A 121896-nucleotide genomic window follows, 5' to 3' on the forward strand; every position below is an offset into this window, starting at 1 on the left:
GGGCCAGGAAAGGGGGCACCAGGGGACCAGGGTGGACAGAAAAGAAATGTGGATCTGATGGTCAGTAACAGAGGAACGGCTGACAAAAGGGTAATTGTCCACCTGCTGGATGGACATTTCTGTGGCACTATTTTTTTTTTTTTTTTTTTTGAGGTAGAGTTTTGTTCTTGTCGCCTAGGCTGGAGTGCAGTGCCATGATCTCAGCTCACTGCAACCTCCACCTCCTGGGTTCAAGTGATTCTCCTGACTCAGCCTCCCAAGTAGCTGAGATTACAGGTGCCCGCCACCATGCCTGGCTATTTTTTGTATTTTTAGTAGAGAAGGGGTTTTACCACATTGGCCAGGCTGGTCTCAAACTCCTGACCTCAGGTGATCCACCCACCTCGGCCTCCCAAAGTATTGGGATTACAGGCATGAGCCACCGTGTCCAGCCCTATGGAGTACATTTTATTAGCATTTTAATTTATTTAATATTTGTTGTTCTATTTAAATTTTCTTATTCTAATTGTGACATTTTACATTTTTTCAGTTTTTATACAGGTTTTGAATTTATATTTCATAATATCTATTAACATGATGACTTTCACATTTATACCTTTTATTCAGGTGGAATTTATTTTTGTTTTTGGGGGGTTGATGGTTTTTTTAACTTTTATTTTAGGTTCAGGGGTACATATGCAGGTTTGTTATATAGGTAAATGCTGTGTCACAGGAGTTTGCTGTACAGATTATTTTGTCACTCAGGTAATAAGCATAGTACCCAATGGGTATTTTGCAATTCATCTTTGTTGCATGTTAAGATAGGGATCTAATTTTATTTCTCTGTATTAAATGAGCCTACTTTCTCATCATCCATCCATTCCTTTCCCAAAGATTAATAGGCACCTTTTATCATATATAAAATTTCCACATATACATGGAAAGGATTTTATTTTATTTTATTTTATTCTATTTTATTTTATTTTGAGATGGAGTCTCACTCTGTTGCCCAGGCTGGAGTGCAGTGGCGTGATCTCAGCTCACTGCAAACTCCATCTCCCAGGTTCAAGCAATTTCGTCCACCTCAGCCTCCAGAGTAGCTAGGACTACAGGCGCATGCCACCAGGCCCAGCTAATTTTTGTATTTTTAGTAGAGACAGGGTTTCACCACATTGGCCAGGCTGGTCTCGAACTCCTGACCTCATGATCCTCCCACCTCGGCCTCCCAAAGTGCTGAGATTACAGGGGTGAGCCACTGTGCCCAGCCAGGATTTTCTTTTTATTGTATCTTTGTCTCACACTGTCCTCCTATCAGTTCAAATGTTTACAAAACATGAATATTTTCTTTTTCACCATGTACCTTTAACATTCACAGCAACCCTGAGCAGTATTGTCTCTGTCTCTTAAATGAGCAGACAGAGTCTCAGAAAGGCTATATTTAGTTAGCCTAAAGCTCACATAATGCTGGATGACACACCAAGAATTCTGATTCCAAACTAACTGCTCTTTTCCTAGACTACCTGCTGCCTGTTTAAGCACCTAGTTTCTTATATCCAACTTCATCTATTTATTTAAATATTCATTGAACACCCATGATGTTCCAGACACTATTCTAGGTTCTAAGACAATGGCAGAAAACAAGCCAGATAAAAATCTGTGCCATCATAGAGCTTACATGGCAGAGGGCTCAGGGTAGCTCTGAACACAGAGGTGACACCTGAGAAATACCATATTTGATGACAAAGACTGTTCTAGTACCTACTTTGTATCCATCCTTCCAAGAGCTGGGGCTTCAGCTTGTTTGGAGAGTCAAAGGAAGTCTGTGGACGTTCCCCTGACTCTAATTAGTAATTGAACCCCCAAGTCCAACAAGGAACTTGAAGTCAACCAGGTTATGACTCTTCCTTTGGGAAATTTCAACAATTTTCTTTAGTATGCCAGAGACACCATTTTCTGCTTTCCTCTGACATCTGAACTAAATGAAGAACTTACCTCTTATTGTCTAACCCAACTCCCTACAGCCATTATCAAGCCTGGTTTCCGAATGTCCTTGGTAGAGATGGACAGTGGAGTTTCCACCATCATTAAAGCCCCTTACAGAGAGCTCCCTTCTCATTTTAAAATGTTTTCACACAAGACCAGAAATAAAGTCAAACTGATGTAATGCATTATACTTCATAGTCATAGATCAGTTTAAGATTACTAAAAATTGACTACAGGATTTAATCATTTAAATGGTACTCTGGTCTATCTCGTGGGCCTTAGCAGAGAAAAATTAATTCCTGATAAACGGATGGCAAGATCCAATTTCCCTTTTAATAAATAGTAATTGGTAAGGGGAAAGGGGAAATAGGGACAGCATTGTTAAAAGATACAAAATTACAGCTAGTGGCTGGGCACAGTGGCTCACACCTGTAATCCTGACAGTTTGGAAGGCTGAGGTAGGGGGATCACTTGAGGTCAGGAGTTCAAGACCAGCCTGGCCAACATGGTGAAACCCTGTCTCTAATAAAAATACAAAAATTAGCTGGGCATGGTGGTACATGCCTATAATTCCAGCTACTTGAGAGGCTGAGGCAGGAGAATCACTTGAACCCAGGAGACGGAGGTTGCAGTGGGCCAAGATCGCACCACTGCACTCCAGCCTGGGCGACAGAGCAAGACTCCGTCTCAATTAAAAAAACACAAACACACACACACACACACACACAAAACAAAACAAACAAGGTTATAGCTAGACAGGAGGAATAAGTTCTAGTGTCCTATACCACTGTAGGGTAACTAGAGTTAATAAAATATGGTTTCAAGTAACTATAAGGAGGATACTGAATGTTCCCAACACAAAGCAACAATACATGTTTGAGAGGATGGATATGCTTAATTATTCCAATATGATCACTACACCTTATATGTATGGAAACATCACTATTTACCCCACAAATATGTACAATTATTATACGTCACTTTTAAATAAATAAATAAATAATAGTAACTGGATCTTCAACAGGGCCTATGGGCACCCTAAATAAAGACTGTATTTCTCAGCCTGTCATGTGACCATGGATTCATTTCCGGCCAATAGAATGTAGGCAACTTCTCAGTCATGTCTTTAAGAGGAGACTGTTCATCCCTTCCCTTTTCTGGCTTTCCATCGGCTGGTAGGGGACCTAGTGGGGGATCCCTGGGCTGTGGGGATGTGAGGAATACCCTATGAATGGCACAGTGAAAAACTAAGAACCTGCACCCCTCTTGGCCTGTAGAATAGAGCCTTACTACCAGCTGGGACTTTAACCAATAGAGAAATCAGCTTCCCTCTGGTCTAGGTCACTGATATCTAGTTCCCATTCAACCAAACCTAATAATCTCACTAATGCTCACCAATGTCCAGCCATGCTCCCTGTTCTTCCTAACATCCACCTTCAGGCCTTCAAGCTGCTACAATTGAAATAATTTTTCTTCTCGTCTTTAGTGAAATGATGTTCTTGTTCTGGTTCTTTAGTGAATTGCTGTCCACTTCTGCCAACAATAAGTGTCAAAGAATATGCCTTATATTAGAGTAACTTTTTGTCAAGCTCTACGTTGGGGCAGCTATAATTCTTTCAAACTTTAAGAACTGGCCAGGCACGGTGGCTCACGCCTGTAATCCCAGAACTTTGAGAGGCTGAGGCAGGCGGATCACTTGAGGCCAGGAGTTCAAACCCAGCCTGACCAGCCTGGCCAACATGGCAAAACCCCATCTCTACTAAAAATGCAAAAATTAGCTGGGCGTGGTGGCGCATCTCTGTAATCCCAGCTACACAGGAGGCTGAGGTGGGAGGATTACCTGAGCTCAGGAGGCAGAGGTTGTAGTGAGCTAAGATTGCTACTGCACTCCACCCTGGGTGACAGAGAGAGGCTCTGTCTCAAAAAAAAAAAAAAAAAAAAAAAAAAAAAAAAAAACAAGAATTGAGTTGCCAGACCATTAAGAACTTTATAATTTTTTATTATTTTACTATTTAAAACTTTTAATCTTGAAATTGGTTAACCTAACGTAAAAACTAACCATATATTTGTTTTTATACATTATATACACTTGAGAAATAAATAGTCTTCTAAATAGCATTTTTTAAAAAGCATCATTATATACAATTAAGGCTTAAGCCAGGTGTATAAATATACAACCCACTGAGAATTCAATTCGCAAAGCTTCCACGAGTAAAAACAGAAGTCAGAAGTGGCCAGGATGTACAGCCAATAATATGGGTTGAGCATCCCTAATCCAAAAATCCAAAACACGAAATACTCCAAAATCCAAAACTTTTTGAGCACCAACAAGAAAACAAGTGGGAAAACCCTTCACATAAGTACTCACCACAAACTGTGCTTCATGTACACGATTTTTTAAAATATTGTATAAAATTACCCTCAGGCTACGTGGATAAGGTGTAAATGACACATAAATGAATTTTGTGTTTAGACTTGGGTCTTATTCCCAAAATATCTCATTAGGTATATGCAAATATTCCAAAATCGGAAAATAATCTAAAATTTGAAACACTTCTGGTTCCAAGCATTTTGGATAAGGGATACTCAACCTATACAAGCTTCACTTTGGCTAGAAAGCAATCACAGAAACAAGAGAAGCACATAATTGGCTTGAGAACATATCTTGAATTAAGACTCAACTGGTTATGTCTTCAGAAGTTTAACAGTGATACAACTTTGGCACGATACAGATTAAAACAATGTCCTTAGAAAACCTAAGTACAAAGAAAATCATTCTTCCTCCCCAACTTGGTATCACACTTCCTCCCGAACATCAGACATAAAAAGTCCAACCCCTTGGCACAGATGTTCTCCTGGTTATACATTAATAAAAGGGCTTAGGATTTTATGGATGGCTCTATAAAAAAAAAAAAAAAGTCCTTGTGTGTCTCACATCTGGGGCATATTGGTGGGAATTGGCTGCAAACATCTTCATGGAGTTTCAGAGACAGACTTTGCCTCCAGGAAATCTGAGTCCTCTCCCTGCTGCACCACTAACTAGGTATGTAAGTCTAGGCATGTGGCTGACCCTCACTAAGCTTCGGTTTTGTAAATAGGGATAATAATAGCTGCCCTTCTCCCCCTACTCTAATTAGGTAATGCACACACAAATCTTTTGAAAAGTGTAAGTGTCTCAGATATTGTGTGTATTAATTCAAATCAAGATCTAGAATCAGTGGGTTTTTCAAGAAGTTCAACAAGAAAAGGCACTGGTATTAAAACAAAATATTTCAAGGAGGAAAAAAGCACTGTATTAAATCTTAGAACCAGCTCTGTCTGGCAGGTGCTGGTTTCTGTGTACACAGATGTGTATTACATATGTCATACCTTTTATCTCCCTAAACAGAAGAGATTTGCTCCAAAGCAGTTACATCTGGCAACCAGCCATCATTCTGGCCCCAGCATGTATGATACTCTGCTTGCTATTCTGCTAGTGATCAAACATGTCACTCACAGGGGAGGTGGCACATAATAACTAAGAAGAAATAGAAACCACTTAAAGCCTCAGGGTCCCTGATGTTTATATCCTATAGCCTCCCCCAGGCCCCAAGTGCCTTTCCCCATGCATATACACATATACCATTCAAACAGAAAGAGGGTCTAGAAATCCCAACTCCACTGGGTTCCAAATGGAGAGGCTCAGTAATATATCCACTGCCACATTCTAACTAATTTTAAGTGTTCAATAAACATTTGCTCAATTAAAAAATGAACAACAGGCCAGGCGCGGTGGCTCATGCCTGGAATCCCAGCACTTTGGGAGGCCGAGGTGGGTGGATCCCAAGGTCAGGAGATCGAGACCATCCTGGCTAACACGGTGAAACCCTGTCTCTACTAAAATTACCAAAAATTAGCCGGGCATGGTGGCGGGTGCCTGTACTCCCAGCTACTCGGGAGGCTGAGGCAGGAGAATGGTGTGAACCCGGGAGGCGGAGGTTGCAGTGAGCTGAGACTGCGCCACTGCACTCCAGCCTGGGCCACAGAGCAAGACTCCATCTCCAAAAAAAAAAAAAAAATGAACAACAGAAAAATAAGAAAGCCAATTATGTGTGCTTCAGAGAGCGAGCTGGGGAGCAGGACGGAATGGCTAAGATGTAACCAGTGTGGTCAGTGCAACCCATGAGAACCCCAACAGTCAGGGTCTGAACAAGATACCAGGCCTGCCATTCTGACAAGAGTCAGCTCCCATTGGAAGGACTTCTCACTAAGGCTCAAGGCAGGCTGAGCAGCTGACAGCCTTCTACACAGGGCCTCTTCGGAGCCAGCATTCCTTGTCAGGCAGAGTACAGGCTCACCCAGCAACTGAGAAACCACTCCAGTGTGCACGGGAGGCCCCGGGCACCCAGCTGCTTACACATAAATCTGGACTTGGTGGTCTGGAGGTGTGGACAGAGGTTTGGAGTTAGAGCTATTCAAGAGAGGCAGCAAGAGCTATAGCAGCGTACAGTCCCCTCCCACGAGGAATCCCGGCCATCACAGGAGACCAGCTGTTCCCGGAGCTCCAGGGTCAAGGCTGAGAAGAATCCTCCCATTGGTGGGTCCTCAGCAGTAACTCTCCTCCGTGTGCTTGGATAGCAGGCAGTCTTCCAGCCTTGCTGGCAAGACTTGCCAGGGCACCCTCAGGGAAGCTCCACAGTGGGACTGAAAGAAACCATGTGAGAGTGGCATTCATTAGCTCACGCACCAGCAAACATGCAAACCTGTATTCAGGGTGTGCTCTGTCAACCTCAAGGCCAAACTTTCTGACACTCCATAGGACTATTTTACCTGTATTCCTTTCAGAATAAATGGACAAGGTCCTGAGTGCTGCCTTCTCTCCCTAACCTGAGAAGCCACAAATGCACTTTGAGAAACACCACGCTGCAGCACTCTCTGGACCCTGAGTTGAGTACATCACAGTTCTCGCATTTACATATTTAGCACAATATCCACTCACAACACACACATACACACACACACACACAATCACAGACACACAAGTGTGGGGAGAACCATCAAAGCATCCTCCTTGCCTTGATCTAGAAATACAAGAGAGACACTGTATTGGCAGGAAGGGGGCAAGACTGAGAGTTGGGAGACCTGGATTCTAGTCTCAGTTACGTGAACAAACCACTGAACCTCACTGAATTTCAGGCTCCTTATCAGTGAACATGTGAACAGCATCCATGTCAGGAGGGAGGATGCTGAACATGTTACATATGATGCTATGACTTCCTAATGTTCATTTATTACTTGGGCTCCTATTGTTTTTGAGGGAAATGGAAAGGACAGCTTGTTTTCTAAAATTAGTAGTGAGAGGGTGAGTCATAGAGTTCTCAGGTATATGAATTCCAAAGTGGGAAAGAAGAATAAATATCTTAGCCTTTATCAGAAGAATAGCCATCCTGACTTGGCACAGTGACTCATGCCTGCAAACCCAGCATTTTGGGAGGTCGAGGCAGGTAGATCACTTGAGCCCAGGAGATAGAGACCAGCCTGGGCAACATGGTGAAACCTCATCTCTACAAAAAATACAAAAATTAGCCAGGCATGGTGGCGCATTCCTGTAATCCAAGCTACTCAGGAGGCTGAGGTAGGAGGATCATCTGAGCCCAGGGAGGTCGAGGCTGCAATGAGCTGTGATCCTGCCACTATACTCCAGCCTGGGTGACAGAGCAAGACCCTGTCTCAATAAAAAAGAATAGCCTTCCTTAGCCATCTTTTCTGGGTGTGTCCAATCTACATGGTTGTCTGGAGGATCAATGAAGTTAATATATGTGGAAACACTTTGAAATGTATACATTTAAATGCATAAAGATTTACAATTGTTATAATAGTAGAAAATCATATGAGCCTACACTAGACCGAGTCCCTTAATTAGATGGCACGAGTCCTGTGATGATGGTGCTTGTGGTCATGTTCAGCTCCTAAACAGGAGACAGAGCAGCTGGGATGCAGCCCAGCCTCGGGGGTGGCAAACGGTTCATCACAGGGGACCCTGGAGCATGGGCACAGCTGCCTGATAATTGATACCCAGACAGAGGCGAGGTGATTCATCTGAGCACATGGAGCCTCGGTGCTCAAGAGTGCAGGCTTTGGAGTAGACCGACCTGCTTCAACTCCCTCTGCCAGCGCTGGGGACCTTGGGAGAGAAACTGCATCTCCCTGAGCCCCGGTTCCTCATCTGTACACAGGGATAACAACCCCTGCGCCTAGTGGGGTTGATGATAAACATCATTATGTAAGTCCCTGGGTGCAGGCTGGGCCCAAGCTAAGTGCTAGGTGTACCACAGCACTATTATTATCTAGTACCCTGGTTAGAGCAAGGGGTGGGGACAGGCATGGTGTGGGGAGACAGTCCCCTTCCTCCTCAGCAGGTGTTTCGGCTTAGAAGGCACGTGGCTGGTTCCCCAGGATGAGCCCACTGCCTCACACCAGGAGATGGGCCTTCCTCACATCTGAAATCATGGATTGCAGCATGGGACGAGGGGATAGTGAAGCATGACAACCCCTTTGTCTCACTTAGCTCCACATACATGAGCATTTCTGTTTCTCAAAAAGGCGGAGGATTGGGGTCGGGCACAGCGACTCAAACCTGTAATGCCAGCACTTTTGGAGGTCAAGGTGGGCAGATCACTTGAGGTCAAGAGTTCGAGACCAACTTGGCCAACATGGCGAAAACCCGTCTCGACTAAAAATACAAAAATTATCCAGGCATAGTAGCAAGCACCTGTAATCCCAGCTACTCGGGAGGATGAGGAAGGAGAATTGCTTGGACCCAGGAGGCAGAGGCTGTAGTAAGCCAAGATCACTCCACTTCACTCCAGCCTGGGCGATAGAGCTAGACTTTGTCTCAAAAAAAAAAAAAAAAAAAAAAAAAAAGTGTGTGGGAGAATTAGGCCCACACTCACCTGAGTTCTAGAAAACCTAAGAAAGGAGAATATGCTTTGTGCTTCTCTTTGTCTCCCACCCCATTCCCAACCCTGACATAGTGGCCAAAGGAAGCTAGGAGCCCTTAGGCACCTTCCCACAGCTCTGGTTATTACAGAGAAGATGTCAATCAAAGATGGCAGGGGCCAGGCACAGTGGCTCACGCCTGTAATCCCAGCACGCTGGGAGGCCGAGGCAGGCGGATCACTTGAGCCAAGGAGTTCAAGACCAGACTGGGCAACATGGTGAAGCCCTGTTTCTGCAAAAAATGCACAGATTAGCTCGGTGTGGTGGCATGTGCCTGTGGTCCCAGCTATTCAGGAGGCAAAGGTGGAAGGATCACCCAAGCCTGGGAAGGTCAAGGCTGCAGTGAGCCAGGATCATGACACTGCACTCCAGCCTGGGTAACAGAGTAAGACCCTGTCTCAAAGGGAAAAAAAAAAGATACTTCAAAGATGGCAGGCAGGGGCACCAACCCAGGGACTTAGTTACAGAGACAATCTCATGCCAGTAGGGTCATGTGCAATGAACCCCTACAGGTTGAGGCAGGACAAAATGCAGAAGAGACATTAACACTTCCAACATCATATCTACAGTATTTCACTTGCTTCTTTATCTCCTTGCAGAAGGTCAGCTTCTTTCCTTCTTTCTTTCTTTTTTTTTTTTTTCTGAGACAGAGTCTCACTCTGTCACCCAGGCTGCAGTGCAGTGGCGCGATCTCAGCTCACTGCAAGCTCTGCCTCCCGGGTTCACGCCATTCTCCTACCTCAGTCTCCCGAGTAGCTGGAACTACAGGCGTCCGCCACCCCACCCGGCTAATTTTTTATATTTTTAGTAGAGACAGGTTTTCACCGTGTTAGCCAGGATGGTCTCGATCTCCTGATCTCGTGATCCACCTGCCTTGGCCTCCCAAAGTGCTGGGATTACAGGCGTGAGCCACTGCAGCCAGCCCTTTCTTTCTTTTCGAGACAGAGATTCATTCTTGTCGCCCAGGCTGGAGAGCAATATTGCGGTCTCAGCTCACTGCAGCCTCCGCCTCTCAGGTTCAAGCGATTTTCCTGCCTCAGCCTCCCAAGTAGCTGGGATTACAGGCATGCACCACCACGCCCAGCTTTTTAGTAGTAGTAGTAGTAGTACTAGTAGTAGTAGTAGTAGTAGTAGTAGTAGTAGTAGTAGTAGTAGTAGAGACTGGGTTTCACCATGTTAGCCAGGCTGGTCTCAAACTCCTGACCTCAGGTGATCTGCCTGCCTCGGCCTCCCAAAGTGAGCCACTATGCCTGGCCCAGCTTCTTGAAGAGATTTTTAATCTGTTTTGTTCATGCTATGTCCCTAGCACCCAGATCCATCCCCAGCACATGCTAGGAGATCATCACGTCAACATGTCCTGGGTGGAACACATGAAAACGTCCTGCTTACCTGGTTTCATTTTTCATCCTCCAGCCATCCCGACACTTGCGAAACCAGAGCTCCCGGCCTGGGGATATGCTGGTGTTCTCAGGGTCTTCTGCACAAAATGTCAGTCTAGGAAGGAAAAGAAACCATTGATGTAGCCAGAACTTTAGGGGGAATCCAGCTGTGCTTTCTGGATTCAAGGCAGATGGGTGAGGAGGCAGGGGTGAAATTTTCATGCCATGCCCTGACTCAAAAACCTTCAGAATTCCCCATCGCTACTGCAGGGACTCTAAACTGTGTCTCACGTTGAAGCTTCCATGATTCAGCCTCATGCAGCCTCAGTCAGACCTCTCCCACCTGCTTCCCTCTGTCTATCCAAAAGGCCACCTGCCTGTCAAGGCCATAGCCTCTCAGAAGCCTCCCTGACTGCTTGAGCCCTCATTAACCTAACCCTCCCTTGGCCTTTCAACTGGTTACAAAGTATGTCCTTATATAAATATTGCTTTTGTTAGTGTTGCTACTTCTTGCAACATAGAGTTAAAAAAAAAAAAAAAACCACGTTTTATTTTAAAACCTTATGCCCTATGTGAAATTGCTTGCTGATTTCTGTGGTTGACTCCTCCACTAGACCGTAAACTTGAACGGAGTGATTCAAAGTACCTCTAGTCCAGTGCTCTGTAAATATCCATTGGCAAGAGCAACTGCAACTCAGCTGCAAGTCAAAATCAAAGACTCAGCAAATGGACAACCAAGACTCACAAGAAAGAATCAGGGCCTAATAACCATTTCCCTGTAACTTACGGCTGCCCCACGCAGCCTCGGGGGCGTGTGAGTAGCGTGACCACGTAATCCTTAAGTGTGTGGGGCACCTGACCCTGGAGCTGAGGCAGGACAAAAGCCCCATTCATAACAGTTTAAGAACCTTTCCCAGGAAGCCCTGAGGACCTTAGGACTTATATGTTTAAACACATATAAAAACATGACCTATCTCACGCACAATCAGGAAATGCAAATTCAAACAACAGCAGGGGGCCCATTCACACCTAACAAAATGACAAGAACGTCCCACCAGACATGGATGAAAAGGAGAGAAAAGGGAACTCTTCATCCATAGTTAAGATGGAAAATTAGTTCAACCACTTTGGAGACAGATTTAATAATATCTGTTCAGGCTGGAGAATGCATATACTACAACCCAGCAATTCCACTTTTTAGAACACATGCTGAAAAACAGCCCTTACACACATGTGCACAAGGCAAGTGCAGAGGATGTTCATCTCAGCACCATTTGTAACTACAAAAAATCAGTAACAACTTAACTTATTCAGCAGAACAATGGCAAAACTATTTGTGCAATGGTGATTTACATACAGAGTTAAACAAGAATAGATTAGATCTTTATGTTTTGGATAAACTTCACAAACAATATTAGAATGAAAAAATCAAATTGTAAAATGTTATGTCCACTCATGTAAAATTCAGAAGCATCCAAGACAATTCTATACATTGTTTATGTATACAAACAGAAGCACTAAGGGGGCCGGGCGTGGTGGCTCACACCTGTAATCCCAGCACTTTGGGAGGCCGAGGCAGGCAGATCACCTGAGGTCAGGAGTTTGAAACCAGCCTGGCCAACATGGCGAAACCCCATCTTTACTAAAAATACAAAAATTAGCTGGGCATGGTGGCACACACTTGTAATCCCAGCTACTCAGAAGGCTGAGGCAGGAGAATCACTTGAATCCGGGAGGCGGAGTTTGCAGTGAGCCAAGATTGTGCCACTGTACTCCAGCCTGGACAACAGAGCAAGACTCAGTCTCAAAAGAAAAAAAAAAGTACTAATGGTATAAAAACATGATGGAAGGAAACACACTAACATTTGTTAATATTGAAATATTAGTTATATTTGGTTTGAAAGAAGAAGGGTAGAGCAGAGAAGGACACAGGGGCTTCAACTGTATCTATAATGTTTTACTTTTAAAAATCTTATATCTAAACCCATATGGAAAACTATTTATATTTTTAAGTCTCAATGGTGATTTAATAGGTGTTTATTTTATTTGAAATATTTTATTTATAAGTGATCATCTTCCTGCTCTCACACCCATAGGTATAGTTTGCACCTGCAAGGGCCAAGAGAAGTAAAAAGATACACAGTCTAGACCACCCCCAGTTCACAGGTTTCTAGACTAGAATCATTCAGCGGAGGGCTCCAAGCCTCCGCTTCACTTCCCTCTGCTGCCAAGCTGTGCCGCAGATGATGAATGTAAACCAGACATGGCAGGAATTATAATGGAGAAAATGCCAGAGGAGGGACAAAGAGGGAGGCAGTTGCCTCGTCCCATGCCAAGGCTGGCAGTGACCTCTCTAGAGGTCAGCTGAAGGACTTGGTTAAAGAAACTCTCCCTTCTTGACAAAGATCTCGCAGGCTTCCCTGGCTTCTGTTTAGAAAGAAGCCCGCTCAGGGAGTCAAGGCACGGTGTTAGGAGCTGATAGAAAGGTCTGGATCTTTTATGCTAGGCTTGGGGTTAAAAGAAATGGGAAACTGCCAGCTAGCATGGCACAGAGGATTCTCTGTGACTTGCAGTTAGGACCACAGCCCCACATCCTTGACTTAGAACCTCTGAAGGAGAGAGTTAATGATGCTCTGAAAATCAGATGCTGGGGAAAACCAGCTCCTCCCACAGATCTCATCCATGGGGGCTCCCTGGACGTGATACTCCAGTCTGCTCTGGTCAGAAGCAAGCAAAGCCTTTTGTCTGCATGGACCCCACAGTAAACAGATCAACAAGGCAGCACTCCTAAAAAGCCCGGACCAAGAGAAGTACCCCTCCTCCAGGCCGACACAAGGCCTGGCAAACAGGGCCAGGGCTGAATTCCTGCCTCCACTGGCCCACCCCTCTCCCCGAGGGCCTATGTTCAGGGCATGAGATGCGTAATGGTTGATAGAAGGCTTGATCTGGAAGTCACTTGTCCTTGCAAAGGTGTTTGAGGTTTTACCTGCATGCTGGAGGGAAGGATTGAGGGTGGATGCAGCAAAGGAAAGGAAATGGCAGAGGCACGGCCTCCTGTTCCCCACCTACACCAGGCAGAAGAAGGAGTAGGAGGCACTTACTTCCGCTGGGTTTCCCCAGACTTCACCCGGATGCGCCTGATATTCAGCTCCCGTCCGGGGTTGTGGGGTTGAGACAGGTAGCTGCGAAGCTCCTTCCACAGGTTATACCAAGACTGAGAGGCCCCCTCCCAGGTGAGCTGGATTTTCAAGAGGTCTCCCAAGTCCTCCTCGGTGTAGACCAGGAAGGTGTTGGTGGCATTCTGCTCGATCCGCTCCACTCTACAAGTTGGAGAGAAGCTGATCTCACTCCCCTGACAGCTAGAAAACTGCCACACTGTGTGGGGTGACACAGTGGCAGTAACAACCCCACACAGACAGGAGAGAGACAGTGTGAGTCCTTCCCCCACCTCTAACCTTCCACCTCCCACCGGCAGGAACAAGATGGAAGCTCGGGTGTACTCCACATGGGCTGAACTAACTTTGCCCACAGCACTCCAGCTTCTTATCAAAACCATTCCTGGGCACCCCCTCCGCCCCACTTATGCTACTTCCTGAAAATACAGAACCAAGAAAGAACACAATAAGAAAACACAAAGAAGTCACATCCCCACTCAAGTGCGCTGTTCCGCTCAGCCCACAGGCATCTGTCTCCCCCGAACTCATAGCTGCTTCCTGTCTGTCCCTCTCATTTGGCTTGGCCTCGTCTGCCTTGCCCCATCTGTGTGTAAGTATGCATGTGCATGTACAAACCTGGTCTCCCAGCTAGACCCTGAGCCCTGAAAAGTGAGCTACTTTGATGATGTTTCATCACAATCCCATTACTTGGCATGACGCTTTGTCCCTGGTGGATACTCAACAAATATATACAGATCGCTATGCACCCCTCCCATAGCCACATCATTAGGAAAGGTCCAGGGATGACGTTTATGAAATTCCAGATTGCCTGAAGCCTCATCAGGCATTGCCTGGAATGAAACAGCAGTTTCTGCCCGGCTGATCCAGCCGCTGATCTAGCAGCTTCTCATGATGCTGATTCATCCCAGGAACTTTCCTCCCTGAAACGCTGAGTCAGAGCTTGGTAGAGAAGGTGCAGCAGGAGGACTGCAGAGGCCAGCCAGACCACCTGGCTCCTCCCCAAGCAGTCGGACTCCACTCTCCTGCATGCTGCACTTGTTCACATGCTCCCTTGTGCACTCTCATTCTCAAACCAATCTGTTCTCTATCCCAAACCCAGCAAGGGAAACTGATGACTTACATTTCCAGTGGCAGAGTCTGGGAATCTGCATTAGTGCCATAAAGGGTAACATAAAAGGTGGGCTCAATTTCTCCCATGTTCTTGTAACTGAAGACATGGATTTTCATCTGATAATGGTAAACTGCAGAGACAGCAGAACAAAGATGCTTGTAACCCTTGCTTGTCATCACAGGACACCCCGACCCAAACTGAGTCACCCAGCACAGAGATTTTAGGGCTGGTGTTCTTTTGGTTGAGCCCAACCTGCAGCCCCCATCTGCTCTTGTTCTGTCCAATGCCATAAGAGGCCACTGCAGTCTAGAAGAAGGAGCCCTGTGCTTGGGGGTTAGCTCTTTTGAGGATTTTCATTTAGCTACTTTCTAACTACATGCCCCTGGATTAAGGACCAAGGTATTAACCTCTCTGAGCCTCAACCTCCTCACAGTAAAATAATACCCACAGTACCCAGAAAACCTTGTGATTTTGCAGTGCATTATAAAAATGTAACATGTCATTTTGGTTCACTGTTCATCTGCCTTATGTTTCTTGTGATGATCAAATGAGAAAACAAATATGAAACAGCTTTGAAAGTTAAATGCAAAAAAAAAAAAAAAAGAAAGTTAAATGCAAGATAAAAATTTAAGATACTGATATTGTGATCATGGACTGATAGCCACATCACAAAAGGGGTCCCCACTGTTTATTTTGTAAAGATTCCCTTTCCTAGGACATGCACAGTGTAATCTGATTTGCAATGATTTGATTGAATTGTGCTGGCCACTTCTCCTGGGCTAGGACGTGCCTTGCTCTGCAGCATGGTATTAAGAAGGAGGTATAAGGGCCTTCCTCAGGGATGCTTCAGGGACTGAAGGTTACCTCTGAAAGGCATGCCTGCCCGGGTTTTTAGATACATTTTGCTGTTCCTCTTGTTCCTCATTTTCTTGGCATTGTAGCCAATGCTATTACAACGGTTCTTGCGGCAGCTCAGACAGATCCCCTTCTTGAAGCGATTGGAGTCAGTGCACTGGAAGGCAAAGCTTGGCTTGTCTTGATTCACCAGAGAGTCAACAAAGAGGTGGACGGCCCGCTCATGCTCACATTTTACCACCTCTGTGATTGCTAGGGGTGGGAGAGACAGAAAGCATGCAGGATGAGCTTTTCTCGATGACTGGACACTCAAACAATAAATACTGTAATCCTCATCAGTGATAGCTGTTCATTGTCGCTGTTAGTATTTTCATGTAATTCTTTTGCTTGTTTGTTTGTTTTGAGGCAGGGTCTCACTCTGTTGCCCAGGCTAGAGTACAGTGGGATAATCATGACTCACCACTCACAGCAGCCTCAACCTCTGAGGTTCAGGTGATCCTCTCACCTCAGCCTCCCCAGTATCTGGGACTACAGGCACATGACCACCACACCTGGCTAATTTTTGTAGTTTTTGTAGATATGGGGTTTCACCACATTGCCCAGGCTGGTCTTGAACTCCTGGACTCAAGCAATCTTCCCACCTTCGCCTCCTAAAGTGCCGGGATTACAGATGTGAGCCCTTGCACCCGGCCTGTGTAATGCTTAATTAATGTCCAGGAAGGTGCTAGGCTCCCATTAAGATGTAGAAGAATTTAAGGCCATTCCTGCTGCCTAACTGTTCACTCTCTTGGTGGGAAGACAGCACGAATACACACAAAGCAATAAAGAGCAAGAAAGCCCATATAATAAGTGCTAAGTAGAGTGATGCAGACCAGCTGTGCAGCAGGAGTCACTACCTCCCAATAGGGCTATACAGCCACAGAATGCGGCAAATGGATGAGATCCTAAACATCTCATGCGGGGCTCAGCAAAATATGACTTGCAGGCTGGCTACCTCTTTTTTCTTTTTTTTTTTTTTTTTTGCTTTGTTTTGTTTTTGTTTTATAGACAGTGCCTCATTATGTGGCCTGGGCTGGCCTCAAACTCCTGGGCTCAAGTGATCCTCACCTGGGCCCAAGCAGTCGTCCTGCCTCAGTCCCACAAATAGGTGGGACTACAGGTGCACCACACCATGCCTGCTGGCTACCTGTTTTTGTAAATAAAGTTTTATTGGAATAGTTACTCTCATTTGTTTATGTATTATTGTGGCTACTTTCATGCTACATCAACAGAGTTGGAACAGAGGCAATACGGCCCGCAAAGCCTAAAACATTTACTAGCTGATGCTTTAAGAAGATATTTACCAACTCCATTCTAGTCCAATGGCTTCAATTAAAGATTATGACCCAAAGGTCCATAGGGGTGAGGTAATCTGCTCAGGGTCTTACAGACAGTTGGTTACAAAGTTAGGCATACAATTTGGATTTTCTGGCCCAAATAATTTCTGGAATCTTACAAAAAATTTGGCAAAGCCACCCCCAACCCTGCCTCAATGGCACCAGCAGCCTTAAGAAATGCTATCATCTAGCTGGGCGTGGTGGCTCACGCCTGTAATTGTGAGGGAGGCCAAGGCGGGTGGATCACCTGAGGACAGGAGTTCGAGACCAGCCTGGCCAAAATGGAGAAACCCCCATCTCTACTAAAAATACAAAAAATTGGGGCCGGGCACAGTTGCTCACGCCTGTAATCCCAGCACTTTGGGAAGCCGAGGCAGGCGGATCATCTGAGGTCAGGAGTTCAAGACCAGCCTGACCAACATGGAGAAACCCCATCTCTACTAAAAATACAAAAAATTAGCTGGGTGTGGTGGTGCGTGCCTATAATCCCAGCTACTCAGGATGCTGAGGCAGGAGAATCACTTGAACCTGGGAGGCGGAGGTTGCAATGAGCGAGGTCATGCCATTGCACTCCAGACTGGGCAACAAGAGCAAAAGTACGTCTTAAAAAAAAAAAATACAAAAAATTAACCGGGCATGGTGGTGGGCACCTGTAGTCCCAGTTACTTGGGAGGCTGAGGCAGAGAATCACTTGAACCTGGGAAGTGGAGGTTGCAGTGAGCAGAGACTGCACCATTGCACTCCAGCCTGGGCAACAAGAGCGAAACTCCATCTCAAAAAAAAAAAAAAAAAAAAGAAAGAAAGAAAGAAAAGAAAAGAAAAAAAAGCCATCATCCTATATTCTGAGGAGGGAGTAAACTCCCCTTGCATGGACCTCCAAACCCTGCAGAGCTACTTGGATTAAACTAGGACAGGGGAAGACTGAGCAACAGAGCAGGACATGTGGAGGGCAGAGCATCAGAGTGGAAGGAGCTGCCTGGGGGTCAAGACAGGAAATGCTGTCAGCAGCCAAGGCAGTAAAAGGATAAGAAACCCCCCAAAATTGGTCACTGCCCTACACCTCAGTTTTAGCAAATTCAGTTCAGCCCAAATCTGCTGAGAACAGGCTCAAGCATTCAGAAGATAAATTTTGGAGCCAGGTGTGGTGGCTTGCGCCCATAATCTCAGGCTAAGGCAGGAGGATTGCTTGTTTCCAGCCGGGGAAACATAGTGAGGAAGAAGGAGAAGAAGAAGAAAAATGTTAAGTGAATGGAAAAAACTTAAGTGAAATGGTTTTCTTCTTTAAAATGTTACCAAAAATTCAAATAGAGTGTATCCATGCTATGGAATATTATACAGCCTGTAAAAATATTGTTAGTAAATCTGTGTGCTCTGATATTTAAGAATGTCCATAATAGCATGATGCAATGGCACATGTCTGTAGTCTCAGCTATTTGGGAGGCTGAGGCAGGGGGATAGCTTGAGCCCAGGAGTTCAAGGCTGTAGTAAGCTGTGAATAGCCACTGCACTCTAGCTTGGGTAACATAGCAAGATTCTGGCTGGGTGCAGTGGCTCACACCTGTAATCCCAGCACTTTGGGAGGCCGAGGCAGGTGGATCACCTGAGGTCAGGAGTTCGAGACCAGCCTAGCTAACATGGTGAAACTCCGTCTCTACTAAAAATACAGAAAATTAGCCGGGCATGGTGGTGGGTGCCTATGATCCCAGCTACTGGGGCTGAGACAGGAGAATTGCCTGAATCTGGGAGGCAGAAGTTGTAGTGACCTGAGATCACGCTACTGAACTCCAGCCTAGGCAACAAGAGCAAAACTCAGTCTCAAAAAAAAAAAAAAAAGCAAGATTCTGTCTTTAAAAAAAGAAAAAGAATATCTATAACATATTATTACAGGAAAAAAAGAAAGTTGAAAAAAATTAAAATTAAAATAAAGTTGCAGAATAATGTGATTTGGAGGAAAATATGCATGCAACTAATTTGCAAAGAAAAAAGACAAAAGGATACACACAAAAGCATTTATACTGGCTACATCTGAAGAGTGGAAGTAGGGGTGGGAGTGGGAGTGCACTTTTGCTTTATGCAAGTCTATAATGCTTGATTTCTTTTTCAACAAACGTGTGTATTCTTTTTTGTCATAAAAAGAAATTAATCAGCCAGGCACGGTGGCTCATGCTGTAATCTCAACACTTAGGGAGGCTGAGGCAGGTGGATCACCTGAGGTCAAGAGTTTAAAACCAGCCTGGCCAACGTGGTGAAAACCCATCTCTACTAAAAATACAAAATTAGCCAGGTGTGGTGGCGTGCGCCTATAGTCTCAGCTACTTGGGAGGCTGAGGCAGGAGAATCACTTGAACCAGGGAGGTGGAGGTTGCAGTGAGCCGAGGACTGTACCATTGCACTCTAGCCTGGGCAAAAAGAGCAAAACTCCCTCTCAAAAACAAGAAAGAAAAAAAAGAAAAGAAATTAATCAATAATAACTGTGACCTTAAAGCATGGGAAAGTAGAGCAGGAACCACTGGGTCGGTTAGTCTTGGAGGACAACGAGAAACATTAAACACAGTGTTGGAGGCCTCTGTGGCAGGAGATGAGAATAGTGAACACGTAGTGCCTGCAGCGCTAAAGGCTTGGCTGATTTAGAAGGAGATGGGATAAACTGAGTCAAACACAAAGCAGAAAACAGGGAACTTACTTCCATATGCCATTGATCCCAAGACATCGTTGAGTCCACAGCCTGGCTGGAAGTCACCCCCATTGGGGTAGATGTCAATGTGGCCCACAGGCATCTGAATACCAATGCTCAAGCCAAAGGAACGCGTGTAGGTGTGGAGGACATCCACAAAATCTGCATCGTCAGGAGAGAGCCTCTTGTGGATGTCAGCCCCTTCAAACATGGGCCCGGCAGGATCCAAACCTGCAGCAGAACAAGGCCCCAAAACAGCTCTGTCAGGTACACAAAGTCAGTGAGTCCTGATTACAAGTTAAGCCTGGGTGTGCAGAATGAAGAAGATGCCTTCTGAATCTAGCTGGGAGAATCAAGATGTGGAAAGCACGGAAGAAAGTAAGAAACCCATTTCCATATGCAAGTGACCCCAAGACATCATTGCGGAAATTAAATCCTATTGTTATGGAATTTATACTTTCTTCTGAAGCCTTCATGTATCCCGACACCTCAACCAAACCCCATAAACTAGCTATAAGGTTCACGCTGCCACACAGCTCCAAGGAACTGCTCCTGTTAAAACTGAAGCAGTTCTAGAAAGAACTCAGACTGCCTAAAACTAAGCCATTTGTCCCATTCATTCTGCCACTGAGCACCTTTCACGTCCTTAATTTTAGCAGAATTTTTACAGAATAACAAAGCTGCCTACATCCTTCTGGAAGGAGAATCCAGTCTCCCTAAACTGAGCTATTTGTATCTGAACTTATTCTTCCCCTTCCTTTAGTTATGAGTCAGGCCCGGGGTGGAATGGTGAGAGAGAAGAGGACACCCAACACACTGAGAATCCATACATCAGGCCTCCAGAATTCCTCTATTTTGCAGCCACAATGAGAAAATCTTTCTTTCTGCCTCCAAACGTTTTGTGTTGAGCAGGCAAGCGGCACTGTTGAGAGCACTCGTTCATATTTGAAACTGGGAGCTTGTTAAATTTAAATTCTACCATACAGCTACAAAAAATTCTGGAAGGTCACACAGGCAACTAGTTACCCGTATGCATGTGCGTTGGGGGAGAGGGTGGGTAAGGGAAATGGACAGATAGCAGAGCAGTAAGAGAGATTTTTCACCATCTTTTGATTTGAAAACTGCATTAACGTAAAACCGTTCCAAAAAAGAACTTGCAAAGTATAAAATGCAGATTCACAAGTCCCTGAACTCCTAGAGATTCTAGTGGGTAGTTACGAATTATGGCTCCTAGAAATAGATATTCATTCCCCAGATGATCCTAAAAGTAGGTATGCTGTGGGCAAAATATTAAAAAACTTCCCTGTGTTTCACTATCATTTATAAAATAGAACCTGAATTTATACCTTAATTCATACAGTCCATGTGAGATCTTAAAAGACTGAGTTCCCATCAGTATTAGCTACTATTACCAAGCCCAAGTGATTATGGGAACCACATTTAACCCAACCAGAACGCATCTTTGCCCCACAGACACATAGGAAGGACCTGGAGAAAGTTAAGAGATGAAATGTGCCAGAAAGGAAGGGCCACTGAACAGGTTCACCACTACAAGTGGCTTTGCCCCCCAGGGGACATCTGGCAATGCCTGGAGACCTTTTTGTTGCCCCCATTCTGATGGAGAGAGTTGCTAGCATCTAGCAGGCCAGGCCAGGAATACAGATAAACATTCTACGGTACACAAGTCAATCCACCCCCAACACACACACACACACACCCCCCGCACCAAAACCTTACCTGGCCCCAAATGTCAATATTGCCTAGGCTGAGAAACCCTGACCTCAAAACACCAAGGCTGGGAGGGCATGTGACCAATGAGAGTCCTGAAAGGAGGACATGGGTAACAACCATGTTCACCAGACCCCAGCACATTAGAACCAGGGAGCCTATCAGGAGACTTGAGATGGCAGCTTCAGGATAAACAAGAGGCAGAGCTACTGTCTAGAGTGGATGGTCAACTTGCAGAGCTCATTACTCATATGAGAACTGGTAGAGGCTGAAACATTAAATAGTTTCCACAAATTTAAATAACTTTTTTTTTTTTTTTTTTTTTTTTTTTTTTTGACGGAATCTTGCTCTGTCACCCAGGCTAGAGTGCAGGGGCGTGATCTTGGCTTGCTGCAGCCTCCACCTCATGGGTTCAAGCAATTCTCCTGCCTCAGCCTCCTGAGTAGCTGGGATTACAGGTGTGAGCCACCGCGTCCGGCCAAGTTTAGATAACTTTATGTGTGACCAAGGCAGAAAAGGAGCCCAGGCTGCTTGAGGGTTCATCCCTAGCCCAGGACCCAAAAGAAAGATGGCACAAAAGCAGCGTCCTCCCACTATAACCAACGACTACCCATTTCAGAGGCCGCAAGGACCACAGTACTGACACAGCAGCCTCTCCCGTGTCCCCTGGAGGAAAGAGAAAGAGAGAGCAACATTCTGCTTTGCAATCAATACAAGAGAGAGGCTCTTTACTCGGTGTGAACAAAGGTCCCCACCAGACGGTCAGTGCCATGGAAACCAGGCTGTACTGGAGGAATGCGGGCAGCTGACAGGGTTTCACAGGCTGGCTGGCAGCAAGGCTGGGCCTTCACCTCCCCAGCCAGAGCCTGCCTGCCCTGCTCTGACTGTCCTTGACACATATCTATGGCCCACAGATTCAGGGGCGCAGTGGCATATTTAACTTTTTTAACTAGGAATGAATGACCAGGAGAACTGCCTCCTTAACTAAAGGGGAGATAGAGAGCTCCTGCTTCTTCCATTCAGTCATAGATTCCTCAAAGTTGCTTTGTCCAGCAAATGGAGCACACATGCATGCATGCAAAACTTCCAGGGCTGTGCATTCTGGCCTGGCAGGGCAGGGCCTGCTGTAGTTCAACAGCTACTTTTTTTTTTTTTAAGACAGGGTCTCACTCTGTTGCCCAGGCTGGAGTGCAGTGGCCCAAACTCAGTTCACTGCAACCTCCACCTCCTGGGCTCAGGTGATCCTCCCACCTCAGCCTCCCAAGTAGCTAGGATTATAGGCATGCACCACCATGCCTGGCCACTTTACCTCTGTCTGCAGAAGAAAGGCAGCATGGCACAGCAGTGAGGTGCATGGGATCCGGAATCTGACAACATGGGTTGGAGTCCCAGTTCTGCTACTTATAGGGCCCAGGATATTGGGCCCTTTACTCACTGAGTCCTAGTTTCACCCTCTGTAGAATGTTCAGAGTTGCTATGTGGCTCAGAGATAGCACAAAGCAGCTGTCATACATGAGGTTTTGTTTGTTTGTTTGTTTTTATTTTTGCTTTTTATTTTTTATTTTTTTGAGATGGAGTCTCACTCTTGTCACCCAGCCTGGAATGCAATGGTGCGATCTCGGCCCACTGCAACCTCCTCCTCCTGGGTTCAAGCGATTCTCCTGCTTCGGCCTCCTGAGTAGCTGGGATTACAGGCGCCCACCACTACACCCAGCTAATTTTTGTACTTTTAGTAGAGACGAGGTTTCATCATATTGGCCAGGCTGGTCTTGAACTCCAGACCTCAGGTGATTCACCCAACTCGGCCTCCCAAAGTGCTGGGGTTACAGGCGTGAGCCATCGCGCCCAGCCACACATGAGGTATTTAACATTAGCTAGCATCTAGCCTGCACACATGGATGCATTTCTTGAATAAATTCATCTGCTTGCTTACCTGATTATAGCAAACAAGGCACAGGTTCAATTATAAATATATGACCTCTTTCCTAGTATATCACAGGCTTCTCTCAGAAGCCTAAGAAAGTAAAACTCTAGCAAACCCCCATCCACACCCTCTGGTCCAAGCAAGATTGGGGTTCAGATATTCCCTTGCAAGGCCCAGGTTAAGGACTGCCTAGTGGCCTTGGCATAGTGGCATCACTGGACGCAGGACCCTATGCGAGCCTCAATCTGTCCTCTTACCAGTTGTGATCACCTGGTCCACAGGTCCATGAGAAGTCTACCAAGAGGAGAGAAGAGGACATAGCCTCCCCCAATAGACATACACAATAGCATGTGTCAGGGGTGCTGCTTGGCAACTGGACAGAGGCCAGGCCCCTGCTCTACAGAAAAAGGCCAGAGGGAAGGGGCTATGCTCAGGGCATGTGGGCATCATGCTCCATGCAAACGTCCCAGAGCACTAGTTAGCATTCTGCCTGGCTCCCCTGCCATCCTCAGAAGAAAAGCCCTCACCCCAGCAGATGACACTCAAACAGGCCGGGGGAAAGAACTGGAAAGTTCCGTCCCTAGCCCTATCTCATTTCAGATTTAGAAATAGAGAAAGGCAAGATCTGTAGTTTGTCATTGTTACTGACATCCTGGGTCTGACTCTGGTGTCTGCTGAAATTTACTCAGCCGCCTGGATCTGAAACATCACACCTCTCATTCAGGGGCTAGGAAAAGGCGCTCAGACAATGGAACCCAAGTAGCTTTAGGTCAAACTGCTTTGCACCAGCAAGGGGTTGTTAATAGGCAGTCATGGGTGGTCACACAAGCATAGCCCACTTTGGGCAGCTCAAGCCCCGCAGTCTTGGAAATCAAAAATAAAGCTCTCAAGCTGGGATGAATCAAATCATTGGATCAACAGGCATTTGCGTGCATGCATGTTCATGTGTGTGCACGCACATACTAGACTCAAGACCAGGGACAGGATTCAGGAGAGCCAGGAAAACTTCACAAATATTCTTTTTAAAATTCTACCTTATCAGCTTGTCACTGAAATCTGAAATTCTACCTTTACCAAATCGTTATTTAGCTAAGGACTCTCTTCTACCTGAGTTTTGTTTTGTTTTTTTGAGACAGAGTCTTTCTCTGTCACCCAGGCTGGAGTGCAGTGGCACAATCTCGGCTCACTGCAACCTCCACCTCCTGGGTTCAAGCGATTCTCCTGCCTAAGCCTCCCAAGTAGCTGGGATTACAGGCACCCGCCACCACACCTGGCTAATTTTTATATTTTTAGTAGAGACAGGGTTTCACCATGTTGGCCAGGCTAGTCTCAAACTGCTGACCTCAAGTGATCCGCCCACCTCGGCCTCCCAAAGTGCTGGGATTACAGGTGTGAGCCACCACACCCAACCTGAGTTTTGTTTTAAAATGAAAATGCTGCAGGACAAGGAATTGTTCAGATCTTTCCTTCTAGGTGATCAACCTTAGAGTCTTGGGAGTAAGGGGGAAGTTAGGGGTAAATATAAATAAAATGATGCTGGAAGGACGATAGAAGTTCAGGGCAACAAACTGTAGCATAGGGGAAGCTCTGCGTATATACCTGAGGGGCCCATCAATGAGAAAGAAAACCTTTGACACTTTTCACAATCATTCAATGATTTAATCCAAACTCTCATGTTAAAAGCTCACTAAGATGCAGTTTTCAACATGGAAAATTCAATTTTCTATTGACCCCCTGGGGACCAATATCAGAAAGTTTCCTTTTATTACAAAGTTGAACCACCTGTTCTAAATTGGTAGCTATCATTCATAAACATGCTACCTTAACATGGGAAAGAGGCTATTGCAAGACAAGATAGAAATCAGAGGCAGAATTCAAACTAAAATCTACTATTCATTCTTTTCCCCTGAGTCTTTGGGTGGAGACCTGAAGTGAACACCCAAAAGCTTTGGGGCCAGGACTCCATCCAGCTTCTGCTCTTGAGTTATTAGCTGTTTGCCCCTGGGCAAGTTGCCTCACCTCTCTGTATCTGTTTCCTCACCTGTTGGACCAGACCCATGGTTTTCAAACAGTGTTCCCTGGTGCTCTGAGACTCTGAGGTGCCTCCAGCGAAGGGGAAAGCCCACACTGGCAAGGCTAACACAACCCGCCATATACCCACCCCACCACCCACAGCACCCCCTTCTCTCTCCATGTCTCATATGTTGGGAACCTGTGCGAGTTCAATCTGAAAAAAAAAAGGTTCTTGTGACTAAAAAGAACATTTGGGAGGTTCTGAATTAGATGCATTCCAGGTTCCTTCTAAAGCTAACTCTCTATGATTCACTCCGCTGCCTCATTTGGGAGCATTCTGGCTCAGTGTAGCTGAGGGAGCCCGGCAATCACCGGCTACTGGTGATGGAAGCGGAGCTCACCTGTGATTCGGCCCACCGTTCCTTTCACGAAGTTGCCAGCATACCCAGCCACATGTGCTCCAAGGCTGTAGCCGATCAAGTGGACATTCCCGAGAGAAAAATCATCTTTCTCCTGCAGAAAGTCACCAAAGTATGTGAGCAGAAGAGCAGGGTCGGGAGATCCAGAGTCACCAGCAATTCAACAACTCAATCACGGTGTAGGAGGAGATGCAGGGGCTGTGGGCACAGAGACTCCCCAGGGCCCCACTGGCTTTGCTGGTGATGCCCCATGTGTGGGTCACAGTCAGTTTAGGGGAGGCCAAAAGGACACGGTGGCACTGAAAATGCCAAGCACGGGGGCAGGGTGGAGCGTATGACTGGAGGCTGCGTATGTGGCTGTTCCCTACATGTTTCCTGTTCTTTCCAGCAGTATCTAAGAGAGGGGACCGTGGTGGTGAAGAGGCGGGACGCAGTGACTCATGCCTGTAATCCCATCACTTTGGGAAGCTAGGCAGGTCGGATCATGAGGTCAGGAGATCGAGACCATCCTGGCTAACACAGTGAAATCCCGTCTCTACTAAAAATACAAAAAATTAGCCGGGCGTGGTGGCGGGCGCTTGTAGTCCCAGCTACTCGGGAGGCTGAGGCAGGAGAATCACTTGAACCCGGGAAGTGGAGGTTGCAGTGAACCGAGATTAAAAAAAGAGATATTAGGCTGCATCTTTGAAATAACCCCCTCCCCACCCTCAACACAGCCATGCTTCAGAGACGAGAGCAGGCTCTGTAGGAATTTCAGATCACAAGCTTGGCCTGGTTCCTGGCCATCCCCAACCAGCCTAAGGGTATCTGTTTCTAAGACAGGAAGGGACAACCCACAAGGCCAATTTTCCGCAAAAGTATCAGGAAAAATCCAGAGATCTATCAATAATTAAAAGGCTCTTGAAAAGTCCCAGCTTTCAAGTATTCCAAGCAATACTTAATTCAATAAAACTTATAATCTCAAAGATTTTTATCAGACTCCAGAAGTTCATGACAACAGATGCATGACCTGTATTTCTTAAGAAGATTGGGGTTTGAGATCCTGCTGGCAACAGGAGACTCTCTGTCATCCCCCAGTACCTGCAGCCAGTCGAGCATCCTGGCAATGCTGTGTCCCACAACCCTGGTGTTATTGACCGCATCCGTGTAAAGCTGGTGGGCCAGGGGGAGCCAGTCAACCACAACTACATTGGCATCTTTCTCTCTTGTGTGCAGGGCTGACACGAGTTTGTGCAGCCAGTTTTCAAAGATACCGCTCATCTGCAGAGAAAAGTGGAAGTTATTTTTTATTCTTGGTTTCAGAAGAAATTCCGTTCTATATGACCCTCTCTCCAACCGATTTTTTTTTCTTTTTTTTTTTTTTTTTTTTTTTTTTTGACTCAGGGTCTCACTGTTGCCCAGGCTGGAGTGCACTGACAACCATCTCAGCTCAAGATAGCCTCGAATTCCTAAGCTGAGGCCATCCTCCTCCCCACCTCAGCCTCCAGAGTAACTGGGGCTACAGGCACACGCCACCATGCCTGGGTAATTCTTAAATTTTTTGCAGCAACAGGGTCTCACTATGTTGCCCAGGCTGGTCTTGAACTCCTGGGCTCAAGCGAAGCTCCCACCTAGGCCTTCCTGAGTGCTGGGATTACAGGCATGAGCCACCATGCCCAGTGCCCCCAGACAATTTTAGAGCCTGCACATTGCCTCAGGGACCAGACATTTGCACATGAGCAGGACCAGCACAGGCAGAATCACTATGCAGGTATTTGTCTTCCATTGCTCTTCACATCCCCAGTATTTCCCATCAAAACTTTCCTAGCTAATGTCCTATGCTGTTGCCCCACTGTCTGTTGGGGCCACTGTGAGATATGTGTTAAGGGTGATACTGGCATGAGGCTGGTCTGAGTCCCTGTTACAGGCAGGCAAGTGGCCTGGTCCGTCCTTCAAAGGCAGTGGGGAGGGTTGTCCTGGAGAATTAGCTTCTCTCTTAGAGATGCAGGGAGATGCTGTCTCCTAGGTGAATGTAGAGTTAACAAATGACCCCTTCCCACAACCCATCTCTGCCATCCTTCCTGACCCCAGAGTAGGGAAAATCTGTCCCCGGAATCCCAAATTACAACTCAGAACATATTTTCCCACAGAAACAAAGTTATAAATGGCGACTAGGTCCAGTTGTAAACCTATCCACAAGCACATTATCAAATAAATAGATTTTCTGTGCCTAGCCTGGGAACCCAAACACCATTTACAATCTTGCTTCTATGGGAAACTGCTGTTCCAAGTTCCAAACAGATTACAAAAGAACTTTCTGGAATGCAACCCATTTGTAAGTCGCAGGCAGCTTGTATTTGCATTTTGACAGGGTGCCTTAAAAAGATTCAAACATATGATTCTGATTGTAGGTTTGTGATGAGCACGGTTAGACAGGCTCTTAATCATCTCTTCATTCAACTAGGTAGGCAGACACCTGCCCTCTCCTACCCCGACCTCAACCGCGGATGACAGACTTAAAGACCCCAAAAGCATGTAACAGATACGAATTTCTCACCATTAAGAGGAGGACTGTCCCCTTCCAATTAGCCCAGGCAGAAATCTGCTCACTTCATAGTGCCATTTCCCTACAGACTGTCATTATATGAATGAATAAATCCCTGGCTGGTCAAAAGCTTCTGAAGCTGAGCACTAAAGCCCTTTTTTGTTGAAGTTTGTCATGAGCTTTTCAATGTGAATTGCTCAGCTAGAGCACATAAAGAGCCCCAGTGCCTTTAAACGGGGCTATCTCTATGCAAACAGGAGGGCATCATGCCAAGGGCAGCCGGCAATCCAGGCCAGCTGGCTACTCATAGGTTCTCGGAGCCAGTCAAGTTGCTTTAGTCAAGCTCAGCTCTCACGGCAGGACAGCCCCCTCCAGGCAGTGGTTGACCAGCGTAATTAAGTGTAATTAGAGGGGTCCTTAAGAGCCAGTGGAGCTGGGCTGCTGCCCTCAGGAGAGCCACTTTCTGAAAGCCCGTTGTATGCCAGCATTAATACCACCCTGCTGGAGTCCAGATTGCCCCTTAGTGAATGCCCGTTACATTCTTCACAGCTGTCTGAAATACAAGCAGCCCACAAGGAAAGGGGGGAAGAGGGTTTGGAATCTGGAAACACCAGAATTCTTTCTAATTGACCAAAACAAAGGGAATCAAATCTTGTATAAAGCCACAGAGCTCCCTCCCCGGGCTCACCGTCCATCCGTGAATGATGAAAAAGGTTTTAGCTGTCATGTTGAAACCGCAGTCTTCTAAGGGCTGGCTGTGACCGAGGGAGAGGTAGCATCCTTCATGCTCTGGGTCCTTGGAGGTGCGGAGGTTAAACCTCACAGAGGGTTTGACCTCAGTCTGTATAGCTTTGGGTTTGTGGAGCTCATCTGGGGAGACAGAACAGAGCATAGGTGCATCTAGCAGACTTGGGGAGTGAGAGACCTGGAGTCTGATTCTAGTTCAATCGTGAGCAAATTGCTTAAGCCATCTGGGTTTCACTTTTTACATCTGCTGAATGTTCCCTTTTCACCTCCCAGAAAAACTGTGAAGATTTTACAAAAAAGGACATCTCATTTATACTTAAAGAATATTAATTAGTCACTAGTATTAATTACTGTCACTCTGAAATAAATAGATCTCTCTCTGGCTTTTCCCTCTTCTTTCCTATCAAAAGGAGTTCTACTTCCTTCCTACTTTTAGATAACAGGTTCTCAATTCTTTTTCTGAAATGCTTGAAACCAGGTGAGTTTCAGAATTTAGAAGTTTTCAGATTTTAGAAAGGCATTATGGAGCATACACCATATATTATATGATGCTTTCAGTGGGGCCTGGGCTATTCGCCCTGGATCAAACACCCTAAAATTTCTGCAGAGAAATACATAACCACTCACATTTGAGGGCAAACATAAAGATAACCAATAGCCTCCTGTTATCTCAGGCTTTTTGCTGCCAAATAAGTTCAGATCAGGTAAGGCCAGGTCTTGCTGCCAAACAAGTTACCAAATGCATTTTCCAATTTTGAGAGATTGTGGATTTTGGAATTGGAGGCAAGAGGCTGTTGACCTGCTGGAAAATAGGCTTCCCCTAGTGTTCCCATCTAGGGAACCTCAGGCATCCTCAGTGCCCTTTCTAATGGTGGCATGTGCCAGGCATTCATCTGGTTTGTTAAGTAAATGACTAAAGCCATGGAGAAACTCCTAAAAGCAACAAAAATCCCCCCTTCCAGCTTTACTGCTCAGGCACAGTGCCACCTCGGAGACGGCCCTGCTCCCAAAGTGCAGCTCATGTCACTGATGGCCCCTGTGGCTTAACACTAGGTAGGTGCTGTCATCATGACACTGTTTCAGAAAGTCATAAATGGACCCCACCCAGTGCTCTTTCAGCCATCCTGGGATGCATCACTGGATAACTGGCTAGGACGTTAGAGTATCAAATTCTCCTATCACCCAGCAGGGAAAGATGCCAAATGGTCATCTTGGAGTTAATTTATCTCAGAGTTAAGAAGCAAAAGGAAAAAGATACCAAAAGGAAAGAGATACAGCGGTGGAGAGGGTGGAGGGAAAGGAGAGGGAAGGGGGAAGAATGCAGCAGATATAAGAGGGATAAGGTTCCAGAAAATGCTGCTAAATGCACATGAGCGGAAATCAGGTTAACTGTCATGAAAGTAATGAACAAAAGCCCCAACCAGCAGAAATTTGAACCACGGACATAATGAGTTCAGCAACTCCCCACCTTCTACCCAGAGAGCCACTCACGCAGAGGCCAGATGGGGAAATCTAGAAGAAAAGGAGGCTCCTGGTTTCCTGAGACTGATCTGCGGATAAACCCGCATATGGACAAAGACTCTTCCTCTTAGCATCTGACCGCTCTGACCCCAAAGTTCTCTAGCTGCATTCCTACTACTTTTGGCCTGGGTCACTTCAGCCTCTGGGACTTTCTGATTGTTCCTCACCCAGATGTCCTCATGGCTCCTTCTCTCACCCCCTTTAGCTCTTTGCTCAATGGTTAGCTTCTCCAGAAAGGCCTTCCCTGACCACATCATAAAATCGTGCCACCTTCCCCCACCAGCATCCCCCACCTTCCTCCTCTGCTTGATTTTTCTCCATAATACTGAGCACCACTGGTATTTTAATCAGTGCACTGTCTGTCTTCCCACCACTGAAATGTAAGTGTCACGAGGGCAGAGATTGCCATCTATTTTGTCCACTGCTCTCTCCCCTGCTCCCAGAATAGTGTCTGACACTAAGTAGGTATGCAGTAAATACTTTTTGGAATGGAGGAAATGACTCACACATACTCAGAGGCCCAGAACACAGAAGTTAAAAGGAACTTGAGCATTTTACAGGTGAGGAGCCAGAGATGAGACCTGCCCCAGACAATGCTTCTAGTTAGCACCAGAGTTGGAAACATGTTGAGTAAAGCAAAGCTTTCCATTCATTCACAGTAACCCTCCCATACATATATAAGTGGACACAGACCATTTGGCACAACCTCAGCAGACTAGAAAATGAGATGATGGGGATCAGTTTAGGGGCTCCCCAGCCCTCCACTGCTTAATCAGCTGACTTAGTTCTCACTCTGACTCTGACTCTGACTCTGACTCCCTCAGAGCTGACTGACTCTGGCTCCCCTAGGGCAAGCTGCCACTGGAAAAGGCTGCCATAGGGAACCCAAAAGGAAGAAAAGCTAAATGCCAGCAGGAGGAAAGGGAGGAAAAGTGGGAAGAGGAAGAGTCGGGGGAGCACAAGAGTGTTGAAGAGGAAAAGGCTGGCAACCTGGGGGAATAGGCCCTGCAGCTTCTAAGCACAAGTGACCCACCAGGTACTCCCTGCAAGCACGAATCAAGCCAAAGCCAGCCACCCTGCCACCTGAACTTTCAAGACACCTACAACAAGATTGAAAGGCAGCTCCAGCAGACAGAGCTCTAACAACCTTCTTGCCTCTCAAACCGCCAGGTTCAAGCATGAGGACAAGGTTTCAGAGCTGCTGCCAGGCCGGTCGGCTGGCTGGACAGCACCAGCACGGTCTGAGGGAAGGAGGTGGGGGTGAGAGGGCTGGCAAAAGCCAGCGCAGCCTGCCAGCCTTTGCCTTTTGCATGACTTGCCGGGGATGCTCCCATCAGACACGCAGAGAGACAAGTGGACTCCAAGGTGGACTGGAGAAGAAAATGGGCAGCACAGTGGGAAAGGAAGAATTTCATAGGAACAAGGAGGGATTGAAGAATCAGCAAGACAGAGGGGACCCAGCACAGAGAAGTGACTGGGGGGAATAAAAATAAATGCACGTTACCTGCCAGCTGTCCCTCTGGACCAAAAGGTGTGGGGCTCCCAGCAGCAAAGCAACAGCAAAGGCTCCAGAAACAGAGCAGAGGAACGGAGTTGCTCATCCTGCCCCGCCACACCCCCTCCCCAGAAACAGGAGTTTTAAAAACAAAAACCACCTCTCGGTGTTTCCAGCAATCCGGGACGGTAAGACCCTTCTCTCGGCCAGGGGCTGGGGGGCTGGACGTGGAGAAGGTGGAAAATGAAAACTTGGCGGCACGCAGCCGCGGGCAGTGGCAGGGAGCGAATGTGAACCGCCTGCACCAGAACCAGATCTGCCCTCGTCCTGAGCCGCAGGGAAGCAAGGGCTCGCTGCTGTCACGCTCCTACAGAGGTAGTTTTTAAAAGTATGGGAGTCATCTGACCCATCGCCAGATGGTGATTTACATAATTTATTCCCGTCTCTGGATTCTGATTGGTCACACCTTGCTGACGCCGGAACCGAGACTGGAGAAAGTTTGAATGAAAGCGCTGCACACTCAGCGCGTGGACGCCGCACGCTCAGCCCCGCTTCCTCCCCAGCCCGCTCAGCCGGCAGCTGCGACTCCAGCAGCCCCAGCTTTCTCCCACTGCCCTCCCCCGGACCTCCAGATCCTCCTCTCGCCCCTGCCACCCCAAGTGGCGGAGGCGGACATTTCCCCGAAACCCTGCGTCCGCTGGGGACGCGATCCCTGGAGAAGGAGAGCACCCTCTCCAAGGCGCAAAGCCACACTCTGGGAGTGGTCTACCCACGCTCTGGGCCGGGAGTCCGTCAAAGGAGAGCCACCTGCTCATCCCCTTGGTCCTCCTCCTCTCCCTCCCTTCCCGCCTAGCGAAGGCCGCAACAGGTGCAGAAGGCGCGACCCCATAATAACCCAGCGGAGCTAAGGGGCTGTGAGCTGTGGCCGGCGCTGGCGGATCGCACAGTACCTGCTCGGAATCCTGGCTCCGCCACTAGCTGCAAAACTCCAGGCGAGCCAGCCAGCTTCTCCGAGGCGGTTCTCTCGTCCGCAATACGCGGGTGATAACGTATCCGCGACTTAGGGATGTTGGGAAAACTAGGAGTTCACGTAGCAAAGCACTTAGCGCGGCGCGGAGCTCGTGGCAGGCACTCTCCTACGGTGGGGTGGAGGGCTGCGGGAACCCCAGGCGACCTCCTCAAAGGGACCAGCGAGCCGAGATTTGGTGTCTGAGACGCGTGACCAGCGCCCGGTGTCTGCCGGTGAGCACTAACTGCTGGGTGAGCGAAATCAAGCACCTCCTTTCTCTCTGTTCTCCATCATTTCCTCCCGGCTCTCTTTCCCTTTATTGATCCGGGTCCTGGGGCAGAAAGCAGCGAGCGGAAGGAGAACTTGGCCCAGAGTCTGCGTCTGGCGCTGGGGAGCGGGGACTGAGCCCGGAACACCGGCTGGGCTGCTGCGCCAACAGCCACTGCGGACGCAGGGCGGGTGCGAGAGGCTGAGAGGCTGCGCCCCGCCATCCAGCCTCGCTCCAGCCTGGAGGAGCCAGCCGGCTCTTCAAGGCGATACCCTTGACCGCGAGTAACCCTGCAGTCACCCGGAACAGGTCCTGCCCCTGCCTGGGGAGAGAAAAGCCCCGCAGCAGCCCCGCGCCCCTTCCTCCCTTGTTGTGGCTCCAGCTGGAGGGACCTGTGTGAGGAAACCGAGCCGGAGCCAGCAGATCCCGTTCCTACCTCGCCTCGTTACTTTTGTTACTCCAGCTGCCAGCAGAGCACGCTTTGTCCCTCCCGTGTGCTATCATTCATTAACAAGACGCAGGCTGGCTTTAGTTTTTGAGTATGGAATTCAATGGTCTGTATGCGATGGTAAATGTCACTCCCAGCTATGTTGTTCCCACTCTCTCTCTTCGTGAGCAAACTATACAGACAGGTCTAATGTTATCTCCATTTTACAGACGGGAAAACTGAATCATGGGGACAGGCTGCAGATTTGAAGAAAGTCTCAAGACAACCGGGTTTCTCTTCTCTGCTCTAGGTTCAATTTGGCCAACTGGCCTTTAAATGTGAGCCGTTGGCAACCCGGTCTTGTGGCTGAGGCAGCGGGTAAGCTATAGTCAAAAATCTTCTTCCCTAACCCTGGCAACATAGACACCCAATCTCTACCAAAAAAATTTTTTTAATTAGCCAGACAAAGTGGTACTCCTGTGGTGCAAGCTATTAATACTTGGAAGGCTGAGGTGGAAGGAGTCCTTGAGCCCAGGAGTTCAGGGCTGCAACGTACCATGATCACACCACTACACTCCAGCCTGGACAACAGAAGAAAAAAACTCCTTCCCTGTTCTGAGTTGCTCACAGTCACGGTCCCTAGAACATTAACTGGATAATGTGGAGGGTGTGTCTTGAGAGCCTTTGTCATAGGTGAGATACCCCCACGGAAGCTAGGGTATTTTGCAGGGTATTGTTGGAAGGTAGTCCTGCAAAGTTAGTTATCCTGCCTAGAAAAAAAAGAAAAACCTGGCCGGGCGCGGTGGCTCACACCTGTAATCCCAACACTGGGAGGCTGAGGCAGGCGGATCACCTGAGGTCAGAAGTTCGAGACCAGCCTGACCAACATGGAGAAACCCTGTCTCTACTAAAAATACAAAAAACTTAGCCGGGCGTGGTGGCGCATCCCTATAATCCCAGCTACTCGGGAGGCTGAGGCAGGAGAATGGTGTGAACCTGGGAGGCGGAGGTTGTGGTGAGCCAAGATCACGCCATTGCACTCCAGCCTGGGCAACAAGAGTGAAACTCTGTCTCAAATAAATAAACAAATAAATTGAAAGAAAGAAAAACCTGTGTTTTACAGGTTCGACAAATCAACATCCATTTTTTAACGGCCAAGACTGTGAAACCATTTATGTTTTATTGCTAGTTGGTTAGAGTGCCCTCCTGTGTCTCTACACTAAAATATCATGCAAGAACTTTGAAAGGACATCATGAAATTAGAATTGTAGCATTAGAATGCATGACATCAACTGTTCTGCTTCATACTTCCCAGAAGAACAAGGAGATCTGAAGAGGCTCTCGCCTGGAGGAGTTCCAGCTGAGGAGTCTTGGTGGAACTTCAGCTGTGTTGCAGACAAAATTTCAAGGTCTCAGGCAACAAAGAAAGGGTTCCAGTCCTTATTTGGCAGCCCAGCATCTAAAGACCCTTCCTGTGTTAAAGGAATAAATCTTCTGCTTATGATAACACCCCACTTTCCACTAAAAAAAGCTCAAAAGCAATTGCTCACCTTCCCAACCTCCCTGGCAGCTGGTCCCCGATTCAAACTCAACCGAACTCTGAACTGGAAGCTAATGAGGCTGGAAGCACATACTCAGTCTGCCAGTGGGCAGCCAACTCTGATTCTCTGGTGCAGCAGTGGAGTCACCCCCATACTAGTCTGCAGTGGGATTTGGGACATTGCTGTCTGCCTGAGTATATCCTCCAAGCCTGGTTCTTCTGCCCTGCAGAGATTCCAGTTGTTACCCAATATTATCTTAATGAGGTCCTCTTTTACATACATTATCCAGAGACTGTTTATATTCTTACAAGTAAGAAAATGACTTAATTGCCAGAAACTTATTGAGCAGCTGCTAGGGAGGAAACACTGGCTTGGAGACCATGCCTGTGCTCTCATAGACACAATGCAGAAAGTTACAAGTGCCAGAAGGCGGGCTGGTATGTAGGAGTTCCCAGATACCTGGACCAATGCTGTCCAACAGAAATATATAACACAGCCCGCATGTCTTGGTCAGTTTGGGCTGCCAGAACAGAATACCATAAACTTAGTGGTTTTAAACAACAGAAACTTATTTTCTCATAGTTCTGGAGACTAGAAGTCCAAGATGAGGATATTGGCATAGTCGGTTTCTGGTGAGGGCCCTCTTTCTGGCTTATAGATGGCTGCCTTCTCACTGTGTCCTCATGTGGCAGAGAGAGAGAGAGAATGCTGATGTCTCCTCCAGTAACAACTCTAATCCCATCATGGTGCCTCATCTCATAACCTCATCTAGACCTAATGATCTCCCCCAGGGCCCATCTTCAAATACATCATGGGGAGTTAGAGCTTCAACATAGGAATTTGAGGGGGTCCCAATTCAGTCCCTAGCAGCACATATATAATTTTATGTTTCCTAGTAACCCTATTATAAAGGTAAAAAGAAATACATGAAATTAAAATTAAGTGGCTGGGTGCGCCTGTAATCCTGGCACTTTGGGAGGTCAAAGTGGGAGGATGGCTTGAGGCTAGGTGTTTGAGACCAGCTAGGGCAACATAAGGAGACCTCATCTCTACCCAAATAAATAAGTAAAAACATTTTTAAAAAGAAATTAATATATTTCACTTAACCCAACATATCCAAATATTGTCATTTCAACATGTTGCCAATATAAAAAAAATTATTGAGATATTTTACATTTTTGTTTTGAAATCCAGTGTGTATTTTACACTTATAGCACACATCAGTTCTGACTAGCATATTCAAGGGCTCAATAGCCGCATGTAGCTGGTTGCTACTATATTGGACAGCATAGATCTATAGTATTAAAACTAAAATAAACCTTGGAGATCATTTAGTACAACTGTCTCACTTTACAGATCATGATCCCAAGACCCAGCCAGATTAACTGACTTACTCAAGGTCACACAGTTGGTAAAAAGGCAGAGATGGAACACAAACTTGGGTTACTAATTCCTTTTTTTTTTTTTTCTTTTTTTGAGACAGCATCTCACTCTGTCACTCAGACTGGAGTGCAATGACAAAATTATGGCTCACTGCAGCCTCAAATTCCTGAGCCCAAGTGATCTTTCCACCTTAGCCTCCCAAGCTGCTAGACTACAAGTGCCTGCCACCATGCCCAGCTATTTATTTTCTTTTTTCTTTCTTTTTTTTTTTTTTGAGAGGAAGTCTTGCTCTGTCCCCCAGGCTAGAGTGCAATGGCGAGATCTCAGCTCACTGCAACCTCCACCTCCAGGGTCCAAGAGATTCTCCTGCCTCAGCCTCCCAGGTAGCTGGGATTACAGGCACACACTAACACACCAAGCTAATTTTTGTATTTTTAGTAGAGACGGGGTTTCACCGTGTTGGCCAGACTGGTGTCGAACTCCTGACCTCAGGTGATCTACCTGCCTCGGCCTCTCAAAGAGTTGGAATTACAGGCGTGAGCCACCGCACCTGACCTTATTTTATGTTTTTTGTAGAGACAGGGTCTCGCTGTGTTGCCCAGGCTGTTCTCAAACTCCTGGGCAAGCGATCCTCCTGACTGGGCCTCCCAAAGCGCTGGGATTACAGGTGTAAGCCATGGCACCCAGCCTCTAATTCCAAGATCAGTGCTTTTCCCATGGCCTCTCCCCATTCAAAGACAGAAGAGATGATGAAGGACTGAGAGGACCAGACTTAGCGGAGGACGTGAAATAAAGACATACCATTGCCTGAAAAAAAGAACACAAACATGACCCCTTCAAATACTCACCTAACACATTCCTGCCATTGTGCTACGTGCTGTAGAAACTCAAAAAGAAATGACAAATATAAATGAATGCACAATTTACTCACACTCTGAATTCCAAGTGCAAAGCCCTTACTTTTTGACTCTTGGCTAGCACTTGGATTCTCTTGCGTCATTTGCTGCCTACAAAGTTTAGAAAGGGAATGCCAAGTTTCCACCAGGCAGCATCTCTATGCTTACCTGGTCTTAGGTCTGGATAACATATAGCCTCGCTATCCCCTCAATAAGTTGAGAGGCCTGAAACCTCCAACTGCTTAAGGGTTTTGAAGGGGGGGGGGGGGTTCTGGGGTTTTTTTTTGTTTGTTTGTTTGTTTGTTTTTGAGACAGCATCTTGTTCTATCTCCCAGGCTGAAGTACAGTGGCTTGATCATAGCTCACTGCAGCCTTGAACTTCTGAGCTCAGGCATTCCTCCCACCTCAGCTTCCCAAGTAGTTGGAACCATAGGTGCATGCTGCCGCACCCAGCTAATTTTTTTGTTTTGCTTTTTATAGAGACGGAGTCTCACTATGTTGTCCAGGCTGGTCTTGAACTCCTGGCCTCAAGCCATCCTCCTGTCTCAGCCTCCCCAGTATCTGAGACTACAAGCGTGAGCCACCGTAACCAGCTCTTGCTTAAGTTTATATTAGCAGCAAGACTTCCTCTAAGTGTAGTCAACTAGAGCAGCATTTCCCAATGTGTGACCCTAGGACATTGTTAGGTGTTACATGGAATAAAAGTGGGAACACTGAGTTAGACAAGCAAGAATGGGCTTTTTCACTGCAGAACTTCTCAGGAGTTTTATTTTTTTTTTTTTGAGACGGAGTCTCGCTCTGTCGCCCAGGCCGGAGTGCAGTGGTGCGATCTCGGCTCACTGCAAGCTCCGCCTCCTGGGTTCACGCCATTCTCCTGCCTCAGCCTCCCAAGAAGCTGGGACTACAGGCACCCATCACCATGCCCAGCTAATTTTTTTTGTATTTTTATTAGAGACAGGGTTTCACCGTGTTAGCCAGGATGGTCTCGACCTCCTGACCTCGTGATCCACCCGCCTCGGCCTCCCAAAGTGCTGGGATTACAGGCTTGAGCCACCGCGCCCGGCCTTCTCAGGACTTTTAATATGTTTTATGCCATCAGTGGCTCAGCTTCAAGGTCAAGATTCTTAACATGCCTACACCACCTTCCATGGACTGGCCCAGGTGAGGGCAGCACCTCACACCCTCGTCCCTCTGCCTTCCTGCCACAGTGGCCCTGCCACCCGTTTCTCTAGATGCTTGTCATCAAATGCAGCATCCATGGGCCACCTGTGGTTTATGAGCATTTGAGACATGGCTAGTCTACACTGAGATGTGCCATAAGCAGAAAATACCCACCAGATTTGAAGACTTAAGACAAAAAAAAGAATGTAAATTCTTACATTAATATTTTTTATGTTGAATGCATATTGAAATAATACCTTGGACAGACTGAGTTAGGTAAAATATATTATTAAAATTGTTTTCACCTTTTTTTCACTTTTTTTTTTTTTTTTTTTTTTTTTTTTTTTTTCCAGCAACCAGGTCGTGTTTATTTCCTCCTGGGCCTGGCAGTCTGGGAGCAGAATATAGACAAAGGCACTGGGGCGCCTGGGTCTGGCACGGTCTGGAGCTTGGCCGCCTGGGTGGCAACTATGAAGGGTGTGCCAGGGCGGGCAGGGACTGGAGTCATCCTCCCAGAACCGAGAGAGGGCCCTCTGGGCATGGAGGCATCACAAATGCTAGGCTTGGCACAGATACAGGGGAGAGGTTACGGAGCGGGTGTGTGCAGGGCCTGGTGGGAGTGGGGAGACCCTTGGACAGAGCTTGTTAGAGTGTTCTAGAGTCAAGGGAAACTCCAGGCAGGCATATTGGGCCCTGGATGTTGAGAAGCTGGGTAACAAGTACTGGGAGAACAAAAGCTGTGGGTCAGCAGGCCCCACAAAGATGTGACTGCAGACAGGATGGGCCCTGGGAGAGACCGAGGCTCCGGGTGACTCCTATAGCGAGGCGGTGAGGGGGTGGGTCTGGGGCTCCAGTTCGGGAATACATAGTCAGCTGCAGCCACTCCTGGATGTTCACCTGGATTTGTCCAGTGCCATCTTTGTCAAGAGATTTGAAGGCACGGAACATGGCGTCCAGCCTGACCAAGCAGCCGATGAAGTTGTCAAAATCCATGTCCCCACTTTCATCTGAGTAGCGTCGGATGATCATGTTATAGAGATGCTCATTCAGGTGGAACCCTGCCGCCTCAAAGGCCCCTGGGAGTTCGCTACCGCAAATGGTCCCTGATCTGTCAGTGTCAAACTGTTTGTGTATGGCCTGCCACCTTTTGATGTTGTTCCACAAGTACTTGAATTCCTCAAAGCCCAGCTTGCCTGTGGTGTCGCTATCCATCACGGCCGCCATGCTGCGACACGTGTCAATGCCAAAACCATCAGTTTTCAGATCAGGGTGTCGTGTCACAACCTTATTGAGAATGTTCATGAGTTCTGTGGCGCTGACCTCCATGTCATCTCCAGCCAGCTGGGCAAAGAGTCTCCGGAACTGCCGGACCTCCTCACTCTCGTTGGCCTCAATGTTGGAGTAATGTGTGCGTGGGGGCGGGGGCTCCGGGCTGTATTGCGCAGCCGCCTCGCTGATGGCGCTGATGACTCCGCCTAGGATGCGCATGGCAGTTCCACCGCCTCCACCGCCGCCACCGCCGCCTCCACCACCGCCGCCGCCGCCCCCGGTCCCGCTGATCAGGCCTCCAAGCACATTCCCCAGGCGCCCACCCAGGCCCCCGCCTCCCCCGCCACCGCCGCCGCCGCCCTTCAAGAACGAGTTAACCAGGGACATGGCTGCGACTCACTGCACCTCACGTGTCCTGAGGTCTGGGAGTCCGTTCCGCTGCCGCTCCCGGGCCTCCCGCAGCGTCCGGCTCCAGAGGGCGGGGCCGGTGACTCAGGCCGCAACTCTCGGGTCTGACACTGCTTTTTTCACTTTTTATAATGTGGTTGCTGGAGAAATTATAATTACATATGTGGATCACAGTATATTTATATATAAATTTTTTTTTGAGACAGAGTCTTGCTCTTGTTGCCCAGGCTGGAGTGCAATGACGCGATCTTGGCTCACTGCAACCTCTGCCTCCTGGGTTCAAGTGATTCTCCTGTCTTAGCATCCCTAGTAGCTGGAATTACAGGCACATACCACCAGGCCCAGTTAATTTTTGTATTTTTAGTAGGGATAGGGTTTCATCATATTGGTCAGGCTGGTCTTGACCTTCTGACCTCACATGATCCTCCTGCCTCAGTCTCCCAAAGTGCTGGAATTACAGGCGTGAACCACCGTGCCCGGCCAATCACAGTATATTTTTATTGGACATCCTAAAGCCTCAAGATCTGGTCGTTGGCCTCGTTAATGCTAACTCTGCAAGCTTCAGATATCTGTTTGCATCCTTTCCTCAAAGTCACTTTTTCTGAACCCTTGCCTAGGTTTCCTATAAGCATATTCCTTTCTTTTGTAGAACTTACCTTGGTTTGTAATTATACATTATTTGTTTGGCTATTTGGTTAATATCCATCTCCCGATTAGGGTAAAAAATCCATGAAAGCAGCAACTGCATTTGCTTTCCTTTATTACCATTCTCCCAGACCCCAAAATAAAGCCTGGCAGATAGAAGGAGCTTATTACATGATTACATAAATGAAGTGTGTTGTGAATCTCCAAGAAAGGGACAGAATTTTCAGCTTTTACTAAATTGATCTGACCACAGAACCCTCACCCCACAAAGAGTTTAGTGAGTGTTACAGCAAACTAAACATGGCCTGAGAAGGACCCCTACTTCTTTTTTTTTTTTTTTTAGATGGAGTCCCGCTCTGTTGCCCAGGCTGGAATGCAGTGATGCAATCTTGGCTCACTGCAACCTCTGCCTCCCGAGTTCAAGTGATTCACCTGCCTCAGCCTCCCAAGTAGCTGGGATTACAGGTGTGCGCTGCCATGCCCAGCTAATTTTTGTATTTTTAGTAGAGACAGGGTTTTACCATGTTGGTCAGGCTAGTCTTGAACTCCTGACCTCGTGATCCGCTCGCGGACAAACCATAACCTAACTTAATAGGTAGACAAGATTGAAAACCTAATTTAGGAGTATGTGCCTGTAACAATAGCTGAGTCTTGGCCAATCCCAGCAACCACACTTCAACCACTCATAGACTGCTGAGTGTTCAAATTGTGTTCAAATAAGGCAAAGACCAACCTGTAACTAATCCAGTTGTTTCTGTACCTCCCTTCCAATTTCTGTACATCACTTTTTTTTTTTTTTTTTTTTTTTTTGCCTGTAAATTTGTTCTGATCACGAGGCATCCCTAGAGCCTCTCTGAATCTGCTGTGATTCTGAGGGCTGCCCAATTCACGAATCATGCATTGCTCAGTTAAACTCCTTTAAATTTAATTTGGCTGAAGTTTTTCTTTTAACATGAGGGATCAGAATTCTCCAGGAACACAGTCTGGGAAGCACCGGGTGAGAGACTACAGAGCAAGGTGACTGAGCCTAAATTGAAATCTCCACTTGCAGTATGACCTCAGCTCTCCTGAATGCTGAAGGTAGCTTCTGATAGGTGTATTTCGGGTTCTTTCTCTTTCTTTCTTTCTTTCTTGTTCTTTCTTTCTTTCTTTCTTTCTTTCTTTCTTTCTTTCTTTCTTTCTTTCTTTCTTCTTTCTTTCTTTCTTTCCTTTCGTTCTTTCATTGTTTCTTTCATTGTTTCTTTTTACTGTTTGACATGGTTTCACTCTGCCACAGTCAGGTTTTTGTTTTTTTTTTTTTTTTTGGTAGAGATGTGGTTTCACCATGTTTCCCAGGCCGGTCTTGAACTCCTGAGCTCAAGGGATTCACTCACCTCGACCCCCCAGAGCGTTGGAATTACTGGTGTGAGCCCCAGAGCGTTGGAATTACTGGTGTGGAATTACTGGTAAAGAAACCATGCCTTGCCTGGTTTCTTTACTTTTTATGTTTCCCCTCTTTTGCAAATCATGAGTTCCAATTTCTTGAAGTCTTCCATTCAGAAGACATCTAGGGGAAACTGAATAATTTATTTTCATGCAACTTCATGCATGCTATTCACGCATGGTCGTGTTTTTCTCCTGTATTTATATAGGCAAGAAGCAGGTGAAACATTAGCTTTAACCAGCATTTGGGGGAGTTCAGAGGGATTTACTTGAGAGACCAGCCAGGCCTGGCACATTTCTTTTGGGAGAGGTCGTGCATGGTAATTGGCCATATTATGAGAGGCTCAGGGAGTGGTTGTCAGGCTCCATTCACCCCACCATCCCCACTCCTATAAAAAACAAAATATACCAGAGTGGTTCAGCTCAGAGTGTTTTGTTGTTGTTGTTGTTGTTGTTGTTGTTGTTTGAGACGGAGTCTCACTCTGTCGCCCAGGCTGGAATACAGTGGCATGATCTCCGCTCACTGCAACCTCTGCCTCCCGGGTTCAAGCAATTCTCGCACCTCAGCCTCCCAAGTAGGTGGGATTACAGGCACGTGCCACCACACCTGGCTAATTTTTGTATTTTTGGTAGAGACGGAGTTTTGCCATGTTGACCAGGCTGGTCTTGAACTCCTGACCTCAGGTGATCCTCCCAAAGTACTGGGATTACAGACATGAGCCACCACACCCAGCCCAGAGTGTTATTTTAATTTACCAGATTAATATTCTTCTCCTATTTGTCCTATACACAAAATCATTCCGCCATGATTATAAGTTTTCTGAGGTCTCCCCTGCCATGCAGAACTGTGAGTCAATTAAACCTCTTTTCTTTATAAATTATCCAGTCTTGAGTATTTCTTCATAGCAGAGTAAGAATGGACTAATACAACAGTACACCTTGAGAGAGTTCAGAGGAGGCTGTATGTAAGGATGAGACAGCAAAGCTGGCACTAGGGGACTCCCTTTCTGATGTCTTACATGATTATTCATAAGGTGGGAAAAGGTGTTGCTAGTAGAAACGTTCTGGGAGGTCCTCTGGGTGCATATGTGCAGTAGCCATACATATTTGTTCATATGTCACATGTCTCATTAGCATCTTAAATCTCCACCCAGGGGTGTGTCTTTTACTATTATAATGAACAAAGGGTCATTCTGAGGACAGGTAAAAATCAAAATGTACATGCTTTCTAGAGGGGAAAGTCTGTACTGAAGATAGCTTTGCTTGAATGACCTCAGTTACAATGCAAATGCTGAGGCTTATTGTGTTGGCTGTATGATCGTTGCGGTTGCTGACTCCCAAGAACATGGTCACTTCCCTGACTACCTATCCTGCTTCACTCCCAGGGACAGGACTGTAGCCAGCACTGTACTGATGAAACACAGCTGAGCACACCATGCAGCCCACCTGCTGACATGCTTCTCTCTCCAGTCACTTCCACAGACTGGAAGAGGGCAGGACAAATGGCAGACTGGAGGCCTAGATCACCAAGTGAAGTTCAATTTTAAATGCTCTGGGCATCTCCAAAGTTCTGTGGGGGAAAAAAACAAAACAAAACAAACAAACAAAAAAAAACCTGATCCAAAATGGTCCATTTTCTAGTAAAATATGTGATAAAGAACTGACGCTAGAAGATATAGAATATCTAAATGGACCAATAAACACAATAAAACAGTTAATAAAAATGACTATCCTATCCAACCTCCCACCCCAAAATGGCAAGGGCATATGGTTCCTCAGGTACACTTTTTCAAACCACCAAACTCTTGATTAAATCCAGTTTTTCACGTATTCTGGTACCTATACCACCAAAGCAGAACAAACTGAAAAAAGCACTGCTAAATCCAGTTAATGACCACTAACCTCAACAGGTCTTTTAATTCTGCCTAGCAATAAAATTCTATTTCCCTGGACTACGTACCCCATCTACTCCTCCTTCTAGACAATGCTCTCACATCTTCTTTCTCCTCAAACCTCCATCATCTCTCCCATCCTCACCCTCAGCTGATGACCTGACTTCATATTGCACTAGAAAAATAAGACAACCAGAAGAGAACATCCATGAGCCTCCTCCTCTATCATACCCATCCAACTATTTGTATCTGTACCATGTCCTCGGCCTCCCTTCCTGTTCAGACTGTCTGTGCTTCTATCTAAACTCACACCCCCTCCATTTACACACCAGATTCCATCCCCTCTCACTTATGCAAGGCCACCACTCCAACTATTTTTTGCTGTCTACTGGATCATTCCCATCAGCATACAAGTCAGTTATAATTTCTCCCTCTTTAAAAAAAATACAATTAACTTCCTTCTCTAGACTTTTCTACTTCCCTTTAAAGTAAAATTCCTTTAAAGAGTCCTCTGTGCTCCCTGGTTCCAATTTTTCCCTATTACCTCCTATTAGGCTCCAGGCAGCTTCTCCCCCGACCCCAACCACTCTCATCAAAGTCCCCCGTGGCCTCCACTGAGCCACAATCCTCTGCTCTTACCCCCTGCTCATGAACCACTCCCTCCTCCTGAAGCCCCTTCTGATTTCCCTCCTCTCTCCCTGATCCCTCATCTCAGTTTCCTCTGTTCACAGACTCCTTGTTGCTGGAGAGCTTGGGGTTCAGTCCATGGACCTCTTCATTTTTGTTTACCTAAAACCACTCCTCTGATAATCTCATCTACTTTCATGCTTTCAAAGCCATCTTTATGTTGTTCTCAAATCTGTACCTCCAGCCTGAACCTCCTCCCTGAACCCCATACTTGCCTATTCCCTTACATACATGAAAAGCATCTCAAATGCATCTTGTCCGAAACGGAATCAGTGATTATCCCCAGAAATCTACTCCCGCCTCTGTCTTCCCAATCTCAAAAAATGGTAAACAAATCCTTCCAGTCACTCCAGCCAAAAACTGGAGTCAAATTCGACTTCTCCCATTTTTTCTTATCCCACATCCAATAGCCAACAAATCCCAGTGGATCCACCTTCAAGATTCAACAGGAGTCTGACCATCTCTGAACACCTCCATTGCTCCCACCCCGGTCCAACCACCCTGAGCTGTCACCTGAAATAAACCACCAGAAATACCCTCCAGTGACTCCTCAATTCATTCATTGTAAAGTTGACTCCTTACTCTCAGGGCCCCCTCTACCTCTGATGTGAATTCACACTTCTTTTCCCCTGGCTTAGCCCTCCTCATTCTGACCTTCTTAATGTTCTTTGAACACCCTGGGCAGTTCCCATCTCAGGGCTTTAGGACTGCTATTCCCTCTATTGACCTCTCAGTACTTACACGGCTCATTCCCTTACCTCCTTCAGGTCTTTGCCTAAATGTCACTGTCTCTATGAGGCTTCCTGACCTCCCCCTCCTTTTTGTTTTTTTTTTTTTTTTTGAGACCGAGTCTTGCTCTGTTACCCAGGATGATGGAGTGCAATGGTGCAATCTCTGCTCACTGCTCACTCTGCCTCCTGGGCTCAAGCAGTTCTCCTGCTTCAGCTTCCTGAGTAGCTGGGATTACAGGTACCCACCACCATTCTTGGCTAACTTTTAGTAGCAATGGGGTTTCACCATGTTGGCCAGGCTGGTTTCAAACTCCTGACCTCAAATGATCTGCCTGCCTTGGCCTCCCAAAGTGCTAGGATTACAGGCATGAGTCACCATGCCTGGCCTCCCCATTTAAAATGGCAGCCCCTGCTCCTGCCTCCTAGCACCTCTGTCTCCCTCCTCTGCTTTATTTTCTCTAGAACACTTACCACCACCTGACATATTATGTATCTTAACTATTTATTTGTTTACAGTCTGCCTTCCCCTGCTAAGATGAAAGGCATTCTTGTCCATTTTGATCATTGCTGTATTTCCAATGCCAGTACTTAATAAATACTTGTTGAATAAATGCATGATAAATTCTGAAACTATTTAAACTTTTTCAGAGACAGACCACACAATAAAAGTGTCAAAATTTCTACAAAACCAGAATAACACTAACAACAAATCTGAAAAATAATTGAAATGCAAAAACAAGAAAATCATAACTCAATCTCATTTCAAGTATTTTATATCTTTAGCAAATAAAACTCAACAGTGCATTAGAACGTCATGACCAGTTGAGGTCCATTCAACCCAGAAATGCAAGCAAGCCGGGTTCAATACAAGGAAATCTATACACATAGTTTACCACATTTACACATCAAAGGTGGACCAAAAATATTTTCAATAGGCATTTGAAAAACCTTAGAAATGAAATACTTTAATAACAAGAGTGATTATATACTTAATATACAAATGTCTCTAATTTTTAAAAAAATTAAAAGTAAAAATTTACTTTTTCAATCTCATAAAGAAGGGCAGGCTCTTTAGGCAAGATATAAACACAAAAAATAAAAGGGAAACATAATAAACTTGGCTATACACATTTTTTTTTTTTTAAACAGAATCTTGCTCTGTCATCCAGGCTAGAGTGCAGTGGTGCCATCTCAGCTCACTGCAACCTCCACCTCCCAGGTTTAAGCAGTTCTCATGCCTCAGCCTGAGACTACAGTCATACGCCACCTGCCCCACCCCCGGCTAATTGTTCTATTTTCAGTAGAGACAGGATTTCACCATGTTGGCCAAAGCTGTTTTTTAACTGCAGTGAAAAAGAGTTTAAACAAAGTCAACGATAATTTAAAACTAAATCACAAAATATTTGCAACATATAAGAACTTGTTTTCTTAGTTCTCAAAAATTTTTTACACAATTTTTTTAAAAGACAAAAGTCCCATATGTCACTTCGATGCAAATTAGAAAAAGGACCCCTTCCTCATCATACTTCACCTCCACTGTTTGGAAAAACTGTCACAATGTGCTAATTTTATCAGAGCAAGACACTTCACTGGCATCTGCCAGAAAAATAGCATAATAAATATTAAAATCTATGATTTCTATGATGTGAATAGCATCTCCCAGGTTGGACAGAACTGAACAACTGTTAACATGTATTTTCTAGATTTAGATCATAGTAAACAGGATTTTTCACGTATATGAACATCCACCAGGATTAAAACGTTGTGTTGGATGCAGGTAAATTCTTTTTTTTTTTTTCTTTGTTTGCAGGATGATAAACATTCTTTACCACTCCCCCAATTCCGTAATACCTGCAATCATTGAAACAATCAAAAATACTCCCCAACCTTTCCAAAGTGTCCCCAGGAGATGGCACCACCCGCCTTTGAGAATCAAGGGTCTAGAAGTTGGTGGGGGTAAGGGGGGTATTTTAACTCTTAATTTTATGCTTTTTAATGTGGTTTGGTTTGTCCCTCCAAATCTCATGTTGAAATGTAACCCCCAATGTTGGAGGTGGGGCCTGGTGGGAGGTATTGGATGACTGAGGCAGATCCCTCATGAATGGCTTGGTGCTGTCCTCACCATAATGAATGAGTTATCTGGAGATCTGGTTGTTTAAAAGTCTTTGGCACCTCCCCTCTCTCTTGCTACTGCTCTGGCCATGCGATGAGCCTAATCCCTATTCACCTTTCCCCATGAGTGAAAGCTTCCTGAGGCCTCCCCAGAAGCTGATGTGGCACCACACTTCTTGTACAGCCTGCAGAACCATGAGTCAATTAAACCTCTTTTCTTCATAAATTACCCAGTCTCGGGTATTCCTTTAAAGCAACACAAAAAAGGCCTAATATACTTTTCTGTACAGCTTGAATTTCACCATGTGCATACATAAAAAATGAATAACTGAAATATAAAAATATAAATAAATGAAATTAGTACTCTAAGGAGGAGATCAATATCAGGGATGGAGGGGATTCCAATAAACGACACATAATATTTATGCTGGTATATGATAGTAACAGAGGTCTGAGGTCTATCTCAACAGTAACTAGTTGAAAAGCCTGGTCCAGAAAGCCAAAGGCTTGCATTTCATGGTATCTTGCACCTCTAAATAGATGGATGGCCTGGAGTACAGCAGTGCTCAGACCCATTCAGATGGGAGAGCACCTACAGGTCATGACAGTTTCTGCTGACGTGCATTAAATGTGAAATACTTCATTTTATCACATAAAAATGATCTCACAGACACCATTCATTTAGCTAATGTGCCTTGCTTTAAAATGTCAGCTTAATTAAATTTGCATGCTTTCAAAGATAATAGAAAACATGATTTTAAAATACAGAAGAAAAACCAGCTGTCTAAGCATTATTGGCAACTTTTGAGTCTTTTCATTACAACTCCTCTGTTACTTGTTTATGTGTTCTTTTATCTTTTGAAAGCATGAAAGTTGTAGAAAGTACAAAAGCTTTTTTAAAAAGTAAGGTTTAATTTTCCATAACCCTGGCCAGGCATGGTGGCTCATGCCTGTAATCCAGCATGTTTGGAGGCCGTGTGGGAGGATCACTTCCAGTCAGGAGTTTGAGACCAGCCTGGGCAATAAAAGGAGGCCACATCTCTACAAAAAAAAAATTTAAGTTAGTCAGGCGTGGGAGTTCAAGGCTACAGTGAACTCCTAGAATTAATAGAAAGCTATGGTCACACCACTGCACTCCAGCTTGGGCAACAGAGCTAGACTCTGCCTAAAAAAATAGAAAATCAAAATAATTTTATGTAAGCCCTAAAGAAAGTTCAGAATAAGTTTTTTAACGTGATAAAATTGGCCGGGCATGGTGGCTCATGCCTGTAATCCCAGCAATTTGGGAGGCGAAAGTGGGCAAATCACTTGAGGTCAGGAGTTCGAGACCAGCCAAGCCAACATGGTGAAACCCTGCCTCTGCTAAAAATACAAAAATTAACCTGGTGTGGTAGTGAGTGCCTGTAATCCCAGCTATTCAGGAGGTGGAGGCAGGAGAATCGCTTGAACCCAGGAGGAGGCAGAGGTTGCAGTGAGCTGAGATCATGCCACTGCACTCCATCCTGAGTGACAGAGCCAGACTTTGTCTAAAAAATTAATTAATTAATTAAAATAAAAGGATAAAGTTCAAGTAAGTTCTGTAGTTTAGTTAGTAGTATTGTGCAAATATTGAGCTCCTAGTTCTGCTCATTTTACAGTGATTATGTAAAATATTGACATTAGGGGAAGCTTGTGAGGGGTATACAGAGCTCATTATACTATTTTTGCAACTTTTTTATAAGGCAAAAATTAGTTCAAAATTAAAAATTAAGAACATTATGGGAGAAAACTTGCAACTGAGAATGATACTTACATTAAATTAAGTTTTTTTGCAAATTGGGAAAAGGCAGTTATTCCATTGTAGTTAAGAATGTTTTATTCCTGCTTGAAATGCGCCAGAGGGATTACAGTTTGGAAAACAAGGTCTGGGGCTCCGCAGAGACCTGAGACTCCAGCCTGGCTTTGCTGCTAATTCAATCAATGCAATATCTTAGTTTCCTCATTTGCAAAATGAAGAGATAAGACCAGATTGGTTCTTTCCCAAGAAGCCCAGACATTTGTGTGTTGCAAAAGCTCCTCAAGTGATTTGAACCCACACCCTTGGTAAGAACCACAGAGGGGGGTGCTCTTTAAAGTCTTTTTCCAACCCCTTTGTCTTGTCCACTTGGCAATGTCCTATTTATTCTTAAAAACCTAAGTCAGGAATCACCTCCTCTATGAAGTCCTCCTGCCAAGAAGACACCAACCGGAATTCTGGCGATGCTGTTCCCAGGTGAAGTAAATTTATATTATAAATCTGGAGGAGCTGACTGGCTCAAGGGTATAGTGCAGTGGGCGTAGCAGTGCATGGTTCAAATGCACCTCTCAGGTCCAATGCACTCATTCTCTCAGCTGATGGAGTGTTGGCAGCTGAGGATTCAGAGCTGAATCCCTCCCTAGGAGTTAGTCTTGGCTTGAGGGAACAAACTACCTGCACACAAATCTCTTCATCAAAATCCGTTTTCAGGGCCAGGCGCAGTGGCTCCTGCCTGTAAACCCAGCACTTTGGGAGGCCAAGGCAGGTGAATCACCTGAGGTCAGGAGCTCAAGACCAGCCTGGCCAACACGGTGAAATCCCGTCTCTACTGAAAACACGAAAATTAGCTGGATGTAGTGGCACACACCAGCTACCAGGAGGCTGAGGCAAGAGGATTGCTTGAACCCAGGAGGTGAAGGTTGCAGTGAGCTGAGATCATGCCACTGCACTCCAGCCTGGGCAGAGCGAGACTCCATCTCAAAAAAAAAAAAAAAAAATTCCATTTTCTGACGAATCCACCTTAAGACAATTACAGCTACCAATACCCTGCACTGTGCAAAGTCAAATATGTGCAGGAAAATTTATTACAGCATGTTTGCAACAGCAAAACATTATGAACATTGTCCATCAGTGGGGAGCCATAAATCATGGCACATCACACAACAGAATAATATCCAGCTGTAAAAAAGAATGAAAAAGCACCTTATGTCATGACATGACACTAACTTCAATGTATAAAGTGGCTGTACACAGTGGTTCACACCTGTAATTCTAGCAACTAGGGAGACTGAGGTGGCAGGATAACTTGAGGCCAGGAATTGGAGACCAACCTGAGCAACATAGCAAGACCCCATCTCTAAAAAATTAAAAATAAATAAAAATAAAAAATTAAAGTGAAAAGGCAAGGTATGGAGGAGTGTAATATGCTACCAATTTTTTTAATGAGGAGCTTTGACAAATAGAAGTAGCCAGTTTAAAAAATGAGGAGAAGGCTGGGCAAGATGGCTCACACCTGTAATCCCAGCACTTTGGGAGGCCAAGGGGGGGCGGATCACCTGAGGTCAGGAGTTTGAGACCAGCCTGGCCAACATGGTGAATCCCTATCTCTACTAAAAATACAAAAAAATTAGCTGGGCATGGTGGTGCATGCCTGTAGTACCAGCTACTTGGGAGGCTGAGGCACGAGAATTGCTTGAACCCAGGAGACAGAGGTTGCAGTGAGCCCAGATAGAGCTACTGCACTCCAGCCTGGGTGACAGAGTGAGACTCCATCTCAAAAAAAAAAAAAAAAAAAAAAGAAAGAAAAAAAGAAAATATATATAGTCGTCACTCGATTTATGCAAGAAATTGGGTCCAGACCCCCATGTATACCGAAATCCACACATACTCAAGTCCCGCAGTCAGCCCTGCAGAACCCATAAATATGAAAAGCAGCCCTCTGTATACAGAGGTTTCCTATCCCGTGAGTACTGTGTTTTCAATTTGCATTTGGTTGAAAAAATATCTGTGTATAAGTGGACCCTCCAGTTCAAACCCATATTGTTTTTTTGTTTGTTTGTTTTTGAGACAGAGTCTCACTCTGTTGCCAGGCTGGAATGCAGTGGCACAATCTCTTCTCACTGCAACCTCCACATCCCAGGTTCAAGCGACTCTCCCGCCTCAGCCTCCTGAGTAGCTGGGACTACAGGCATGCCACCACACCTGGCTAATTTTTGTATTTTTGGTAGAGATGGAGTTTCACCATGTTGGCCAGGATGGTCTTGATTTCTTGACCTCGTGATCCACCCTCCCTCAGCCTCCCTAAGTGCTGGGATTACAGGCGTGAGCCACGGCGCCTGGCCTTAAACCTACACTGTTTACGGGTCAACTGTACACATGTTTATATTCATAGAATATTTCCAGACACGTTTAGAGGAAACTAGGAACATTGGTTGCCTCTGGGGAGGGCATTTTGGATCGCTGGGGGAAGAGCTGAAAAGATAATTTCTTTTTATTGTAGAGCATTTTGTACCTTTTAAGTTTTGAACCACAAGTACTTTAGTCAAAACTAAAGTGATTGAAAAAAGCAAAGTAGAATAAATGTTGAGGACTGAAGAGAGACCTTTGGGCTTGGAGAACAGGAGCCATGGATGGTCCTCAGGAAAGTTTCAACGGAGTTACAGAAATAGAGCACTTTGGCCAGGCACGGTGGCTCATACCTGTAATCCCTGCATTTTGGGAGGCCGAGGCAGGTGGATTGCTTGAGCCCAAGAGTTTGGGAGGCCAAGGAGGGTGGATCATCTGAGGTCAGGAGTTTGAGACCAGCCTGACCAGCATGATGAAACCCTGTCTCTACTAAAAATACAAAAATTAGCCAGACGTGGTGGCGGGCACCTGTAACCCAGTTACTTGGGTGGCTGAGACAGAAGAATCACTTGAACCCAGGAGGCAGAGGTTGCAGTGAGCCGAGATCGCCTGTGCAACGTTGCAAAACAAAACCCCATCTCTACAAAAAGTACAAAAATTAGCCAGGCATGGTGGTGCACATGCCTGTGGTTCCAGCTACTTGGGAGGCTAAGGCGGGAGGATCACTTGAGTCCAGGCGTTCGAGGTGCAGTAGCATGATCATGCTACTGCACTCCAGCCTGGGAAACAGAACAAGACCTTGTCTCAAAAAATAATAAATAATTTTTTAAAAAACGTAAAGGAAAAAAAAAGAAATAGAGTTCCTCCTGGGGTAGAGTGTGTGGAAAACAGGAGGAGAGGAAGTGAGAGGATACACTCAGACCACTCTTCCGAGATGCCTGGGAGAGCAGGGGAGCTTTCCTCTCTGTGTCCGTGACCCCGCCTTCACAGGTGGACACCTGAGCCAAACACAGCTACTTCCTGGGCTGGCCAGCAGCCTGTGAGGTAGCAAGTGCTCTAAACTATGCCCTTTCAGGAACAAATTTGGCTAATCAAGTTTCTCTGTATTCAGCCTTTAAACTGGGGAATATGTAAAGCATCAAGGAAGAGCCAAGAGTGAAGCCAAAGAGATGCACAGAGATGGGCAGTTGGTTGACTGGGTGCTGTGGCTCATGCCTGTAATCCCAGCACTTTGGGAGGCCAAGGCGGGCAGATCACCTCAGGTCGGAAGTTTGAGACCAGACTGGCCAACACGGAGAAACCCTGTCTCTACTAAAAATACAAAATTAGCCAGGTATGGAGGCACACGCCTGTAATCCCAGCTACTTGGGAGGCTGAGGCAGGAGAATCGCTTGAACCTGGGAGGCAGAGTTTGCAGTGAGCCAAGATCGCACCATTGCACTCCAGCCTGGGCAACAGAGTGAAATTGCATCTCAAAAAAAAAGAGAGAGGCAGCTGGATTGAGGGACCCTGTTAGGCTGTGCAGGGTCAAAACCACCAGTGAGTAAAGCAAGCTGAGAGGTAAAGACACAGTGAGCAGGAGGAGTGAACAATCCTGAGAGAATGAAAGCACCAAAAATAGAGAAAATAGGCTGGGTGCAGTGGCTCACGCCTGTAACCCCAGCACTTTGGGAGGCCAAGAAGGGCGGATCATCTGAAGTCAGGAGTTTGAGACCAGCCTGACCAGCATGATGAAACCCTGTCTCTACTAAAAATACAAAAATTAGCTGAATGTGGTGGCAGGCGCCTGTAACCCAGTTACTTGGGTGACTGAGACAGGAGAATCACTTGAACTCGGGAGGCAGAGGTTGCAGTGAGCCGAGATCGCGCCACTGCCCTCCAGCCTGAGCAACAAGAGTGAAACTCCATCTCAAAAAATAAAAAAATAGAGAAAATAGAGAAGGTAGCTGCACAACCAACATGACTCCACACAGCTTGGGCCAAGATCCATGGGCTTCTGTGACTGAGATTGCCAGGCCTGCTTTAGGCAGGGGGAGATCTCAAAGTGTGGGGCCTGGACCAGCAGCATCAGTATCACCTGCAGGCTTGTTAGAAATGCACAGTCTCTGGCCTCATCTCGGTCCTACTGAATCAAAAACCCTGGAGGTGAGAGGCCCTGAGATCTGGGCTTTCACCAGCCCTCCAGGTGATTCTGGTGTGCTTTAGTATGCGATCCACTATCTTATACCCAGTCTCCACAAGGACCAGCTGTAACAGGACTCCCATGCGTGGATCCCTGGCTGTGTCTCTTTACCACAAATGCCACTGCTAAAGCTAGCATAAGCTCTCTAGCATAAGATCTCATTTCCTTCACCAAAAGAGCCTAACACAGCCATGCCCTGCTGGTCAAGCTAACTCCTATTCTTTTTTTTTTTTTTTTTTTTTGAGACGGAGTCTCGCTCTGTCGCCCAGGCTGGAGTGCAGTGGCCGCATCTCAGCTCACTGCAAGCTCCGCCTCCCGGGTCTATGCCATTCTCCTGCCTCAGCCTCCCGAGTAGCTGGGACTACAGGCGCCCGCCACCTCACCCGGCTAGTTTTTTGTATTTTTTAGTAGAGACGGGGTTTCACCGTATTTAGCCAGGCTGGTCTCGATCTCCTGACCTTGTGATCCGCCCGTCTCGGCCTCCCAAAGTGCTGGGATTACAGGCTTGAGCCACCGCACCCGGCCTGCTAACTCCTATTCTTACTGTTGTAGCAGGACGAGCCACAGACAAAACTCCTCAGACACCGAGTTAAAGAAGGAAGGGGTTTATTCGGCCGGGGGGGCATCGGCAAGACTCCTGTCTCAAGCGCCGAGCTCCCCGAGTGAGCAGGGCTCACAACTCTAAGAGGGTGCGTGTGAGGGGGTCGTGATTGATTGAGCAAGCAGCGGGTACGTGACTGGGGGCTGCATGCACTGGTAATTAGATCGTAACAAAACAGGATAGGGATTTTCACAGTGCATTTCTATACAATGTCTGTAATCTCTAGATAACAGAACCGATTAGGTCAGGGGTCGATCTTTAACTACCAGGCCCAGGGTGCGGTGCCAGGCTGTCTGACTATGGATTTCATTTCTGCCTTTGAGTTTTTACTTCTTCTTTCTTTGGAGGCAGAAATTGGGCATAAGACGATATGAGGGGTGGTCTCCTCCCTTACTGCGAGTCACCTTCTCCAAGAAGCCTTCCCTGCGGATCTATCCCAGTCTAAGTTAGACATCACTCCTCCGTGTTCCTGCAGCCATCCTTGTTGTGCGAAACACCTATCAACACCAGTGGGGATGGCACCAGGTTCAAGAGGCCGAAGAAGAGACCCAAAGCCAGCCAATGAGACATGAGGTTTTTATTGGGTACTTACATATGGGGGAGAATGTCCAGGGCAGTGGGCTGAGCAGGAGAACTGCAACCACTTGCAAAAGGCACACAGTTTCAATAGCATTTTCACATAGGATCCTCCCTCTGACAACCTCCACCCAGCAACCTTCATTTAACCCCGAACAAACGGCCTGGGTCCCCTGTACAGCCCGAATTCCACAGGATGGGGATAGGGTCGGGCGCTCAGAGGTTCTTCATAGACAAGGAATGAATCTCCGGGTAAGCCATGCCTGGATTCCTTAGCTCAGAACTCCTAACCGCATGCAGGGGCGTCTGCCATGTGAGGTCCTTCTCAGGGTATGCTTAAGTTATGCTATCAGGTGAGTTTACCATACACCGCACCCACCCCCAACCCCCTGCAACTTCTAGCATAACACTATCACCCTGTCATGTCAGCAAGGATTTACTAGTGCACCTCCCACTAAAGTGGGACTATGTCTTCTCTTATCTCCAGCACTCGGTACTCAATTAATACTAGCTATTAATAACTATTATTATTAAGCAGTCTATACATAGAAGAGGGAGGAGAGAATGCTTATTATTTTATATAAACCATAGCAGTTCCTTTAACTGTCTAACTGCTCTCTCGTGAGTTTGCCCAGCAGGACAAGGCTGCTGAGCCAAGTGATAATTATTAGTAATCCTAAGTTGAATTAAACTCATTGTTTCTGTGCAGGGAAGTGCAGGTGGTTAGCAGATGATCACTGGGCAGAAGCAACAGAAGATGGCCAGGTGGCATGCCCAGTGGACTGGGCCTGTGTTTGGTGTACGTATAAAAGTTCCCTTCCCTCAAGGATCCTGCCTACCAGGGAGGCAGACACATATCAGATCACCATAACACAAATGGTAAGTTCTACAGGGATGGTACAACAATGAGATACAGGGAGAGGGACTGGGCGCAGTGTCTCTCACCTGTTATCCCAGCACCTTAGGAGGCTGCAGTGAGTAGATTGCTTGAGCCTAGGAATTCAAGACCAGCATGGGCAACATGGCAAACCCTAACTCTACAAAAAATACAAACATTAGCCAGGAGTGGTGATGTACACCTGTAGTCCCAGCTACTCAGGAGGCTGAGGTAGGAGGATCACCTGAGCCCAGGAAATGGAGGATACAGTGAGCTGAGATTGCACCACTGCACTCCAGCCTGGGTGACATAGTGAGTTCCTGTCTTAATGATAATAATAATAATGGGAGAGGGAGTAAATAAAAGAGTACTGAATATAGACATATAGCATATACATGTGAGCCAAAACCATGAGTGGATAAAGGGAGAATATGCATAGCTGCTACTATCTTCATTTCTTTTCTTTTCTTTTCTTTTCTTTCCTTTTTTGAGATGGAGTTTTGCTCTTGTCACCCAGGCTGGAGTACAGTGGCGCGATCTCAGCTCACTCCAATCTCCTCATCCGAGGATCAAGTGATTCTCCTGCTTCAGCCTCCTGAGCAGCTGGGATTACATGCATGCGCCACCAGGCCCAGCTAATTTTGTATTTTTTAGTAGAGACGGGGTTTTTCCCTGTTGGTCAGGCTGGTCTTGAACTCCTGACCTCAGGTGATCCACATACCTCAGCCTCCTGAAGTGCTGGGATTACAGGCGTGAGCCAGCGTGCCCAGCCTACTATCCTCATTTCTATGCTAGTCACAGGGCTGCAGTTTGATAAGCCTTTCTTCTTTCACTAGTCATTCCATGTTCCATTTCCTCAGCCAGTACCTCAGCTGCTCAAGTTCTTTACCTGGGGGGTGACTCAAATCTTCACTCCCAAAGGGGCTGAATCCTTGGTAGGCCTACCTTTTTTACTTGCTATATTTTTACACTTAACTTCTCTTATTGGGTATGGTAGTACTAAGAGGTGTTCCAGAGACTGCTCTGGGTTCCAGACATGGCCCTCCTTGCCTCTATTGTGTGACAGTCACCAAATTCCCCCTGGTAATTGGAATCAATCACTCCAACCAGTAGTTCATGGCCAAGTGGCCATCTTATCTCCAAATCAATGGAAGCATCATGATGTCTCCTAGTGGAAGAATTCCCAAGACCAATCTATTCTCTCTGAAGCCTGCTACCTGGAGGCTTCATCTACATGATAAAACTTTGGTCTCCACAACCCCTTATTGTAACCCACATATTCCTTTCTATTAATAATAATTCTTACAACAAATTGCCAATCAGAAAATGTTTAAATCTACCTATGATCTAGAAGCCCCTACTTCGAGTTGTCCCACATTTCTGGACTGAATCAATGTATATCTTACATGTATTTGATTGATGTCCCATGTCTCCCTAAAATGTATAAAACTAGGCTGTGCACCAACCACCTTGGTCACATGTTCTCAGGATCTCCTGAGGGCTGTGTCACTGGCCATCAGTCATTCATATTTAGCTCAGAATAAATCTCTTCAAATATTTTAGAGCTTGACATTTTTGTCAACCATTTTAAGACCAGAATGTTTAACAAGTGAGATTCTCAATCTAGCCCTGTAATCACAAAGCAACTCATCTTTTTTTGGCTTACACAGGTAAGTAAAAAATTTATTTTGCCAAGGTTAATGACATGCCCAGGAGGCAGGTATCTATGCCTTTCTCCAAAGATAATTTTGAAGGCTTCAATATTTAAAGGGGAAAAACAGGCTGGAGAGGAAAGAAGGAGGGTATGGTAATCCACATGTTGCAAGAGAAAAGGAACAGGTAAGGGAATAGTCAGTTGTGTATTCATCTCCTGATCAGTAAATCATGAGATAAGATGAATATAGAGGAGCTACCTGTTGAGATATTTAACATTTTATCTGTAGCTATCTGCTCAGAAACAAAAGGAAAGGCAGTTTCTTACATACTCAGCTTTCAGCTTGATTTTTTTTCCTTTTGTCATAGTGAATCGGGGTCCCAAGTTTTTATTTTCCTTTTATATTCCTCCCCTGTTTTCTTTTGAAAATCTTTTGGAGAAAACATTTTAGAAGAAAATGAGTCGCTGGTCTTGGATTTTGCTGATCTTTCATGGATAAGAGAGTTTATTCCTAGACAAATAGGTCCTATGTTGTTGGGAAAGCTCATTTGGAACAGGTTGTGAACTCTCATGTCCTATGAAGAAAAAAAAAAAAAATGGGGGAAGGAAAAGAGAAAGAAAACAGAGGGGGAAAAGGAAGCAATAACCGAAAAAAAAAAGGAAAGAAAAATCCCAGAAAACTGATACACGCCATATTACTCTGAAGTCCACACATCAGTAGGCAGATATGAAAATGATTTATGTATATAAATAGGTTGCTATCATTTTCTTCCAAAGTTTAAGTTGTCTAGCTCCAGCATTTCAAATCCGGAAAAATGGGGAGGAGGAAAAAGAAAGAAAGAAAAAAAATTGAAAACATTATTTTAAGACTTGTGGACAGGAAAAATTTCTGGCTTCAGTCCAAATTGTAGAAAATAATAAAAATTGGAAAACACTAGACAAGGCTAGAATCTAATAACATGTGTACTATACGTTATTTTGAAACATAATTTTTCTCTCTCTAATTTCCCAATTTTATTAAAGAAAAAATCATAGTAGGACCAGTTTATTTGTAAAATAAGTTTTAGCCTTTTTGTACTTGGCTTGATTATTTGCATAAAGTGCAGCAAGAATAATCATTTGCTATGTAGACTCTCTATTTTTTTTTAAGTTGACTTTGCTGGAAGCTTTTCCTCAAGGCATCTGAGATTAGACCTTTTTAAAAACCTCAGGCTCAGCCTGGGTGACTTCCTCTTTTCAGTATCCCAAGAAAACTTGGGATTCCTGGGCCTGTCAGAAACCAACATTCTTTCTTGCCACAGATCAGACCCCTATGAAGGACAAGGTATGGGACCAGTTTTTCTGAAGGGCTTTAATTGGCTCTATAGGTCAACCTCATTTCCTCAAGGCAATCTGAAAATATGCCATTCCAGTCAAAGACTTGGGAAAATAAGCAGAGTCTCCAGGTATGGCCTGTAATAAAACAAAGCAGATTCTTACGGAACTTATACAAATAAGTATATTGCCATAAATTAAGAACACTCACAAATAGTTTCTGAATTTCAGAGAAATTAGGTAGAGAGAAATAAATTATGTTGTAAATTTTGCTTGCTAGAATATACTTTACTCAACTGTTAAAAACTGTAAATAGCTTCAAAGAAGAAACAGTTTTCTTGACTCTGAAAAACAAAACAAAAAGAATAAGCAAATGTTTTAAACAAAAAGTAATGAAAGATTATTTCAGGCTTCTGTTAGTTTAATCCATGCAATTAACTTCTGTTCTTCCAGTATTGGATCAACAATCCTCATGAAAACATCAGCTCTCCATGAGAGTCCTGGAAGTTTTTCTCTCGATTCCAATGGCACAGTCTCTAAAATTATCAGAGTACTCAGAGTTCTATAGTTGATTATAAACCACTCTGTAAAAGGATCAAAGTAAAACAACAATTGTGGATGACAAAGTCTTAGAACAGCCATGGTTAAAGACACAAATGACAAGGAAATTTGGTTACTTATGTGGCATGCAATAATTTTAAAAAATAATCATAATTACTACCATAATCTATACTAATACATATCAGAATTATAGGAATTTCATATAATTTTGGAAGGCATACTAATAACACATTTATATAAATATAATCCAAAGAAGGTTAAACACCATTTCATATTTAATAACACTTTCTGTATGCTTTTGTTACACCAAATAAGCTGAAAATGTCTCTTTTGGACTTCAGAGGACCTAAATTCAAAAAATTAATGAGGTCAAAAGGATTGAGTTTAGAATTTGACTTTGGAAAGTTGGCCAAACATAAAAAGTTTAAAAAACACTTGATATCACAAAATAGGATCACAAGTCATTGTAAAATAAGTCATTTATTTAGACCACATTATAACTCAAATATTTCCCAAAAAAAAGAGGCAGAAATCTTTATTCTTTGAGAAAGGAGACTTAATTTCCTAAATGATAAGCCTTAAAAAAGACAACATGAGGCCAATTATATCTCTCTTAAATCTTATCAACAAATCTATTAAATTTTAATCATCTTGACCATAAGATAAAATTTTCATAAACTTTGTTATAATTGTTTGTATTTTTTTTTTTTTTTTTTTGAGACAGAGTCTCGCTCTGTTGCCCAGGCTGGAGTGCAGTGGCCGGATCTCAGCTCACTGCAAGCTCGGCCTCCCAGGTTTACGCCATTCTCCTGCCTCAGCCTCCGAGTAGCTGGGACTACAGGCGCACGCCACCTCGCCCGGCTAGTTTTTTTTTTTTTTTTTTGTATTTTTTAGTAGAGACGGGGTTTCACCGTGTTAGCCAGGATGGTCTCGATCTCCTGACCTCGTGATCCACCATCTCGGCCTCCCAAAGTGCTGGGATTACAGGCTTGAGCCACCGCGCCCGGTCTTTTTTTTTTTTTTTTGAGACGGAGTCTCGCTCTGTCACCCAGGCTACAGTGCAATGGTGTGATCTCAGCTCACTGCAACCTCCACCTCCTGGGTTCAAGCAATTCTCTCACCTCAGCCTCCCAAGAAGCTGGGATTACAGGCACCTGCCACCAAGCCTGGCTAATTTTTTGTATTTTCAGTAGAGACAGGGTTTCACCATGTTGGTCAGGCTGGTCTTGAACTCCTGACCTCAAGTGATCCACCCGCTTCTGCCTCCCAAAATGCTGGGATTAGAGGTATGAGCTACCACACCCAGCCTATTTCCCATTGTTATAATTTATCTATAACTTATAAAGTTGTAAAATAGGCTGGGCACAGTGGCTCACGCGTGTAATCCCAGCACTTTGGGAGGCTGTGGCAGGCGGATCACCTGAGGTCAGGAGTTCAAGACCAGCCTGGCCAACAAGGCAAAACCCCATCTCTACTAAAAATATAAAAATCAGTTAGGCATGGTGGCAGAAGCCTGTAATCCCAGCCACTTGGGAGGCTGAGGTGAGAGAATTGCTTGAACCCAGGTGGTGGAGGGTGTAGTAAGCCAAGATCACACCACTGTACTTCAGCCTGGGCGACAAAGCAAGACTCTATCTCAAAAAAAAAAAAAAGGTGGTATAATTCTCCAGGAAAACCTTGTTACTCTGACACAGGGACCCAGATGCTGGTATTGTATCAGTGTGCTTTTGATCTTAATGTTTAATTTATAGAAAAACTCTGAACAATTTTCTCTCTCAAAATCAGCCTTTACAATCTCACGTGCCAACCTCTTCTGCAATAGTCTCTGGGCCTAGAGAAGTTGAATAGTTTTAATTTTTGGCCCAGTGTCTCATTAACACAGTTTATTTTGATTGTCATCTTCTCTGGATCTGAAGATGAGGCTTTAACTGCTGTCAGTGTTTAAGGTTTAGCAGGATTTGAAGTCCTTTTTAGACCCAAGAGTCAAAGCCCTATAACTTAACAGCACAAGGACTTTAAAAGCAATGTAGACAGTAATGTAGATGTAATAGCCTTGGGTTTTTCATCTTAGTTTTCCTAAGCAAATCAAAACTTAATGACAATGACATAGGAATTATTTCAAAAAATGTAAAATCTGTTTGTTAGGCCAGTTATCAAATGGCAAATGAAAAGACTTTCTGCAGTGTGATTGTTTTTCCCTACAGGGAGTACATTCAGATAACCTGCAAGTCAAAGCTCTGAAAATGGTACTTGAATTAGTTGAACATAGGAAGACTGTGTCTGGGGTCATAAGTGAAAATCTTTGATTTCATAGAACAATGTAAAGCCAAGAGCGCAGAACGTTTTATTGGAAGAAAATATTTCCTTCAGTCCTTTAAGATAAAATATTTTTAGCATCGGGCCACACAGCAGTTAGAACCTGAGGAGATTACTTCTGAAAACTGCAACAGTCATCACTTAAAGTTACTTCCCTGGTAACCATTTTTACAACCTATAAATTTCAGTTATTTACATAAGTAAGAACCTCGAGGTTAAATAAATAGACTTTTTTTTTTTTTTTTGCCAATAACTCGGAATTTCATTGTTTTCATTAAAGCAACAACATTAAAGGTAATTCTCTTTTGGGCTACATTTATAGCTTTATAGCCCTCATGCCAAATTTTGACACCTTATAATATTTCGCAGAGATAAATATAAAACCGCTTGACCAATAAATCTAAACAATAATGTATGTTGACAATTCAGAAGGCATTTCTAATTTTATTTTGCCAATAATTTTTAAACCAGCTTATTTATTAAAGATTTATGAGTCCTGTGAACCTGAAAAAGCATTTGAGCTTAAAGTCTCTATTTTTCTGATAAAATATTTGATTTAAGTGCCTCTTTTTTTTTTCTTTAAGCTAATCAGAGCTCTTTTATGTATTTCGGGTAGTGAAACGTATACACAACACAAATGCATAGATGAATCAGACACACAGGTAGAAGTAGATCTTGTAGATTCATGAGACTCCCTTTTGGCAGGACACGGTGACTCACACCTGTAATCCCAGCACTTTGGGAGGCTGAGGCAGGCAAATCACTTGAGGTCAGGAGCTTGAGACCAGCCTGGCCAACATAATAAAACCCCGTCTCTACTAAAAATACAAAAATTAGCCAGGCATAGTGGCAGGCGCCTGTAATCCCAGCTACTTGGGAGGCTGAGGCAGGAGAATCACTTAAACCTAGGAGGTAGAGGTTGCAGTGAGCCAAGATGGTGCCACTGTAGCCCAGGCAACAGAGCAAGACTCCATCTAAAAAGAAAAAAAAAAAAAAGATTCATAAGACACCCTTTTTTTGAGATAAGGTCTCATACTCTGTCACCCAGGCTGGAGTGCAGTGGCACAATCATAGTTCTCTGCAGCCTTGACCGTGTGGGCCCAAGTAATCCTTCTGCCTCAGCCTCCTGCATTATCTGGGTGTAAAGGTAAACTGAGGCTGGAGCCGAACCGGGAACAAAAACACAAGGCAAATGGCAGTGAGAATAGCCTTTATTAGGACTCGCAGGCGAGGTTCCTCGGTCCGAAGGTGCGGGTGAGGAAGTCGCGCTGAGGGAGGAGGGTAGGGGCTTTTTTTATAGCCTGAGAGGTAGGGAAGCTGGTTGTACAAAGAGGGCCTGGGGGGTCTTGAAACTACTAGGGCAGGAGTTGAGTAAAGGTCATGAGGAAGGGGTCTTTGGAAACTGTTAACCGAAACTGCTGTTTAGGAACTTGTGGAATGCAGGTGAGCTGCAGGTCATGGGGGAGTGTGGTTGCCCAGCCGGAACCTCTGACGTATGCAAGTCTGCGGGTGTGTTCAAAGAGGAAGGGAAGTCTCGAACAGAGGACCTGCTACGCCGGGTGGCGCCGCCATGTCGGGTCTAGATCCCTGCCTAACACTGGGACTACAGGCATGTGTCACTATACCCGGCTAATTTTTATATTTTTCATAAAGATGGGGTCTCCTTATGTTGCTCAGGCTGGTCTCAAACTCCTAGCCTCAAGCAATCCTCCCATCTCGTCCTCCCAAAGTACTAGGATTACAGGCGTGAGCCACCGCACCCAACCAAAGACCCCTTTTGTCCTCCTACTTTAGACTTCCAATTTCTTGGGTTTTGTTTCTTTTTCTTTCTTTTTCTTTCTTTTTTTCTTTTTTTGTGAGACAGTGTCTCGGACAGGCTAGAGTGCCGTAGCATGATCTCAGCTCACTGCAACCTCCACCTCCTGGGTTCAAGTGATTCTCCTGTCTCAGCCTCCTGAATAGCTGGGATTACAGGCAGGAACCACCATGCCCAGCCAAGACTTCCAATTTTTTGATAACCTGTTTCATTACCCCAGGCAATTGTCAGTAAGACAGCCCTGAATGTGCATACTAAAGGAACAACTCTTAGGTGAAAATCAGATAGCAACATTTATATCTCAAAGTAGAGAGAGAGTGTGTGTGGTGTGTTAGAGAAAGATTAAAAATGCCTGGCAAGTCAAACGTAAAAGTATAGAAATCTACCACGGGATTGTATAAGGAGATCACTTTAATTTAGACAAGTAGTTTTAAAATTAGTCTCTATCTTTTAACTGGATCTCTGAGCTCTGAGCAGAGCTCACAGGGAATCCTGGGTCTCCAAAAAAAAGACAGCTGTGGTGGGACTAGGCCACATTATGCTTTTACAGTGCACTTTGTTACAAAGACTTTTCTCTAAGTGTCTAAACCACGCCCTTTCTTATCTTAAACACCCAAGAGCAGCCCCTCTTGTAAATAACCGTAAACCAACAAGTATCTGAGACAAGTCTCAATCAATTTAGTTTATTTTGCAAAGTTAAGGACATTCCCAGGACACAGCCTCAGGAGGTCCTGACAACATATGCCCAAAGTAGTTGGGCTACACCTTAGTTTTATACATTTAAGGGAGACATAAGGCACTAGTCAATACATATAAGATGTACATTGGTGGGACAACTTGAAGAAGCTGGTGGTGGGGGTAAGATTGGGCTTCCAGGTCATAGGTAGATGCAAAGATTTCCTGACTGGCAATTAGTTGAAAGAGTTTATCTAAAGATCTAGAATCAATAGAAGGGAGTGTCTGCATTAAGATAGGTAGTTTTGGAGACCAAGGTTCTTGTTATGCAGATGAAGCCTTCAAGCTTCAGAGAAAATAGACTGTGTTTCTTATCAGAGTTAAAAAGTCTGCTCTGGACCGGCATGTTGGCTCACACCTGTAATCCTAGCACTTTGGGAGGCCAAGGTGGGCGGATCACCTGAGGTCAGGAGTTCAAGACCAGCCTGGCCAACATGGCGAAACCCCATCTTTACTAAAAATACAAAAATTAGAAAGTCCTGGTGGTGTGTGCCTGTAATCCCAGCTACTCAGGAGGCTGAGGCAGGAGAATAACTTGAACCCAGGAGGTGGAGATTGCAGTGAGCCAAGATAGCACCACTGCACTTCAGCCTGGGTAGCAGCAAGACTCCATCTCAAAAAAAAAAAAAAAAAATTCTGTTCTATCAGCCTTAAGGTCTCTGCTTTAATGCTAATGCTGGCCAGCTGTGCCTGAATTCCAAAGGGAGGAGGATATAATATCCGATCTCCACTTCCCATCATGACCTGAACTAGTTTTTCAGGTTAACTTTGGAATACCCTTGGCCAAGGGGAGGGTCCACCAGTTGGTTGGGGGGCACTTAGAATTGTATTTTTGGTTTATATAACTATTTGAGTCAAAAGAAAAATCAGACAACACAATACAAAAACAAGCAGTTTAAGATCTGAGCAGAAATTGTCTGTTCATCCTCTTGGGATTCCATAAGGAAACACAGAGGAAGATTCCCCAAAAAGGAGTCTGGCACCTTCTCTGTTTTCGTCAAGGACTCCCAGGCTGTTAGAAATTAGTTTAGGTTCCTCATACAGTAGAGGATGGCAAAAGGAAGGAGAGACAGGCAGAAGTAAGTGGAGAGAACAGAATTCAGTTGACTGAGAATTTAAAAAAAAAAAAAAAAAAAACAAACTTTTTCTCAAAAAACAAGATCCTGGGAGAGAGAGAGAGAGAAAAAAAAAAAAAAAGGATAAAGTCCCTTTAAATATGCACATATACATATTGGATATCAACTTAGAAGTTTATTTTGCCAAGGTTAGGGACAATGCCTGGAAGAAATAAACATGGACTTATAGAAACAGTCTGTGGTCTGTGCCTTTGTCCAAAGATGATTTTGAGTGCTTCAGTATTTAAGGGGCAAAAGCGAGCTGGAGGGGGAAAAGGGAGGGCATGGTAATCCAGGTGTTGCAAGAGAAAAGAAGCAGGTAGGGTGATAGTTGATTATGCATTCATCTCGCACTCTGTAAATGGACAGGTTATATAAGATAAGGCCCCTGTGGAGATATTTCACCTTTTATCTGTAGCTATCTGCTTACGAACAAAAGAAAAGGCAGCTTCTTGCATGACTCAGCTTTCAGCTTGATTTTTTCCTTTAGCATGGTGAATTGGGGTCCCGAGTTTTTTATTTTCCTTTCACACATGTTTGAATAATGGAGCAGTGAATCTTTTATGGAAAGACAATGGGGATAGCTTCTAAAGTTTTTCAGCCATTTTTCTGGCATCTTTGGGCCACCCTAGAAGTACCACTTGCATGGCTGGCAGTACTTCCTCAGGCGTATCCCATCGTGCTGTGGCCATCCAGTTACTTGCCTCCCCGGGTCCCATCTCATGTGTATAATCTGACACAAATTGGGAGGTCCACAGTCACGGACTCCTGTGAGAATTCTAAATTCCTCAGCAAATTTTTTGGGGTTTTCTCTAAGGTTTGGAAAATCTTTTGCTATGACTCTGAGTTCAATTTTTCACTAGTTTTTTTACTCGGTTTTGAGCAAAAGTAGTTATAGGAACCAGACGTGGCTGTTCTGAGGGCCTAACTTCCCATCGCTCATCATCTTCAGGGTATAAGCATAACTGGGCAAAAGGATTAGTAGGTGTAGGCTGAGAAAATGGGTGAACAAATACATTGAGGATAAAGGGAGGAAATGGTCAAAGTCATGTCAGTTACCATAAAATTATTTTTATTTTCATCTTTAATTCATCTCTTAAGCTTTTCAGTTTCCTTATTTGCCTTTAAAAAGGAGTCTTTTTGAGAGGCAATTTTGGAACCAGTCAACCTTTTAGAAGCCTTCGTCTACCAAACAGGAAATGCATTCCATTGTTTCTGAGATATGTGTGATCCCTCCTTTTCCAATGTGCCCCATAACTGAACAGTTTTATCCAGCTCAAAACTTCTCATTGTTGTGAACCTAGGAATTAAGTTTTAGTTTTTTTTAAAAAAAAGTTTTAACCCATCCCACTGCCACTTTAAATGGTCTCTAGCAAGGTGCATTCATTTCTCTAGAAAACCACAGATTTGGGGTCCATAATTTCTGAACATACTATTGGCTTGTGAACACCTGTGGACAGAGGACTCCCAGACTCCTTAGATGCTGATGAACACGTCATACACTGTCCCTCTAAAATTTTACCTACCTGAAGCCTCCAACTGAACCCAGTCCAGTTCCCACTGGACACCCAGTTCAACCTCTGGGTCCAGTCAAAAATAAAATTACTCCTGTAATCCCAATACTTTGAGAGGCTGAGGCAGGAGGATCACTTGAACCCAAGAGTTCAAGGCCAGTCTGGACAACATAGCAAGGCCCCCATGTCTACGAAAAAATATGTTTTAAAAAAATTAACCAGGCATGGTGGCATGTACCTGTAGTCCCAGCTACTCTGGAGGCTTAGATGGGAGGATTGCTTTGAACCCTGCTTTGTTCAAGGCTGCAGTGAGCCATGATCACACCCTTGTACTCCAGCCGGGGTGACAAAGTGAGATCCTGTCTCGAAATAAATTAATTAATTAATTAAATAAAATAGAACTGCTCAGATGGACACAGTGGCTTATGCCTGTAATCCCAGCATTTTAGGAGGCTGAGGTGGGTGGATCACTTGAGGTCAGGAGTTCCAAACCAGCCTGACCAACATGTAGAAACCCTGTCTCTACTAAAGTACAAAAATTAGCTGCGCATGGTGGCGTGTGCCTGTAATCCCAGCTACTCAGGAGGCTGAGACACAAGAACTGCTTGCATCCAGGGGGCGGAGGTTGCAGTGAGCTAGATCGTGCCACTGCACTGCACCCTGGGCAACAGAGCAAGACTCCATATCAGATAAAATAAAATAAAATAAATAAAATTACTCAAACTTGGAGAACTCAGGACACAAACTGTGGAGATCAAAATCCAAGAGATACTCACTCAGGACCTCCAGATGCAGTGAGAAAGCAGTGAGCATGGTGGGCTCAGCAGGCACCTCATGCCTCCTTCCTTGATGCTCCTGGGGGTTGCTGGGTGTCTTAGTCCATTTTGTGTTGCTAAAACAAAATTCCACAGACTGAATAATTTATAAAGAACAGAGATTTATTTCTCATAGTTCTGGAGGCTGGGAAGTCCAAAGTCAAAGGGCCTGCATCTGACAAGGGCCTTCTTGAGCTGAACTCATCCTTTTTCAGGAACCCACTCTCCTGATAACTAGCCCACTCTGCCTATAACAGCATTACCCCATAGATGAGGGCAAGCCCTCGTGACCTAATAATCACCTCTTAAAGGTCTTCCCTCTCAACACCACTGCTTTAGGAATTAAGTTCACAACATACAAACAGTCGGGGACACATTCAAACTATAGCAGTGGGATGGGGGTGATTGTCACCTTTGGATCCCTATTTTGACACCAAACTGCAAATGAAAAACCTGAAGCACAATAAAATTGCAAACTGTTTATTTGAGTAAGAAGTAATTCATGAATTGGGTACACTGGACCAAAACAGGTTTAGTATTCCAATGACAAATCATCAGGGGCAAGTATTTTGGGGGTAAATTCAGAAGCAAAATTTAAAAATTATTTGATTATGTTTGCAATTACAAAATTGCCTTTTTTGTTGGAAAGTCCTTAGTGACATAATCATATAAATTGGCTGCTTATGATTGGCTGAGGTTAAGTTTTCTGCCTAACATAAGCATGCACCAGAAATGACTCAAGTTAAGTTTTACCTATATTTACAGTTTTGACCCAAGTTAAGTTTCACTGATGTTCACAGCCTAAGCAAGGTTAAGGCTACTTTAAGGCCTAGCTGGTTTTATTTGCTCAGGAATTTTGTTTCTTTTCTTAGAGAGGGGGTCTCTACAGCTCACTATAACCTCGAATTCCTGGGCTTAAGCCATCCTTCTGCCTGAGCCTCCTTAGTAGCTAGGACTACAAGGGCATGCCACCACACACAGCTAACTATATTGCCCAGACTGGTTTCAAATTCCTGGCTTCAAGTGACCCTCCCAGCTTAGTCTCCCAAAGCACTGGGACTACAGGTGTGAGCCACAGCACCTGGCCTGCTCAGGAATTTTTTAGGCCCAGTCTCCATTTATAATTTTGTTTTAACAAAGGTAATAATTCATGGAGGTTCTCCTACATCTACTCCTTGATTCCAGACCCATATGTCTATGGGGAAATCAGTGTCATATTTTGGTCAAGACTCAAAGCCCATACCACGTCCTATAAAACCTACAACCTCAGTGTCTCAGGTTAGTGACCCCAATTGGTATCACTTTGGGAGGCCAAAGCAGGAGGATCACTTGAGCCCAGGAGTTTGAGACCAGCCTGCGCAACATAGTGAGACCTCATCTGTATTTAAAAGAAGAAGACAAGACAAGACAAGAAAAAAGAAGTCTGGACACCAGCTCCATGTGGCCTCTCCTCTGATGTTCTAATTCTGATGTCCCTAAACTACTTCTTGTCCCTTCTGCCCCCCACCCTAGGGGTGGTAGCTGCTTTCTGTGCTTACTCTCTCTGGATTAGTTCAGTGTGCTACTTTTGCTCTTTCAGACAATGGGAAGTGAACTGTGGTGGGAAGAAAAGCCAGAGTGTTTGACCCCCTCCCTCTCTATCTCCAGGGGAGGCAATGGCTCCAGCATGGCTCCAATTGCTATCAGCCAGACCAGCTGTGATTCCAGCCTCCTTCGGGTGATCCCAGCCCTTGGCTCTGGTGACACCACCTCCTTCCCTTGACTCTCACCTAAGGATTGTAGGGTATTCTTTCTGCTGCTATTCTCTGAATGGCATCATCATCTCCTGTTTGGCTCCTCATCTCCTCCATCCCCTGTGTAACTGGGAATCTCCTCTGTTTCACATACTTACGGTGGTATCTCTTATGTTGGTTAGGCCCTGACTGATACCAATATAGTTCTTGATTGATTGAAGACACTTACACAAATCCATACCCTAACCCCATTGTTGCCTGGAAAAAACTGTATTTCATGCTTCAAAGTTCAGCTTAAAAATTATTTTTTTTTTTCTGAGGATTTTCTTATCTTCCACTCTCCACCTCATCTCACCTCATTCCCACCCATGAATTCATTGCTGTAACTCTGGGATCTCCTAGCACTTGGCTTCTACAACATGTCCCATATAATTGTTTTTATGTCTCTCTTCAGCTAGAATAGGAGTTCCTTTGTTGTTTTTTTTTAAGACAGCGTCTCTCTCTGTTACCCAGGCTGGAGTGCAGTGGTACAATCATAGCTCACGCAGTCTTGATCTCCTGGGCTCAAGCAATGCTCCCACCTCAGCCTCCCAACTAGCTGAAACTACAGACACTCTTTAGTAGAGATGGGGTCTTGCTATACTGTCCAGGCTGGTCTCAAACTCCTGAGTTCAAGTGATCCTCCCACCTTGGCCTCCTAAAGTGCTGGGATTACAGGCATAAACCACCACTCCTAGCCTATTTATTTATTTATTTATTTATTTATTTATTTATTTATTTTTGAGTCAATGTCTTGCTCTGTTGGTCAGGTTGGGGTGTAATAGTGTGATCTTGGGTCACTGCAACCTCCACCACCCAGGTTCAAGCAATTTTCCCACCTCAGCCTCCAAAGTAGCTGGGACTACAGGCATGCGCCACCACGCCCAGCTAATTTTTGTATTTTTAGTAGAGACGGTGTTTCACCATGTTAACCAAGCTGGTCTCAAACTCCTGACCTCAGGTGATCTACCCACCTCGGCCTCCCAAAGTACTGGAAGGCCACCAGGCCCAGCCTCTAGCCAATTTTTTAAATTGCTATTATTATTATTTTAGACGCAGGGTCTTATTCTGTTCCTCACTCTGGAGTGCAGTGGTGCAACTGGCATGATCATAGCTCAATGTATCCTCAAACTCCTGGGCTCCAACAATTAGGGTGGGAGTTTCTTGATGGCAAAAACTAAATTTTATTCATATAATTTCCTATTTATATATTTGACACACGCTAGATACTCAGTAAATGTTTACGGAATTAATGAAGGAGTGATATTGACTTCTTCTGTTTAAGACAAAAACAAGAGGCTAGGGAGAGGGTTGACTAGGGACTTAATTGCTTAATGGGTGTAGAGTTCCAGTTGGAGAAGAGGAAAATGTTCCAGAAATGAATGGTGGTGGCAGTTGCACAACAACGTGACTGTACTTAATGCCACAGAACTGTATACTTAAAAATGGCTAACATGGTGAATTTTTGTTGTATATATTTTACCACAATTTTTAAAAATAAACTAACAATTAAAATACCCTTTATTCTCAGCTTATAAAATGAAGTTCCACACCCTATGGATCCTCAATTCTACTTCAAGATCTGTGTTTTCAGAATATTCTCACACTTGCATACAGGGACGGAAGCAAGTCTGTGGGTTTCATTGCAGTCTTACTTGCAATAGCAACAAAAGAGGTATGGGTAGGGGGAAAGGACAACCTTAATGTCTAGTTAGGAAAATGGCTAAATTGTACCATTTCATACTATGGGATAGTATATACTATTCCAAAGGAATCTATGAAAGCAACATGGATAAATCACAGATAAATCTCACAAACACAGTATTATGTAAAAAACGAAGGCTGCAAATGATATTGACAGTATGCCATTTTGTAAATCTTCTCTTTTTTTGAGATGGAGTGTCCCTCTGTTGCCCAGGCTAGACTACAGTGCTGCGATCTTGGCTCACTACAACCTCCACCTCCCGAGTTCAAGTGATTCTCCTGCCTCAGCCTCCCAAGTAGCTGGGACTACAGGTGTGCACCACCAAGCCTGGCTAATTTTTTGTATTTTTAGTAGAGAAGGGGTTTCACCATGTTGGCCAGGCTGGTCTCGAACTCCTGACCTCAAGTGATTCACCTGCCTCAGCCTCCCAACAAGTGCTGGGATTATAGGAGTGAACCACCATGCCCAGCCAGATTTTGTAAGTCTTTAAAATAAGCAAAACAAAGTATTATTTATGGCAGCATTCATATATATAGTAAATATATGAAAACATGCAACTTCAGGTTAGTGGTTCGCCCATGGAGAGGGATCTGAAAGGGATGAGTCTATTGGGTTTTAACAGTGCCTTTAATATTTTATTTCCTACAAAAGGAAGTAGGAAGTAAATATGGCAAATATTACACATTTGTTCAATCAAGTGAATGACTGAACAACAGATGGGGGGTCAATTATATTTTTCTGTACTTCTTTGTATTCTTGAAATATTTCGTAATTGAAATCTAAAAATTAAATTAAGTTGATAAAATAAAGGTTGGATTCCTTTGTGACACACACACTTTGACTAACCAGATTCTCACTACATAACAATCTGCCAGCCCAGGCCCTTGCCCACTTACCGACGCACACTAGTCAATGTGAGATTCAAAATGCGGAAACACTTGCATTAGGATGATTTGGGCAATTAAAAATCTCACACTACACATGTGCATGTGCACACATGGACACACACCTGAACAAAACAACCAGCCATACAACGCTAAATTAAAAACCCAAGTGCCCGCTGTAAGATGGCAATAGAATAGAAATGGAATACTCTCTCTTTTGTATTAAGAATAAAACCAATTAGGCCGGGCGCGGTGGCTCAAGCCTGTAATCCCAGCACTTTGGGAGGCCGAGACGGGCGGATCACGAGGTCAGGAGATCGAGACCATCCTGGCTAACACGGTGAAACCCCGTCTCTACTAAAAAATACAAAAAACTAGCCGGGCGCGGTGGCGGGCGCCTGTAGTCCCAACTACTCGGGAGGCTGAGGCAGGAGAATGGCGTGAACCCGGGAGGCGGAGCTTGCAGTGAGCTGAGATCCGGCCACTGCACTCCAGCCTGGGTGGCAGAGCGAGACTCCGTCTCAAAAAAAAAAAAAAAAAAAATAAAACCAATTAGGTCACAGCTTGGAAGTAAAATCCTTCCACTAATGACAGCCTTTGCAAGTAAGATGGTTCCCCTGAGGCTGGTAACAATGCTGGCAGAAGAGCAGAGAAGGATGCTGATTTCACTTTGTCTGGCCCAAGAGCCCCTCCAGGGAGAGCCAAGCAAATGGCATCGTGGGGCTTAGTAAGAGGGTGAGATAGGAAGGGAGGGAACCACCTGCCCAGGAGTTCCTGCAATTCACAGAGGAAACTTTGCCAAGGCCTCTAGTGCATGGAATCCCTAAAAATCTCCGGGCCTAAGTGCCTCCCTATTGCAGAAATCGCTTTCACAGCTACTCCTGTCAAACCTTCACTTAAACATTTCCAGAGTTGAGGCCCGACTGCTTTTGAGGCAGCCCATTCCATTATTGGACCACTTTAGTTGTTGGAAGATTCCTATATTTTTTAAGAGAAATAATCAGATCTGAAGCAGGAAGCACAATATATAATCACATTGTATAAAATGACCCTGAGTGTGTGAGAGTGTGCACGTGTGTTTGGGAGGTCACACGCCAAAATACTAACACTATGAGAGTTGGAATTACTGGTAACTTTTATTTTCTCTTTTTTGCCTGTCTGTATTTTCTAAAATGAACACATTTACTTGGTAAAGTGGGAAGAGATCATATTATATATTGATTAGGATTAGTGGGAAGCCAGGGGTGGTGGCTCATGCCTGTAACCCCAGCACTCTGGGAGGCCAAGTTGGGAGGACCGCTTGAACCCAGGAGTTTGAGACCAGCCAGGGCAACATTGTAGGAACCCCGTATCAATGAAAAAAAAAATTTAACTAACAGGGCATGGTTGTTGTATGCCTATAGTTCCACTATTAGGAGGCTGAGGTAGGAGGATCACTTGAGCCTCAGAGGTCAAGACTGCAGTTAGCCATGATCACAGCACTGCATTCCAGCCTGGATGACAGAGAAAGACCCTGTTTAAAAAAAAAAAGGCTGGTCACAGTGGCTCACACCTGTAATCTTAGCATTTTGGGAGGCTGAGGCGAGAGAATCACTTGAGATTAGGAGTTCGAAACCAGCCCGGCCAACATGGTAAAACCCCATCTCTACTAAAAATACAAAAAAAGTAGCCAGGTGTGTTGGCGGGCACCTGTAATCCCAGCTACTTGGGAGGCTGATGCAGGAGAATTGCTTGAACCCAGGAGGCAGAGGTTGCAGTGAGCCGAGATTGTACCACTGCACTCCAGCCTGGGCAACAGTCTTTTGAGACTCCATCTCAAAAGAAAGAGAAAAAAAAAAAAAAACAGATGAGTGGGAGATAAAATATTTTTCCTCTCACAAAGGGGAGATAAATCCTTTCATATTTTGCACCCATTGGTCCCAGTTCTGTTGGATCCACCCTCAAGTGGGCAGTGGTCCCAGATGGGGCAGCCAGTCAAAGGCCAAGCCAGAACTTTCTATGCTGCTGGTTCAGCCTGAACACATGCCACCCAATAAAAGAGGAAGGAAGCTTTTCGGCAGCTATGGTAAACTTAAGCATGTCCATACTTCACTGAATTAAGAAAACCAATTTCTTCTCAGAAAAGGGGGTGCTCAGCTGTCATACTCTAACAGTACTTTCCAGAAATGCAATGAATTGAAAGCCAGTTTAGCTAAAGACGGGTTAGGGGGGAAATGTTTTGATCTGAGTAATGCAGGAAAGAAAATTTGAATCCCTGGCATTTGCATAGCCCTTTGAGAGGAAACCTTTCACAGGCATGATCTTATGTGACTTAAACCAGAATATTCTCTCCCCACACCAACCAACCAAAACGCACAGTGCATCCAAAATATTGTATGGATATGCATATTCCGTTTACAGGGAAGAAGGGCCTCATTACATCAGATTCTCCAAGGGGTTTGTTAAAGGGTTAGGGCCACTGGTCTGATAGATGCAGCTTAGAACTGGTTTTTAGCAAACTAGGTCTGGGTCCTCATCTGTTGAAAAGCAGTATTGGGTGGCATGATCTCTGTAACCTCTTCCAGCTCCTGCTGCCCCTCTCTTTGTTACACTTTCCAGGCACTTGGGAGTCAGAACTTATTTCCAGGGCCTAGAGGTGGCCCAACCTTCACCATCTATCATAGCCTGCCCCGGGACTTGTCATGGAGTGATGAGGACGTCTGCCTGCCTGGTGATGGGATTTGCAGCCAATAAAACCCTCCACCAGGCAAGAGGATTGTGAGACCTGTCTGGCTACAATTTATTCTCCTTAGTCACTTTGACTGACTGCAGCCAATTGCCAGGGGAAATTTGAATCTGAATGCTGCTGCCTGTGAAATTAGCTTAGAAAAATATGCAGGCTCTCTTCGACAATGGGCAATTCCAGCCCAATCTAAAGAGCCACAATTGGGGTGGGATAAAGACACACAAGCAGACACTGTCCAGTTCGGGAGAGTCTCAGGAAACCAGAGAGAGATTAACTTCTTACTGGAGGGAGCACGTTGCCCTGCAGGAGAGGCAGTCACTCAGCTTAAAAAGGATGAATGGAGGCAGAAGAGACCAGAAGGGATGGGGGGTAAGACAGAAAATCATTATTAAGCTCATCTGAAGAATACATTCAGGAAGTCATGGGTGTAAGCAAGAAAAGGGCAGCTTCAAGAACAGATGTGCAAGCACAGTTGTTGCAGCAAGGTATGTGTAGGATCAAAAGGTTGGAGGCAACCTACATGTGCATCCCTGGGAGACCGCTGAAACATACTGGGGAATACTATGTGGCCATTGAAAAGAATGTGACAGAGGCCGGGCACCGTGGCTCACCATGGCTCATGCCTGTAATCCCATCACTTTGGGAGGCCAAGGTGGACGGGTCACTCGAGGTCAGGAGCTCAAGACCAGCCTAGCAAACATGGCAAAACTCTGTCTCTACTAAAAATACAAAAATTAGCCGGGTGTGGTGGCAGGCTCCTGTAGTCCCAGCTACTCAGGAGGCTGAGGCAGGGAGAATTGTTTGAACCTGGGAAGTGGAGGTTGCAGTGAGCCGAGATCAGGGTGACAGAGTGAGACTCCATCTCAAAAAAATAAAAAAAGAAAAAGAAAAAAAAGAATGTGGTAGATCAACGTGGACCGATATAGAAAAAAACTCCACTTTTTCTTTGCTTTGCTAAGAAAAAAGCAAATCATAGAAAAGCATGTGATGTATGTGGACTATGTTACTGTTTATGCTTTTAAAGGGAAAATGCTTATAGATTTGTATTATCTCTCTGAAAGAATTCTCAAGAAACAGATCAGGAGTAGAAGGGAGACTTACTTTTCACCTTCTACCTTTCTAGACCTCTTGAATTATTTACTATGTGCCTGTATTCCTGTTTGAAAGTGTAAATAAGTGAATAATGTTAAAAAAGGAGAAGGGGGGTGGAGAGCGGTAGTTGCTGCCCTCCCTCCAAAGTCAGCCCTGCCATGGAGCCATCTTCCCTTTCCAGATGGGATGGCTAACTTCATGTGCCAACTTGGTGAGCCACAGTACCCAGATAGTTGATCATTATTCCAGATGTTTCTTTGAAGGTATTTTTTGGGGTTTTTTTGTTTGTTTTTGTTTTTGTTTGTTTTTAAATGCAATTTCACTATTGTTGCTCAGGCTGGAGTGCAATGGTGCAATCTCGGCTTACTGCAACCTCCACCTCCCATGTTCGAGCAATTCTCCTGCCTCAGCCTCCCAAGTAGCTGGGATAACAGGCATGTGCCACCACGCCCAGCTAATTTTTTTTTTTTTTTTTTTTAAGTATTTTTAGTAAAGACAGGGTTTCACCATGTTGTCCAGGCTGGTCTTGAATTCCTGACCTCAAGTGATCCACCCACCTCTACCTCCCAAAGTGCTGCAATTACAGGCATGAGCCACTCCACCTGGCCGAAGGTGTTTTTTAAATGAGATTAAATTTAAATCAATAGGCTTTGAGTAAATTAGATGACCCATTGAATGGCTAGGCCTCATCCAATCAGTTGAAAGCCTGCATAGAAAAGAATTCCTTCTTGCTCAGGGGCAAGAATATATATACTCTGTTGGTTCTCTTGATCTGGAGAGAACTGACACTGGGGCTTGAGAGAATCTCTGAGCCCAGGCTTATGCATAGGCACAGGTGAGGCGGCCTCTGCTACCTGCTAGGGAAAGGGTGGGGACTGAGAATCGTTCACGTGGAGACTGGATATTGACCTCACTCTGGGGTCAGAACTGGGAGAAAGGTGGGTCTGGCCAGGCCTCTCCCTGCATGTGAAGCAAGCCTACCCATAGTTCTCCCATGAACACTCTGAATACTCCCCGAGCATGAAATGAAAGCTCTATTTGCTTCCTTGTGGCCCTTCCTCACAATCTTTCTTTTCTGTTTCCTCTCTCGCTCACCAAGTCCTTTCCCTTCCATGTCTTCTTTGTGAACGAGGTTACACCAATAAGGCAAAAATAAAGATGTTGCTATGTTGCTGTTTCCTCCCTGGCTATGAGCCTGCTGTTCGCCTCAGTTCAGTTATTCCTCACGGCTTCCAGCGCCAGCAAGTTCTGCTGAGCAGAAAAGACAGTCAATCAGCTGGTTACTTTGTCTCAAAGACCCAAATAGTAAGCTTGACCATTGTCTTCTGCTTTCATTGACCAAATAAAACCAGGTGATTCAAGTCCAAATGATTGAAAATGACATGTATATGCTGGGCGTGGTGGCTCATGCCTGTTACCCAGCACTTTGGGAGGCTGAGGCAAGCGGATCATTTGAGGTCAGGAGTTTGAAACCAGCCTGGCCACCACGGTGAAACCCCATCTCTACCAAAAATACAAAAATTAGCTGGGTGCAGTGCCGTGTTCCTATAATCCCAGCTATTTGGGTGACTGAGGCAAGAGAATCGCTTGAACCCAGGAGGCAGAGGTTGCAGTGAACCAAGATCACACCACTGCACTCCAGCCTGGGTAACAGAGCAAGACTCCATCTCAAAAAAAAAGAAAAGAAAAGAAAAGAAAAAAAGAAAATGACTTGTACAGATACCCTGCTTTTTCCTCCCTTCCCAACTCATGATACACTGCATTATTCATTCAGACTGTGTTATTCATTCCTTATACCACCATGAAATACGGCATAAAATAATCTCAGACCATGTATTGGGTGGTCCTTTTACACTAAGTCTCCTTCCCCGTATTCCAGATTCAATTAAGCAGTCAATCCAGAAAGACACGCTGAACTCAGTGATGATGAAGGCAGCACACTAGCCACTGAAAAGATTCAAAAGGGCAGAAAAAGAGCTTATGGACAAGACAAGTGGATACAGTGCAACACATAAATAGATCATAATAAGCAAAGCAGTATAAGGCTAAAGAAGTGACAGATCAGAGGAGAGCAGTCACTGTGGGCTGAAGTATCTCAGAAGGCTCTGGCCTTGAAGATACATAGGAGGGCATTGAAAATAGACAAAAGTTAAAAAAATAATCCTGCTTTACCTTCTGTTACATCATTTAATCCCTACAGCTACCCAGCAGGGGAGGTGGTTCAGAAAAATCTTCCCATTGTCAGGCGGGTTCAGTTCAAGGAAACCAAATGTTTCTTGCCACACACCAGGAAGGGATGTTCAAAGAGGCCAGTTGCTTTCACCGATGTTGTGGAGCATGTCAATGCCAGAATCAGGGCTGGAGCCAGGTTTCCAACCAACTCCATAGTCGGTGCTCTGGCCACTGAATGAGAAAAATGGACAAGGATTTCCAGGCGAGGGCATTCAGGCAGAAAGGCCCAGAGGCACAAGGGAGAGGAGCCAAGAAAAGTGGGCACCCATTCTCATTCTCATAGGACATGTATGCACACACATGCATGTGCACACACACACATGCACACTCCGTTTCCTCAAATTACACTTCTGCCTGAGAGAGTATGAACAAGCAAAGCCTTATGCACACATCAAGTACACCAGGATTCAAGAGGACAGCTTTGACCTCTAGGTCCTTGCCCCCCATAGGAATCAAGCTCCAAATTCATTCAGCAGGATTAATACGATGAGAGAAAAGCTTGCATTTGAGGCCGGGCATGGTGGCTCATGCCCATAATTCCAGCACTTTGGGAGACCAAGGTGGGCAAATCACTTGAGGTCAGGAGTTCGAGACCAGCCTGGCCAACACGGCAAAGCCCCATCTCTACTAAGAAATACAAAAATTAACCGAGCATGGTGGTGCCCGTCTGTAATCCCAGCTATGTGGTAGGCTGAGGCAGGAGAATCACTTGAACTTGGGAAGCGGAGGTTGCAGTAGCCGAGATTATGCCACTGCACTCCAGCCTGGACAACAGAGTGAGACTCAGTCTCATAAATAAATAAATAAGCTTGCATTTGAGTTTGTCTGACTTTATGTCAGAAACTTATAGAGGAAGTAATAGTATAATAACTCTATTCAGCCAAATAAATAAGTGGAGCTTTATCATCCATACAAAGTTATGTGCATTGTCCCAGAGCTGATAGTTTTAGCCATACACAAGAGAATTATCACCAGGACAAGGAATTTGTTCTAGGAGCAGTAAACTGTGGGGTGAGTTATTCACTACAGCTCATTGGTCTGGGCCTTCGAAATGGACAAGACTCCACCATCAGGTGACCAGCCTAGATACTCTATCACTGGGAGCTGTTACAAGCCCAGCTGATGTGAACAGAAAAGGAATGAATGGACCTACCAAGGGATACCAGACACTGGCCTCCACTTTCTCTACCCGGGTCGGCCAGTCTCCTTATCGGCATAGTCAGGATAATAAAACTCCAGGTTTATTTGGATCCCGCAGAGGACACTGCCACGTGGAAACAACTGCAGCTGTCATCTTGGACTTTACCCCCCAGTAGACTCAGTGGGGAAAGGGGGGAACATTCTGGGGACCTCTGTAGAGGGGCTTCAGACCTGTATAGATTTCCCAGCAGGGTAAAGTTCAACTTCCTCCAGGATGCTGGGTTTTACAATGTCCTCCCTTCATATTATCTAGAAATCCAGACCCTATCCTCTTTTTTTTTTTTTGAGTTTTGAAATGAACTCTTACTCTTGCCCAGGCTGGAGTGTAGTGGCATGATCTTGGCTCACTGCAACCTCTGCCTCCCGGGTTTAAGCAATTCTCCCTGTCTCAGCCTCCCGAGTAGCTGGGATTACAGGTGCCTGCCACCACACCCGGCTAATTTTTTTATTTTTAGTAGAAATTGGATTTTTTTGTCATGTTGGCCAGGCTGGTCTTGAACTCCTGACCTCAGGTGATCTGCCCACCTCAGCCTCCCAAAGTGCTAAGATTACAGGCGTGAGCCACTGCATCCAGCCTATTATACAATTTTATAAGTTACAGATAAATTATAACAATGGAAAATAGGCTGGGTGCAGTAGCTCACACCTGTAATCCCAGCATTTTGGGAGGCCAAGGCAGATGGATCAGTTGAGGTCAGGAGTTCAAGACCAGCCTGGCCAACACGGTGAAACCCCATCTCTACTAAAAATACAAAAATTAGCCGGGTGTAGTGGCAGGCACCTGTAATATCTACTACTCAGGAGGCTGAGACACAAGACTTGATTGGACCCGGGAAGCAGAGGTTGCAGTGGCTGACATCACACCATTTCACTCCAGCTTGAGTGACAGAGCAAGAGTCCATATCACAAGAAAAAAAAAGGAAAATAATTATCATTTAAACACATGCAAACGAACTCCATCCAGTGGAGTGACAATTCTTCCATTTCACCACCACCACCACCACCAAGGAAAAGCCTGTTTCAGGCTGGACGTGGTGGCTCACGCCCCAGCACTTTGGGAAGTCGAGACAGGTGGATCACCTGAGGTCAGGAGTTCAACACCAGCCTGGCCAACATGGTGAAACCCCATCTCTACTAAAAATACAAAAATTATCCAGGCATAGTGGATTATGACCACGTGCCTGTAATCCCAGTTACTAGGGAGGCTGAGGCAGGAGAATCGCTTGAACCTGGGAGGTGAACGTTGCCATGAGCCAAGATTGCACCACTGCACTCCAGCCTGGGCAACAGAGCCAGACTCCGTCTCAAAAAAAAAAAAAAAAAAAAAGTTTAACCTTCACTTACACCTTTATTTTAATATTCCCAATCTGTTTTTTGGATTGTCCTTTTTTTTTTTTTTTTTTTTTTGAGACAGCGTGTCCCTCTGTCATTCAGGCTGGAGTGCAGTGGCACACACTCTGCTCACTGCAACCTCCTCCTCCTGGGTTCAAGCAATTCTTGTGCCTCAGCCTCCTGAGTAGCTGGGACTACAGGCAAGTGCCACCACACCTGGCTAATTTGTGTATTTTTAGTAGAGACGGGGCTTCACCACGTTGGCCAGGCTGCTCTCTAACTCTTGACCTCAGGTGATCCACCTGCCTCGGCCTCCCAAAGTGCTGGAATTACAGGCATGAGTCACCGCACCTGGCCTGGATTGTCCTTTGTTTTTGTTTTATTTTTTCTTTTTCATTGTTTTTTGAGACACAGTCTCACTCTGCGGTGGCATGATCTCGGCTCACTGCAACCTCTGCCTCCCAGGTTCAAGTGATTCTCCTGCCTCAGCCTCCAGAGTAACTGCGATTACAAGTGCATGCCACCATGCCTGGCTAATTTTGTATTTTTAGTAGAGACAGGATTTCACCATGTTGGCCAGGCTGGTCTTGAACCCCTGACCTCAAGTGATCCACCCACCTTGGCCTCCCAAAGTGCTAGTATTACAGGCATGAGCCAACACACCTAGCCTGGATTGTCCTTTGAATTGGTTTTAACACTTTGCCAGTTTTCTCTTTAATTAGTTAAATATAATCTTTTTTTTTTTTTTTTTTTTTTTTTTTTGAGACAGGGTCTCACTCTGGTGCCCAGGCTGGAGTGCAGTGGTGTGATCATGGCTCACTGCAGCCTTGATTTCCAGGCTCAGCAATTCTCTCACCTTGGCCTCCAGAGTAGTTGGAACCACAAGCATAAGCCACCAAACCTGGCTATTTTTTATTATTATTATTTTTTGTAATGATGGGATCTCACTACGTTGCCCAGGCTAGTCTCCAACTCCTGGGCTTAAGCGAGCCTCCTGCCTTGGCCTCCCAAAGTGCTGGGGTTACAGGCATAAACCACCATGCCCAGCAAAATCTTATCATGTATTAACTTTTCAAAAAAATCTACTCCCGGCTGGGCGCGGTGGCTAACATCTGTAATCCCAGCGCTTTGGGAGGCCGAGGCAGGTGGATCAGTCAGGAGTTCAAGACCAGCTTGGCCAACATGGTGAAACCCCATCTCTACTAAAAATACAAAAACTAGCCGGGCGTGGTGGCAGGCGCCTATAATCCCAGCTACTCAGGGGGCTGAGGCAAGAGAATCTCTTGAACCCAGGAGGCGGAAGTTGCAGTGAGCCAAGATCATGCCACTGCACTTCAGCCTGGGAGACAGAGTGAGATTCCATCTCAAAAAAAAAAAAAAAAAAGTCTACTCCTGATAATTTCCACCTATTGGATTTAGTTCTGCACCCTCATCCAAGCGGTGGATTCAAGTCCCAGAAGACTGTCAACGTGGATCCCACCCCAGGGTCTTTTCTGTTCCAGGCCAAACGTTCCCAATCTACCTAGCAATACACTAATTACAAGCTGCAAATCAGACAGGCCTGGTTTGGAATCCCTTGTCTACAACTCTATACCTAAGTACCCTTGGCAAGTTACTCGGTATTGCTTATATCCATTTCCCTCACATGTGTAAAGGGAATAGGAATGCCCATTCCAGGCTGGGCGTGGTGGCTCATGCCTGTAATCCCAGCACTTCGGGTGGCTGAGGCAGGCAGATCACTTGAGGTCAGGAGTTCAAGACCAACCTGGCTAACATGGAGAAACCCCTTCTCTACCAAAAAATACAAAAACTGGGCTGGGCGCGGTGGCTCATGCCTGTAATCCCAGCACTTGGGGAGACCAAGGTGGGAAGATCATTTGAAGTCAGAAATTTGAGACCAGCCTGGCCAACATGGTGAAACCCCATCTCTACTAAAAAATACAAAAATTAGATCGGTCGCAGTGGCTCATGCCTGTAATCCCAGCACTTTGGCAGACTGAGGCGGGTGAATCACGAGGTCAAGAGATCAAGACCATACTGGCCAACGTGGTGAAACCTCGTCTCTACTAAAAATACAAACATTAGCTGGGTGTGGTGGCACACACCTGTAGTCCCAGCTTCTTGGGAAGCTGAGGCAGGAAAATCACTTGAACCCAGGAGGCAGAGGTTGCAGTGAGCCGAGATTGTGCTGCTGTACTCCAGCCTGGTGACTGAGCGAGACTTCATCTCATAAATAAATAAATAAGCCAGCATGGTGGCGGGCACCTTTAATCCCAGCTACTTGGGACATTGAGGCAGGAGAATCGCTTGAACCCAGGGAGGCAGAGGTTCTAGTGAGCTGAGATCATGCCACTGCACTCCAGCCAGTGCGACAGAGTAAGACTCCATCCCCCCACCAAAAAAAGAAAAAAAAAGTATATATACACAAAAAATTGTGGCCAAGGCAAAAGAATCACTTGCACCTGGGAGGCAGCAGTTGCAGAGAGCTGAGATGGCACTGCTGCACTTCAGCCTGGGTGACAGAGTGAAACTCTGTCTTAAAAGAAAAAAAATTGCCCACTCCAGAGACGCTATGTCAGACAGACTCCAGGATGGCCCCTGCAGCATTCACCTGCTGGTACTCATTCTCTTGTGCCACCCTGGGGAGCAAGGACAGGGTGCTACATGCATCCTTTGCCCACAAAAATAATGGGGAAAAGCTTCTTCTGACGCTGAACTGGTGCCATCTAGTGGCCCATGGTGTCCCTCAGCCACTCCACCACACAAATGTGTCCTTCAAATGAAGTTTTTGTGAATAGTAGTATTCAGGGCTTCTTTCTGGACTGACCCTTGGCAATATCCAAGACAGGTTTCCCCATAATTTTGGTATCCCTTTTCTGAAATTTTATCCCATGACAGGCAGGTGTAATGGAAAGAAAGCAAACAGTGTCAGGCTCACCTAGCTCTACGCATAATGCATCCCCAACCACTTACTGGCTGTAGGACCTTGGGCAAACTACCAAACTTCCCTGAACCCCAAGTTCATCCTCCGTAAAACGTGGGTAGCACAATCCTCCTTACAAAGCTCTTCTGGGGAATATGTGGAAGGAACCATACCCAGTGCTCAGCATACAAGTAGATGCTCGCTAAATAATTAGCTGTATTTTCGTGTCTTCCCCTTTATCATAGTTCCATCCTATCTTCTTTCTCTCTGGGCTCCAGAATTACTTTCCATTACCTAAAATATTCATTGACACTAAGAAGTGTGAGACTGAATGTATAACTCTCCCCAGGAATGCAAAGGATTCACGCCAGGAGGCCTGGGGTTCCGTCCGGCTCCAGCTCTGCCATTTATCAGGTTAGCTTACCTTTCTTGTAACCAAAAAAAAAAAAAAAAAAAAAAAAAAAAAATGCGTTGTAAAGATTATTTGATTTAATGAATGCGAAAGTAACTCACATAAAATAAGCATTCAGGCCGGGAGCTGTGGCTCACACCTGTAATCTCAGCACTTTGGGATTCCAGCACAAGGAGGGTGAATCACTTGAAGTCAGGAGTTTGAAACCAGTCTGGCCAACATGGCAAAACCCTGTTTCTACTAAAAAAAAAAAAAATATATATATATATATATACACACACACACACACACACACACACACACACACAAAATTAGCCGGGCATGCTGGCGTGCTCTTGTAATTCCAGCTACTTGGGAAGCTGAGGCACTAGAATCACTTGAACCTGGGAGGTGGAGGTTGCAGCAAGCCAATATCTTGCCACTGCACTCCAGCCTGGGAGACAGAGTGAGACTCTGTCTCAAAAAAAAAAAAGAAAAGCATTCAATAAATATTAATATTCATTCCAGAAATAGATGAATTTTACAAGAGGAAAGATGGAAGGAGGCAACTCTAACAATTAGTCACTGGTGGAATTTTAGACATGAAGTCAGATATCCAGGCACAAATTGTATCTAATTGCATTGCCGACTCTACATAGGCATGTTAATCCCAGTCTCATTGTCCACTTCAAGTTTTTATTTATTTATTTATTTATTTATTATTTATTATTATTTTTTTAGGTGGAGTTTCACTCTTGTTGCCCAGGCTGGAGTGCAATGGCACGATCTCGGCTCACCACAACCTCCGCCTCCCAGGCTCAAGCAATTCTCCTGCCTCAGCCTCCCTAGTAGCTGGGATTATAGGCATGTGCCACCACGCCCAGCTAATTTTGTATTTTTAGTAGAGATGGGGTTTCTCCATGTTGGTCAGGCTGGTCTCAAACTCCCGACCTCAGGTGATCCACCCACCTCGGCATCCCAAAGTGCTGGGATTACAGGCGTGAGCCACTGCACCGGCCACTTCAAGTTTTCAGAAGAGTATTTGTCACTGGGTATGTAGAACAAATCAACTCTTTAATAATTGTTAGTATAAAGGAGTTAGCACGTTGAAAAGACATGGGACTAACATGGTGAAGAGGAGGACGAGGAAGCAGCTGACTGCACATATAGACAATGCTCACACAGCTGAACCATCATTTATTGCCAGGGCATAGTGGTTGCTCCTTACTCTGTCCATCATCCAGGGTCCCAGCTGGAAACAGAATTCTCCAAGGGTAGCTCAAGTGAAAAAAACCCTAATGAAGGGACTCCCAGTAGAGGCATAGATAGAGTTAAGGGAGAAAACAAAGACTGGTCACTTCCCCTTGGATAGAGGAGGAAAGGAGAAGATGGAGCTACTAGAGCCCGGTGAGACCTGAAGTCACGGAGGAGGACCACCATTGGGAGCGGGGATCATAGGGGAAACAACTAGCGTCAGATTCTCCATAGCAAGCAAGAGACAGCCCTGGACTTTGGGGATTTTTGTCTGTAAAATTTTCCCTTGTGTGTATGATTAATTTAACTATTAAAATAAATTTTTAATTAACACATAATAATCGTACATATTTATGGGGTACATAATGATGTTTTGATACACACCATGTATAGTGATCAGACAGATCAAGGTGATTCATATACCCATCATCTCAAGCATTTATCATTTCCTTGTGTTGGGAACATTCAATATCCTCCTTCTAGCTATTTGAAACTATATATTATTGTTAACTATAGTCATCCTACAGTGGTAGAGAACATTAAACCTTATTCCTCTTATCTAGCTGTAATTTTGTATTCTTTAGCAAATCTCTCCCTATCCTTCCCTTTCCCTACCCTTCCAGCTTCTAGTATCCTCTGTTCTACTTTTTACCTCTATGAGATAAACTTTTTTTAGCTTCCACACATAATGTGCAGGGTTTAACCTGCTGTTCTGGCTTTTTTTTTTTTTTTTTTTTTTAGATGGAGTTTTGCTCTTGTCACCCAGGCTGGAGTACAATGGTGCAATCTCAGCCCACCGCAACATCCGCCTCTTGGGTTCCAGCAATTCTCCTGCCTCAGCCTCCTGAGTAGCTGGGACTACAGATGTCCACCACCACAACCAGTTACTTTTTGTATTTTTAGTAGAGATGGGGTTTCAACATGTTGGCCAGGCTGGTCTTGAACTCCTGACCTCAGGTGATCTGCCCGCCTTGGTCTCCCAAAGTGCTGGGATTACAGGCGTGAGCCACCGCACCCAGCATCTGGCTTATTTCACTTAACATAATGTCCTCCAGTTCCATCCATGTTGCCTCAAATGACAGAATTTCATTCATTTTTATGGCTGAATAGTATTCCATTGTGTATTTATATCATAATTTCTTTATGCATTCATTTGTTGTTAAATACCTAGGTTGTTTCCATACCTTGGCTAGTGTGAATATTGCTGCAATAAACATGAGGATGCAGAGGTTTCTTCGATATACTGATTTCCTTTCCTTTGGGTAAATGCCCAGTAGTGGAATTGCTGGATCATATGGTAGTTCTACTTGTAGTTTTTTAAGGACCCTCCATACAGTTCTCCACTGTGGTCATACTAGTTTACATTCCCAGCAGCAGTGCATAAGAATTCTCTTTTCTCTACATACGTGCTAGCATGTGTTAGCTTTTGTCTTTTTGATAATAGCAGTTCTAACTGGAAAGGGATGATACCTCATTGTGGTTTTAATTTGCATTTCCCTCATGATTAGTGATGTTGAGCATTTTTTCATATATGTATTTGCCATATGTACATCTTCTTTTGAGAAATGTCTGTTCAGATCATTTGCCCATTTTTTAAATTGGATTGTTTGGTTTTTTGCTGTTGAGATGTTTGAGTTCCTTGCACGTTCTGGATATTAATTCCCTGTTAGATAGTTTGAAAATACTTTCTCCCATTCTTTAGGTTGTCTTTTCACTGTGTTGAATGTTTTCTTTGCTATGCAGAAGCTTTTTAGTTTGATATCATCCTATTTGTTTATTTTTGCTTTTTTTGCTTTTGTTGCTTTTGAGCTCTTATTCAAAAAATATTTTCCCAAGCCAATGTCCCAAAGTGTTTGTCCTATGTTTTCTCCTAGTAGTTTTTTGTTCACTTGTTTTTGTTTGTTTGCTTGTTTTGAGATGGAGTTGTGCTCTTTTGCCCAGGCTGGAGTGAAGTGGCAGCTCACTGCAACCTCCGCACCCCCAGGTTCAAGTGATTCACCTGCCTCAGCCTCCCGAGTAGCTGGGATTACAGGCGCCCACCAACATACCCGGCTAATTTTTTGTATTTTTTTGTAGAAATGGGGTTTCACCATGTTGGCCAGGCTGGTCTCGAACTCCTGAACTCAAGTGTGATCCACCCGCCTCAGCCTCCCAAAGTGATAGGATTACAAGCGTGAGCCACTGCACCTGACCTTCTCCTAGTAGTTTTATAGTTTTAAATCTTACATTTAGGTCTTTGATGCATTTTCAGTTGGTTTTTGTATAGCATGAGAGGTGGAGGTCTAGTTTAATTCTTCTGCATAAAAATAACCAGAATCATTTATTGAAGAGATCACCCTTTGCTCAATGAGTATTCTTGGTATCTGTGTCAAAAATCAGTTGGCAATAGTCACATGAATTTACTTCTGGGTTCTCTATTCTGTTCCATTGGTTTATGTGTCTGTTTTTATGTCAGCACCATGCTGTTACTATAGCTTTGTACTATAAAGTCTTGTAGCATCATGCCTCCAGCTTTGTACTTTTTGCTCAGGATTCCTTTGGCTATACAGTCGTTCGTGGTTTGGTACAAATTTTAGGATTGTTTTTCTATTTCTGTGAAGACTGTCATCGGTATTTTTTTTTTTTTTTTTTTTTTTTTTTGAGACGGAGTCTCGCTCTGTCGCCCAGGCTGGAGTGCAGTGGCCGGATCTCAGCTCATTGCAAGCTCCGCCTCCCGGGTTCCCGCCATTCTCCTGCCTCAGCCTCCCGAGTAGCTGGGACTATAGGCACCCGCCACCTCGCCCGGCTAGTTTTTTGTATTTTTTAGTAGAGACGGGGTTTCACCGTGTTAGCCAGGATGGTCTCGATCTCCTGACCTCGTGATCCGCCCGTCTCGGCCTCCCAAAGTGCTGGGATTACAGGCGTGAGCCACCGCGCCCGGCCGATATGTCATCGGTATTTTGATAGAGATTTAGTTGAATCTGTAGATTGCTTTGGGTAGTATAGTTATTTTAACAACATCAGTTATTCTGACCTGTGAGCATGGGATGGCTTCCAATTTATTTATTTATATATTTTATTTTATTTATTTATTTATTTTTCTTTTTTGAGGTAAAGTCTTGCTCCATTGCCCAGGCTGGAGTGTAGGGGCACGATCTTGGCTCACTGCAACCTCCGCCTCCCAGGTTCAAGCAATTCTCCTGCCTCAGCCTCCCAAGTAGCTAGGATTAACAGGCATGCGCCACCATGCCTGGCTAATTTTTTTGTATTTTTAGTAGAGATGGTTTCACCATGTTGGCCTGGCTGCTCTCAAACTCCTGGCCTCAGGTGATCCACCCCCCTCAGCCTCCCAAAGTGCTGGGATTATAGGCGTGAGCCACCACGCCAGGTGTCTTCCAATTCGTGTTCTCTTCAATTCTTTCACTGGTGTTCTCTAGTTTGCCTAGCAGATACTTTCTTACTTCCTTGGTTAAATTTATTCTTACAGGCTGGGCTTGGTGGCTCACACCTGTAATCCCAGCACTTTGAGAGGCCAAGTTGGGTGGATCACCTGAGGTCAGGAGTTTGAGACCAGCCTGGCCAATACGGTGAAACTCCATCTCTACTAAAAAATACAAAAATTAGGTCGAGCGCAGTGACTCACACCTGTAATCTCAGCACTTTGGGAGGCTGAGGCAGGTGAATCACAAGGTCAAGAGATCAAGACCATCCTGGCCAACATGGTGAAACCCTGTCTCTACTAAAAATACAAAAATTAGCCGGGCATGGTGGCAGGTGCCTGTAATCCCAGCTACTCAGGAGACTGAGGCAGGAGAATCACTTGAACCCAGGAGGCAGAGGTTGCGGTGAACAGAGATTGCAGCACTGCACTCCAGCCTGGGCAACAAGAGCAAAACTCCATCTCAAAAAAAGAAAAAATTATTCTTAGGGTTTGGGGTTTTTTGGGGGGCAGGGGTTGGGGTGTAACTATGGTAAATGGGATTATCTTCTAAACCTTTTTTTTTTTTTTTTGAGATGGGAGTCTTGCTATGTTGCCTAAGCTGGTCTGAACCCCTGGGTGCAAGCAATCTGCCTGCCTCAGCCTCCTGAGTAGCTGGGATTACAGACGTACACCATTGTGCCATCTTGAGTTCTTTTCTTGTTTGTGTCTAGAAATGCTACTTGTTTTTGAATATTGATTTCATATCCTGCAACTTTATTAAATTCACTTATTAATTCTGAGAATTATTGAGTAGAGTCTTTATAGTTTTCTCTTTTTTTGAGACAGAGTCTTGCACTGTTGCCCAGGCTGGAGTGCAGCAGTGTGATCTCAGCTCTCTGCAACCCCCACCTCCCGGGTTCAAGTGATTTTCCTACCTCAGCCTCCTGAGTAACTGGGATTACAGGCATAAGTCACCACGCCCAGCTAATTTTTTTGTATTTTTAATAGAGACAGGGTTTCGCCATGTTGGCCAGTCTAGTCTCAAACTCCTGACCTCAAGTGATCCACTGTCCTCAACCTCCCAAAGTGCTGGGATTACAGGCATGAGCCACCTCATCCAGCCTGATTTTTCTATATATAAAATCATGTCATCTGTAAACAAGGACAATTTTACTTCCTTCTTTTCAAATTGAATGTCCTTTTTTTTCTTTCTTTTGCCTAATTGCTCTGGCTAGGACTTCCAGTATTATGTTGTAATTCAATAAATATTTGTTGAGAACTTATTATAAACAAAAAATTATTCTAGGCACTGGAGGGAAAAAAGACAAGAACTATGTTTTCTGCCGGGTGCGGTGGCTCACACCTGTAATCCCAGCACTTTCGGAGGCCAAGGTGGGCGGATCACCTGAGCTCAGGAGTTTGAGACCAGCCTGGCCAACACGGCGCAACCCCCTCTCTACTAAAAATACAAAAATTAGCCGTGGTGGCATGAGCCTGTAATCTCAGCTACTGGGGAGCCTGAGGCAGGAGAATCACTGAAACCCAGGAGTCGGAGGTTGCAGTGAGTGGAGATCACGCCACTGCACTCCAGCCTGGGTGACAGAGCAAGACTCTGTCTCAAAAAAAAAAAAAAAAAAAAAAAAAAAAAAAGAACTATGTCTTCAGGAAGCTTACATTTTTTGAAAAAGAGATAGAAATTTAAGAAGAAAACTAATAAATGTGATAATTTCATTCAGTGAGATATGTTGTGAGGACAATAAAACAAGATTATATGTCAGAGAGGAGCTCCATAGACTGTGTCAGGGAAGGAGTTGAGGCTTCAGTGACTGGAAGAAGCCAACACGTGAAGACCTAGCTGTAAATCATCTTACATGGAAGGAAGGGCACAAGCAAAGGCATTAAGACAGGAATGAGTTAACTGTATCCCTGAAGCAGCAAGAAGCCAGTGTGGCTGGAGCAAAGTCAGTGCAGAGGAAAAGGGTAGGCAATGAGAGCCTGGAGCTAGATCAGCCTGCACAGCACAGTAAGCAGTTTGGACTTTATTGGGTGTGAAATGTGAAGTCTTTCAAGGGTTTTAACTTGGAAAGTGCTTTGGAGAGAAGTGAGGAGTGTTGTATTATATAGTTTATATTTTTTAAAGATTACATTTTTCTAGTTATAGTTATTATAGTTCTAGAAACTATATTTTAGGAAAACCAGATCACCCCAGTTAATAAGAGAAAGCTTTTTACAAAGAATGCCAAGCCATTTCAGACTAAAGAAAAAGAAACTTGGCAACCAAACACAATGTCTTATTCTGAATTTGGCTCTTCGTCCAAAAAAAATTCCATAAAAGATATTGTTGGGATAATTGGCGGCAATTAAATATGGTCTCTAGATTAGACAATATTATTATAGTAAATGTTAAATTTCCTGATTCTAATAACTGATTACAAAAGAGAACAACCTGGCCGGGCACAGTGGCTCACGCCTGTAATCCCAACACTTTGGGAAGCCAAGGCGGGCAGATCACCTGAGGTCAGGAGCTCGAGACCAACCTGGCCAACATGGTGGAACCCCGTCTTTACTAAAAATACAAAAATTAGCCAAGCGTGATGGTGGGCGCCTGTAATCCCAGCTACTCAGGAGGCTGAGGCAGGAGAATCACTTGAACCCAGGAGGTGGAGGTTGCAGTGAGATTGCACCACTGCACTTTAGCCTGGGTGACAGAGCAAGATTCCGTCTGGAAAAAAAAAAAAAAAAAGGAGAACAACCTTATTCTTAAGAAATGCACACTAAACTGTTTAGACACAAGGGGATAATGTCTGCAACTTACTCTCAAATGATTCAGATAAAAATAATATGTACATTTAGGTATATATAAGATGTGTGTGTGTATATATATATAAAAATGTATACACATATAGAGAATGAGAAATGTGCCAAAATATTACCAATCGGTGAATCTAAGTAAAGAGAATTCATTGTATTATTCTTGCAACTTTTCACTGAGTTTGAAGTTATTTCAAAATAGAAAGTATTTACAGTTTAACTTTTTTTGTTTTTTTTAGATGGCATCTTGCTCTGTCACCCAGGCTAGAGTGCAGTGGCACAATCTCAGTGGCCTCCCGGGTTCAAGCGATTCTCCTGTCCCAGCCTCTAGAGTAGCTGGGATGACAGGCAGCTGCCACCATGCCCGGCTAATTTTTTTTTTTAATTTTTAGTAGAGACGGGGTTTTACCATCTTGGCCAGGCTGGTCTTGAACTCCTAACCTCATGATCCACCCGCCTCAGCTTCCCAAAGTGCTGGGATTACAGACATGAGCCACTGCACCTGGCCTACAATTTAATTTTTTTAATTTAAAAAAATTAGCTAAGGGAAGTATAAAAATAACAGAAATAAGAAAATTAGCATTTTATAAGCCCTAACAGAATGTTTGATTCTGGCTAATATATTAGGTAAATGTTTGGTGGGGTACTGACATTTACCCAGCCAAAGTAGTAACATCACACAGATTATTTTCTAGGCTAGAGGTTTACAAACTATAGCCCACTTGGCAAATCAGGCCTACTACCTGTTTTTGTAAATAAAGTTTTATCACAACACGGACATGCCCATTTGTGAATTGATTGTCTATAGTTGTTCTCACACAACATAGTTGAGATGCATGGTTGCAACAGGGACTGTTTAGCCTACAAAGTCTAAAATACTTACAACCTGGCCTTTTAAGAAAAGATTTGCTGGCCAGGTGTGGTGGCTTACGCCTGTAATCCTAGCACTTTGGGAGGCCAAGGTGGGCTGATCACTTGAGGTCAGGAGTTCAAGACCAGGCTGGTCAATGTGATGAAATCACATCTTTGACAGGCGCTGTGGCTCACGCCTGTAATCCCAGCACTTTGGGAGGCTGAGGTGGGCGGATCACAAGGTCAGGAGTTCGAGACCAGCCTGGCCAATATGGTGAAACCCCATTTCTACTAAAAATACAAAAAAAAAAAGAAACTCCATCTCTACTAAAAATACAAAAATTAGCCGGACGTGGTGGTGGGAGCCTGTAATCCCAGCTACTCAGGAGGCTGAGGTAGGAAAATCGCTTGAATCCAAGAGGCAGAGCTTGTAGTGAGCCCAAATCACGCCACTGCACTCCAGTGTGGGCGAAAGAGCAAGACTCTGTCTCAAAAAAAAGAAAAAAGAAAAGATTTGCTAACCCCTGTCTAGTCTCAAGGAGAGCAGACAGTCATCACCACATCCCAGTTGTCAACCTCAGCATTCCTCAGGATGGTTACCCAGGTATGTCTGCTGGAGGATACAATGTGGAGTAGACAACAGCATCTATAATGTACTCTAGCCAAAAATACCTAATTTGAATCCACCCAGTTAAAAGCTATGATACCACAAAGAAGCAACTAGACAAATCCAGAAGATGGTAAATTATGTAGATTCACTGGCTTGTCATCTTCAACAAGACTATCATGAAAACAGAAACTATGGAAAATTAAAAGAGATTCAAGAGAGCCGGGCATGGCGGCTCATGAGATCTCAGCACTATGGGAGGCCGAGGCAAGAAGATCACTTGAACTCAGGGCTTCAAGACCAGTCTGGGCAACACAGTGATACCTCTTCTCTACAAATAATTTAAAAATTAGCTGGGCATTGTGGCACGTGCCTGTAGTTCCAGCTACTCAGGAGGTTGAAGTGAAAGAGTCGCTTGAGCCCAGGCAATCGAGGCTGCAGTGAACAGTGATTGCACCACTGCACCTCCAGCCTGGGTGACAGAGTGAAACTCCATCTGAAAAAAAAAAAAAAGAGGCTCAAGAAACAACAACCAGGCCTGGCGGGGTGTCTCATACCTGTAGTCTCAGTACTTTGGAAAGCTGAAGGGGGTGGATCACTTGAGGTTGGGAGTTCAAGACCAGCCTGGCCAACATGGTGAAACCCCATCTCTACTAAAAACACAAAAATTAGCCAGGCATGTGGCAGGTACCTGTTATCCCAGGTACTCAGGAGGCTGAGGCAGGAGAATCACTTGAACCCTGGAGACAGAGGTTGTGGTGAGCTGAGATCGCGTCACTACACTCCAGCCTGGACAACAGCAAGCCCGTCTCAAAAATGAAATGAAAAGAAACAACAACCTGATGTCATGTGGGACCTAGATTGGGTCTTGCTTTGTTTCTGTTTTTTTGTTGTGACTGCTTTTGTTTGTCTGTTTGTTGAGACAGAGCCTTGCTCTGTTGCCCAGGCTGGAGTGTAGTGACATAATCTCAGCTCACTGCAACCTCTGTCTTCCAGCTTCAAGCAATTCACATGCCTCAGCCTCCAGAGTAGCTGGGACTACAGGTGTGTGCCACCACGCCCTGCTAATTTTTTGTATTTTTACTACAGACAGGGTTTCACCATGCTGGCCAAGCTGGTTTCAAACTCCTGGCCTCAAGTGATCTGCCTGCCTCAGCTTCCCAAAGTGTTGGGATTACAGATGTGAGTCACCGTGCCTGGCGGGTCTTGCTTTGAACAAACCAACTAGAAAGGACATTTGGGGAACAACTGGGATAACTGAAATTGAGGTTAGGTATTAGAAGAAATGAAAATGTATCAACATGGTAAAATTGAGATTAACTGGAAAAAAATCAGATTATGAAATAGTATGTACAGTATAATTTCACCTGGTAAGTATATATGTATATACATACATGAAGTATATATCTCACACTATACTAGAAGGATATACATTGAAGGTTAATCTTTTGGAAATATAAGGATTTTATTTTCTTAATCTGCTTATCTGCTATATCTGACTTTCTACAAAACACATATAAATAATTTTAAATTTTTGAATAATTTTGAATTTTTACTTGTTATTTATTTATTGAGATAGAGTCACTCTGTCACCCAGGCTGGAGTGCAATGATACGAACTTGGCTCACTGCAACCTCTGCCTTCCGGGTTCAAGCGATTCTCCTGCCTCAGCCTCCCAAGCACCTGGAATTACAGGCACGTACCACCATGCCCATCTAATTCTTTTTCTTTTTCTTTTCTTTTTTTTTTTTTTTTTTTGAGACAGAGTCTTGCTCTGTCGCCCAGACTGGAGTGCAGTTGCGCGATCTTGGCTCACTGCAACCTCTGCCTCCCAGGTTCAAGCCATTCTCCTGCCTCAGCCTCCCAAGTAGCTGGGACTACAGGCATGTGCCACCACGCCTGGCTAATTTTTTGTATTTTTAGTAGAGAGAGACGGGGTTTCATCGTGTTAGCTAGGACGGTCTTGAGCTCCTGACCTCGTGATCCACCCGCCCAGGCCTCTCAAAGTGCTGGGATTACAGGCATGAGCCACCTTGCCCAGCAACTTTTTCTATTTTTAGTAAAGACAGGGTTTCACCATGTTGGCCGGTCTGATCTTGAACTCCTGGCCTCAAGTGATCTGCCCACCCTGGCCTCCCAAAGTTCTGGGAATACAAGCGTGAGCCACTGTGCCTGGCCAATTTTAAATTTTTAAATAAATAAATTGCTCTGGCTGCTCTAGATGGATTACACAGGCAATCAAGAGTGGAAGCCGGTTGTCTAGTTGATCAGCAATATGCTTTTCAGTATCTGTTTCCCAAGTCTAGGTGGAAGCCAGATTCTTGCTGGAAATGAGGCTTCTCCTTCATGGGAATCCCACATACATGGCCAAAGAGATCTTATGGCTGGGAGCACAAACTGGGTATGTTAAAGGGCTTGATATTCTCCAGGGTATTTTGTCGTCCAACAAAGCTGGTTAGAGATTTGCACGGGTCCACGGAGCTGCTCAGTAGGGGGAAGATCTGGAGGAGTGCTATCCAGCAGCCTAAAGGCAAGGCACCAGCCCTCTTTGAAGTTATACAAGGGCCCAGCCAGGAAAATCACAAGCACACACACATACCCAACATCAGTTAATGACAAGATGAGAAAGAAAATGTACTTTTAAATTTGATCTTAAAACAATTCACACCTCTTAAAAATTATGCAGAATAAGCTGGGTGTGGTGGCTTATGCCTGTAATCCCAGCACTTTGGGAGGCAGAGGTAGGTGGATTACAAGGTCAGGAGTTCGAGACCAGCCTGGCCAACATGATGAAACCTCGTCTCTACCAAAAATACAAAAATTAGCCAGGCGTGGTGGCACGTGCCTGTAGTCCCAGCTGCTCAGGAAGTTGAGGCAGGAGAATTGCTTGAACCTGGGAGGCAGAGGTTGCAGTGAGCCGAGATGGTGCCACTGCACTTCAGCCTGGGCAACAGAGTGAGACTCTGTCTAAAAAAAGAAAAAATATATATATAATAATAATAAGCAAACTTTGCAGCTTGAGGAATTAAAGTGTTTCACAAACGGAATGAAATCCCTTAGGAAAGCCTAGTGAAGAAAAATGTCAGCTATTACCCTAACTCCGGGAGGTAAGGGAGAGATAGCCAGGCCGCAGAGAGGAGCAGCCAGCAGCCCAACGTCTGGAGAGGTGAATAAAAGGACTCCAGCCGCCTGAGAAGGGATTACATTTTCTGATTGTTGCGAAAAGAATTCCCCTTTCCTAGCTAGTAAGGCCAATTTCTAAGTGAAGCTCAAAACAGAATTGTATGGGAGGCTCAGAATGAGAAGAACAAAGTAAATCCCTGGCAAGGGATTAAGAGTTTCCTCTCCCCCCACCACCCTACGCTACTGCCTGCTATCCTGGAGGCCCAGGAGCCAATCCTCTAAAGAGAATTCTACGAGGGGCAGGAAGAAGTGGATGATAATGCTGAAAGACAGAGCATTGAATATTCACTCATCTGAAAATCCCCAAAGACATTCCTTTCTAAGAAGATGGTCAGAGTAATCCATACTGGCCAACTGATTTAATGTGCCACACTGACAAACCCTTTCCTAAGAATTTATAGCCTCAACTAAAAACAGTTGTTTGGAAAACTGTCAAACTCCTGCAGGGCCCACTTGACATCTGTCTTTGTCAGGTCAGTGAGGAGAATGGCCATTACTTTGAAAAGGCTAAGGGTTTCTTGTTTCCTGCTGCTCCCAGGAGATCTGCAGAGTAAGCGAAGTCTCAAAGCCTCGGTGGTTACCATTAGGCAGAACCCAATAGAAGTCCTCGGGAGACCCGTGTTTAAATTCAGCACTTGCCCAAGGCTGGCTAATCGCTGGAGGTCAGGAGTTCCAGACCAGCCCGGCCAACATGGCAAAACCTCGTCTCTACTAAAAATACAAAAAATTAGCCGAGCACGGTGGCAGGCACCTGTAATTCTAGCTACTTGGGAGGCTGAGGCAGGAGAATGCTTGAACCCTGGAAGGGGAGGTTGCAGTAAGCCAAGATTACACCACCGCACTCCAGCCTGGGCAGCAAAGCAAGACTCCATCTCAAAAAATTAACTAATTAATTAATTAATTCAGTGCTTGCTATTCCATTCCCACCTTCTTGGCCTTTGCCTGGATTTCTGCTACAGCTATCCTGATGCTCTGCTTAGAATTCAATCCCGTGTTCCTGGCCTCACCAGTGTACCCAGCCTCAGCACCAGAATAGTCATCCTCAACACAGCTTTCATTGGGTCCGCCTTGATGAGTTCAGGCAGCAGCGAACACGGAATGTGATGTGGTGGATCAATCCCTGAGAACAGAGCCAAAGCTGCGGTGAAGAGAGACAGCTGACCAAGAGACAGACTGCCCGGGGCAGGACAGGAGGGCAAGACTAGAACAGAGAGTACAAGATCACCCGGAAACATGGCGGCCTGGGTAAGAAGCCGGGAAGGCACGAAAATGTGCAGAACTGGCAGCAAGGACCGTGGCAAAGAGCACAGGATTCAAAGGTATTAATAGAACTAGGCTCACATCCTGGCTCTATCCCTTCTGAACCTCAGTTTTCTTATCTGTAAAATGACACATGAATACCTGCTGCAGTGCACACTGCGATGTGCTTCCCAGACACCTCCCAGGAATGAAGGACTCAGTCTCCCTCTGCTGAGAGTGCTGGGTTAGTCCTCTCTGAGGATTGGCTGAAGAAGACTGCCCCACCCAAGGTCACACCTTCTTTCTGGGGCCGCCCACAGCCAATGACGGAACAATAGGGGAGGAACAAATGCCCAGCCCTACCCCCAACGTGAGGCAACTGCGGGAATCTTCAGCTACTGAATCCTCCCGGGGTCGGGGAGTAGTGTTGGGGTTACGTCAGTCCCCTCTTCAGTTCGGCTTCCTGACGCTCTCTTCCAGTGTGGAACGCAGGCGCACGGTTTGCTCTCTGAGTCCGCTTCCTGAGCAGCCCAGCCTGCCACAGCCATCTCATCCAATCATGAGGTTCCGTTAACCTAGTTTTGTTTTGTTTTGTTTTGTTTGTTTTTTATTGTTTATTCTTCATTTGTTTTGAGGCAAGGTCTCACTCTGTTACTTAGGCTGGAGTGCAGTCGCACGATCTCGGCTCACTGCAATCTCCACCTCCTGGGTTCAAGAGATTCTCATGCCTCAACCTCCAGAGAAGCTGGAATTACAGGCATGTGCCACCACTCCAGGCTAATTTTTGTATTTTTTGGTAGAGATAGGGTTTCACCATATTGGCCATGCTGGTCTGGAACTCCTGACCTCAGATGATCTGCCGGCCTCAGCCTCCCAAAGTGCTGGGATTACAGGCATGAGCCACCAAGCCTGGCCCGTGAACTATTAATAGTAAATGTAAAGCATCCAGCCACAACACGTGGTATAGGCTGAGTATCCCTAACCCGAAAATCCGAAATCCGAAATGTTCCAAAATCCAAAACTTTTTGAGAGCCAACATAACACCGCAAGTGGAAAATTCCATACCTGACTTCACATGACAGGTCACAGTGAAAATGCAGGTGCACAACCCAGTTTATTTAACATACCCAAGGAACAAAGACCCTCCTAGTGCCCTTCAGCTGCACTAGGTGCAGGCTGGACGCACCAAGGGCAGGTTCCCCTCAATGATGTCCCACGTGGATCCAAGACCTATGTGCATTATTTATTGCAATTTTTTAACTTATTCTCTGCTCTATGGTATAAAAATATTGAAAGATAATCAAATTATTGAAAGAGGGAAAGTTCTTTTTTGCACAAGTACAATATAAAAAATGCTAATGGAATAACAGAATTACAAAATCATCATTTTTCAACACCTGATGACATAATGAATGTAGGCACTGAACTTTAATATCTCCTGAAGCAATCAGATGAAAAGCTGATGAGGAACTTCATAAGGAAGGGGTCACAGCAACAATTCCTGAACTCATTTGCCCATCTTTTTGTTTGTTTGTCTTTGTTTTTAATTTTTGGTTCTGTAAATGGTGTCTGTGTTACCCAGGCTACAGTGAAATGGCATGATCATGGCTCACTGCAGTTTCAGACTCCAAGGCTCAAGCAATCCTCTCACCTTGGCCTCCCAAAGAGCTGTGATTACAGGCATGAGCCACTGTGCCAGGCCAACTGCCCAGTGTTAATATCAGTAAAACTGAGACAATCAGATGACATTATGTACACACAAGGCAAAAGGAGAGTCAAAAATAATATAAGTAGTTTATTTGGGCCAAGTTTGAGGATTGCAACCTGGAAGCATAAATTCAAATTGCCTTGAATATATGCTCTGGTTAGCAGCAATTACAAGTGGATTTTTAAAGGAAAAAAGAAGAGGCAGTTTCTAAATTGTTTACCAAGAATTTACAGTAAAATAACACAAGCTAGCCGGGTACGGTGGCTCATGCCTGTAATCCCCGCACTTCGGGAGGCCAAAGCATGCAGATCACGAGGCCAGGATATCGAGACCATCCTGGCTAACACAGTGAAACCCCATCTCTACTAAAAATGCAAAAAATTAGCTGGGCGTGGTGGCATATGCCTGTAGTTTCAGGAACTTGGGAGGCTGAGGCAGGAGAATGGCTTGAACCCGGGAGGTGGAGGTTGCAGTGAGCAGAGAACGCGCCACTTTGTGTGTGTGTGTGTGTGTGTGTGTGTGTGTGTGTGTGTGTGTGTGTGTCCAGCCTGGGCGACAGAGTGAGACTCCACCTCAAAACAAACAAAACATAAGCTATTGATTGGCAATATGTTGTTTTTGTATCACAAATTCCAGGAACATGAGAATAATGGGTAAGGCAGCTAGTCAGGAAACTACAGGAAAGAAAAGAAAGAACAAAATGTCATTAAACAATGGGCCGTGCTGGGATTACAGGTGATTTGTAATCCCAGTACTTTGGGAGGCCGAGGCAGGCGGATTACAAGGTCAGGAGTTCGAGACCAGCCTGGCCAACATGGCAAAACCCCGTCTCTACTAAAAATACAAAAAATAGCTGGGCGTAGTGGTGAGCACCTGTAATCCCAGCTACTCCGGAGGCTGAGGCAGTAGAATTTCACTTGAACCCAGGAGGCGGAGGTTGCAGTGAGCTGAGATCGTGCCATTGCACTCCAGCCAGGCAACACAGTGAGACTCCATCTCAAAAAAAAAAGAAAAGACATACTGAAACTACAAGCTGAACAGAATTAAGAAAGCCTTGAAGACTACAGAAAGTGCCAACAAGCAGACAAACAAACTGAAGGAGTTTTATGGACAAGCGTTATGCCGTTTGGAATGCTATGATGCATGCTTAGCAGTATACAGAGATCTCACCTGAAACTCCCAAGATGATTATGATGAGGAAAGGAAAACAAACCTTTCAGCAGTTGTTACTCCCCAAAGCAATTGGGGAAAAGTTCCAGAGAACTTGGGCCTCCAAGAAGGCACACATGAGCTGTGCTACAACACTGCATGTGCACTGATTGGACAAGGCCAGCTGAACCAGGCCATGAAAATCCTACAAAAAGCTGAAGATCTTTGCCGCTGTTCATTATCAGAAGACTCTGATGGGACTGAGGAAGACCCACAGGCAGGACTGGCCATCATTCATTGTCAGATGGCCTATATTCTGCAGCTTCGGGGTTGAACAGAGGAGGCTTTGCAACTTTACAGTCAAATAATAAAACTGAAACCAACAGATGTGGGATTACTAGCTGTAATTGCAAATAACATCATTACCATTAACACGGACCAAAACATCTTTGACTCCAAGAAGAAGGTGAAATTAATCAATGCAGAAAGAGTGGAGTTTGAGCTTTCCAAGAAACAACTACAAGCTATAGAATTTAACAATGCTTTACTTGCTATGTACACAAACCAGGCCAATTAATGTCACAAAATATCCACCAGTTTATAGTCCCAAAGTCCCGAGCATCTCCCACCTGTGTTAATCCAAGCTGCCCAGGTTTGCCTGGAAAGCAGCACACAAAAACAATAGAGCTGCTTCAGGAATTTTCAGATCAATATCCAGAAATGCAGCTGAAATGAAGCTGATCATGGCACAGCTGAAAATTTCTCAAGGTAATATTTCTAAGCTTGTGTAATATTGAGAAGCATAGAGGAGTTAGAGCAGAAACCAGGCATGGTGTCTGTATTCGTGATCATGTATCGCCATGAAGAAGAGATTGATATTGCCATTGAGGTCTTCACACAAACTATTCAGTGGTGTCAAAACCATTGGCCCAAATCTCCTGCTCATTTGTCCTTGATAAAAGAAGCTGCAAACTTCAAATTCAAATATAAACAGAAGAAGGAGGTAATTAGTGACCTAGAATAGCAATAGAAACAAAATCCAAAAGATTTTTACACCCTGGCACAGCTTATTTCTGCTTACTCACTTGTAGATCCAGAGAAAGACAGAGCTCTTTGTGAACACTTGTCATTATCAGAAAGCATGTCTCTAAAAGTAGATGTCAAGGCTCTTGAAAATTCTCCTGGTGCTACATACATTTGGAAGAAGGGTGGAAAAGTTACTGGAGATGGTCAACGAAAGGGGCAAGGGTGGGGAAATTTGAAAAAGAGAAAAAGACGGGAAAATTGCCTAAGAATTCTGATGCAAAAGTTACCCCAGATCCAGAAAGATGGCTACCAATGCAAGAACATTCTTATTACAAGGGAAGAAAGAAGGGTAAAAGTAAGGATCAGATTGGAAAAGGGACCCAGGGAGCAACTGCAGGAACTTCATCAGAACTGGATGCCAGAAAAACTGTGAGCAGCCCACCCACCTCCCCAAGACCTGGCAGTGCAGCGACACTATCTGCCTCTACAAGTAACATCATACTCCCAAGACACAGAAACCTGCAGGGGCTCCAGCAACAAAAAAGAAACAGCAACAGAAAAAGAAGAAAGGTGGAAAAGGTAGCTGGTGATGAGAATATTCTTGTTGCAGGCTGTTTTTTAAACTAGTCTCAGGAATATAATTTGAAACTAGTCTAGGAATGTAATAAAGGTAACACACCAAGAAGAAGAATAAAAAAAAAGAAGAGGCTGCAGTGCGCTATGAATGAACCACCACACTCCAGCCTGGGCAACAGAGAGAGATTCCATCTAAAACAAAAAGTTCATTTAAGTTTTATAGGAAAATCACTGAAGGTTCAAAAGACAAACTATTCACTCAAAAGGAAATGATCTCACAAGGCTTAAATGTCTTCTAATCTAATCCAATGCTGGCTGACAGAATCAAATGTGGTGTGACTATTTTTAATTATAGGCTTGATTTCTCCCTAAAATCAGAGAAAATAGGGTTGGAGTCCATATGGGAAGGAGAAAGAAGGGATAAAAGATGAGGAAGGCAAAGGCCAGATCATGGAAGGCTCTTATATCATCCCCAAATATTTGGAACAGGGGCCACAGGAAAAAAAAAAAAAAAAGGAACCCCCAAAAATGACATGATCATTCTGACAGTCATTTTAGAAAAATGACTCTGTCAGGGCCAGGCGTGGTGGCTCACGTCTGTAATCCCAGCACTTTGGGAGGCTCAGGTGGGCGGATCACATGAGGTCAGGAGTTCAAGACCAGCCTGGCCAACATGACAAAATCTCATCTCTGCTAAAAATACAAAAATTAGCTGGGCGTCATGGTGGGTGCCTGTAATCCCAGCTGCTTGGGAGGCTGAGGCATGAGAATCGCTTGAACCTGGAGGCGGAGGTTGCGGTGAGCTTAAATCACACCACTGCCCTCCAGCCTGGGGCCACAGAGTGAGACCTTGTCTCAAAAAAAAAAAAAAAAAAAAAAAAGAAAAGAAAAATGACTGTCAGGAATACGGAGGATACATTAAAATGCAGAAAAAAATAGGGCAAGAAGACCACTTAAGAGAATAATCCAGATTTTGTTAAATATTTGTATGTGCAAAGACAAGAAGAGGGGAGTCTCTCATCTTTCTGGTTTAAGATCCTAGGTGTATGGGGAAGTCACCAACCAAGGAAGGGAGAAACGCAGGGTCACCTAGGGATGCAGAGTTTGGTTGCAGAAGCCTGCCTTAGATCCCAGGGCTGCCACTCCCAGCTGTAGCACCTTGGGTTTGTGGGAGAGTTCCTTTTTTTTTTTTTTTCTTTTTAACACATTTTTTTTTTTCTTTTTAATACATTGTAGCAGCCAGATCAACTTCATCATTTACAAAGGGTTGTCCTAAGGATTACTTGAGGAAATACATGTAGAAACACTGAAAATACTGCCTGGAATCTAGTAAGCTTATAGAATCATTGTCTGTTGTTACTCTTGTCACCATGCAACATAAAAGAGGAACCCGGCTGGGGGATGGGGGGAAGATAAAGAGTTCTGTTTAAGGGCATGTTAGGTTTCAAATAACCTCAGGTCTTTAGGGACCTCCCAGAAAGGATGTCCAGGGAGTAGTTCTCTGTCAGGGTCTAGCTCAGGAGAAAGATGTGGGGCGGGGGTATTATCCGGGAGTTAGCATGCAGTTGAAAGCTCATGTGAGGGGAGGGAATTACCTAGGAAACATCAGGGAATCCAGCATCAGCAATGGAAGTGGAGTGGAGGGGAGAGACTTGGGGCTGAGGTCTCTGACATTGAGGTCAAGGAAGCAGGTGAGCCTAGCCTGGAATCTACTCTCCTGGAGTTTGAACTGCCTAGAGTGGTGGTGCCATGAAATAGAAGACCTAACAAAAGCTAAGTGCTTCACTGACTATGAGGGAATAACCAGAGAGGTGACCTGGGGAAGGAGAAAAGGGAAGAAAATGCCAACAGGTTTTCTCCTCCAGATGAAGATCTAGAAGCAGTGGGAAACAATGAGGACATTGAACCAAACCCTTCAGTTAGTGCATTTTTCACACAGGTTATAACAAAATTGATTGGATGACATTCCCATCCTGAGAATTTCCTGATTACCATAATTACGTCTCATCCTTTCATCTTTTTAATTGACCATTTACAAACCACTTTCAGGGGTACAGGGCCACATAATCAAACCTAATGCCGACGAATAAATAAAATGTTTCTTTCATATCTAATAATACGTAGATGTCCTAGAACTACAACCCTGTTTTTAATTGACTGACATTTAAAGCCTGAAATTTTTATTTCTGTATAAAAAAAAGAGAACTTTGAGACAGTCCCTAAGGCGGCAATTCGTTTTCACACGTTTTAAAAACATATTCCACACTCCCTTCCGCCTCCGCTCTCCTCCCTCCTCGGATCTCGTTTCATCAGCTACGAATCTCGCGAGAAGTCAAGTTCTCATGAGTTCTCCCAGAAGCCACCGCTCTTCCTCTTTCCCTAAGCGGCCTGAGGTGAGTGAGTGTCTTGTGGTGTTCCCGGGGCTGAATCCTCCTGCCATCGCCGCCATCCTGGCCTCTGGGGCGTCGGCCTCCAGGTCCCCGGGAGGAGAACTCCCAGAGCTACTAAATCCTCGCTGGAGGCGGTGGTTTCTTATGCGGGGGGACGTGGCGGAGGGCCCAACTTTGGGATCCGGGGCCGGTCGGTCTTTGAAGTCCGCAGAGGGACGTGATGGGCGGGAATGGGACGACCGGGCTCCTTCACTGGTGGAGCCGCCTGTGGTGCGTGCGGACTCCGGAGATCCAGTGTCCAGTGGTGAGTGATGGCCGAATACGCGTCACATTTGTGGCCGCAACGAGGAAAAGTTTTGGGGGAAATAAAGTCGGGTGGAGGCTTTACACATTTCTACAAGAGTGCTGCGTACCGGAGGGTTCTTAACGTGGGTCATAGCCCGAAGGTGTTGGGAGAGACCTGCAGCCCTGACAGCAAAGGGGTTTCTGTAGAGCGGGAGGGAGGAGGTAGAGGGTTGTAGTTGAGTTGTGCCATGCGGATGCGTCGAGTCATTTTACGCCTGGAAGATCCAGCATTGGATTGAAACAGGCTGTATTTTCTTCCAAAGGGTAGACTGGATTGGTGAGGTCCGTGTGGCTACTTTTGTGGAAGCAGTGCTGTAGTTACTGGCAGATAAAAGGGAAGAAAGCCCTGGGTGGAGGAAAGGATGGCTGCGATGATGGCATTTCTTAGGACACCTTTGGATTAATCATGAAAACAACTACTCTCTGAGCAGCTGTTCGAATCGTCTAATACTTGTCTAATAACTCGTATACCGAGTTACTGTAAGTACCTATTGACACAATTACACTGTACTTTCCTCCAGGTAATCTGTGAAAATGGTTCGCTATTCACTTGACCCGGAGAACCCCACGAAATGTAAGTGGACCAGGAGATAGATACCTATTTCCTACTTGGGGGTTGGCATAAGATGCCAAAACTTAACCAAAACGTTTTTTATTTTCTAGCATGCAAATCAAGAGGTTCCAATCTTCGTGTTCACTTTAAGGTATGCGATTCATAGTTGTGATCCAACAGTTCCTCATGTTACACTCAAAAAAGGTAGCTGCGGTGATGACTTTCTTAGGACACCTTTGGATTTACCGTGAAAATTAATAAATTCTGAGCGGCCACCTTATATTTAGGCATTGATCATCGGGGTGTAAGGATGTAGGGTTTGTGAAATTGAGTAAAAGTACCAGAAAGACATTTGAAAACCTAGGGTGCAGACCACGATGGGAAATGTTAATGGTACTACATGATGATGGAATAAATAGAGTTTGGGGGTTTTGTCTAGCTTCAACGAAGTTTCCCTGGGTTTTAGTCACAAGGGCTTTTTTTGTTAGTTTGTTTTTTGTTTCTGAGATGGAGTCTTGCTTTGTTACCCAGGTTGGAGTACAGTGGTACGATCTCGGCTCACTGCATCTTGCATCTCCTGGGTTCATGCAATTCTTCCTTAGCCTCCTGAGTAGCTAGGATTACAAGCATGCACCACCACGCCTGGCTAATTTTTGTATTTTTAGTAGAGACAGCGTTTCACCATATTGGTCAGGCTGGTCTTGAACTCCTGACTTCACCCACCTCAGCCTCCCAAAGTGCTGGGATTACAGGTGTGAGCCACCATGCCTGGCCTAGTCACAAGTTTTTTTAATTGCCTTGCCCCCAAAGAATAGAAATAACTTGACATTTTGAAAAGCCAAAAATTTCACATTTACTTTAAAAAGTAAAAAATGCTTTGATCTAGTTAACCAACACTTTATTCTTCACTCTTAGAACACTCGTGAAACTGCCCAGGCCATCAAGGGTATGCATATTCGAAAAGCCACGAAGTATCTGAAAGATGTCACTTTACAGAAACAGTGCGTACCATTCCGACGTTACAATGGTGGAGTTGGCAGGTGTGCCCAGGTGAGAATTCTTAGTTGCCATTTGAAGAGACAAAATTTAATGGAAAAGTGATGGGATAGGATAAGAATGCCTAAGATCTGTGCCGATAAACCTATTTCTGGTTGCTGTAATGACAGAGGACACCTTGGATTGATGGTGAAATAAACCATGTTCTGAGAAGCCATGATGTCGGATCAAATAGATTCATCTTGGCTGTAATGTTAATTTAAATCAAGGAAAATGACTAATCTCCATTTTCTTTCAGGCCAAGCAGTGGGGCTGGACACAGGGTCGGTGGCCCAAGAAGAGTGCTGAATTTTTGCTGCACATGCTTAAAAATGCAGAGAGTAATGCTGAACTTAAGGTACCCAAACCATTAATATCCTGTGCAACTTGGGTGGTTTAATTAATGTTGGCTGTTCAGATCTATGTCCTTGATTTTAAAATTTTTACCTCCAGTTTCCACGGAACTAAATTATTTCCTTTTTTTTTTTTTTTTGGAGTCCCTTTATGGCAGAATTCTGTGAAGATCCAGAAGCGTGCCTCTGTGGTCTCTTTAAGCCTAACATTTAGTATTTCTGTTTTTCTGCTGTCTTTTTTACACTGGAGGTACTTTACCAAGGGCTTTTAACCCTTTTTGTGCCATACACCTTTTTGGTAGTATGGTTAATTATCAAAGTTATTGCCTTGGCAGTGATTAATGTGGTTTGTGACCTGCCTTCATAAAGAAGAGCCATGTTACATTTCGGAAAGAAATTGTTTAAAATTTCAACAAGTGTAAACAATGATAAACTTGTGTTGACAAAACACAAATTTCTCCATTTTGTATATTACCCATTAGCCTTTTGCATTTGAAGGTCTGGGCCAGAACTGAAATTAGGTTAGGTCTGTATTGCTCCAAACCTTGTAAGCCATGCTGAGAAATTCTGTTTATCATCAAGACTTTGAATTGGGTTCTACCTTACCCCTCAGCTCTCCACTGTCTTAACGATTTTTGGGAAGGCCACTCATAGACAATGTATTTAGCACACTGAGTCTGGTGACAATTTAGACACAAAGGTGAAGGCAGACAGTTGCTTAAAAACATGCTGTTTGAAGAATAAAAGGATTGCCTTTCAGAAATGATTTCATTGAGGCAGGACTTTGGAACAAGGCTGGGAATTCATATTTACCAAAGATAGTTGGTGGTGGTTTACTAATTAAGGATGTTCCTGGTTTCATTCTCCTTCCTTTCTTCCCAAGGGTTTAGATGTAGATTCTCTGGTCATCGAGCATATCCAAGTGAACAAAGCACCTAAGATGCGCCGACGAACCTACAGAGCTCATGGTCGCATTAACCCATACATGAGCTCTCCCTGCCACATTGAGATGATCCTTACTGAAAAGGAACAGATTGTTCCTAAACCAGAAGAGGAAGTTGCCCAGAAGAAAAAGGTAAATTAGTAGTTGCTCAGTTTTGTTTGTGATAGTAGAAAGATTTGTGGTTGCTGTGATGACTATCTTAGGACACCTTTGGAATAACTATGAAAGAAAACTATTCTGAGCAACCCTTTCACCTATCTTATTTTGGCTTTTGTGAGTTTGTTTCTTGACTAATAATAAAGGGTAGTTTTATATTCAGTACATCAGGCCTGTATGATTATCTGCTGATGGCCCCACTTACATGTACATAGCCACTTCAAAACCTCTTTTTTTTTTTGGATGGAGTCTTGCTCTGTCCCCCAGGCTGGAGTGCAGTGGTGCGATCTCAGCTTACTGCAAGCTCCGCCTCCCGGGTTCACGCCATTCTCCTGCCTCAGCCTCCCAAGTAGCTGGGACTACAGGTGCCACGTCTGGCTAATTTTTTGTATTTTTAGTAGAGATGAGGTTTCACCGTGTTAGCCAGGGTGGGCTCGATCTCCTGACCACGTGATCCGCCTGCCTCAGCCTCCCAAAGTATTGGGATTACAGGCGTGAGCCACTGTGCCCGGCCAAGAAGCTTGTTTTCAGTAATTGATCGCATTCAGTTCTTTCAAGTCAAGAACCTGATTGATTCTGTACACTTCTCTTTATACCTAATGAACTTCTGTTCTGTTGATTTCTACCATTTAAGTATTTTCCCCCTTAGTCCTTAACAACTGCGTTTCCTGCCTCCAGAATAAGCTGAAGTCCTCCAAGATTTACTGTGGGTTTCTCTAAGAAACTTAACACTCTATTTTTCTTTCCCCAGATATCCCAGAAGAAACTGAAGAAACAAAAACTTATGGCACGGGAGTAAATTCAGCGTTAAAATAAATGTAATTAAAAGGAAAAGAATGTTGGTTGTCTTTATTAGTGAATGTATTTCAGGTGTCCTTAGAAGATGAATCAAATGAGAATTTTTAGGATTGGAATTACAAACACAGATTGCTTACCCTGCACCATTAAAAACCATTTTCATGGTTGGGCACAGTGGCTCATTTCTATAATCCCAGCACTTTGGGAGGTGGAGGCTGGCTGCTTGAGCCCAGGAGTTCAAGCCCAGCCAGGGCAACATGACAAGAACCCTGTCTTTAAAAATAATACAAAAATTAAGTGTGGTGTCGCTTCCATGTAGTCCCAGCTAATTGGGGGGCTGAGGTGGGAGGCTGCAGTGAGCACTGCTGCAATCCAACATGGGTAAGACAGAACAAGACCCTGTTTCAAAAAAAAAGTTTCATTATCCCAAAAGGAATTTGCAATGGTTTTCTTTATAGAATAATCCAGTGTGTGAGTATACCAGTTGGTCATCCCCAGTTGGAAATGGCTCCATTGAGCATTGCCTTTGAGTGTCATGACAGCACTCAGGCTCAGGTTTTTAAATTTTTTAGGTTGATACTCAGGGTTTTGTTTTCGCTGTTAAACAATGCTACTGTGAACCTTTGTGTGCAGATTTTTGTGTTTTCATTTCTCGAGTATATACTAGAGTGGAATTGATAATAAGGTTACCTGACTAAACATCTGAGGAACTTGCAAATATTTACAAAAAGGCTGCACGTTACATTTCCACCAGCGGTTTATGAGGGTCCCAGTTTCCACGCATCATCGCCAACACATACTGACCTCCTAGTGTCAGTACTTCCGTTTATAAAGTGATATAACTGCTTTTAAGCAACTGATGTTTGCAAAGTTGGCCTTAGTTAATGTTCGTTTGCTCTGCCCTTGAATTTAAAAAGCGAGCAAAACTAATAGCTTATTCAGTTGCCTCTGAACGGCCTAGCTGCCACCTTCCCTGTGGGTGCCGTGCCATTTGCACGGGCGTCATCCTTTACCGAGGTAGCGTTCTGAATTTCAATTCTGCGTTCTGGGTCACGGAGTAGTCAGGTCAGGCTTTCTCCCCGGAGCGGAGCTTTCAGTTGGGTACCTGGGAGATGCAGGACTTGCGCGTTACCTGCAGGACGCAGAGCCGGAAGTCCTGCCCCATCCCCATGGGCAACACTGCTGCGTGCCGTGAGCCCCGGAGCTGACGCAGGCGCGCCTTTGTCGTCCCCCTTGAGGGCGCCCATTGGCTCGGCTGCGGCTCGTCCCTCCCTCCGGAAGTGCGGACATTGTCAGCTGCGTTTCCGCGGTCTCGGGTGAGTGTGTCCCGGCTAGCTGCCTGGGTTGGGCTTTGTAGCTGCTCCGCAGGCCCAGCCCGGGCCGCGCTCGCAGAGTCCTAGCCAGTGCGCGGCCTCCTGCCTCCTCCCTCCTCGGCGGTCGCGGCCCGCCGGCCTACGCGGTGCCCGCCTTCTCTCTCAGGGTACCTTCCTTCCGCACGCGCGCTCCGCCGTCCTCCCCTCCCCGTGTGTTCCTTGTCCACCACCGACGCCCTCGGGGCTTGGATTTGCCTCTCCGATGGTTTATACTGATTTTGTTCTTTTCCGTGGCCAAGTATCGGTTTCACATCCCTTCTGTTACCTTCACCATTAGGCCTCTATTCCCTCTTTTCAGTCATTGTCATTGACTCAACCTGTCCCCGCTCCCTCTGTCTCCACTAAGATTACATGCTCTACTGGATGATTTGGAGGAAGGTGGCTTTCCCTGTGTTGCCTGACCTATTTCGGATGGAGCCTCAGACTTTAACTCTCTGCTCTATTGTCTGAACTTGAAGTCGAGTGAAAGAAGATTCCTGTGCAACAGCTTTAATCCATTTTGCTCGCTTCGTTGGCTTGGAGCGAATAATTAATAATATCTCCTAGCCACCTTCTAGACTTTTCTGACCCAGTTTCCACATGTGTGAAGTAAAATATCTTACCGAAGAATTATGAAGATTAAAAGATAAGATACAAGTAGGCTTCATTCTGAAGAGAGCTAAAAAGTCTCTTAAAAGCCATAATTGTGGAATAAGTGATTAGTAGTATTTGTTCTCGAGAGTTTATGTACACCATGCTGTGTGCGAACTTACTTAAAACACAATTGCAGAAGTAAAAATGAATCTTTTTGATGGAGGGCCTGTCGGTCACTAAACCATTACTGGTAACATTACCAGTTGTTTTGAAGGGGTTTAGTTGGTTTGGAAAGTTTGGTAAAAACAAGACCATTGTGTTTTTGGAAGAGGAAAAGGCAAGAGCATTGAGGAAAACCAGAACTGGAAATAATGATCTTAGCCAGCTCTAGTTACCAGTTACCCTCTGTGAGAACTTTGGACAGGTTACAACTTTTTTTTTTCAATCTTGAGACAGGGTCTGCCTCTGTGGCCCAGGCTGGAGTGCAGTGGGCCATCATAGCTCACGGCAGCTGCTTCTTTCCCGGCACAAGCAGTTCTCCTTCCTCAGCTCCACAAGTAGCTGGGACTGCAGGCACCACTCCTGGCTAATTATTTAAAAAAAAAAAATTAGGCCGGGATCCGGTAATCCCAGCACTTTGGGAGGCCTAAGTGGGAGGATCACTTGAGCTCAGGACTTGAAGATCAGCATATGCAACACAGTGAGACCTCATCTCTACTAAAAATTAAAAAATTAGTCGGGCATAGTGGCGGGGGCCTGTGGTCCTACCTACTCAGGAGGCCGAGGAAGGGGGATGGCTTGAGTCCGAGAAGTCATGGCTGCAGTGAACTCTGAACACAAGTGGTATGTTTGAGCCACTGCGCTTTAGCCTGAGCAACAGAGCAAGACCCTGTCTCAAAAAAATAAAAATCAATTGCCTTTTTTTTTTTCTGAGACAGAGTTTTGCTCTTCTCACACAGGCTGAAGTGCAATGGCACGATCTCTGCTGACTGCAACCTCCGCCTCCCAGGTTTAAGCAATTCTCCTGCCTCAGCCTCCCCAGTAGCTGGGATTGCAGGCGCCCACCATCACACCTGGCTAATTTTTGTATTTTTAGTAGAGACGGGGTTTCGTCATGTTGGCCAGGCTGGTTTCAAACTCCTGACCTCAGGTGATCTGCCCGCCTCAGCCTCCCGAGGGGCTGGGATTACAGGCGTGAGCCATCGCACCCAACCTCAATTTACATTCTTGTTTATAGCTCTTGCTTGTAATTCATTTCAAAGACACATTCAGATTGGATTATCTATACCACTGTTTACCTGTGTTGTGAATAATTTTAAAATGCCTTAGCATAGTGATGGTGCTGACTCATTTGCCAGCAGATGCTATGTAATTTGCAATATTTTGAAAATCTTTTTTTTTTTTTTGAGACGGAGTTTTGCTCTGTCACTCAGGCTGGAGTGCAGTGGCGCGATCTTGGCTTACTGCAACCTCCATCTCCTGGTTTCAAGCAATACTAGGTGACTAGGCCTCCAGAGTATCTGGGATTACAGGCACCCACCACCTCGCCCGGCTAATTTTTGTATTTTTAGTAAAGATGGGATTTCACCATTGTTGGCCAGTCTGGTCTCGAACTCCTGACCTCAAGTGATCCACCTGCTTTGGCTTCCCAAAGTGCTGGGATTACAGACGTGAGCCACCACTCCCGGCCTGAAAATAAGAAATCTTAACATGGTAAATTATCAGCCTTATGCACTGTTCGAAAGCTTCTTTCTTTCTTTTTAAGACCCTCTGTCCTATTCTAGGAGATTAAAAAGTCTTGTAAACTTAAGAGGTCATTTGGTGTAATAATATATTATGGAACAAGTATTGGTTCTTCTTCAAGAAATTGCTGATTTTGAGAAGCTCCCACACGATTTCTAATCATTTAGGAAATACATGGTGTTAGTTAGTTTTGAGACAGAGTCTTGCACTGTTGCCCAGGCTGGAGTGCAGTGGCATGATTGTAGCTCTCTGCAGCCTTGAACTTCTGGGTTCAAGTGATCCTCCTGAGCCTGGCATGGTGGCTTACACCTGTAATCTGAGCAACCCAGAACACTGAGGCAGGAGGATCACTTGAGGCCAGGAGTTTGAGACCAGCCTTGGCGACACAGTAAGACCCCATCTCTAAAAGAATTTTCTAAAATTAGCCAGGCATTGTGGCTAATTACTTAGGCTCAGAAGTTCAGGGTTGCAGTGATGATTGTGCTATTGCATTCCAGCCTGGGTGACAGTGCAAGACCTTGTCTCAAAACAAATTAACACCATTAATTTCCTTGATGATTAGAAATTATGTTGGAACTTCTTAAAATCAACAAACTCGGGAGGCTGAGGTGGGAGGATCACTTGAGCAGCGGCTGAGGTGGGAGGATCTCTTGAGCCCAGGCTGCAGTAAGCCACAATGGTGCCACTGCAGTCCAGCCTGGGCAACAGAGTGAGAAGGGTCTTAAAAAACAACAACAACAAAGAAGCAATCTTCCCACCTTCATCTTTCAAGTAGCTAGGATTACAGCCATGTACCAACAAGGTCAGCATGGGTGTTTTTTGGAAATAGATAATTTACTTAGAACATACGATAATACTAAATAAATTTGTTTTGTTTTGTTTTGTTTGAGACGGAGTCTCGCTTTGTCGCCCAGGCTGGAGTGCAGTGGCGCGATCTCGGCTCATTGCATCCTCCAACTCCTGGGTTCAAGTGATTCTCCTGCCTCAGCCCCCCAAGTAGCTGGGACTACAGGTGCCCGCCACCACGCCCCACTAAATTTTGTATTTTTAGTAGAGACACGGTTTCACTATGTTAGTCAGGCTGGTCTTGAACTCCTGACGTCATGATCTGCTCACCTCAGCCTCCCAAACTGCTGGGACTACAGGCATGAGCCACCGCACTCAGTCAGTAAAATTTTTTTTTATTACTTGATATACCTTAAATTATGTTCTTAAAAATAAAAGCAAAATATATCAAAGGAGAGTTGTTGCCTGGGAAAGGCCAGCTGATTTGCAGCCTAGAGGTCTTGCAAAGTAATGTCTTGTTAAGTTTCGTATTGCAAGATTTACCATCAGCGTTGTAGGTTTGGCTAATTGATATTGTCAGTCCCCGAAGATTAGGACTTGGGAGTTAATTCACACAATGTCCACTCCACACTGAAATGGAATATAAGTCATAATACTGAGTTTAATGTTTCTGTTTCTTTTTTTTTTTTTTCTGAGATAGAGTTTCACTCTTGTTGCCCAGGCTGGAGTGCGATGGCACAATCTCGGCTCACTGCAACCTCTGCCTCCCGGGTTCAAGTGATTCTCCTGCCTCAGCCTCCTGAGTAGCTGGGATTACAGGCATGCACCGCCACACCTGGCTAATTTTGTATTTTTAGTAGAGACGGGGTTTTACCATGTTAGTTAGGCTGGTTTCAAACTCCCGACCTCAGGTGATCTGGCCACCTCAGCCTCCCAAAGTGCTGGGATTACAGGCGTGAGCTGCCATGCCCGACCCATTTTTAAAACTCTAAATAGAGATAGTAGCAAAGGCACCCAACCTCACTGATTGTTTTGAGGATTAAATGAGTTGATATATGTAAACTGCCTAGCACCTACTAAATGTTGTTGTCTTTCCTGTATCATCAAATTCATAATTAGGGGGCAGCGATTGGAAGTTTGGAGGCAGGCACCTCATTATTATTTCCATGCCTACCACCTATTATTTCTTTATTTTGAGATGGAGTCTTGCTCTGTCACCCAGGCTGGAGTGTAGTGTTGGGATCTCCGCTCACTGCAGCTTCTGCCTCCCAGGTTCAAGCAACTCTCTTGCCTCAGCCTCTTGTGTAGCTGGGATTACAGGCGCACGCCACTATGCCTGGTTGATTTTTGTATTGTTAGTAGACACAGGGTTTCACCATGTTGGCCAGGCTGGTCTCAAACTCCTGACCCCATGATCCGCCCGCCTCAGCCTCCCAAAGTGCTGGGATTACAGGCATGAGCCACTGCACCTGGCCTATTTCTTTACCTTGTAGATAGCAGCTTTTTATTTAGCACTTATGTAGCTGGGACCATAGGAGTACGCCACCATGCCCAGCTAATTTTTTGATCTTGTAGAGGCAGGATCTCACTCTGTTGTGCAAGTTGGTTTCGAACTCCTGGGCTCAAGCTATCCTCTTGCCTCCCAAAGTGCTGGGATTACAGGCGTGAGCCACCACATCTGTCCCCTTTCAGATATCTTAATTTTGGTAAATTCCTTCAGTTACTAATCTGTGATGAACTGATTTTTTTCTTCATATATATCAACAGTTGAAGAGCTCAAGCTCGGGAAAATGGTGTGCATTCCTTGTATCGTCATTCCAGTTCTGCTCTGGATCTACAAAAAATTCCTGGAGCCATACATATACCCTCTGATTTCCCCCTTCGTTAGCCGTATATGGCCTAAGAAAGCAATACAAGAATCCAACGATCCAAACAAAGGCAAAGTGGACTGTAAGGTAAGAACATTCACATGTCTTGAATTATGAGCAGTGAACAGGGGTGGTACTTGGGTGAAACACTTAGATTTTGGAAAGACAAGTTTTAGAACCAGAAACTTCAATAGTTTGTCTAACATTTGGCTTAAATTAAAGTTTTAAAGTAGGCCTCTGATTAATGCATTTGTCCTTTGGCCAAAATGATAACCAGTATTTCCTGACTGATAAGTGTGATAGTAAATAGCTAATGGATGAGGAGAGATTATACGAATATAATCCAGTTTCACCGATTGATGACTTTGGTAAGAGATTTAATTAGAAGGATCATGGAGATTTAAAAAAAAATTTTTTTTAAATGAGTGGACAACTCTGTTGTCTTTAGAATTGGTGCTTTTTTAGATTCAACTTTGTACTCAGCTGCACTAATTTAGCCACCCTGCCCATTTCTGGAAACAAAATATTTTCACTCTGGAGCTTGTTGTCTGTCTTTAAAGACAATGTTTCTTCAGCCTGGCGCAGTAGCTCACACCTGTAATCCCAGCACTTTGGGAGGTCAAGATGGGTTGATCACCTGAGGTCAGGAGTTCAAGACCAGCCTGGCCAACATGGTGAAATCCCATTTGTACTAAAAATACCAAAATGAGTGAGGCGCGGTGGTGGGCGCCCGTAATCTCAGCTACTCAGGAGGCTAGGCGGGAGAATCGCTTGAACCTGGGCAGCAGAGGTTGCAGTGAGCTGAGATCATATCACTGCACTCTAGGCTGGGTGACAGGAATGAAACTCCATCTCAAAAAAAAAAAAAGAGAGAGAATGTCTCTTAGTATCTTTTTGTTGTAATAATTTCTTTTTTTGTTTTGTTTTGTTTTGTTTTGTTTTTGAGATGGAGTCTCGCTCTGTCACCAGGCTAGAGTGCAGTGGCACAATCTCGGCTCACCACAACCTCTACCTCCCAGGTTCAAGTGATTATCCTGCCTCAGCCTCCTGAGTAGCTGGGATTCCAGGCACGTGCCACCACACTCAGCTAATTTTTGTATTTTTAGTAGAGACGGGGTTTCACCATGTTGGCCAGGATGGTCTCGATCTCCTGACTTGGTGATCCGTCTGCCTCAGCCTCCCAAAGTGCTGGGATTACTGGCATAAGCCACCACACCCGGCTTGTTATAATGATTTCTAAAATGCTTTTTCGTTTTAGGGTGCAGACATGAATGGATTACCAACAAAAGGACCAACAGAAATCTCTGATAAAAAGAAAGACTAAAGCAGTTTTCCTAAAGGACCTCATCATTTAAAAAATGGACCTGATAATATGAAACATCTTCCTTGTAACTGTCTCTGACCTTTTTATCTGAGACCGGAATTCAGGATAGGAGTCTAGATATTTACCTGATACTAATCAGGAAATACATGATATCTGTATTTAAAATGTAGTTAGTTATATTTAATGACCTCATTCCTAAGTTCCTTTTTCATTCATGTAGCTTTCATTTGTTATTGCTGTTTGAATAATACGATTAAATAGAAGGTTTGTGCCAGTAGACATTATGTTACTAAATCAGCACTTTAAAATACTTGGTTCTCTATCTAATTCATAGGAATTTGACTGCTGTTTGCTCTACTTTCTTTGGGCTCTTCTAATTTGAGTGGAGTACAATTTTATTGTGAAACAGTCCAGTGAAACTGCAGGGAAATGCAGGTAGAATCTTGGGAGGTAATAATGATGTGAAACATAAAGATATTATAATTACTGTCCAACACAGTGGAGCAGCTTGTCCACAAATGTAGTAATTACTATTTATTGCTCTAAGGAAGATAAAAAAAGATAGGGAAAAAGGGGAAACTTCTTTGAAAAATGAAACATCTTTTACATAAATGTCTAATGTAATTATAAAATGTTAATCCTTACTGCATTTCTTCTGTTCCTACAAATGTATTAAACATTCAGTTTAACTGGTAATTCTTTTTCTTTTAAAGTCTATTTAAATATTCAAAAGGGAAATTTTTCACTATGTCAGAAGGCAGAATTTGGATGTTGTGATGGGATCTGTGTGGTGGTGGGACAACAGTTACCATTGTTGCCTAAGAAGACACTCCAAAATTCAGTGGTTTTCAGCAGCAGTGACTCGACTGGGCAGTTCTGTGCTGTTCTGGGCTCACTCATATGGCTGGCTGGGCCTGGGTCTGGACCTGGGCACTATGTGATTTTTACCTTGGGCTTTGAAAACTCAGTGTAGGGACCTGTAAATATTCAAAGAGGATGAGATGCATCCTTATCTATATTTTTTGTTCCCTCTGAAGCTGGGAAAGATTAAAAGGGACTCCTGCCCTTGGGTACCCAGTGGAGTCCGGGTCCTAACTCAGGCTCTGTTAAGTTCTGTGTCTGGTCAAGTCACTGACTTACCTTGGACTTTATTTGATATAAATCATATAAATCAGCAGGTCTTAGCTTTTATGTCCAAAGCCACCTGAGGGATAAGATAAATTCTCATTAGCAAATACACTTTTTTAAGGTATAAATGGTATTATAAAAATAACAGGTATGTATAGTAAAACAATGCAAGAGCATCCTAAATGAAAAGCGAATGTTTTTTCTCAACTCTCATTCCCTTATTCCAGCTCCACAGAGGTAATCAATTGTTTTTTTTCGTCGTATGGTTTGTTTTTGTTAGACAGCAGCCTTTTCCTGAACACCGTTTCTCCTTGTGGTGCAAGGCTAACTCATAGGCAGTGCGTCCAGAGTCTGCCCCAGTTTGTTTTGTGTGTAACCTTCTAACAACTTTTTGAAAATTAATTTATTCCTAAATACACACATCATTTTTATTTATTTATTTATTTTTGAGACAGGATCTCACTCTGTCACTCAAGCTGGACTGCGACAGCATGATCACAGCTCCCTACAGCCTTGACCTCTGGTCCTGAAGTGATCCTCTCACCTTAGCCTCTCAAGTAGCTGGGACTACAGTGGCACACCACCACACCCAGCTAATGTTTTTTTGTAGAGACAGGGTTTTGTCATATTGCCTGGACTGATCTCGAACTCCTGGGCTCAAGCGATCCTCCACTTGGGCCTCCCAAAGTGCTGGGATTACAGGCATGAGCTACTGCACCTGGCCCACACATCTTTTTTTTTTTTTTTTTTTTTTTTTTTTTTTTGAGCTGGAATCTCGCTCTGTTGTCCAGGCTGGAGTACAGTGGCGCGATCTCGGCTCACTGCAAGCCCCGCCTGTCGGGTTCACGTCACACCATTCTCCTGCCTCAGCCTCCTGAGCAGCTGGGACTACAGGCGCCCGCCACCATGCCCAGATTTTGTATTTTTAGTAGAGATGGGGTGTCAGCGTGTTAGCCAGGATGGTCTTGATCTCCTGACCTTGTGATCCGCCCACCTTGGCCTCCCAGAGTGCTGGGATTACAGGTGTGAGCCACTGCGCCTGGCCCCACACATCATTTTTTAAAAAATTAGTATTACAACATTTCTAATTGTCCCTACTTCTTTGCTCCCCAGAGGTTTTACCTATTGAGCTGTGGATTTTTAAAGTTTATCTCCATATTTATAAATAATACATATAAACATTTCATTTTTTGAGACGGGGTCTCTCACCCAGGCTGGCTGGAGTGCAGTGGCATGATCATAGCTCACTACAGCCTCCAACTCCTGGGCTCAAAATCCTCCCACCTCAGCCTCCTGAGTTGCTGGAACTAAGGTGTGTGCCACGATGTCTGGCTAATTTTTGTGTTTTCTGTAGAGATGGGGTCTTGCCCTGTTGCCCAAGCTAGTCTCAAACTCCTGGCCTCAAAGTGATCCTCTTGCCTCAGCCTCCCAAAGTGCTGGGATTACAGGCATGAGCCACTGCCTAGCTATACTGTTATTTTTTTAGCCATCAACTTTAGACATTGTTTTCTGTCATGGTTGAGATACAGCTATCTTACACTGTCTCTGCTTCTCCCACACATCCTCCCGATGTGCTTTTATACATTTTGCTTACGTCATCAGTGTGCATAGCATGAGTGTGCCAGGTGTCTTTCATTTGCCCCTCCAAGTCTCTGCTCCCCTCATCCTGCTTTTCAGCCCAAGGAAGCTGTATAGACATCAACAGGCTTACCATGCCTCTGGGTTCTGCTGGGTTTGGTCAACAGGGATCCATAGCAGGAGATAGAGGGAGGGAGGAGAATGAAGGCAGAGTGTTTATTCCCTTGGCCCTCTCTGCAAGGTCACTTCAAGCCAGCTGTTCCTCAGCCAGAAGACAGTGCACCTCGAGGAACACTCGAGGCAGCCAACTCCACCTGACTCCTTTCTTTTTCCTAACCTGTCCTTCCTCCTGCCCTTTTGGGCCCAGGGATGGTGGTATTTCTGTTACTGGTTCTGGGCTACTGCTCCCTCTTAAGAGTGCTGTCTGGCTTGCTGGGACACTGCCTGGGAGAATGAGCATGCACTGTTGCTCACTGCACAGGTTAATGCACTGTGATTGCATCCCTTTTCATATACAGGTGGTGTCTTCCTGGAGTGACCAATTTACCTTCTCTCCATACACCTGTCTTGCCTAGCTGTTGCCTAGACCTGGTGCACACTGCAGTCCTAGGGACTTGCTGTTGCCACCCTCCTGTGTTGGATGCCTTGTTTCTAGATTCCCTATCCTCTTCCTTCTTGGTTTATCCCTCATTTTTTTCTGTAGCACAGCAGTTTTCTAATTCAATACTTTTAGGAGGTTGAGTATGGATAATTTTGGAGTGTCCCCAGGATGATTCCAATTTATTTAAGCCCGTTTTCCAGAGAGCTACGGGTCTTCTAAGGCCTTTCTCATTTCTAACAAGTCTCGCTCTCTAGAAAACTGGTTCCCAGTCGTAGTTTTCATACTAGCAACATTTTAAAAGCAGGATTGGGGTGGCTAGTATGTAATTGCCAACTTTTGATTTTTCCAAGCAGGAGTATATCAAAAAGCTACAATTTATTACCAGTATTTCATAGAAGACAGTTTGATACCAAAAGAACATGGGAATAGTGGATAAAAATAGCCATTAGTTTGAATAAGCTTATGAAAAGTGTTAATTTTATGAAAAATTCATTATTTTGTTCAGATTTTTCTTATTTTAAAGGCTGATTGGTAAAAGCTTTTATCAGTTATCCATGGGCTGGAGTTGGTAGCCACTGTTTGATACCACTGTTTCTTTGCCCTAAAATATCAACATCTGTCTGTGTGAAGGTCAGGGCTGCCTTTTTAGTAAGAGTTACCATTTGTTAAACACATTGTGCCTGCACTGTGCAGGGGTGTTTCACACACACGAACCTATCTGATCTATATAAACATGAAATATAGTCAAGAAAACAGGATCCGCCAGATGCGGTGACTCACACCTGTAATCCCAGCACTTTGGGAGGCCAAGGCAGGCAGATAACTTGAGGCCATGAGTTCAAGACCAGCCTGGCCAACATGGTGAAACCCTGTCTCTACTAAAGATATATAAATTAGTTGGGCATAGTGGTGCACACCTGTAATCCCAGCTACTCCAGAGGCTGAGACATGAGAATCGTTTGAAACCAGGAAGCAGAGGTTGCAGTGAGCTGAGATCGTACCACTGCACTCCAGCCTAGGCAACAGAGCAAGACTGTCTCAAAAAAAAAAAGAAAAAGAAAAACAGCATCCCAGCCTGGGCAACATAGGGAGACCTCACCACCAAAAATAAAAAAATTTAGCTAGGCATGGTAGTGTGCACCTGTGGACCCAGCTACTCTGGAGGCTGAGGTGGGAGGATTGCTTGAACCCAGGAGGTCAAAGGCTGTAGTGAGCTGTGATCAAGCCACTGCACTCTAGCCTGGACCACAGAGCAAGACCCTGTCTTAAAAAAAGAAAGAATAATGGAGTTTAAGTATGTAAATGACAAGTCTAGATTTCAAGGTCATACTTTTAGACTATTTAAGGAGCCATCACAACTACTAATGCCTTTTTTTTTTTTTTTTGAGATGGAGTTTCGCTCTTGTTGTCCAGGCTGGAGTGCAATGGTGCGATCTTGGCTCACCACAACCTCTGCCTCCCAGGTTCAAGCGTTTCTCCTGCCTCAGCCTCCCAAGTAGCTGCGATTACAGGCGCGCACCACGACGCCCAGCTAATTTTGCACTTTTAGTAGAGACGGGGTTTCACCATGTTAGTCAGGCTGGTCTCAAACTCCCAACCTCCGGTGATCTGCCCGCCTTGGCCTCCCGCAGTGCTGGGATCACAGGTGTGAGCCACTGGACCCGGCCGCCACAGCTACTAATATCTTAATTGTTAGTAATACCTTATTGGGAATAATTAGGCAGAAATGGAGAGGGTGAGTTTAGACTAATCAGTATTTGTGAACTTGTTTTAAAGTTTCTGGAGGCTGAAGTGAGAGGATCGCTTAAGCCCAGGAGGCGGAAGTTGCAGTGAGCCAAGATCATGCCACTGTACTCCAGCCAGGGCAACAGAGGAAGACCCTGTCTCAAAAATATATAATAAAGTTAATTTGCTAACCTTGTATTATGACTTTTTAATTTACCTACTTTTCAACAACTTATTTTTGCTTTGTGAATGTTAACTGCATTTCCTGTCTCTTTTTATGAGTTAGACTCATTTTCTCAGGTAATTATTTAAGGCTAAAACTCTTGGGTTTCGTCACTTTTTTTTTTCATTACTAGGCTGCCTTCTTAGGAAACATAGGTGACTCAGCACTTCCTCAAAGTGACCATTCAGAACTGGCATGTTGACAGAATAACTGGATTAAAAAGAAACTCCAACTGCTGATCTTTTCATTTATTATTATTTTTTAGAGACAGAGTCTCACTGTTGCTGGGGCTGGAGTGCAGTGGCGCGATCATAGCTCACTGCAGGCTCAAACTCCTGGGCTGAAGTGATCTTCTTGTCTCAGCCTCCCAAGTAGCTGGGACTACAGATGTGAACCACTGCACCCTGCCCA

General features: G+C 44.8%; 4 protein-coding genes, 1 long non-coding RNA gene, 3 other non-coding genes and 1 pseudogene across 12 annotated transcripts; 6 read left to right on the forward strand and 3 right to left on the reverse strand.

Annotated features, from left to right (window-relative positions):
- Nucleotides 1-3940: 3940 nt before the first annotated feature.
- LIPG (lipase G, endothelial type) lies at nt 3941-33377 on the reverse strand. Of its 2 annotated transcripts, none has more exons than XM_050767760.1 (10): nt 32833-33377; nt 28808-28989; nt 26676-26855; nt 25578-25689; nt 19521-19742; nt 15471-15713; nt 14616-14736; nt 13421-13639; nt 10330-10434; nt 3941-6645 (listed from the first exon to the last, which is right to left on the reverse strand). In XM_050767760.1, the coding sequence occupies exons 2-10, from the start codon at nt 28844-28846 to the stop codon at nt 6624-6626; spliced, it is 1263 nt and encodes a 420-aa protein (XP_050623717.1). In that variant the 5' UTR covers nt 28847-28989; nt 32833-33377; the 3' UTR covers nt 3941-6623. The 2 variants fall into 2 exon arrangements, with proteins under 2 accessions (XP_050623717.1, XP_050623716.1); XM_050767759.1 differs by lacking the exon at nt 32833-33377 and adding an exon at nt 31892-32261.
- On the forward strand, nt 28702-116926 carry C18H18orf32 (chromosome 18 C18orf32 homolog). Of its 3 annotated transcripts, XM_050767782.1 has the most exons (4): nt 28702-28705; nt 109835-109879; nt 114806-114993; nt 116165-116926. In XM_050767782.1, the coding sequence occupies exons 3-4, from the start codon at nt 114829-114831 to the stop codon at nt 116228-116230; spliced, it is 231 nt and encodes a 76-aa protein (XP_050623739.1). In that variant the 5' UTR covers nt 28702-28705; nt 109835-109879; nt 114806-114828; the 3' UTR covers nt 116231-116926. The 3 variants fall into 3 exon arrangements, with proteins under 3 accessions (XP_050623739.1, XP_050623738.1, XP_050623740.1); XM_050767781.1 differs by lacking the exon at nt 28702-28705 and having other exon boundaries at nt 109843-110043; XM_050767783.1 differs by lacking the exons at nt 28702-28705; nt 109835-109879 and adding an exon at nt 112132-112222.
- LOC126941320 (calpain small subunit 1-like) lies at nt 38918-40352 on the reverse strand. Its single transcript, XM_050767774.1, has one exon. The coding sequence runs from the start codon at nt 40221-40223 to the stop codon at nt 39312-39314; it is 912 nt and encodes a 303-aa protein (XP_050623731.1). The 5' UTR covers nt 40224-40352; the 3' UTR covers nt 38918-39311.
- LOC126941331 (uncharacterized) lies at nt 59473-97789 on the reverse strand. Of its 2 annotated transcripts, none has more exons than XR_007721251.1 (3): nt 97694-97789; nt 67891-68006; nt 59473-59641 (listed from the first exon to the last, which is right to left on the reverse strand). It is a non-coding gene; the product is annotated as an uncharacterized LOC126941331 (long non-coding RNA). The 2 variants fall into 2 exon arrangements; XR_007721252.1 differs by lacking the exon at nt 59473-59641 and adding an exon at nt 66741-66900.
- On the forward strand, nt 97881-102041 carry LOC126941092 (signal recognition particle subunit SRP72-like; annotated as a pseudogene).
- Nucleotides 104299-108599, forward strand: RPL17 (ribosomal protein L17). Its single transcript, XM_050767779.1, has 7 exons — nt 104299-104383; nt 105247-105299; nt 105389-105429; nt 106194-106328; nt 106573-106671; nt 107550-107741; nt 108517-108599. Exons 2-7 carry the CDS (start codon nt 105260-105262, stop codon nt 108562-108564), a joined length of 555 nt encoding a protein of 184 aa, XP_050623736.1. The 5' UTR covers nt 104299-104383; nt 105247-105259; the 3' UTR covers nt 108565-108599.
- LOC126941586 (small nucleolar RNA SNORD58) lies at nt 105092-105157 on the forward strand. The gene has a single exon (XR_007721370.1). It is a non-coding gene; the product is annotated as a small nucleolar RNA SNORD58 (small nucleolar RNA).
- Nucleotides 105487-105551, forward strand: LOC126941584 (small nucleolar RNA SNORD58). The gene has a single exon (XR_007721368.1). It is a non-coding gene; the product is annotated as a small nucleolar RNA SNORD58 (small nucleolar RNA).
- LOC126941585 (small nucleolar RNA SNORD58) lies at nt 107792-107855 on the forward strand. The gene has a single exon (XR_007721369.1). It is a non-coding gene; the product is annotated as a small nucleolar RNA SNORD58 (small nucleolar RNA).
- Nucleotides 116927-121896: the final 4970 nt, after the last annotated feature.

Source organism: Macaca thibetana, chromosome 18 (genome assembly GCF_024542745.1).
Source record: "Macaca thibetana thibetana isolate TM-01 chromosome 18, ASM2454274v1, whole genome shotgun sequence".
Taxonomy (NCBI): Eukaryota; Metazoa; Chordata; class Mammalia; order Primates; family Cercopithecidae; genus Macaca; species Macaca thibetana.

Bases quoted from the DNA above. Each gene is read 5' to 3' on its own strand.
- LOC126941320 (XM_050767774.1), bottom strand. From the start codon at position 40,223: ATGTCCCTGGTTAACTCGTTCTTGAAGGGCGGCGGCGGCGGTGGCGGG.
- RPL17 (XM_050767779.1), top strand. From the start codon at position 105,260: ATGGTTCGCTATTCACTTGACCCGGAGAACCCCACGAAAT. The intron at 106,329-106,572 runs GTGAGAATTCTT...ATTTTCTTTCAG, and splicing joins GAGTTGGCAGGTGTGCCCAG to GCCAAGCAGTGGGGCTGGAC. The intron at 107,742-108,516 runs GTAAATTAGTAG...TTCTTTCCCCAG, and splicing joins AAGTTGCCCAGAAGAAAAAG to ATATCCCAGAAGAAACTGAA.
- LIPG (XM_050767759.1), bottom strand. From the start codon at position 31,988: ATGAGCAACTCCGTTCCTCTGCTCTGTTTCTGGAGCCTTTGCTGTTGC. The intron at 13,640-14,615 runs GTAAGTCATCAG...TCCAACTTGTAG, and splicing joins CAGACTCTGCCACTGGAAAT to AGTGGAGCGGATCGAGCAGA. The intron at 10,435-13,420 runs GTAAGTGCCTCC...TTTCCTTCCTAG, and splicing joins TCTGGGGAAACCCAGCGGAA to ACTGACATTTTGTGCAGAAG.
- C18H18orf32 (XM_050767782.1), top strand. From the start codon at position 114,829: ATGGTGTGCATTCCTTGTATCGTCATTCCAGTTCTGCTCTGGATCTAC. The intron at 114,994-116,164 runs GTAAGAACATTC...TTTTCGTTTTAG, and splicing joins AAGGCAAAGTGGACTGTAAG to GGTGCAGACATGAATGGATT.